Source organism: Diabrotica undecimpunctata, chromosome 6, assembly GCF_040954645.1.
Source record: "Diabrotica undecimpunctata isolate CICGRU chromosome 6, icDiaUnde3, whole genome shotgun sequence".
Taxonomy (NCBI): domain Eukaryota; kingdom Metazoa; phylum Arthropoda; class Insecta; order Coleoptera; family Chrysomelidae; genus Diabrotica; species Diabrotica undecimpunctata.
Window position 1 is genome coordinate 36337516 of NC_092808.1, and position 121896 is coordinate 36459411.

General features: G+C 34.3%; 4 protein-coding genes across 4 annotated transcripts in view; 1 reads left to right on the forward strand and 3 right to left on the reverse strand.

Moving 5' to 3' along the window:
• LOC140442635 (uncharacterized) overlaps nucleotides 1-2271 on the reverse strand; it is a 4646-nt gene extending 2375 nt beyond the window's left edge. Inside the window, exon 1 of the mRNA XM_072533640.1 lies at nucleotides 1366-2271. Coding sequence (XP_072389741.1) covers nucleotides 1366-2163 — 798 coding nt within the window. The 5' untranslated portion in view covers nucleotides 2164-2271. The remainder of the gene's footprint in view (nucleotides 1-1365) is intronic.
• Nucleotides 2272-31816: 29545 nt separating this feature from the next.
• Nucleotides 31817-57097, reverse strand: LOC140443389 (adipocyte plasma membrane-associated protein Hemomucin-like). Its single transcript, XM_072534627.1, has 5 exons — nucleotides 56785-57097; nucleotides 42397-42716; nucleotides 41006-41174; nucleotides 34571-34979; nucleotides 31817-32407 (listed from the first exon to the last, which is right to left on the reverse strand). Exons 1-5 carry the CDS (start codon nucleotides 56907-56909, stop codon nucleotides 32162-32164), a joined length of 1269 nt encoding a protein of 422 aa, XP_072390728.1. The 5' UTR covers nucleotides 56910-57097; the 3' UTR covers nucleotides 31817-32161.
• A 1699-nt stretch (nucleotides 57098-58796) lies between these two features.
• On the forward strand, nucleotides 58797-68550 carry ATPsynB (ATP synthase subunit b, mitochondrial). Its single transcript, XM_072534628.1, has 4 exons — nucleotides 58797-58963; nucleotides 59060-59175; nucleotides 65196-65444; nucleotides 68049-68550. The coding sequence occupies exons 1-4, from the start codon at nucleotides 58936-58938 to the stop codon at nucleotides 68409-68411; spliced, it is 756 nt and encodes a 251-aa protein (XP_072390729.1). The 5' UTR covers nucleotides 58797-58935; the 3' UTR covers nucleotides 68412-68550.
• Nucleotides 68551-77615: 9065 nt separating this feature from the next.
• LOC140442636 (uncharacterized) lies at nucleotides 77616-117997 on the reverse strand. The gene is made up of 9 exons (XM_072533641.1): nucleotides 117805-117997; nucleotides 117557-117751; nucleotides 113304-113420; nucleotides 92083-92130; nucleotides 91415-91474; nucleotides 85881-86004; nucleotides 85021-85362; nucleotides 83797-83908; nucleotides 77616-77854 (listed from the first exon to the last, which is right to left on the reverse strand). Exons 1-9 carry the CDS (start codon nucleotides 117884-117886, stop codon nucleotides 77699-77701), a joined length of 1236 nt encoding a protein of 411 aa, XP_072389742.1. The 5' UTR covers nucleotides 117887-117997; the 3' UTR covers nucleotides 77616-77698.
• Between the last annotated feature and the right edge of the window lie 3899 nt (nucleotides 117998-121896).

A 121896-nucleotide genomic window follows, 5' to 3' on the forward strand; every position in this document is an offset into this window, starting at 1 on the left:
GTAGGGGCTCTTCAGTACTTCTTGGAGGGGGGTAGTTCTCAACCTCGACACGGCGCGTCCCAATAGCTGATAGGAAACGTCCTACAGATATGTGGGACAGGTGTAAAGAAGCCTTTGCCAAATAAACACCCGCGGATCAACTAAGAATATGGCTTAGGGCAGCAGCTATGTCATTTCTTTACCGGAAAAATTTCTTTATCGATCTATTGAATAATCACCGGCGGTAATTATGATTTAACCGGTTGTGATACTGCGACGTTATCGAACGATTACCGGTAAAAGTAATCCCTCATTTGTTGGTCAACAGCTACGAGTGGAAAAACTGACATGTGGAAGGGCACTTCATTGCCTTGGATCTGAGAAATTGACTTCAAAGGCAGAAGAGCTAAATTAGCCAACTACGTTGAGATGTGGAAAGCCACGGGATGACTGCCACATAAGATCCATAAGGATATTCCTAGGACATCACAATTGCTGAAAATCCAAAACAAACGGCCTTCAGTCCCATGCACCCCTTCAGTTGGGAGAGGGTGCTAAGAATCCCCTGGTCAGCCAATAATGTCCCAAAAGTTAAAAGGATTGGTACGTGGAACATTCAAAGCATGTACCAAGGAGGCAAAGCAGCAAATATTCAAGAAATGACTCGCCTGAACAAAGATATTTTAGGAATAAGAATTATAGATGAACACCATATCTATTATTCTGGAGACGACAGAACAGAAATGGCGTAGGGATATATGTAAAAAGGGAAATAGCTAAAGTAGTAATAGGATCTATGCTCATATCAGACAGAGTTGTGCTATTGAAAATTAACTCAAGTACTTCTAATATAAACATCCTTCAGGTCTACGCACCGTTATAAGAATCCACTATAGAAGAAATAGAAAATTTCTATCAGATTCAAGAAGACTCTCTAAAACTGACCAAAAAACATGAACTTACTATTATCATGGGCGATTTCAATGCCAAAATAGTACAAGGTATAGTCGAGAATGTTGTGGGGTCATATGGTATTGGCATAAGAAACGAAAGAGGAGAAAGACTGATCCAATTCTGCCAAGAGACGGATATGGTTATAAGGAATACACTTTTTAAATTATACCCAAGAAGGCTGTATACATGGAAAGCACCAGGTGATACCCCAGGAAAAATCATAAGAAATCAAATTGTTTTATTAACATAAATAAAAGGTTTAAAATTCTATCACCTCAACAAAAACATATCCAGGTGCAGATGTCTACTCTACAGATAAAAAGAGAAGAGAATGCAATGGCAGTACCAAATAGAAAAAGTTCATTGAGAGACAACAGTGAAAACTGTAATATTCTTGATATCAATATATAAAATTCTCTATAGATTACGTACCTCATATTGAACTAAAATATTATGATCCCAGAGATCTCCATGAATTACTACAGTTTCCTCAGGGACTTCGGACAGTACTTTGTTAGCAATAGCGAGAAAACCATCTTTTAAATCCTTATCCAATTTCTCCTTCAGATCAAATCTTTTTTCTTGCACCAACATATCAGCAACAACTGTTAGACCAGCTTTTAAGTTATCTTCTAGGTTTAAGGATACAAGTAAAGATTGAATATCTGGTACCCACTTCGACAGAACTTCCTGAAACTCTTCACTATACTGATCAAATACAGAAAAGGAGAGAGCATGAAATTCAGCTAATTTCTTTAGAATTATATTAACTGGAATGGGTCTTGAAAATGCTCTACTTCGAAGTGGTTTAAACCCCATTGAAAACAAGTTATTATAAACTAACACATCTCTGTCATCTGTACAAAACATTTTATAACACATAGGTAAAGGAAGAGGCGGACATCTCACTTTGTTTTTCCTACACAGTTTTACTAAAACGTGTATAACATTTTTGAAAAGGTATTGCTCCCTTTTAAAAAATTGTCTTAAAACGTTTTCACTTTCACATTTTTCACTTATTTTAAGAGTCAAATCCAAATATAGCTTGTTTTTCTTATAATCAACTCCTTTTATATGTGTCAAAATGATAAGCCAGTCTAGTTCAAACCTGTAGAAAATTGGTACCACTTGAAAATCTATTTTATATTCGAAAAAATTTGCATCTTCCACAGTTCTTTCGATACAAGAAAATACATCATTTTTGGTTTTTTCGTCTAAAACTTTATACATGTTGTAATGATATGAATAAATAATTTAACGAGTTGAATCAGGTGCGATAACATTTACAAATTTTATCTACACGAATTTATTCAAATAAACATTATTTCGTACATACTACTTGTCCCATAATACATACACTCAGAATAGATAACTTACACTAACACAAATATACATTTTGTCATTTTTAGTACAATAGTGTTGCAATTAATTTATTATACAGATTATAACGATAATCAAAATCTTATTTGAATAGTACTACTGTATTTTAAAATGATCTAGAATATTTAAAATATTGCATGGAAATTTTAATAAATGTATTTAAAATCATTCAGTAAATATACGAATCGCTAACTGCAGAACAGAAAGGCAACAAGTCCAGTTTTGCCCATTTTTCAGGAGAGGCAAAAAACTTGGTAAACTCAAACACACTACTGGTACTAATTTTTTGCATTTAAGATTTATGTGATTGGGCATTCTGGACCACTACATACTTATAAAATATTTAAATATTTTAGGAGGAGAGCGTAGAAAATTTTTTGGTGTTAACGACATGTTCCCTTTCTACCGTAAACAAGAAACTTTAAGAAGTTCTAAGGAAAACAATCAATATAAAAACAGAATATTTTATGAGAATTAATTGTAATGAAATAAAACAATGTCCTATACATGAAATAAAGCAATTAAATCATAAATTAACACTTTGAAGTAAATTTCAGTTCAAGTTTTTAGTTTTCTTCTGTAAATGCCGGTGTGATTGGCCATGACAAAATCGGATTCCAAAAATTCATTTTTTCTTCCGGGATGTATACCAATGTTTTCCTCATGTCTTTCATTTTCTTGTTAATTGGAAGTACAGTTGAATATGCTCTTCTAGTAGGAGCCTGAATTGCCTGTACTGCATTCCGTAGAATTCATTCATTATGAAGCCGCCGATGTTCATCTTACATTGAACCGTGTTAGGATTCTTTGATAAAAAAGTTTTTTCTCTGTATTGTGATATGGCAAAAGCCCTTTTTTGGTTTCTTACGACATACGAACCATCACTTAGGCAGATTTTTTTTTTATAAAACTGGGGCCACCATGAACTGAAGTCAATGAAATCATCAGCAGTCATTTTCATAACAGAAAATTTGCCGTCAATTTTTGATGATTTCATTATAAGCTCTTCAACATTATTAATAGTATAATATCGTTCTTCTTGCTTTAATTTTCTTCTGATGATGCCAAAATCTCTGTCATTTGGCATAAAAGAGTGGCCCCTAACAGGAAATGTTAGTTTGACTTCAATAAACTTTTTTATCTCACACAAGTACATCAGCATGCGAATCACAGTATTATTTTTATTTTGCCCTGGGCAGTTGTCCCGAAACAAATAAAGGTTTTTTACATCACTGCCAATTTTGTTTTTTATGTACCAATCTGACATAGTACAAATTGAGCCTTTACTACCTTCACCTTCATGATAGATAAAAATTGTACATTCCCGTGTCGCGAGATTATGCACACCAAAGACATTTACAGTGTGCTACAGTCTAAGGTAATTGGTATCTTGGACAGGAATACAAGGTAAAGATATGTTGGCCATAAAATCTATGCAGATGTCAACATTTCCTTCAGGCTTACTGACACACTGCGTGGTCACTTCTTTCAGTGCTGCATAGAACTTTTTAGATTTACGCTTGTGTATTGTTAGCTCAGCGACAGCTGTTCGCTTTGCATTCTCATTCAAAACAGGACTTTTTATTTTTAAATTTAGTTCCTCACATGTAACACATGCATCTTTAACTTGTTGGGCAAAGCCAATAGACGGGTAGTTTTCCTCGAAATATGTCAAAAAAAACTTGTAGGGGAGCCTTTTCTCAGTTCCTATTGTTGAAATAAGGAAAATATGTTCTTTTTAATGAGCATGTCGTACATGATTTTTAAATTCATATTAGCTGAAAAATACTTTCTTTCTTTTCCTGTAAAGTGATGTACTTTGGTGGGGAATGATTCTACATGATACCTGAATTTAGACAGTACAGTACGGACCCAGGTATTGCATTTCCTGAAAGGTTTTTTTCTCTGTTGTCAGTTGGTGTTTCATTTAGTTGCAATATATGGGACAAACAGTAACACTGCTTTGCAGTGTATCCGTATTAAATATTTTTGTATGTTTTCCATTGTGTGCTACATAATAAATCACACTAAAAGCCTTGGGTTTCTCGGTTGACGAACTAGACCTGGGTCTTTCCCTTGCAATCTGACTAATTTCCATAACAGATTGGATGCAAATGTCCTGTTCCGTTTTGGTTGTCACGTTATTTAGTTTGGCGGATATTTCAATCATATCTTTTTCAGTGAAAACTTCAAGGCAATTAGATTTGCAATCGAAACTACAAAAGACTTTATTGTAACAGTAATTCAGTGAAAAATATATTGGAGATAAGTAAATGTCTTTGAGGTTGGGTTTTAGTAGCCTAATATTACTTCGAAATACATACAAGATTAAATTATCAGTAAAATTGTATTTAAACCAAAATGTACAAGTTAACGACAATGAATAAAACAATATTTACCTGCAAAAATTTGAGCCTGGTTTTTTAGCTGGTACAGTTTTGCCAACATAGTGTACGTCTTCTTGTCCAGCCACTTTAGACTTCTTTATTATGTGCCTTTTATATTTGTCATCATTAGTAAAACCTTTTATTTTCTTGTTTACACGCCATTCCTCATCTGATCCACTCATTCTAATCTAATCTAATTATCCACAGTAAAGACGACAACAATCATCAATAAAAAAAGTACAATATTGTCTGACTAAACTCAGCTGTGAGAATAGTTCTATTTGCCACGCAGTTCTAGCGCCGCAACAGTTTACCACAGAAAGAGAACTTGTGCTGAACTAGTTTCCTTTCTGCAGTAAATAGAATATTGAAAGCGTTGTCATGCCAATACTAATATGCGGACGTGTTTCCTTTTTATAGTAAACGTTGCGTTTTGCTACTGGAAACAATTTTAATAAAATACACAAAATTCGTACATATTGGACATGATGCCTTTCTGCAGTTAGCGATTCATATATTCAGTGATTATATTTTCTACAGTTGCAGTGAAGAGCTTTGGTGATATTGCGTCTCCTTGTTGGATGCCTCTAGTAGTGGGAAATTCTGGAGTGTTTCCATAAATTTTTACCTTAGCTTTTGATTGTCTGCATATATTTGCTAAAGTTTCTATGTACGGTTTGTCGATGCTTTGGTTGGTCAAGGTTCTCAGATTAATAGAAAATATGCTCGCCAACAGAGTATTTCAAGTAATTATGGGATTAGAAATAAGTCCCCCGGAAAACTCAAAAATGGTCTACCTGCAAGGTTTGGTACTCCCACCACTACTTTTTAGCCTTTACATCGCAGACAGACCGATAACAACATCAAAAAAGTTTGGCTATAACGACGACTAAGCTTTATTAGCACAAAAAATCAGTAGAAGAATCTGAAGAGATTATGACAGAATACGTTATGAAAGGTTATGGGAAGTAACTTTCAAAAATGTAGGCTTCGACCGAACGCCTGTAAAACAAAAGTAACCTGCTTCCACTAAAACAACAATTTGGCTTCAAGAACACTTAAGGTTCACTTTGATAATACACAACTTAACCACATTAAACACCTAAAATCAATAGGTGTAACTCTTGACATAACGTTAAGGTTTAAAGAATATTAAAATACAGTTGACGAGAAGCTAAAAATTAAAAATAACATCATTCAAAAGGTCATCATCTACACTCAGGTCAGTAGGCTTAGCTCGTATTTATTCTGTAGCTGAATTTTAATGTCCAGCTAAAAGACACCATGAAAATGATCTCTGGAGTAATTAATTAAATCCACACCAACCCAAGTCAAGTGCTTAGCAACATTGCACCACCACCCCTTTGTGAGATTCAATGTTCTGAACAAAGAATATAAAAATATTGTTAACAACTCTATAAATGAATACAATTTGGAAGTTGTCAAAAAATTCAAATACTTTGGAGCAATGATAACAGACGAACATAAAAACATAAAAGATATGTAGCAGCTAGAATTACGGCAGAAAATATAGCGTATTATTCCTTACCGTCGCTACTTAAATCAAAATTACTCTCAAAGGAAACTAAAACAAGGGTATACAAAACTGTAATTCGTCCCATACTAACGTTTGGAAGTGAAAAATAGACACTAAACCAGCGTGAAACAACAAAATCATTAGTCTCAGAACAGAAGATCCTCCGTACGATCGTTTCGCCTTGTAGAGGCGAGAAAACAGGAGAGTGGAGATAAATACATAACCAGGAACTCAAAGCACTCTATGAAGAAGAAAACATAGTACGATATATTAAGGCAAATCAAATAAGATTTGCAGGACATGTACTGAGATCTAATGATGATAGACTACTAAACACAACTTTCTGAGAATGACCTAATGGCAGAAAGTCAGTTGGTTGCCCAAGAAAAAGATGGAAAGATGCAGTAACGAGTGATCTACGTAAGATGATGGTACAATAATGGCAGATTGCTGCACAAGACCGGCAAGAGTAGAGGAAAATAGTAAACCCAGCCAAGACTCACTTAGAGCTGTAGATGCAAGAAAGAAGAATTTAACAACACCACGGCGTCGATACATAACTGTATAAAAAATGCAACCAAAAGTCGACTGAGCTCTAGAAAATCTTCCACAAAAACCGCAGAAACGGCTGCAACCATCCGATTTAATATCATCACTAAATGGACCCATGAATAGTCGGAAACTTGGCCAAATATAAGTTTATCTTGCATTACATACAGATTTCCTGGATTTTCCCTACCACACAAAACCTGGTGTATCAGAACCGCATCAAAACTCAACATGGTCGATATGTATATCTGTTACACAGGTGTGGTAAGCTACCTTCCCGGTCATGCAGCTACGGCGAAGTCTAATCCATTAAATGCATAACAGAAGAGTGCCGCCAGCGGGCCTACGAGGGCAGTCAAAAATCTTGATTTTTGTAAGTATTGTAAATTAATATCTCTTACATATTCATCATTATCATTCAGCCTCAATAGTCCACTGCTGAACATAAGCCTCTTCCTCATGTTTCCAACCCCGTCTATCTTGCGCCGCTCTCATCCAGTTTTTATTGAGTCTTCTTAAATCGTCAGTCTATCTTGTAGGTGGTCGTCCGACGCTTCTCTTGTCTTCCCTTGGCCTCCATTCCAATAACCTCTTTGTCCATCGCCCATCTGTCATTCTGGCTATGTGTCCTGCCCATCTCCATTTTAGTCTGGCTATCTTCTCGATGATGTCAGTCACTCCGGTTCTTCTCCTGATGTCTTGGTTGGTTATTCTGTCTCGCAGAGTTATTCCTAACATGGACCGCTCCATTCTTCTCTGCGTGATTCTCAGTTTGGTAGCTGCTGCTTTTGTTAAGGTAAGTGTTTCTGCTCCGTACGTCAAGACTCGGAGGACGCACTGATCAAATACCTTTCTCTTTAGGCATGTGGGCAGCTCACTTTTAAAAGTTTCTCTCAGTTTTCCAAATGCTGCCAAGGCCGATTCTTCTCTTCAGTTCATGAGTCTGGTTATCCCTGCCAATCATAATTTCATGTCCCAGGTATTTATATCTATCTACGAGTTCTATTTCTTTCCCACCAATACTGATGTTCTGGTTGGGTACCAAATTGGTACCCGATATTACTAGTATGTAAAGTAGCTGGGAAATTAGGACACACTATATAAATATTCAATCAGGTAAGAATAAATTAAAGTGTATCTGGATATAACAGATATAGCTATCGTTGTTTACCGAGAAGATAACAATATTTATCTTAGAAATTAAAGTAGATATTATTATTTTGAATGAAAAGATTTAAAATGACGACTTTTTCTATTTGTTAAATACATTAGAGTGGCAAAATTTTGTCGACCAACAAAAGTAGGTCGTAGGTAGCAATGAAGGAAGGTATAAAGAAATAAACATAATCATCTACAGAAAAATCAAATATATAAAAGAGTTGTAGATGCAAAATCAATGTATATAAATAGAATCCTGAGAACAGAAATCCTAAAATACTTCACACCCAAGAGAGCGGCGACAACACAAATAAAAATCAACGTCGAAGGACTAAATACGGAATCCACGGAATACTTATACAGAAAAAGAATATTAAAGTAGACCGCTGGGAACTAAATATTAGAAATAGGATAACGTCGAGGAAAGCTGGGAGAAACTCAAGAGAGAGGGAGAGCTTGGAGAGAGGAAAGTAACGAACACTAACATATAAAAAGAAAACCCCATGGTTTAGAGAGGAAGTGAAGTCAAAATTTGAAGAAAAGAAGAAAGCCTTTTTACAATACAGAAACAAACAAACACAACAGGCATATAACCACTATAAACCAATCAGAAATGTAGCGAATACTGTATGTACGACTTCTATGGAACACAAAAATAAATATGTAGAATGATCAGAGGACAAAGAAAAGAGATGAACAAAGTAATAAAAACGAAACACATTAAGAAGGAAACATGGGTAGACTACTTTTGATAACTATTTGCTAAAGGTAACGATAATGAACCACCAACACCAGAGGTGACGACAAACGAAGAAATAAATATTGAGGACGAAGAAGTAAAGGAAGCATTAAGAAAATTAAAAAATATAAAATCACCAGGACAGGACAGAATATTGAACGAACTCTTAAAGTACAGAGGATCAGATCTGACCAAACAGCCATTAAAACTAATCCAAAAAATAATAGAACTAACCAGAATTTCTCAAGAATAGAAATCAAGCATCCTAATACATCTCTTCAAAAAAAGAAAACAAATCGAACCCGGAAAATTACAGAGGAATTAATTTATTAAACACAACACTAAAATTAACAACTAAAGTGATCACAAATAAACTGAATAAAATTATAACACTAGCAGAAGACCAACAAGGTTTTAAGTAGGAAAGATCATGCACCCACACTGTATTTATAATGAGGCAAGTGCAAGAGAAATCATTAGAATACAACAAACCGGCAAATATATGTTTCGTGGATCTTAAAAAGGCATTTGACCGGGTCAAATTAAAGAACGTTATCCACTTACTGTACGCAAGAAAGATACTTCTAGGAATAAACAAAATGATCAAAAATATCTACCAAAACAACACAATAAAAGTAAAAGTAAAAGAACTAAAAGGGGATACCAAATGGGAGAAAAACAACTTAAAATAATCTGCTATGCAAATAAGGCAATACTACTTCCTTAAAATAAAGATGATTTACAGCGTATGCTGCACCAATTTAATATAACCGCCAGTAAATTTAAGACGTGAATTGGAGCTAAAAGGTGAGATAATAGAACAAGTGATGGAGTTTAAATACCTAGGCATCACATTATCTAGCCGCGGAAATCTCAAAACTCAAGTGGAAGATCAAGTGAATAGAGCAAACAGAGCCGCCGGCTGCCTGAATGAAATAATATTGAGAACTAAAAATATCAGCAAAGAAATGAATGGCAGAATTTGCAAAACAGTCATCAGACCAATAATAACATACGCGGCAGAAACACGACCTGACACAGAGAAGACAAAAAGGATGTTCGAAACAGATGAGATAAAAACACTTAGAAAAATTGATGGTAAGACACTATGGGACAGAGCTATAAGTACAGATATACGACGTAGATGCACAGTGAAGAACAATAAAAACTGGGTAAGAAATAGAAGAGTAGAATGGAATGATCATATAAGCCAAAGGACAACAAATAGAGTAGTAAAGACGGAAGAGACGGTTCCCCAATAGGAAAACGATTAGTAGGAAGACCACGAATACGATGGAACGACAACTTACTGGAGACACATTGAAAAACAGAGTCATGTCTACATAAAGAAGAAGAAGAAGAGAACAGAAACATGTCACTTTTAATCTACGTAAGAAGATTAAGGACGATAATTCTAACAGGACGAAATACTTCACGAAGAAATAGTTGAGTACTGAAAAACATAGCAAGCTGCTTTGCGAGAATGGAAGAATACTTGAAATTAGAAACAAGATATTAAAATGTTTGAAAAATTCTCATGAAAGAAGTTTCAGAGTAAAAAAGCTTGGTGGTGGTCAAACAAAGTTCAAGAAAAATAAAGGAAATAAATATATATTAACACACATATATATACATTCGTGCCACTATATAAACAGTGGCAAGAAAATAGGTCGGACACAGATATTTAAAACTATGAAGTCGCCAAAATGGAAACGAAAGTAGTAGTAGAAGCTAAAGCAGAAGCGTATACAAATCTAAAAGATCAATTTAATACCAGGGACAGTAAAGCAAAAAATTAAACTCTAATTTAATAATAATTAATATGTAAAGGAGATTTTAGTGCCGATGTGAAGGAAAGGTTGTGTCGCTAAACCAATTACATCTAAAACCTATTTAATGATGAAACAGAAGAACTATCATACATTAGAAACCACAGATGACACCGTAGCACCAATGTTACGCGAAGAAGTCATATATGCCATCAAAAACGCAAAGGATGGCAAAGCTACTGGACAAGATGCTGTGCCCATCGAATTGTTAAACCCCATTGATGATGTTGGTGATGAAATGATTGAACTCTTTAATCTCACTACCACAATCTCCAGACAATTACAACAATCGACCTTCGTGGAAATACCCAAAAGGTCAAGTGCAACATCCTGCTAAGATCACAGAACAATAGCTTTAATGAGTCACACACTTAAAATATTTTTGAAAATAATACAAGGTAGAATTGTTGTAACTCTTGAGTATGAAATTAGTGACACATAATTTGGCTGTAGAAATGGTATGGGCACAAGAGATGCATGAATATGAATCAGGACATGTACTTATGTTTTGTAGATTTTGAAAAGGCATTTGATAATGTTTAACATAAAAAGCCTGTAGATATATTAAAAACCAAAAATATTGACAGTGGTGATATGAAAATTATATCTCATCTATAATGGAATCAAGATGTCATGGTAAAAGTTGGCAACCAGAACACTCGAGATATCAAAATACAGAGAGGAGTCTGTCAGAGTTGCGTGCTGTCACCACTACTCTTTAATGTCTACAGTGAAGCGGTATTTATAGAAGCGCTCTCAGATTCAATAGAAGGTGTATCTATCAATGGAGGCGTTTTGAATAACTTGCGTTTTGTAGATCATACAGTAATAATGACGGATAACAACAATGATTAAACAGACTAAGGATAAGTATGAAAAAAAACTAAATTCAAGATCATGACTAAATCAGCAGATGCAAACATCCAATTAATTATTAAAGATACCATAATTAAGAGTGTGGTTACCTACAGATACCTAGGAACATAGATAACAGCAAATGTAGACCAAACTAAAGAAAATAAAATAAGACACGTATTGAAATGGCACCTGCATCATTCGTTAAACTTAAAAAAATTTCTTTGTTGTCGGGATATAAGGTTAGGACTACGCCTAAGAATACTTTAATGTTACCTATTCACTCCTCTTCTTTCTGACTTGGAAGCATGGACTTTAAAACAAGTGCATCTAAATAAGTTGAACACCTTTGAATTTTGGTGTTGCAGAAAAATCCTACAAATATCATGGACTTAAAGAATGTCAAACGCAGAAGTTACTAGAAGAATAGGAAATGAAGCTGAAATGATATTGACTATAAAAAGAAGAAAACGTGAGTACTTGGATATGTGATGAAAGGACAAAAATACTTATTATTGCAACTTATTATGCAAGGCAAAATTCGAGAAAATCGAAATGTGGGACGACGAAGAATAACGTGGCTTAAGAACTTGAGGGAATCATTTGAATGCAGTGGTGTAGAACTAGTTAGAGCGGCAGTCAACAGGGTCCTCATAGCCATGATGATTTCCAACCTTAGATAGAAACAGTATGTGACTTTGCGCATTATTTTATCAAGTAAATAATTTTTTTATGTATTCCGAATGCTTTCGCTGGTATCATATTTGTGTTCAGATATCTTTATTAGATCTCGTTGCTGATTCTATAAGTCCACACTGGTTTTATGACTGATTTAAAACTAAGGTATTGTTATAAAAAGTCAGTTGTGATCTTTTCCTAGTAACCACCAGAGTCTTCTGTGATTGAAACCCAATTGTTTCGTTTTGTGAATACTTTAACTTACTTTAATTCTCCACCTTTTTCGCCAAATTTGTATTCTTTCAAGGTTGGCCTGTAGCAGTTGTAAAGCAGTTTGTGAATTATGCTGTAAAGCTAGAATTGCGATATTTTCTGCGTACCTTGGTTAGTGATGTAATTATACATTGACAAGTCAGCTGTATACATCAAGTACAGAGCAGGTCCAATTACGCTACCTTAAGACATTCCGGTTTTATTTGGATATTATGTACTGATCGTTATGTTTAACAAGGAAATTCCAGTCATTACGGTAAGACTTAGGAAGAAGGAAGTAGCTTGTGGGAGAACTTTTCTATCTTTGAGAGTAAACCAATGTGCCAGACTCCACATCAGCAATGTTTCAAATCGAATGCTTTAGCAATATCCAAAAAACCGAGTACTTTTTGCTTGTCCTTTTTTTCTTGTCTTCTAGAGCTTTATTAATAATATTACATACTGGTAAATTTATTCTGTTTAAGACATGCTTCTATCTAAATCTAAACTGATGTTTGGGTATCATTTGACGTTCTAAAAGCATTAGTAGTAATTTATCCAGCAGTATTTTTGAAATACCTTTGACATCATTGGCAGTAGATAAATAGGTCTTAAAGTTTTCTATAGACTTGCCTGATTTAGGAATTACAATAATTCGTGCAATTATTTATAATAAAGAATAGTAACCAAATTGTAGAATTGCATTGAGTACATATCTGTGTTAAGTACTGTATACCTTTTTTGGAGTTTTAAGAATTTTGACAGTAATCAAGTCATATTTAGAAGCCTTCTTCGGTTTCTTCGGTCTGTTTGTATTTTCTAATGAACTTGTTTGGCAGTGCATTTTTCTAAAAGTACCTCAAGTTGATATGGAGATTCTCAAAACATTGGATCTCGTTGACAATATCAAGGTTTTTGTCTGGAGGGTATGGCTGGAATACTTCTACGGGGTGGTCGGCACACCCTTCGACTTTTTCTCTATTACTCTTAGCCCTATTATATACTCTATTATGAATAATAAAATCGCCAATTGTGTCAGTCACTTTGTACCTGTATCAGAAAGGATGCTCTTAGTTCAGCTGAACACAACTCCCATAAAAACAAACATTATTCAAGTATACGCTCCTACAGCGGACGCCCCAGAAGAAATCATAGAAGAATTTTACAATGACCTTACTAATATTGTCAAAAGGATTCGGAAAAACGAAATAATACTAATAATGGGACTTTATTGCCAAAGTTGGCAAAGGACAAAGTGGAAATTTAGTGGGATCCTTTGGTCTAGGGGAACGTAATGAACGCGGAGACCGTTTGATTGAATTTGCAACTGAAGAACAGCTCGTAGTGACAAACACCTTTTATGATCTTCCTCCAAGACGACTATATACGTGGAAATCTCCCCAGGATACTCCAGATCACACAGTACGAAACCAAATAGACTATATTCTTATTAACAAACGATTTAGAAACTCTATAACATCTGTTAAAGCGTACCCGGGATCCGACATAAATTCGGACCACAATCCACTTATCGCCAAAATGAAACTTAGTTTAAAGAAAGTTCAAAGACCAAAAATTATGAAGTACGATATTAACCAACTGAAAAATAAAACAGTAAAGGAAAAGGTACAAAAACGCCTAAAAGAAAAAACGTGGGCTCGTACAGAAAAACCATGGGCCCGTACAGAAACAGATAACACAGATGTAGAACTAGAAAATTGCACAAAGTAAGTCAAGAAATAACAGAAAAATACTTAAAACCTGAAAGAACAAATAAAAAGGAATGGATGACGGAGGAGATTCTATGTATGATGGAAGACAGAAGAAACGCTAAAGATAATAAGAATTACTACAACAACATAAATAACGAAATAAAAAGGGCTATTAAAATAGCAAAAGAAAATTGGTTTAGCTCGAAGTGTACAGAGATAGAGTCATTACAACAAAAACATGATTTATTTAACCTCCATAAAAAGATTAAAGAAGCGGCAGGCTTATATAAACACAAGAACACTGGATTCCTCACAGATAATCAGGGAAACATAGTACTGGAAATAGAGCATAAAAGAGATATTTGGATCAAATACGTGGAAAAAACTTTTGAAGATATACGAAGTAACACTGGTATTACAACAAACACCAATTGCGAATCTGGACCACCATTTACAGTCGAAGAAGTAAAATATGCCATCAAAAGCACCAAAGATGGTAAAGCAGTAGGCCCTGATAATTTTCACTCAGAATTCTTAAAACTTATGGACTATGATGGCATAAAATGGTTGACAAATATATTTAACAGTATATATGATACGGGCGTGGTTCCCCAAGAGTGGTTAGTGTCAACTTTTATAAATCTTCCAAAAAAACCCAATGCGAGAAAGTGCGAAGACTATAGAATTATAAGCCTTATGAGCCATTTACTTAAAACATTTCTAAAGGTCATCCACAAAAGAATATATACAAAATGTGAGGAACAACTAACAAGAACACAATTCGGATTTCGTGATGCTCTGGGAACACGGGAGGCCCTTTTTGCTGTACAGGTGCTATTTCAGAGATGCAGGGATGTGAATTGTGACATATACGTATGCTTTATAGATTACCAGAAGGCATTTGACAGAGTAAAACATGGCAAATTAATGACTCTAATGCAAGAAATTGGAATTGACAACAAAGATCTTAGAATTATCAGAAACATTTACTACAATCAAACGGCCAAAATCAAAATAGAAGACCAGTTAACTGATAAAATTGCAATAGAACGTGGAGTACGACAGGGCTGTATTTTGTCTCCATTGTTGTTCAACATTTATTCTGAATGGGTATTTAAGGAAGCTTTAGACGGTTGTGCGAAAGGAATACTAATAAACGGTGAATGGTTGAATAACATTAGATATGCAGATGACACTATAGTTTTTGCCGATAATCTGAATGACTTACAGATATTAACAAATCGCATAACAGAAGTCAGCAACAGATACGGACTAGCTCTTAACATAAAGAAAACCAAATTTATGACAATTAGTAAAAAACCAATACTAAACGCTCAACTTACAATCAACCAACAGAATATCGAAAGAGTCGAGCAATATACATATCTAGGCACCAATTTAAATAGCCAATGGGACCACTCAACAGAAATTAAACAGCGAATAATAAAAGCAAAAGCAGCATTCGTTAGAATGAGAACTATTTTCAACAGTCGAGACATATCATTAAAAACAAAATGCCGTCTATTGAACTGCTACATATTCACAGTTCTGCTCTATGGAATGGAAGCATGGACACTGACTGTTGCATCTATGAATCGGCTCGAAGCTTTCGAAATGTGGTGTTATAGGCGCATCTTACGTATATCCTGGGTTGACAGAGTTACTAATGTGGAGGTCCTGCGTAGAATGGGGAAAGAATGTGAAATTCTCATGACCGTCAAAACTAAAAAGTTGGAATATCTAGGTCATGTAATGAGAAATCAAGAACGTTACGGCCTTCTCCAGCTGATTCTCCAAGGGAAAGTAAATGGTAAGAGAGGACCGGGAAGAAGACGCATTTCCTGGCTTCAAAATTTGCGAAAGTGGTATAACACGACTACCACTGAACTGTTCCGCACTGCAATAAGCAAAGTGAAGATAGCCGTGATGATCGCCAACGTCCGGAACGGATATGCACTTTAAGAAGAAGAAGACTCTTAGCCCAGCATGTATTGGCTAAGAGAATAGAAGGGTTGTGGTCCATTTTATTGCGGTGTTGCCTTCCAAAGTGTGACTTGTGTTGTTAATTTTTTTTAAGGTAATACTGGATACGTGATATTATCTTTACGTGTGTTTATGAGCTTTTTACCGTGCTGGAGCTTTCTCTCTTCTGTAATTTTTTTCTTTAAATTCATTAGATAATTCATGCTGTTCCTATTTTTAATTCGCTGAAAATTGTAAAAAATATTTTTAACTCATTTTGTCCCTTCGATAACTCAAGAAAATTCTATCAGTTAAGTAAATCGGATATAACACATAAAATATATAAGTTTATCTTAAATAAATAGAAATAAAGATAAGAATATTACTTACCTGATAAGATTGATAAATAATTTGTTTGTCATTCGTGTCCTTAAAAAAATATGATTTTCAGATAGAATAATATTATTGTTGCATGAGTTTATTAGCAAAGTCCAAATTAGCATTTATTAAGATGAACTTAAACAACAAAATGTCGGCTACTAAAATGCTTCATAATTCAGTTTTGCTGTAGGACGTATAACCTTGAACTTTATTGGAGGAATCTATTCATAAACTGGAGGATTTTGAGATGATTTTGTGATGCTACAGACGAACACTGCGGATCTCATGGTTTGATCGGGTGAAGAAATCTGAAATTTTCCTCAGAAGGTCAAAATAACATGAAGTTCTTAGCACGATAAAAACGGAAATTACTGTAATTTAATAAGAAATAATTAATTATGAGGATCTTCAATGGTTTATTGAAGGAAAATGAAAAATTGTGACTTGATTAATGATCACAAGCTCATTAGGTCAAGATCACATAAATTATGATAACCACAAGCTTGTTTTGAGCAGGTTTAAAAAAAGTCAAAATTGTCATTGTGATCGCCAATATCTGGAAAGCATACGTCCGTCCAGGAGAAAAGTTTAAAAAATGAATAATTGAAGTATGCGACGAGGCATAATTCTTACTTTCAAGACAAACTTGAATTATCTTCAATTAATTTATTTAAAAAATCGTTATAGAGTAATAGACGACTTCAGAAAAAACATTCTCATAAATGACAAAAGAACAGATCTCGAAGAACTAAGAAAACTCTGGCAAATATATGTACTAGATCTTGTCTCTGACGATGATAACCTGGATGCTAACAATGAAAACACAAAATGAATTCGGCAACCAATATTAAAATCAGAAGTGCAATTAACTATTTTAAGCATATATATAATGTCGGTTTACAACGTTCTTCGACGTCTTCCGATTTCCAATCTCCATCTCATTCTATCGTTCCATAGATCGTCCTCCAGTTCTCTTTCTCTGATTTCTTTATCAACTCCTTTTCTCTAACTTCTTCTAGGCCTTCCTGGTCTCCGCCTACCTCTTGGTTGCCATTCAAGAATTTGTCTTGGTATTCTATTCTCCGGCATTCTCCTTACGTGTCCGTACCATCTGAGTTGTGTCGTTTTGATGTCACCAACAATATTATGTGTAACCCCCATGATTTCTCGGACTCTCTCGTTTGTTATTCTGTCGCGTCTGGAGATTCCCGCCGAGCGGCGCCAGGAGTCCATTTCTGTTGCTCTAAGCATTTTCTCTGTACTGTCTTTTAGGGAACACACTTCGCATCCATATGTTGTGATACTTTTTATTATGGTGTTGTATATTCTTCTTTTATTTTCCTTAAAGATGTTTTTATCCCACAGTACGCTGTTCAGTAAGGCTATGCCTTTCCTTCCCTGTGTATTTCGTTCCTTAATGGCTGCATCTAATTTTCCGTCCTGAGTGATCTTTACTCTTAGGTATTTGTAGTGGTCACATAGTTTGATCTCTTGATTTTCCTCTACGAGAAGGTTATGTTGATCTTCTCCGATACTCATGTACTCAGTTTTTTCCATATTCACTTCCAAACCTCACTCTGTAAACTCTTCTAATAGTTTTCGCATCATGTAACTAAGGTCTTCAGAGTCATGTGCGATGATGACCTGGTCATCCGCAAACCACAGAGTGTACAAAGTTAAGTCCATTAGTGATATACCCATAATCGTACATTTTCTCTTCCATTTGTTGAGTGCTGCTTCGAGGTATATTTTAAATAATGTTGGGGATATACAGCATCCTTGTCTTAGTCCTTTAGTCACTTTGAATCCCTGTGTTATCAGATTTCCTGTTTTAATTCTTGTTGTTTGTTGGTAGTACAACGTTTTTACCGCTTCAATAAATTCTATATTTATATTTGTTTTCCCCAGTGCCTCCCATAATTTATCAAGCGGGACACTATCATATGCTTTCCTAAGGTCTACGAACGTCAGGTGGACTTCTTTGCCACGAGCAACTTTCTTTTCAATTATCTGAGTAATAGAGAAGACATGGTCTATTGTAGATCGACCTGCACGAAAACCAGCCTGTTCTTCGGCTTCCATATCTTGGTATTCTTCTTCTATTGGATTTTTTATTATTTTCCCATATATTCTGCTAATACTACTAGTAACTGCAATTCCTCTATAGTTTTCAGGTTTCGATTTATCTCCCTTTTTACGGATGGTGCTCATATGCGATTCTTTCCATTCCTCAGGTATTTCATGTTTATTTATGCATTCCTAGAAAAGTTATCGTAGTCGTTGAATTAGTATTTTGGATCCATGTTTGATGAGTTAAGGAGCAACATTTCCTGGGCCAGGTGATTTGCCATTCTTTAGATGTCTGCATACGGTTTCGACTTCTCTCTCATTTATTCTGATTGGTGATCCTATCAGCCTGACGCCTTGTAGACCATAGTTCTCTATCTGTTTGAAGGGTTCTCTTGTCTCTTTTAGTAAATCTTTAAAGTATTCTTCCCAAGTTTGCGGTAATATGGACCGAATAACATCTCTTTTTCTGTTGTTTCTTAAATTTTTTAACAGTTTCCAGCTTTCTGAACTTTGGCTTCCACCAATGTATGTATTTAGCATGGTGCACTTTTTTTTACAGGATTCATTTTTCTTTTGGCATATTTTTCTTCTGACCATCGCTTGCATTCTTTTGTATTCGATTCTGTCTTCCATATTTCTTGTGTTCAGATATTTTTGATACAATTTTCTATTCTGTGATATTTCCTGCGAAATATCTTGAGTAACTATTTTAAGTTAAAAACATAATAAGGTTAGGTTATATTAGGGTTTATGTTTGTATTATATGTATATGTGTTTATGTAAATGCATAGACATATGCATAAATAGTTATTTATGGATATATGTAAATGTGACAATAATTAAACAAAATAAGGCCACCGTCATTTTAAACAACACTTTATAAATGCCTTTATTTTAAATACTATGTTTATATGGGATTATTGAAGGTGTGGCCTATTTGCTGTAAGCAAAGTAATCGAGGCACATTTTAATCTACTTTAATGGTTTATTAATAAGAAACTATATAGAAAACAAATGAGAAAACAATAACAGTTCTTTTTTGAAGTTAAATCGTGTTCTGACAGGGATCAGCTGACTGACTGTTTTCCTGCCAGTCTGTCTTTCGGCGTTGAAGTTCCCTCGCTTTAGCAGCACAGTGTACCCATGTGTGGCAGGCGGTTAAGTGTCAATCTGCTATAGGGCTCCCCTCCAGTGAGGAACCTGCTGGTTTCAAACGGCTCTGTTGACCTGTGTCGATCAGCAGACGGTTGGCATATGCATGTTCTTCCTCCACCTATTGGGCCGCTGAAATGTATGCTCGTTTGGGTCGGTCCATGGAAATTCGTTGAGGAACATTTTGGACATCTACTGTGAGAAACTTGTCTATACGTTCCAAAACTCTAAACGGGCCTGTACAGGGTGGTGTAAGTGCAGGCTTTACTTTTTCAGTCCGAATAAACACATGAGTCGTGGTCTGCAGATCCGGATGGACAAAGGCAATGCGGGCTGAGTGTTTGCTGTTGGTATAGGCCGCAATGCTCCCAAGGTCCTACGCTCTTGTTGGACAAAACTATGTTCATCGAATGCAGCAGCACTAAATACAAGCAGCTGTACAGGGAGGCACACTCGGGTACCATACTCGCATTAACTTTAGCCGGCAATGGGCGAACGCTAGTTGGGAAGACCATGGCACCCAAGAAGCTCACTTCACGTTTTCGAAATTTTAATTTATCCTTGTTGATTTGGAGTCCGTTTGCTTCCAGAATTCGAAGTACGGATGCCAAGTGTTGCTCATGATCTGTGTCACTTTCCGAGGCAACCAAAATATTGTCAATGTATACGTAAACATACGAGCATTCTCGAAAAAGATGGAACATCTGGGCAGCATTTTGCAAACCGAAAGACATTCGGAGGAACTCGTACAGGCCAAAGGGGGTTATTATAGCTATCTTTTGTACATCCTTAGGGTGGACTGGAATTTGGTGAAAAGCACGTATCAAATCATTACATGAGAAAATTTTCTTGCCATGTAGCTGGTTAGCAAAATCCTGGATGTGCGGTATTGAGTAGCGATATGGTTTCGTCATGGCACTCCATCTTTTCAGTCAGCATCTCCACAGGCACACCTCCTCCTCCTGGGTGCCTTCTCTGTTGAGGTTGGCGATCAATATGGCAAATTTCTCTCTGTTCTGGGCTTGATAAATTAATTTATTTCCTTTTGTGTGGGTCCAATCTCTAATGTTTCGTAGCCAAGATTTTTTCTTTCATCAGGCACGCCACAGGCACACCATCGTCCATTAAACTTCTGAACCATGTGAGGTGGGATTGCCCAAGATGACTTTGATGGTCGGATAATGCCTGCCTGCATCAGTTTGTTGAATTCTCGTGTATCTTGAAGACGGTCTGGTGGAAATCTTCGTGGTTTAGGGAAAACTGGTGTACCTCGAGTCTCAATCTAATGCTGGACTCTTCCATTACCCTCTGGTATAGCAGCAGTTACACGATCATAAGGATGAGCAGTGGATAGGCCTATTTCTGGTACCTTAACACGACGAAACATGCAGGTAATACTGCTTGAGAGACTTACTATTCGTTTGTTTCTCATGTCTACACTTATGCCGTGGTGTGACAGAAAATCGGCTCCTAATATGGGTGTGCTGACATCTGCGACTACAAATGTCCATGTTACTGGTTGGTCTAGACCAACAGATCCGGTTGCAGAATATAGATATACAGTGCTGGGGTGAGTGGCAGTACAGATTTTACGTGGAAGCACACTTAGGTCTGCCCCTGTAGCGATAAGAAACTGAAGTTGGAGAGCACCATCGGTAATGAAGGGGCGATGTGATATACGAGGGGCTGCGCTTCACTCACTGCTCGTCAGATGATAACTTGGTACTCTTGACCATTTGAAGCTTTTATCCTTCTTTAGTTACAGTTAATCTTTTGCATTAACTTGGTCACTCAATGCAGCCACTGCTTTATTTAAAGTTGAGCTTTCAGTAACAGCCATGACTAACAAACTGGAATACCAAATATAGTTGCAGACCCGGTCAAAGGTCCCGGTTTAGCGATACGAAAAAGAAGCAGAAATAAACTTAAGTATTTCTGGAGACTTAAACGGCCTCCACACGTCCCAACCGTGCCATCCGACATGACTGAACTCCTACATCATACTTGTTGGTGTGAGCTCTACACACGTCTCGACAATCCTATCCCACACGGCAACTCATTCAACAACATTCCTGTTGCTGCACACGTTGCGATCGTTACTATAGTTACAGTTCTCAGATTCTTTAGTCTCTTTTTCATAATTGTCAACGTTGCTTTTGGATAAACTATTTGAAAGATTTTTATAAGAGAATTGTATGCTTAATTTTTCCGATATTGGTTTGAATACTCATCACGCTGAACATCCCACAAACAGCAGGAAGTTTTGTAGCTTCCCAGTAATTCCTCAATCATGGCTCAATTCTTCAAGTTCTTATCCGTCGGTATTTGAGACATTTTTGTGGACTGCATACTCCGAACGGCTACTAAGAGTTAACTGCTTCGTGTTGGGGTCTCATTCGTGTTAGACTTTAGGCGGTAATAAGCCGATCATAAACAAGAACAATACAAAGGGATCGTTGTTCATTACCGGTAGCGTCATTGATGGCTCCCGGCGGTAAAACTAGAAAGATAACAAAATATTTCTATACTTTATAATCAAACACCAAAAAAAAAAATAGAAAAGACTTACCGCAACACGCGAGTTTTTGCCACAAAAACTATATTTAAAACACTAATTACTTAACGTCTCCAGCCATAGCAACAATAAAACTAATATGCGTCAAATCTAGGTATTATATATACGCTTTAGTCAGACAACTTGAACTGAAAGTTGGTATAAACTACTTCGAGAAAGAAAATGCATCTTTGTTCGGTTACACAGCAGAAGTACTCATACTTTTTAACTTGTCTAACTAATCAAACTAATGATATGGGAACTCGAAATAAGGCGCACTTAGACGTAATAAAACCAGTCTACGAGATAGTGTATGTACAGCACCATCAAAATTTTAAGGGCCGTTATTCCTAGAATAATGAAACGCTACAATGTAAGTTTTACATTGCAAACAAACGCTACAATAGATTTATCGATGAAAGTTCTCAATACCAACTATTGCATTCCGCTATATTCTTATCACTAATGCTTCTGATTATTTCCTTCTCATTATCAACAGGAAATCGTCATTCTTCCTTATTCTTATCGCTGATCCTTGTTATTCGTTCCTGTCCCACTGTTGTGAATGATCTGACCTTTACTTTTTTCAACCATAAGTCTAAAGTTTCATATCAACCAAAAATTCTGATCCGTCCTCAATGGTTTTATTATACATCGTCTCATCCTATATCTTATCAGAAACCCTAATCTTTTCCAAATAAGTTGGTGTAATTAATTACTATTTAAATGGGAATAAGCCACAATTAAAGGTTAAAATACGTTTATTGACGTTTCAATTCCCACTTCGGAAATCGTTCTCAAAATACAAACAAACGTTTGTTTGTATTTTGAGAACGATTTCCGAAGTGGGAATTGAAACGTCAATAAACGTATTTTAACCTTTAATTGTGGCTTATTCCCATTTAAATAGCAATTAATTTAAAATGCCACAAGAAAATAGCTTCAGAACAATATTAAGTTGGTGTAATATATCAATTATTAACATTTAGGCTACCACCACTACTAACGGTTCTTATTTTTTATATTTATTGCTTCCTCCTCATTGTTATTCGAAATATTTAGGAAATAAAACACGTGTTAAGGTGTAACAATATATTTACAAAAAATTATATAAAAAGTAAAAAAGATATAAACAATAAATAAATATTCATAAGATGCAAACTACTAGCTAATATCGACACACTAATAAAAATCTCTTACAATGACGTTCTACAAATGTAATAAAGATATTAGGTGGATTTTGTAAATATGCGCCAGAATATCCCATTTCGTATCACCCTTACAGAAGTAAATGAAAAATGTCTATTTTATTGTGCAACTGATTTCAAAACGAATGATTTATAAACAATAAAAAAATATTCTAAAAAAAGTAAATTAATCATAAACGTGAAATAATTGCATGAGCCAATAGGATTAAAAGCTTGTTCGTTATTAATTGGAATTTGTTACTGTCACAAAGATAGATTATTTTTTGTAATATATTTCTCTCTTTTGGATATGGAAAGTGGATTATAGAACTGATAAAAAATTATGATAAACAAAGTGTTTTATACTGTCTGAATGTTAAAGGGATACTATCGCATTAATATCCCAGGCAAATTGTCATGGCAAGTTAAAATACGAATATGGCAACTTTAATTATGCTTGGGAGGATAACTAAAATCTCTACATGGAATTTGACAAGTTTATATAGTTTCGCAAACTCAGCAAATATTGAGAGGGGATTTGAAGGGGAAGTACTGGATACGAGTGAGGCAAGATGAACAGGAAGGATACCTAACAAGAGACAAGAACGCCCAATATGGAATTGGAATACTTTTGAAATCTTCAGTAGTATATGTAAAAGATTGCACGGCAACTAATGATCCAATAATTGTTCTTAATTTAAGCGGATCCCCAGCAGATTTATACATAATATAGGTTGATGTTTTAACCCCTGACAAATCAACATCATTTTGAGAGATTTGATTAAAATTTGGAGATCACAAGGGCGACATCACAGTGGGATATAACGGACTGGGTCACAAAAATGATAGTGACTTTCGTCTTATTCCGTTTTGTCAAGAAAAATAATTAATAATTACTAATATTTGGTTCAAACTGTCAGAACGAAGGATTTACACCTGGAATAAGACATTGAAGAACATACAGTAGCAGTAAAAGTTTGGATAAAATATAAAAATACGTAATAAAATTCAAAATGATGCAACAAACAAAATTTCAAGACGTAATGATGACAGAAAACAATACCAGACATTATGTTAACACCAAACTTCTCACATATGTGCCAGAGGCAAACCATTTAGAAGAAACAATAGGAGATGCATAAAAAATCTTTCAAAATACCATAATACGGAAAAGTCAACATGAAATACGAAGAGAGAATTGAATTTAACGGAAAACCCTGTATAAAAAATGAAATGATAAACATAACTGAAAATTGTAGTAAATAAAAGAAGAGAAACAAACTAAACGGAAAGCTAGGCGAAAATATTGAAACTAGGAAAAGAAGTACAGTTACAGGAGAAATGCAGTTACGTGGAACAATGCGAAGCAGAGCATAAGGACAGAGAACTTCATAGAAAAATTTAAAAAGCGGTAGGAATTTGAAAAATAAAAAGCAAAAGTTAAACATTAAATGAGAAGTAGATCCTGAAAAACAAAAGAAAATTTAGAAATAGACCAATAGATAGATCATTGATTTTTCAAAGAAGACAGACCAATAAAATATCCTAAAATATTGCTGAAGCTTCTGTGCAATTAAAGATACAATATATAATAAAATATATGTTCTTCATCTATTATTACTCTCAATTTTCGGTGATGTTTTCAGCCATTTTCGTATTTTGTTGATATATAAGGTATTCTATTGAGACGTATCGTCAATCACATAGTTATTTGATTTACCCTCATAATAATATCATACCCGGACAGGTTCCGGCGCCAATTACATCGTTAACCCTGTTTCAAATAGCTAGTGTCGATGTACACTAGCCCAGGAGGACTGAGGGCTTTACGTGTCCTCCGAAACACAATGAACGGCTTACCCTCACATTTTTTTGTGTACCCTCACTTTCCCAGCGGCACTCATCTCTAGAAATAGATACTCTGACATGTGGTTAGTAGATGTGAAACATAGTGACTGAAATTTTAATAAAATGGTCAGAACAATTATTCAAAAGCAATTTTTTGTCTTACATAAGTGCCTCCAACCTCAGGAGATCAAATGACTTTCATGATTCCTCTTCATAATTTATTACGACTTATGTTTGAATTGTCCTCATTCTTATATGGCAAATGCCTTCAAATCAAACACCAAAAACCAATTTGAGTGGAAACAAGTTAAAACGATAAGCATTTGTCACACTTATGAGTTCTGATTTTCACTTTCTGTTAGCATTCACGCACAACACATTTAATCTACAAGATATAGATAAGATATTTTAGTAAAAGACATCCCGGAAACTGCAGTTGTTTCATTGATGGTAGAGCAAGTGTTCAGATCTTCATTACCTATGGTAAAACTGAGATAGCAAGAATCAGATTATTCTGTTAGCAAAAGCTTTTACTTAGTGCCAACTGACTTGTTTTGTAAAGGACTGTTACACATTGTTTTATTTAATCAATTCATTACAGTGCAACTTTGATTAACCGTCACTTTCGGGACCAAGAATGCAACTGTTCAGCGAATGGATGGATAACAGAAATGTCTAGAGAAAACTACCCTTATACTTTAAATAACAACCAGTTATAAAAATCAGTTGATTTTGAACCAAGAGCTTTTTTTGGACAAGAGGCCATAGTCCGTATTGCAATCGGTTTACATTTAAAACCATGCCAAGCAGTTTAAATTTCAAATCATTCATTCATCAGCTCACAGACGCTACCCATTGCTTTAGAATATGCGTAGCTAACAGTGTGTTTTGAATTATTAACTCGATCATCAGCTCCATCTTCTTGTATGGTACTTACATTAGTAACAATTTCATCGTCGGTTTCGAGCCCTATATTGAGCCTATCACATTCTAAATATTTTTCTGACGTCATATTCGCACTGATTGCTAGATAACTATAATTTTGAATCATTTTGTGAACTTTAACAGCTTTAATTCTCTCAAATTTCTCATCTTTACGTTGAGGATAAAGTTGATTCCATCCGTTTTTTAGGTTATACGTGGTAACTCATGCACTGGATATCATCTCTAATACTGAATGATTTCCAAAGTTCATTAACAAATTTTGGATCATCAGATCAGTTCCTCCGTTCTTAAGTTTTTCCAGTTGGTTCTTGACGAATATTGGCTAAGAGTTATTTTTGTTGCTTCCTCAGAATTTTTTTTGTTGAACATTATTATTCTAGCTAACATAAGAAATACAAGCTTACTATGTATTATGTAAAAAAAGGTCTTATTTCCCTTATTTCAGAGGCTAAAAAGTTATTTAGCTTAATTGCTAAATAGCTTTTTATGCTAAATAGCTATGCATTCTGTTTTCTTGAATACAAGGTACAGAATGCATTCGATGAATCTCTAACACTCCATTCTAGGTTCAACAAATGAAGGAATGCAACAAGTTTACTTTTTTTCTCAGATTTCGCATTATTCGCAATGAAAAATATGTTTAGTGATTAGAACAAGTCTAAAACTTTCTCGTTGTCTCTTCATTTCTAGGGTTAATCTCCCCAGCTGTCTCATAGGCTGCCTTATAAGTTTCGACTGCGTGCAGCTATATTTTTCATAAAGGAATTCTCCATAAAGCATGATTGTGTCGTCCTCTTTGCATCTACTTGAAATTGCATCATTTCGAAAATGGTTCACGATGTCTAAGACTCCACGTGTGTGAAATGTCCTAAAATACCATTTAATACTGCTGCACTTTCTACGAAGGGCCCTTTCCCGAAGCTCTGTCAGAGTCAGAGTCTTTCTTCGACTTTGAAGAACATGTAAATCTTAAGTGATGCCAAATATGTCTCTTGAGAAGAAACCCTAAGCTTTCAGGACAGAGACCATAGTCCGAGTATGATATGAATGCTTTTTGCTTGATAGTAGGTCACCTGGTTAAAATAAGTTGCCCTTCTTTCAAAGATAGGACCTCGCAATTATGGTAAGTCTCAATATCTTATTAAGCTGTGCAATATCATGTTCTCTTTTCCTTTAATTATAATTGCACACATTCTGTCAGATTTTCTTACAAATCGTTTTAGCTGCTCCACGTCTTCATGTACCAGAAAACCCACTTCAAAATTCCTATTATCGTGTCCACTTGCACAAAACGTGGATGGACTAATCTTTTCAATGTTGTTTCCACTCAAATGTGTTTCATGTATTGCTATATGTGTATTTTATATTTCTTACGTTCTTCTATCAGGTTAATTAATGCTTCCTCCTCCTACATTCCATGTCGAAATATATTGGTACATATTCTTATTTTTTGTTTCGCTATTTATGTTCATACTCATTATCCTGTTCATTGCTAGGGTCCGTCGGCATAATGGGTCTTCTTTTTCTTTTTCCACTGATACATGCCGTTTTTTGGGACCATATTTCTAGAGTTTTCTCGTTTTGAAGTACCATTTCCGGCCCATTCCCATTTTATGCCATCCACAGTTAGTTTTTTGTACCATATCTTCACGTTTTTACCTTCAGCTCCGCCCTAATTTGCCAATTATTATGAGACATCATTCTAGTTGGATATAAATTTTATTTTGTTTGATATTTTTGTTAACAGTACTGACAGTTAACATAAACAGTTAAAAGAATGACAGTTAATCAAAAACCCATTGTACTTTATTGATTGCTATTAATTTATTTGTATGTTTAGTTAGACATAATAATTTATAACGGTTTCACACTGTAAGTCTGAGGTTACGAGTAAACCACGCAGGATAAACTAGGTGGGAAAGTTTTCATTCCCAATATGGCGCATCCCAATGGCTAAAACGAAACGTACTAAGGATATATAGAACCATAGGTCAGGTATGATTAAGTTATTAAACAAAACACCCCGGATCAACGAATAACACGACATAGAAGCTGCAGCTACGCCACTAACTGTATATTTACTGATTGAACATGACAATCACATATAAACACATGCGCACATACACACAAATACAAAATACATATACACATTTGCACATATACACGCTCAACCAGAAAATCACCAGACAGCCACACCAGTTGCATAAGATCCGCCCTAGTCAGCTAGAGTACTCTATAACCGTGGCACTAACATCTCAGACAGTATTTCGTCTCAGACTCGAGGGAATAAAATGACCACGGAACAAAAAGAGATGACCCAGATGAGGACTCAGAAATAGGTGATTCTTTTGAGTCCATAAATAGAAATGTAGAGGGAATAAACAGAAAAGCGATCCCGATCGCGGACTCTGGCTCTGTCCCAAATAGGTCTCAATTATCCCAATTGGAATCCCTAAGGCGAACCTTCAGCTTCCACACAACTAATGTGCGGGATAGTTATATTTCACCTTGACACAAAAATCCTATTTGTTTTATTTATGTAATGGTGCAAATGGTATTAAACGCTGGGTTCTACACAAAACAAAGAGACACCTAATATGTTTGATTACAATTTTTAAATTTGACTCAGAATGTTTTTATATGAGGCTACTTAGTATAATTTTTCCATCTACATTAACAGTACAGTAACATTTTCAGCACTTACATGCTACAAAACATAAAAACAATAAAACATTTTTATAACAAATCACTTTTTATTCTAATTATTTCGACGAATTATTAATATTTTTACTGTGCAGAATATTATTAGAAATCATCAGATTTATCATAGCAATTTGTATTTTTCGACTTTATTGTACATGAGTTTATGCTTATTTAAATACACTACCGAGCATAAAATTAGGTTCACCCCGTAATTTGAATTTATTTTAGAAATTATCATTCTGTTTTAACTATTTTCGGTTGTAACATAGTTTACTAACGGATTGCTTAAAGAAAACAACGTTTTTGTCGTTTAAAGTTTATTAAAAATAATGGAAATGAAGAATTTTCCTTTGATATACTAAATATTGAAAAGGGACAATTTTAAATTGATGTGCTTTTTGTTGGAAAAAAGAAATTTTAAGAACTTCAGTAGCGAGTATTCCCTCTGGCAGTGATAACAGATTGCAAACGACGAGGCATGCTTTTTATCAGATTTTGGATCACATTATGCTTAAGATTATTCCATTCTTGCACCAATATGTCGCGAAGCTCTCTCGAATTTCTGGGGGCCGGCACATGACTCCGTAAACGTCTCTTCATCTCATCCCAAACATGTTCTATGGGATTGATATCTGGACTGCGAGCAGGCCAAACAAATCGTGTGATTTGAACATCGTCAAGATACTCAGTAACTATCCTAGCAGTGGGGGGCCGTGCATTATCATGCATAAATGTTGCGTCGTCTACGGGTTGGCTACGAAACATCAGAGATTGGACCCACACAAGATGAAATGAATTAATTCATCAAGCCCAGACAGAAATTTGCCATATTGATCACCAACCTCAACAGAGAAGGCACTTAGGAGAAGCAGGAGGAGGAAAAGTTACTAGACGACCCTTTTTCTAATCCCATGTCATTAAATCTCATTTGACAATAGAAATTAAATTTAATCCTTGAATCAGTCATATAAGTTTATTAATTTAAACGGATAAGAGGCTTTTCCCAAAAAACATATTTAACAAGGACTCGTTTTCTTCATCTAAGGCATCTATAAAATAAGAAAATAATTTTTATGACAATTAATTTGTTCTAAAATCCTCATTATTTTTTTAATATTAACCGTATGCCTATGACTCGTCGATTTCCTTTCTCCTCAAACCAGCAAAGGTCTACATTGTAAATATGAGTCACTTGCTACAATGGTGGTACTGTGGTATAGTACTAACAATTATTTTTAGCACTTAATGGATAAAATGTGCCTGTCATGCTGAAAGGTTAAACAATTTTTGACATAAATACAAAAACAATAGTGATGACAATTACACACTGAACATAACTTGCATCAACAATGTACACAATATCTTATGTGTAAGATATTGTGTATCAAAACATTATATTATAACACACAAATATTTATATTAGGACATCAAAATGTTCCAATATAAACGTTTCATTATACATTTGCTACATACAGTATATTGAAGATCAATTTTAATATATTTGCTTTAATTTTAGCTGAACTGCTGAAAATCGTTGAAGAGACTAGAAATTTAAATAATAATATTGGACAATAGTACTAAAGGATCAGCTTCGTTGTTGTAATATATTCACTTCGAAATTTGACAAAAATCAATGCAAATAAGTCATTTTTCAAATGCTAAGGCTAAAATTGTTGTACTTGAACTCGTAGTGAGCTCTACAAGAATGGTGGCGACGCCACTGCATAAACTTTTGCTTCTTGCCTGGCAAAATGAGATCATGCCCTTTGAATGGTCTCAAGCCGTGGCAAATAGGGCATACTATGGAGTCCAAAAACAATTCCACTCAATAAATATCCAAAGAAAAACTAAAATTATTATGTACAAAACACTGCCAAGGCCGGTCCTCACATACGCGGCGGAAACATGGACTCTAACGCAGAAGGATGAAAAACTTCTGGGAATATTCGAGCGTAAGATACTCCGTAAAATATTTGCACCTATAAACGATCAAGGGCAGTGGTGCAAAAGATTTAATTTCGAATTATACCAACTCTTTAATGGACCAAATATCATAACGTTCATTTAGTGTTGTGTCAATGGTTCATTTTACGAGGACCGAATCAATCAGTGACCGACTACAAATACGATCGAATCATTTCAATCCTTCGTTCGTTTTAATACTTTTTGTTGTTTAAAAGAAATAATGAGTAACCGATTGATTGAGCTGAATCTACTGAAAACTGAGAGCATTTTTTACGGTATTTTATATGTGTATTCACCTTCGCCTAAATTATTGAAATATCAGGTTTATTTTTATCGACTAAATATATATATATTTTAACACTTAAGTCCGTACAGATTCTTAAGAAATTATTCGAGGAGCTAGAATTTATTATGTTTTTAAACGTTTGGTCTCGCTCTAGCTTTGTTTAAAATGCGTGCAAATAGACATTTTATGATTTTAACTACCTACTAACTATTAACAACACAAGCGAAACCAATCGCTGGGGCCCATAAAATATTTTCCAATTCCAATATTCCCGATCTGTAGCAAAGTTCTTTGCCTTGCATGCCAGTCTTAATTCAATATTTAGTATTTTAATGTTTCAATCATTCAAACGAACGCATTAAGCTGATCGGTCTCCTCGAAACGACCGAGGACCGAAAGTAATGAGGGTATTGGCTGTGGGATTTTGTTTTAGTTCGATCGGTGCCGTCGGTGATCGATCAATCGATTTTTGTCACTGCACGATCGGATCGTTAGGAGCTAGAGGGATTCGGTCATTCAATACCTTGAGGTGATTGAATCAAAACGGACGAATCAATCGCGATTCATACAACACTAGTTCATTAAAACACAGCGATGAGCCGGACATATAATACGAATGCCTGACAACATGATTGCTAAAAAGCTAATGACAGAAACACCTATAGGAAGAAGAAACATAAGCCGACCGCGAATTAGGTGGCTAGATGGAGTTGAGACCGACTTAGGGATACTAGAGATCAGAAGAAAACCGAACAGAATGGCGACTAATCTTAGAGCAGGCCAAGGTCCACAAAGGATTGTCGAGCCAAAGATGATGATGATGAAGGCTATAATTTTGCATTTATAGAAAATCATCGAAATGGTAGGAAGGTCAAGGTTTAAAAAGAAGAAAAATTTATCATCTTACTTATTTATAATGTAATTCAGTTACGTGGATTAGATTATCCAAATTTTTGTAAATGTTAATTATCGACTATTATCAACACGGAAATATGAAATATCACAAGGTTCATTTGTTACCTGAATTTAAATTGGTCGTACTAATAATAAAAAAATTAAATAAATTTTGCCGTAAGAAGACATTCTAATATTTTTTATTTCATTGATTCTTTTTACTATGGTTCAAATGTTTCCAACCTATTTCAGCCAACGAAATTCTTGCTACGTAATCTTCTTGCGATGATCCGAGGTAAAGATATTTTTTAAAGATGTAAGCTTCGGATATTGCGCGTATTTTTTTATTTGTAGCGTGCAAACTGTCCAGTATTACACCATCTTTGGATATTCGTAGTATGGTCACTCGAGAAGATTCAACCAATTGTGTAAGTGGAGCAATCCTTCCAACCTAAAAATTAATACTAATTAGTAAATAATTAGAACAAGATTCGAACATTTTGACAATAGAAAAAATATACTGAAACCGAAATACATGTCGAAACTTCAACTAAAAAAATAGCGCTGTATGTAAACAACAATGTACAAAAGGGAAAAATAAAATTTAGCACACAAAAAAAGTTAGCGTTTGTATTATAGTCAGTCGTCAGAGATTTGACCCCTAAAAATCATACGAACAAGCTGAATTTTGTTGAGAATATTAATTTTGGGACCCCAGAAGAGATGCAAAAGAGTTTACCACTTTTACCCCCGGGCTTCCTCCTAAAACCCACTCGTAGAAGGGGGAAAACGGAAAAAAATTTATTTACGAAGAATCTGTAATCTGTAATTTTTGCCTCAAATTAAGTCAGTTTCTATAAATCTGTTCAATAAATAAACATTGTCCGATTTTTGCCATTTTTTACGATTCCCGTGAGATCAATAAAATGTATTACTTTCATTGACCGGTCGTAGTGAAATTTCCATTTTTAGAGACCAATCTTTAATACCTATAATACGAAGTTGTGGCAACAAATATGAGACATTGGAAATATGACAAAAAAAAAGCAGAATTTAAACTTGTACAGTACAAACGATGGCACGTCACGGGAAATGCCTCCAAGAAGACGATTTTGGGTGCAATTTGTAGCAGAATTTGGTCACTTTTGAAAAACGTGCTAGTGTAAATGAAAAAGTGAAGTTTTAAACGTTTTAGATCGATTGTAATGTGAAAGTTTAAATTCAGCGTGTTTAAGCATATTTCAAATGCTTCACATTTGTTTCCAAAACTCAAAACTAAAATTTTATGCTATAGGTTTTGAAGATTAGGCTCTAGTAATCGAAACTCCATAGTAACCGGTCAATTAAAGGGATAAATTGTATTGATCTCATGAGAATAATAAAGAATGGCAAACATCGCGCCACGTTTATATATTTAACATCTTTATAAAAACTGAGTTGATTTGCGGAAGAAAGAATTGCGTACAAAATCAGCACTCGTTACCTTTAAAGCGCATCTAAATTTTTGTCGATAGGATATTTGGATCAAAAGATATCGAATTTTTACCGTCGAGCTGATACAAATTTGATTGAACATATGACATTTAAAATCGCCGATCGCTTCAAACGTTGTTTCTGAGAGAACGATTCATTCTGAACAAGTTTAAAAGCTCACTTACAATGTCATTATTGGTCTGCTGACTGTTTTGTAAATTCTACCTTTCGTTTCTTTCCCAATATTTTTATTTCTCCATATTGTTTTATTCTGTTTGCTCTATTCACTCGAGCTTTCCGTAGCTAGATAATGTGATGTCTAGATATTTAAACTCCATCACTTGTTCTATTATCTGACCTTCCAGCTCCAATTTACATCTAAGTAAATTTGCTGTTGTAACCATGCATTTTGTCTTTTTTGGGGAAATTAACATGTTAAATTTTCTGGCGGTTATATTAAATTGGTGCAGCATGCGTTGTAAATCATCTTCACTTTGAGAGTAGTATTGCGTCGTCTGCACAGTAGATTATTTTAAGTTGTTTTTCTCCTATTTGCTATCCTTTTTTAGTTCTTACTTTTTTTATTATTCTTTTTTTATTATTATTTTTATTATTATTTATGAAAAAACTATTAATTGATGGTTGTGTGTTTTTTCAACCATCAATTAATAGAGTACCGGCATGTAAGTAATGTTTATTTATTTGTTTATTTATTAATTCATTACAGTTTAATAGACTATGTTACCAATTTGTGGGTCTTACCTTGTCTGCTTAAACATTTTATTCATTTATAAAACCACAGACATGTAATATTGGCATAATTACTGTAATTTATATATGTAATTTCTATCACCTACCTATGTTTTATCTTTATTAGACAACACCCTAATATGGGATTATTATTTTCAGCATTTTAACTTTGTATCGTGACCTGAAGATGCTTTGCATATTATAGAAAGCGAAACCGGTCGTCCGATTAGTTAAATTAAATTGATTGTGAGTAAGTCTAACTTATTATTTCTTTTACCTTTTGAAATGGACTCACACAAGCAACACATTCATGATTTGAATAAAATATTTAATTAAAAAACTAACATTTCCAAACATGTACAGATTTGTGTTAATTTCGCAAAATACTTACAGTGTATACTCCCATTTTGGCCATATCATTTGGATAAATCTTATTTATTTGTTCAAAAATCCATTGAGTGATCCCCAACATTCTGCCGATGAATTTTCTAGCCAAAGGAAATTGCTGCAGAATCTGCATAATATTTGGATGCTCATCGTCGATAGGTGTAACAAGTGCCACTAAGAATCCGCCAGCATTGTCAGAATTAATGTTGTCTGGAAGACCTGGTAGTCTATCAATGAAAACATCATATGTTCCCTTGAACGAACCTTTCAAATAGTAACGAAGAATTCTACCGGTAACAGATTCTGATACTAAAACGAATTCTTCATCATCAGATAGAGCTACACCGTTGGCTGCATGAATTTTATCGATAAGCACTGTATTCGTTTTTGCTTTAGCATCATAATGAACTAACCTAAAAACAGCATTCAATTATGCAATGTAACAGTGTATGTATGCAATGTAAAATAATAATTATTCCTCCCATGATTCACCCTATGGAAGGCAATAGTAAACGCGGCAAATACGCACGAAGAGTTGTAGCGCCATTGATGATGATGATGATGATGATTCACCCTATACAGTACGTTAAGTTTTCGGCAACATTGACTCGTACGAGGTAATTGTAATTCCCGATCTCCTACGACACCATGACAGAAATCGAAAATCATTGAAAATCATTTAGCAGCACGTAATGACGGGTGGGATGCACATCTCGTCATTCGAATTCGATGTTTATTACGTACGCCCGGTTCGTCTCTTAGAGTACATAAACTCGATAAAAATACACTGACTTATAAGCAGCTTCGTAGAAAGTCGACGGCGCGTAGTGTTGCCATCTATAGTGTGTATTTCTAATTTAAAACTTAACGTACTGTATATAGTTAATACAGTCATCATTAGTATTAGTAGCTGTTTTGAGTCCACTGCTGAACATAGACCTCCCGTAAACATTTCCATTGTTTCCGGTCTTAAGCACCTTGAATTCAGTTGTACAGGATGTGCTTGATGTTGTCCGACCATCTTGTTGGAGGACGTCGTCGATTCAAATAAGAATCGTACCTACGTAGGTGGTCCGATACGCACTTAGCCTCACTGGCCGATGGCACCACTATCTCAAGAGAAATCTACTATCGTGTAATACATTCCCGCAGACGGCTAATCTCAAAATTTCAGCTGAATAGAACTAATAGTTTTGTTTTGACCGCGTATGAAACCGGGTGTGTTCGCGGATTTTAGAAAAATGGAAAATGAGCAATATCGGTCGGTGATTCTATTCTTGTTTTTAGAAGGGAAATCTCGCAGGAAAATCGAAGAGCGCTTGGATGCTGTGTACGGTGACCGTTTTCCTTCGATGTAAACCGTCAAAATTTGTTTAACGAGTTTCAACGTGGTCGCACGTCGGTTTTTGATGAGGCACGCCTCGGTGCCCCGAAAATGGCTACCACAGAGGATAACGTGATAAAAATCCCGTAGTGGCAGACCGCTGACTGAAGGTGCACGAGATAGCTGAGACAGTAGGCACCTCAAAAGACCACGTATGTTATATTATGCATGAAATTTTGGGCATGAGAAATCTGTCGGCGCGATGGGTGTCGCGTTTGCTCACTCCGGATAACAAGAGCAATCGTAAGACCACTTCAGAGCACTGTTTGACGCTATTTAAGCGTAATTCAAAGGAGTTTCTACGTCGTTTCGTAAATTTCGACGAATTAGGGATCCACTGGTATAAACCAAAGACCAATGAACAGTCAACGTGCTTCGAAGTAGGCGAAGACTGTCCTATGGGCCGGAAAGGTGATGGCCATCATTTTCTGGAATTCACAAGAGGTGATCTACATCGAATACCTGGCGAAGGGCAAAACGGTCACAGGGCTTTACTACGCCGAATTATTGGGCCGATGCAACGCCTAATTGCAGAAAAAACGACCCCATTTGGCGAAAAAAAGTGCTCTTCCACCATGACAACGCACCGGTTCATACTTCCGCGGAGGCCATGTCGAAATTGGTCGAATTGGGCTACGAACTGTTGCTCTATCCACCTTATTCTCCAGATTTGGCCCCGTGCAACTTCGTTTTGTTTCTAAACTTGAAAAAGACACCCTCGAGTCGAATGAGGAGGTCATCGCCGCCACGGAAGCCTACTATGCAGACCTTCAGAAAACGTATTTTTCAGACGGGTTAAAGAAGTTGGAGCATCGCTGGGTCAAGTGTATCAGCTAAAAGGAGGCTAAGTTGAGAAATACTTTTCCAAAATTTTCGTTTTTTTTTGTAGGCAAGTACTTATCGGACTGCTCTAGTAGGTATCCATCCTAAAATTTTCTTGGTACATCTCTGACTCTGGCAACATGGCCTGCCTAGTTCCATTTTAATGTTGTAATTCTTTTAACTACGTCCGTAACACCAAGTTTTCTCCTAACTATTTGATTTAAAGCTCTGTCTCTGAGTGATATATTCAACATTCACCTCTCTATTGTTCTTTGTGCCACTTGTATTTTATTTATTACTTTTCTGATAAGCGTCAGTATTTCCGCTCCATACGTTAGGACCGGAAGCACACACTGATCAAAGACCTTCCTTTTCAAGTACAAGGAAATATCTGATATAAAGAATTCCTTCATTTTTCCGTCAGCTGCCCATGTTAGTCATATTATCCTGTTTAACCCTGTTGTTTGGTTGTCTCTTCCTAATTTAATCTTGTGGCCCGTATACCTACACTTTTTTGGCTAGAACAAGGCTGAATCTGTATTGTGTTTTAGAAAAGTTAATTTTAAGGTCAATTCGTGCACAAGAGCTCTGAAGATCTTGAAGAAGTTGGCATGCATGATCTACCCGGTCTGCAATAAGGACTATATCGTCTGCAAACCTCAAGTTGTTCAAAAATTCTCCATTTATGTTGACTAAAATCTTTTCCCAATTACTATTTTCCATAGCATAATGAAACAAGGCGGGAATAGTTTAGTAGAGATGGTGTCTTCTTGCCTAATATCCTCCTCCAAGTGACATGTGTTTATGTTGCCATAGTACATTGTATATAGTACATTCTATATATATATATATATATATATATATATATATATATATATATATATATGTCGAGTATATGTTTGCGAACACAGTTGCTTTAGGTGTCAACACCATCTTCATACAGGTCACAAAATTGATTTTAAAAACTCCAGAACCATAGCCCCCATCTGCTTCTATAAACGCTAAATAATTATCCAAGAAGCGGATAGAAATTGAAAAAACGCCAAATTGTCTCAATAAAAGAGATGGCGCCATACGGTTACCTTCGACATGGAGATCTCCCATAAAGAAAATATCGTCCCCTCCATCCGCGAATCAAAATCCCACTGTCAGAAATGCTCGCACCAACCCCCGCGCCAATCCCCACGCTAACCCACACGCCAAACTTCACCCAAACCACGTCACCATCGACGGTATAGATGAACCGTCCTCTGTTCCCAGTGGCAGTAGTGCATTGCTTGGTGATCAGTATAGTAATGTCTGGGGACTCGGGAGACTGAGACCTCGAAAGCCCTGAAGCTGGTATATATAGATATATATACAGTGTGTCCCATTTAGATTGGAAACACCTCTATAAAATTTGAAGTTGTTAACCGATTTTAACCAAATTTTTTTTTGTCATGTAATAAAAGGTCTATTACGGGACAAAATATGAAATATTTAGTTAAATTTTCAGGGCAGTCTACGATACTTTTTCTTCGTCGAAAATGGAGAATTTGTATTAGCGATTTTTTTATTAAAAAAATTTCTACGCCACTGGATTTAGAGTAGCTTCAAATAGCTATGACAAAAATTTCATTAAGACATATTTATTAATAACAAACTTATGACAACTTAAAATTTTAAAACTCACTAAGAAAAAAACACTCTGTATTAACAGAAACATGGAAACATAATTTTAGTTTAAATCCTAGTTGCCTCTACCAATCCACCATCTAATTGGATACATTTGTCGTAGCGTTTATGAATATTTCTAATTACATTTCTTAGTTGTTGGGGAGTAATTTCTGCACATGCCTATCTGTGTGTGACCCATTTAGATTGGAAACACCTCTATAAAATTTGAAGTTGTTAACCGATTTTAGCCAAATTTTTGTTAATGTCATGTAATAAAAGGTCTATTGCGGGACAAAATATGAAATATTTAGTTAAATTTTCAGGGCATTCTACGATACTTTTTCTTCGGCGAAAATGGAGAATTTGTATTAGCGATTTTTTTATTAAAAAAATTTCTACGCCACTGGATTTAGAGTAGCTTCAAATAGCTATGACAAAAATTTCATTAAAATATATTTATTAATAACGAAGTTATGACAACTTAAAATTTTAAAACTCACTAAGCTACGAGTCAAAAAATAACCCTGTATCAACAGATAACCATAAAACTAATTATTTTTCAAATAATTTTAATAATAAACCACTACTAGACAAAAAAATGTTTAAAAGAGCATAAAAATTTAATGCAATTAACGCACTTACATTATTATTAACTTTGCCTGCTACAACTTAAATCTCAGTTGCCATGACAACGATGTTACTGTTTGACATTATTTGTGTCATACAAATTTCAGTGCTAGCATAAATTTATGCATAATAACTGGAACAATATTTACTTCAAGTTCTTTTAATAATATTTTGTGTCATGGCTGCAAGATTAAGTTTGAGAGAAAAAATTTAAATTATACGTCTTTTGGGAGATAACAATAGAAGTGCCAGGGAAGTTTGTACAATATTTAATGACAGACATGTGGATCGTAAAATTTTCGGAATGTAGATCGGAAAATAAATAGAATATTTAATGAATATGGTGCAGTATCAAAACTAATTTTAAAAAATAACCCGTTACAAAGAAGAAGAAGAAATTATCAAATCATTTTAGATCATTTCAGAAATAACCCTAATGCCAGTTTAAGGAATGCCGGTTTACATTTGAATGTGCCTCGAGAGAGTATTCGGCGATGTCTTAAGGTAAATAATATTAAACATTTCAAACCAAAATTCTTACACACATTACAAGAAGGCGACGAAGCAATACGTTTAGAATATTGTTTATGGGCCCAAGTGGAATATTTAAACAATATAAATTTTCTAAAAAACGTGTTGTTTACCGACGAAGCCACTTTCGTGGCATCATCACAGAATTGTCGCTATTGGACAGCAGATAATCCCCATTGGATAATAAACTGTAAAAGCCAGTATTCTCAAAAAATCAATGTGTGGTGTGGTATACTGAACGAGCGAATTATTGGTCCTTTCTTTTTTGAAGAAAACTTGAACTCACAGAACTTTTTAGAATTTTTAAACACCGACTTGTGGGATGCTATTCATGAGCTCCCAATTAATGAACGATTAAATTTGTATATCCAGTTAGATGGTTGTTCTGTCCATTACGCCAGAACCGTGAAGCAATGGCTAAATGAAAATTTTCCGAACCGTTGGAAAGGCCGGGGTAGTCCGTTGATAGATTAGCCACCCAGATCTTCAGATCTCACAATTTTAGACTTCTTTCTCTGGGGAGTTATCAAACAAAAAGTTTACCAAACCCGTGCAAGAGACGTAAACGAACTTCGTGCAAGAATTCGACAGGCATGTGCAGAAATTACTCCCCAACAACTAAGAAATGTAATTAGAAATATTCATAAATGCTACGACAAATGTATGCAATTAGATGGTGGATTGGTAGTGGCAACTAGGATTTAAACTAAAATTATGTTTCCATGTTTCTTTTAATACAGAGTGTTTTTTTTTAACGTTAATACAGAGTGTTTTTTTCTTAGTGAGTTTTAAAATTTTAAGTCATAAGTTTGTTATTAATAAATATATCTTAATGAAATTTATTTTTGTCATAGTTATTTGAAGCCACTCTAAATCCAGTGGCGTAGAAATTTTTTTAATAAAAAAATCGCTAATACAAATTCTCCATTTTCGACGAAGAAAAAGTATCGTAGAATGCCCTGAAAATTTAACTAAATATTTCATATTTTGTCCCGCAATGGACCTTTTATTACATGACAAAAAAAAATTTGGTTAAAATCGGTTAACAACTTCAAATTTTATAGAGGTGTTTCCAATCTAAATGGGTCACACTGTATATATATATATATATATATATATATATATATATATATATATATAAATATATATATATATATATATATATATATATATATATATATATATATATATATATATGTTTATATATACTATAAAGTGGTACAAAGGTAAAAATATCTGAATATGAATAATAATAATAAAGTAAATTATCAAGTATTCTACTATACTCTTCGATGATTTTCAGGATCTCTTGTTGTTCATATATGACATGTCTTTGTTTATTTTTATAATATATATAATACAGTATAGTAGTAAAATTCGTATTTATGACAAGTAGATAGGCGTCACATTTTTACTTACCTACCAGATGGATCTGACAACAGCTCAAATAATCCATTCTCCAGATGAAAAGTACTTGAGGAGTCTGTCCAAAAGATATCACCATTTTTGGACACAGCTATACCATTAAACCATTTGGACTTTTTGCCGTCGATTATTTGATCTGGTGAAACCAAGACCTTTTTCTTGCCTAAAATAATGATTTTATGTCACTTTATTTTATTATGAGATTTTTATTAAATTAAAGAATATAGAAATTTATATTTAATTAGAGAACTGATTAGAAAAGAAACTACGGCATAGAGTTATGCCTTGTAAATAATTTATTTTGAGAATAACTAGCTTCAAAATTAAAATTTAGTTAGCAAATTATAAGTTATTCGCTGGATGTTATTACAATGTATTAAAAATAAATCTTAATTGTATTTTGATAGTTATGGCGATATTGCATTGTAAAAAAAGTCATTTATAAAGCGATACCTAGGAGATACGGCGGCAATATAACGAAACAATCAACTAGTTATTACAAACATTTTTATTATTATGATTATAAGTGTGTACAAAAATGTTCTTAATTGGGTACTATTAACCAAGTCCATATAAAATTTGTGATAAACAGGTACTATTAAGTTTTTATTGCACATATCCAAAAGGTATTGCTTGGTTTTTGCGGATTTCAAGGGTGGCTTTATGTACCTATGCCTTATAGTTGGCATACAAGTGGCATTATAGTTGCTTTAAGAAGGACCTCTTAAAACTCATCTTTTGTATTCGTTGTAAAGTTTCCTTCAATTTTTTAACTGAGATTTTTTCGTGTATTGACATTTATTGGCAAAAGTCATGTATTGACATTTCCCTTACTAACCATTTTTCCCTTGAATTAAAGATTTCCTACTTTAATAACCAATCTTTTGTACCCTCTTAAAAATTGTAAAGTTAATGCAGCTCAGACGGCATTTATAGTAAAAGCTTGAAACATCATCCCAACATGTAGAAAGGACTGCCTGCAAATCAAAACAAGCTACCAATACTTGGGGATCATCTTTTGCTCTTGCTATATCTTATGATTTTTCTTCTCAGCTTCCACATTTATTATGGATATGTTTATTATAAGTTTGATCAAGAGTAGCTTGCTGTTCAGCAAAAGAATTTTTGTTTGACTCACAAACCGTGCATTGATCTTTTTTGGCTGAAAGAAATAAAGAGGAATTTTCTGACAAATTTGAGCAATTACAAACCAACAAAACCACTCTAGTATTCATAGTAAACCTTCTCAACACAAATACTAATGAAATCCAAATTGAGTCATTTAGAAGTCCATATTTATCAAACATAAATATAAGTTTATATATACATACACTTTTCACTAAAAAAGACAGATTTTCAAATAGAAATCAAAAGATGTTACATACCATTGTTAACGTTAATAGATAAGATACCATAATATGCATCAGCTACATAAAGAAGTCCTTTGTGAAACTTTAAACCTAAAGGTCTTCCGCAAATTCTCTCTTCATATTGTGCTTTACAAGGTTTACCAGTCTTAACAATGGGTGATATGTGATTTCCGGTTAATTTCACAATGTCTCCACTATTTAATCCTGTATATAGTTCACCGTCATATTCTGAAAATGATTCTGGACCTGACAATCTTCCTTGATACTTTATTTCAACATTATTTAACTTTTGGTTTAGAGATAGAGATCCTTGTAAAGGATGAGGAGGAGGTAACCTGAAATATATGCAATTAGCAGTTATGTATTAATGATTTGTTTTTCTTTTATTTGTATAACACAGAATTGACGAAAAATATATATTCTCAAAATCAATCAGCTATTACTTCAATAAAAACTTAAAAGTATGCATATGTTCCTTGTATGTGGAATAACAAATGCATTTTTTTGTTTTCCACAACTGCCCTTAACTGATAATTCTTTAGAGTGCAGTATAGAAGTTTAAATTAAATGTAAAAAGAGAATATACAGTTGAAAATAAAAGTGCATGAATGTTACCTTTCATCAAATTACAAGAATTGTTGTAGTTTAGTTATACTTGGTACAGTTAATGATAGTAAATAATGAAATTATTTCAAGAAACACATATTTGTTATATAAGATTTCAAACTGTATATTATTCTGTGTTATATTTGGGGTTGCCACCTATCTAGTTTTCCTCCGGCCTGACCGGTTTTCCATTAACAAAGCAGTGCATTCCACAGCATTAAAAAAAAACAGATTTTTCGATTAAGTCAACCCTAGGACATGTAATTTAAAAAAGATAAAAGCAATAATGAAATCAAGCAATAACAGCCTGTTGATGGGTACAGGCATTTGTTACTGATTTATTATTTTCTCTATATTATGGTAGCTTTATTACAAAATTTCAGCATATTAAGCTGGGATTCACCAAGATTTATATACATGTGAAGGATGTGGTATTGTTCCCTTAGTTTTTACTTTGGTTATTTATATGAAAAGTGCACATTATGGAGTTGCTACGTGTGTTTCAGTAATTAAGTGTAAGTGGTAATATATTTATATGAGTGACGATGGTAAATATTCTCTATGCCACAAGTTTATACAGTGGACATATTTGGAAAGTACCAGGCCGAATTTACTCCAAAAAAATCAACAATTGACCAGATTCATTCAATAAGACGGATCCTTGATAAAGCATAAGAATTTAACATTGAAACCCATACCTATTCGTTAACTTCAAGGCCACATACAATAGTGTCAAGAGAACAGTAATATACAAATCAAAGCTTGAGTTTGGTATACCAGAAAAACTTATCTGATTAACTAGAATGACAATGTCTAACTTAAAAGTAAGTGTTAGGATACAGGGAGAAAATTCTTGATCCTTTGAGATAAAGGATGGACTCAGACAAGGGGATTGAGTGGAGCCTTGTTACTGGCTCCCTATATTCGAGAGTTGGAAATCTTTTGATTCCAAGCCTTACTTCAAAGGACTTGTGAGTGGATGTATCTCCAAAGGTTTGGTTCTTCAGTGACCGTTGAAGGATAAGGATTGTTAATGGGAGCAAATATAACTCCAGAGAAATAAGATCACCTTTAGTTTATCGACTTATAATTAACTATTTTTAGAGTAGAGAGGTTCAAAACGACCGTAGCTGACTATACAGTATCAAATAATTCTTTCTTTATCACACGTAAAAGAGAAAACCGTATTTATGAGAAAAATGCCCGATTTCGGCGTGGAGAAATATTTTATATATGAATTGAGAGTGTTTTTAAAATGCACTTGCCTCAAGGGCGTGTGACAACGAACTAAAAAATAATACTTGGTGCGTAAAAGTGTAGATTATCCCTCTTGTATTTAGGTGTGAAAACTATTTAAGAGGCTGTGGCGCCAATAAGTCGGCTGTGACTATTTTACTTATTCTACACTAAGAAAAGTGTAAAGAACTATATTTTTATTTTATATTTTAAAATGATATGTTCATTTCTGGAACATAGACTGCCCGCGTTGAAGTATTTACTTCAAAACGAAAGAAAGAGTGATTTGAGAAAGTAAGCAAACTTAACTAAAATGTAATTTAAGAAATAACTATTCCTAAACTAGAGTAATACATATAAATGTAACAAAATTTAAAATTTTAATTTTCTACTTTGTCCACAGGAAGAGGACAGAGTTTTGTAATGGGTCTGTTAAAATATCCATCTCTAGTCTTTATTTTAACACTACGGACCTTATCGTCCTTACCAGTAAACAATTCAACAATTCTTGCCAATGGCCAGTGTAGGGGTGGAACTTTATCTTCCTAAATTTCCATTGGATTTCAGAAGAGGAGAGAAAATTGAATATGGACTCAGAGGTTTCCTTTTGTTTAAGAAATAGTGCAACTTCCCTCAACTGATTTCTAGCTCCTAGAAAATTAGTGGCGTTATCTGAGTAGATAATTTGTGGACAGCCTCTCCTACTGATGAATCTTTTTAAAGCAAGTAAGAAACTTTCGGTAGAGAGACCTGTGACTAATTCGATGTGCACTGCACGAGTAACCATACATACGAACAACGCTATGTAGGATTTTATTTTTGGAGCCTTTCTTAAATTGGAGCTTTTTATAAGAAATGGACCACCAAAGTCTAGACCAACATTGGTAAATGGAGGGGAGAAACATGAACGTTCCCGTGGTAAATCAGCCATTAACTGTGTGGCTGTCTTTGCTTTAAATTTAAAACAATCGTGACATTTATTAATTATCCTTTTAGTTTCTTTGAGACCATTTAGACACCAATATCTTAAACGAAAATTGGAAAGAGTATTTTGAGGGCCTGCATGACATAATCTTATATGTTCTCTATGTAGTATTAATTTTACTATGTGATTATGAGAGGGTAGAAGTAATGGGTACTTCTGTTCATATGGGACGTCTGAGTACCTTAGACGACCACCTACACGAATCATTTGCTGATTATCTATGAATGGGTTGAGTTTTAAAATTGTTCTATTTGAAATTATCTCCTTATTCTCCAGACGAGTAAATTCTCGAAAAAAGTGTGCCTTTTGCAAAAGTTTTATTATTAAATTTTCAGCATTTTTTAATTCTGAAACAGAGAAGGGTCCAACATATTTTTCATTTGGAAACTTGAAATTGCGAATATACCTGAGAATAAGTGTGATACTGCGTTGTAGTTTTGAGAAGTTTGAAAATTTGAGAGATAAATTTTCAATGAAACTTATTGGACTTTCTTGTGCTAGATGAACTATTTTCTTTTCCTCGGGTATTTTACTTACATTTGGTTTTGAATCATAAGAAGTTAAATCTAAGTCATAATTAAGTAGAAATGAGGGACCTTGAAACCAAAATTTTGAGTTTAGAAGTTCAGGAGCAGACATGCCTCTTGACGCAATATCTGCGGGGTTTTGTTTTGACTTTATATATCGCCACTTAAATTGTGGGTTTCCTTGTATTTCAGAAACTCTATTTGCAACAAACTGTGACCATCTCGAGCTATGTGAGCCTAACCAAGCAAGTACGATTTCTGAGTCCGTCCAGCAGTTTATTGAGTCTATTTGAGTTAATTTATTATTTAGAATTTCAACTATTCTTTTAGTGAGTTTGCTGCATAAAACAGCACCCATAAGTTCTAACTTAGGTAAAGTTAATGTTTTTATTGGAGCTACCCTACTTTTAGAGGTGATGAGTGTGGAAGAGACATTTCTTGAGCTATAAGTAACTCTAATATATATGCAGCTGGCGTATGCCTTTTCACTAGCGTCGGAAAATGCGTGTATTTGTATAGTACATATATAATTTTCAATAAAAAAAGGTCTGTGAATTTTTAAATGTTTTAGTGCTGAAATATGTTTGAGAAAATTTAACCATTCATTTAAGAGTGTAGAGTCTAAACTTTCATTCCACTGAATTTTTGAAAGCCAAATTTTTTACATTATTATTTTTGCAGTTACTATTACAGGATTAATTAATCCCTTGGGGTCGAAAAAACTTGCGATTATCGAGAGCACTTGTCTCTTAGTGTAGGAATCTTTTATTTCGATTTCTGGCACTGAAATAGAGAAACTATCTAATTTAGAGTCCCAACAGAGACCTAATATTTTATTAGAATGATTTTCTGGAGATATGACATACGTGGAGTCAGTTGAAAATTGTGAAATATTTTCTAAAAATTGTGGTGAATTTGAACACCATTTGTGAAGAGATATGCCTGCCTTTTGTAGCAGTGCAGTGATTTGCTCATGCGCAAGTGTGAGTGTTTCAATACTATTTGTACCATATAATATGTTATCAATATAGCAAAAATTAATGAGCATATCATGAGCGAGAGGATGGATTTGCTTGATATGCACTTCGCTTGTGCCGCTGGTTAATAATCAAACTCCGTGCGAAACCAAAACTGACTTTATTTTGAATTACACAATACATGAATATATAAACGCTTATTAAGTATTATGTCCGCTCGCTCTGAATGCTGTGTCACCGATCCCGTCTCGTACTTGAGTGCTGTCTGTCGTCTTTGGGGTGCCTTAAGGGACTCGCCTTATCTTCACATATGGCATAATATATCTTCCTACGCTACTATGTTGCCGGGTTGTAAAAATGTATAAAATAAACTTGAATTGGATAGAGGCGTGAACATGGCCCCCGCCTTGGCAAACACTGCCAACAAAATCGTCTGCTAATGCTAAATGTTCAAATGTTTAAACTACACTTAGTCCGAAACGGGTAGCGGACACACTTTGGAAAAAGAACGAGTTATGATACCATTGTCTGTCTTTATTCTAAAAACTCTGGCTACACCATCACTGCCGCGTAAAAGTTCGATCACGCGACCTAACTTCCACCTTAATGGAGGTAAATTGTCCTCTTTTATGAGCACTAACGTGTTTTCCGCAACTTCACCGTTAGTAGTAGTCCATTTCGTGCGTTTTTGTAGTTCGGAGATGTATTCTTTGTTCCATCGTTCCCATATATGCTGAGAAAGCTGCTGAATATGCTGGAATTTGGAGAGCCGATTAACTGGAACATGACGCAAATCTGGATCTGGATTGGTAATAAGTGGTCTTCCGATGAGAAAATGTGCAGGGGTTAATGGGGAGAGATCATTTGGATCACAGGATAAAGGATGAATCGGTCGGGAATTTATTATAGCTTCAATCTGCACAAGCAACGAATAAAATTCCTCGAACGTTAAGTGCGCGTTTCCCAAAACCCTATGCAAATGATGCTTAACTGTTCTCACTCCGCTTTCCCACAGTCCGCCAAAATGTGGAGAATAGGGAGGTATGAAGGACCACGAAATATTATTCTTTAGCAAGGATTCTCTTATCGCGGGAGTGTGCTGCTCTAAAAATTTGCTTAACAATTTTAACTCCGAACTAGCTGCTATAAAATTGGTTCCATTGTCGGAGACCATCTTTTGAGGCTTGCCTCTTCGCGCAATAAATCTTTTAAAGCCCAACAGAAATGATTCCTTAGACAGTTCTGTAACTAATTCTAAATGTATGGCCTTCGTACAAAAACAAATAAAAAGACACATGTAACTCTTTATTAGTTTACAACCTCGACCCTTTCTATCGCGAATTAAGAAAGGGCCTGCATAATCTACACCTGTTACAATAAACGGTGGGCCACCTGCGAGACGCTGGGCAGGTAGGTCACCCATTATTGGCTGAATGGATTTAGATTTTAATCTAAAACATTTTACACATTTGTGTACGGTACGTCGCGCTAAATTTCTTCCTGATAACGGCCAGAAAGTTTCTCTTATAGTTGCAAGTAAAAGCTGAGGACCAGCATGCATAAGATCCTTGTGAAAATGATTAAATATTAACGATGTAACTATATGATCTGCCGCTAAAATGATAGGATGTTTTTTGTCATACGTAAACATGGAATGCTTTAAACGCCCGCCTACTCTCATGATGCCCTGATCATCAAGAAATGGAGATAAATCATTTTGTAAGGTTGGTCCGGCCATTTGAATACTATTTAATAAAATGCCGTTTGTAGTTGGCGCACTACAATCGAACACAAAGCGCACACGTGTCGCCAAAGAACTTTCTTTTAATACTGGATGATGTGGCGTAAAATAAAATGTAGTATTTACCCTAAAGTCTGTTGCCGCTTCCGTAATTCTGCATAAACCTTTCATATGTCCTAACCTTTTATATTTCTGGATGAATTCGCTATAAAGAGTTTTAAGATTGGCATCTTTATTCAACTTACGCTCGAGATTTAAAAATCTATTTTTTGCTTGACGAAATGAATCACCGAGTGAACTTAGCGGTTCTTTGAATGGCAATGATACTATGAATTTGCCTGTCGCGTCGCGTTTCACCGTATCTTCGAAATGTTTTTCGCATGCAATTTCTTCGCCCGAGAGTGCAGGTTTTCCATTGAAAACCTCTTCAAGTTCCCAGAACTTACTTAGCTGTTCTGTAACTTCGATTGTGTTTGTGAAATTACACTTAGTTATTCGCTTTTCTGATGCTTTGTTTTGGCTGATATACAGCCCTGCTATGATCCAGCCAAACATTGTTTCTTGCATGAATGGTTTATTTTTACCTAAACTAATTCTGTTTGTGCCCAGTATTTGCCAAAATAGATCACTTCCGATCAACAATTCGACCTTTTGTGGTTTATGAAAATGATTATCCGCTAATTTTAAATGTTTAGGTATCTGCAAATCGCTAATGTTTATTTCAGATGCCGGCACGCACCCCGTAATTTCTGGTATTACGAAACAATTTAAAGTTTTATGAAAAGTTATATCGCTACGCGACTGTATATTTATTTCGCATTTGAATCGAACGGGAGATGCAGTATTATTTATGCCCATGACTGATATGTTCGCGCTTGTCGTTTTTAATCTAAGTTTATCGCATAAATTTTCGGTTATGAATGAGCTTTGTGAACCGCAATCTAACAAAGCTCGCACTATGTATGCCTTACCTTGGCTGTCAAAAATATTAACTAATACTGTGGACAGTATAGTTTGATCTGCAGTGCTAACTGCCGAAACTGACAAATTGGTAGTGTTTAAACTACCTTGTATATTATCTGCAGATCGTATATCGCTCGCGTTTTCTACCGGTTGATGAACTAAAGCTGCGTTCTGTTCGCTTGACCTATCTGGATGCAATAACGTATGGTGTTTTGACGCACATTTCTTGCATGTTGATTGTCTACACCGCTTATAGAAATGTCCAGGTTTCAGACAATTCGTGCAAAGATTGACCTGTCTTACTTTATCAAACCTGTCCCTAGATGAAAGTTTTGAAAATTCGCCGCATTGATAAATGGTGTGTTCCCTTTTGCAAATAGGGCAACACTGTGTATTATCCGATTTATTTAAAGTTCCCTGTGATGAATATAGACCGCGAATGTTATGTGAATATTTCGTATTCCGTGAATATGCGCCCGCCTGAGAAATATTCCTTGTATTTTGTTTTTCAGCTTGATTTACCTCAAGGGATTCTAAGAGGTCCGCCCTTGATTTTAAAAACGTTTTAAAATCATCAAAACTAGGAATTTCATTATGTGTCTTGCTATTCTCCCATGCGCGTAAAGTCGATGTATCGAACTTACAAGAAATAATATGAATAAGGAGTATGTCCCACGAATCAGTAGGTAGCCCTAGCTGCTTTAACGCGTATAAATGCTTCGAAAAAATGTCAACTAATTGCCGCAATCTATTAGATGACTCTTTATGTATTGGCTCTATATTAAATAAGGCATTAATATGATTGGAAATTAATAATCTCTTATTATCGTACCTTTCCCTAATTAATTTCCACGCAACTGCATAATTTTCGGCGGTAAACTCTAATGTTCGTATGACCTGCGCCGCACCGCCCTGTAATGAACTTCGTAAATAATGAAAACGCCTTATATTGTCTAAGTACTCATTTCTGTTAACTAAAGATTCAAAAAGATCTGCAAAATCTAACCAATTATTATAATTACCATCAAATTTTGGTAACTCGATAGGTTTAAGCTCAATACAATGCCCTGTATATGAATTCTTAGAGCGCTCACTTGCTTTATCGCTTTCTATACAAGCTACTTGTTGATTATCGCGAATGATTTTTCGCGCTACCGCTAATTGTGAGTAATATTTGTTATAGAATTCTTCGCGCTCCGTATATTCATCCTCTAATAATTCAAATTGAACCGTATTTTCTATTTGCCCCTGAACCTCATCGAATTCGCCCTGTAAATGTTCTATATTATTTACCATTTCAATAGCCTGTAATATTTCTAAATCTGAAATCGTTTCACCCTTAGTTATTTTATCATTTAACGCTAATATAAATTTCGAAAATATTGTGAGTTTGCATTTAAAACCGCCCCTTTTTCGCTTTAAATTCTCCATAATTTTATAATGAATTAAACAGTAAACAGAAACAGATTATAAATCGCTTGATATTCGACCCTAACGTTCTCAGAATTATCACATGTGCAGAATAAAGGTACAAAGACTCATAAATAAAAGGAAATGTGAAATGGATATGCTCACCAAAATATTTGTATGTTTATTGTAACAGCTCTAGCCTCCTGGCGCCAAGGATCGGCCTCAAGTCGTATAATAGGTCTTCACAGATTTTAAACCCACAGTTGTCCAATTACGTAACTGTCTTAAGAACAACGTTCGATAGTCTATAACGCGCTCGGGCCACTATGAATGCACTATTTCGCCCGCTAATTTGATGACACAAATATGAGTTCGGAATTCGGTGAATTTACACTGTTTCAACACAAAAATTTGATGATTCGGCTCGAATAGACCATGGATTTGCTTGATATGCACTTCGCTTGTGCCGCTGGTTAATAATCAAACTCCGTGCGAAACCAAAACTGACTTTATTTTGAATTACACAATACATGAATATATAAACGCTTATTAAGTATTATGTCCGCTCGCTCTGAATGCTGTGTCACCGATCCCGTCTCGTACTTGAGTGCTGTCTGTCGTCTTTGGGGTGTCTTAAGGGACTCGCCTTATCTTCACATATGGCATAATATATCTTACTACGCTACTATGTTGCCGGGTTGTAAAAATGTATAAAATAAACTTGAATTGGATAGAGGCGTGAACAGAGGATATTCTTCCTTATGCATGTTTGCGAGTTCAATTAAACATCGTGTGCTAAGGAAGGTAGCTGGTTTCGTTCCATAGGTAACCGTTTCCAATTGTATACATTTTAACGGCTCCGAGGGAGAGTTGCGCCACAAAATATTTAATAAGAAAGTTTGGTTGGGGTTTATTCTGATTTGTCTAAACATCTTTTTTATATCAGATGTGAATACATACTTGAAGAGTCTAAAGTTGACTAAAGTGTCAAATAGTTCTGGTTGTGTGGTATAACCCTTTAACATAATATCATTAAGGCTAAAACCAGAAGTGGTTTTCATGGATGCGTCAAAAACTACGCGCAAACGAGTTGTGAGAGAAGTGTCTTTTTCTACACTGTGGTGAGGCAAGAAATATTTGTTTTCTGAGTGTACATTCTGCAGAGACAACGGAACATATTTTGCATGTCCTAATTCAACATACTCATCTATAAAAGATTTATATTGTTTGTAAAGAGAATCATTTTTTGAGAATTTGTTCTCCAAATTTAGAAATCGCCTTCGCGCCATTTGGAAAGAGTCGCCCAATTTATTATTTTCATTAGGCGTGCATAGGGGTAAATCTACTTGGAACTGTCCATTCGGTAGGATTTGTGTTGTGGCTTTAAATATTTTCTCAGCCTTTTCATCATCAGGACTTAAATGCTTTATTTCGGGAACTTCTTCAATGTCCCAAAACCTTTGGAGAAGATTATTTATATTTTCTTCTTCAGTGTGAGATTGAACAAATAAAGAAATATGATTCGAGTGTGAATAGTTACAGTTTGAGTGAGAGTGCATCTTTTTCTTAGATGAAACTTGTGGAGATAAGTTACCGAACATGACATATCCTAAATGAGTGTTTTGAAGCACTGGAAGACCTGCTCCAATATGAATTAAACCATCCTTTAATAGATCACAGTAAATTTCTGCACCTAATAAGAGATCGATTCTCCCTGGGGAGGAGTAAGAGGGATCACTGGCTTTATGCCATCTGGTATTTTTATTTTGCTACGATCTAGAGGTACCTGAGGTATTTTACACGTAATATTATCCAAAACTGCACATGATACTTCAAATTTCATATCATTGTTTTTATATGGGAAAAATTCAATGTTTACCATTTCATTTGAGATGGAACAATTTTGAGAGATTGTGGAAATTTGTAATCTTTTATTAGTGGTAGAGTAATTTAGTTTATTTACTAAATCCTTTGTTGCAAAGCTCGATTGAGATCCATTATCGGGAAGACATCTTGCGTGTACAGGTTGTCCACTTTTAGAGTAAATTGTTACCAGCGCTGTGGCTAGCAAAACTTCGTTTTTTGGATTGAAAGTGGAGAGAGAAGAGATGCAAGATGAATTTTGACTTTGCATGTCTGAGAGTAGACAATTTTCATTTGTCTGAGTGCTTAAGTGAGTAGAAGTGTTTGGTGATTCATTATATGAATGTGGAGAATTAATTGTTTGAGTAACTTAGACATTATTACTCCTTTGAGGAGCATGAAAATGACTTTGAGAGATATGTGGTGCACTATGGCGAGTTTGTGAATCACCTTGTATACTTGCGGACGATTGAGAGCTTTGTGGTGCATTAAAGCGTGATTGTTGCCTATTGGCGTGACTTTGATTACCATCATGTGAATTTGAAGCACTTTGATTGCTTCGAGTGGGAGAGAATACATTATTTTCATGAGTGTGAGAAAAATTATTTTCTTCATGCAGAAGTGTATTGTGCTTTTTATTGCAAATTTTACATGTGTATTTAGAGATGCATTTATCAGTAAAATGCTTAGTGCCAAAACAGTTTCTGCAAAGCTGTGCTTGCTTTACAAAATTAAACCTTTCTCGAGAATTTGTGTCTTTAAATAAGTTACACTGATATATTTTATGACCAGTTTGTTTACAAAATATGCAATTTTCATAGCTAGATTTATTATTATTTATAGTGGAAATATGAGCAGTTTTTTGAGTGACTTTATTATTAAACTTTGACTGAGTTTCAGTGTAATTAAGTTTCTCTAAAACATCACATCTTTTTTCTAGAAATTCAAAAAATTGTTTGAGTGTTGGAACATTCTTAGAACCTACTTCATATTCAAAAGCCTTGTGAGAAGCAAAATCTATTTTTTCTAAAAATATTTCTATTAAAAGGAGGTCCCAATGTTCAATTGGAACTTCGAGATTACTAAGAGCTTGAAGCGTTTGCTTCGTGTGTACAAGAAAATCTCTTAGTACTTGAGGAGTGCATTTAACTAGAGATTGAGACTTTAACAGCTTTTTTATAAGAGTACTAATCACTCGTGATTTGTCATCATATCTTTCTTTTAGGGTTTTTATAGCGATAGCAAAATTTGCATCTACTACTTCGATGCTGCTAATTAAGTTTAAAGGTTCTCCTTTGAGGAAGGATTTTAAATATATAAACTTTTGTACATTATTTAAACTTGAATTGTTTGTGATCAGAGTTTCAAATAGTTGAAAGAATTCATTGAATTCTGAGAAATTTCCGGTAAAGGTTTTCATGCTAATTTCAGGCAGCCTCGCACTGGAAACAGCATTATTATTTGAGCTAGGTGCTTTATTTTCTGTTAAATTTAATTCTATTATTTTTCTTTGCAAACCTTTGAGTGTATTGAAGTATTTTTCTTCAACATTTGCTCGATCAGCTGATTGTTGGTCGCTATCATCAGTCTGTTCGATTTCTAATTGAGTTTGTTCATATTGTGTGAAAAAATTAAAAAGTTTTTCTTTCCTATTTTCAAAATCAAGTATTTCGTTTTCTGTATCTTTATTGGCTATAAACCATTCTGAGATACGTGTAATTGATGCTTTAAGTGATTTGCGCTTTTTCTTTAAAGCTTCCATTTTTTATTTAAAGTGAATTTATTTGCAAATATATGCTGAGCGATAAATAAGAGTGAATGATTTTGTTTAGTGTAAATGTCTTTTTCAACTAAGACGCGATTTTAATTTTAATAGAGTATTTTTACTAGAGTGATAAATAAATATTTTTCGTGAGAGCGGGCTGTGAGACAATCTGTATAATAAATAATTGTCAGCTATCTTTAGCGATATTGAGAAGAAAGATCTGTTGTCAAATCAAAGCCATTAGTTAATATAAATATTAATAAACAAATAAAAGTCGAGACAAATATCTACCAATATAAATCATGTGCATGCAGTGACTATAGAAAATATAGAAAGAGTTTTAACCTCACCAAATGTTTTTCAAGTATACAATTTAATTACCGCTGTCGCTTACCAGCACATAACGCACTTTTCACAAAACACACGTGTCTAATCTTGAACGAAGGTCAACTTGTGCAATCTTTCTTCTAGGGACGAGAAACTATTATTCTTTCTTCCTGTTGCTCTCCGGCGTGTGTAATCCTTTTCTTTCTTCAGTCCTGTTTCATCAAATAATCTGTGCTCGATAGGACCACGAATTGTGGGAGCCTTGTTACTGGCTCCCTATATGAGAGGGTTGGAAATTTTTTGATTCCAAGCCTTACTTCAAAGGACTTGTGAGTGGATGTATCTCCATAGGTTTGGTTCTTCAGTGACCGTTGAAGGATAAGGATTGTTAATGGGAGCAAATATAACTCCAGAGAAATAAGATCACCTTTAGTTTATCGACTTATAATTAACTATTTTTAGAGTAGAGAGGTTCAAAACGACCGTAGCTGACTATACAGTATCAAATAATTCTTTCTTTATCACACGTAAAAGAGAAAACCGTATTTATGAGAAAAATGCCCGATTTCGGCGTGGAGAAATATTTTATATATGAATTGAGAGTGTTTTTAAAATGCACTTGCCTCAAGGGCGTGTGACAACGAACTAAAAAATAATACTTGGTGCGTAAAAGTGTAGATTATCCCTCTTGTATTTAGGTGTGAAAACTATTTAAGAGGCTGTGGCGCCAATAAGTCGGCTGTGACTATTTTACTTATTCTACACTAAGAAAAGTGTAAAGAACTATATTTTTATTTTATATTTTAAAATGATATGTTCATTTCTGGAACAGGGATGTCCTGGCTTGGCTCCTATGTAACCGTCCAGTGCATTGGAAAAGGCAATCTGAGACACACATCTTAGAATTGGAAATAGCAGTGAAACAGGTCGGTCTAGTCATCAACAAAACAAACCCAAGTACATGTTGGTTACTAAGGATTCTATAGTAAATGAGGAACAGGAAAGTCTTTGGAGGTCACATCTTTGAATGTGTTGACAGCTTCACATACCTTGTCTCACTATTGACTACTACCAACAAAACATGCTAAGAAATTAAAAGATGAATTAACCTTACAAATAGGGAATACTATGGAATCCAAAAACAATTCCACTCAAGAGATATCCAAAGAAAAACTAAAATTACTATATATATATATATATATATATATATATATATATATATATATATATATATATATATATATATATATATATATAACACTGCTGAGGCTCGTCCTCACATATGGGGCGGGAAACATGGACTCTAACACAGAAGGATGAAAGAGTTTTGGGAATACTCGAGCATAAGATACTCTGCAAAATATTTGGAACTATAAACGATTAAGGGCAGAGGCTACCAACTATTTAATGAACAAGATATCATGACATTCATTAAAACACAGCAACTTAGATGAGCTGGACACATAATATGAATGCCTGACAATATGATTGCTAAAGACAAGAACACCTATAGGAAGAAGGAGCAGAGGCCAACCACGCATAAGGTGATTAGATGGAGTTGAGACTGACTTAGGGATACTAGAGATCAGTCAGATCACTTATATAAAAGATGCAACAAAGTCTTATGAAGTGCAACTACTGGGAGAGAATTACTCAACTTGATCAAGGTATGAAAAATTGGATATATGGGCCATATCCTGAGAGGAACAAATATGCAATCCCTCAACTAATTATCCAAGGAAAGATTAAGCACAAGAGCAGAGTAGGTCACAAACAAATGTCATGGCTATGAAATATAAAGAACTAGACAGGCATAAATAACAATGGCAAGGTCAAGGGTTTGCATGCCGCAAAAGATAGATGTCTGATATACCTGTAAGAGCTATAATAATAAACAGTTATAACTTTTTCATTTAGAATTGCTCTAATGAAGAATTTTATCAGCATTTGCATAAATTAGAACATTCATGCATGTATTGAATATGTAGCTGTAATATACTTACTTAATTGATTTTGTAAACTGACTGTATGGTGGTAAATTCGGGATGAACAAAATTATAACCACCACAATAGACAATTCCAAAAGTCTATTAACTAAAAATTTCAAAATTCCTTGAATGTAACCCATTTTCAAGGATAAAAATATCAAATTGTTATTATTCTTTAAGCATTACATTCAAATAACTAGAATAAAAAACTAATAAATCACTTTCTATTTGGAAAACACCATATTTACAGTTATATTTTGCTTTTTAATTTGATTGATTTGTTGATTATTTATATGCATTGACATATACTTGACACTGACACGGCACCTCTTTGTTTCCCGTGTGCCCTTTAAACAAAGAGCCGAAACGCCGAACAACCCCTCACTGTACTCTAGGGGTGAGCTGTGAGTCAAATTCAAGCAGTATTTAATTTCATATCCTAAAAAGTTATTTAGTTATTTGCTTTTAAATGTATAATTCATTATGTCGATAATTATTTTTCATTTATCCCAACAAGTAAACCTGTTTTGCTTTTGGATAGAGCGTTTATTTACAAAGATTTATAATAATTGTAATATATCATTTATTTACCTATTCTTGAAAGTATAAGCAAAGAATATAGACGCTTCGTCTATATTCTTTGGTATAAGTATATAATTTTTTTAAAAATTTAGGAACATCTAGCAGAAACAAATGTAAGAGCAGTTTAAAAAAAATAAACTTAAAGCTTTTTTGTTTCGTTTTTTTTATTTATATTATTCTTTGTTTTAACTAAATGAATTTTATCTGAAATTATATTATGCTATTTATTAATAATATGTGGAGTCTCATTTAAATTTTAAAATGCCGGCGCTTCTTCCATCACATTTTTTATTAGTTTTAGTCTTCTTAGTATTAGTCTTCTTTTTGGCTTTTTTTTCTACTGAATAATCAGCCAGTTTTTTATTAGTATTTTTTTTATTATGGGTTAAACCACGGAACACAAAATAAATCACAGAATGATAGCTTTTTCGATTTAATAATTTTTTCTAGAAACTCCACTGAAAAGCGCTAAAGTAGTACTCACACCATGGTACAATGAATACACATGTGTGTATTCATTGTACCATGTACTCACACTAACATTAGATTAATTGATTAGATGTATTTGATCAGACGCAATATTTTACTTGGCAATATAAAACAGAGATACTATTACCTATTACATTTTTATTACTTTTAGTGGAGAAATCGTAATGAGACCTATAAAATCTATTCTCCTTTTGTATTTACCTTCTCTGATGGTTTGTCAATTATTAAAGCAGCTCACGTGATCCGCTGTTCTTCCCAGGAAGTTATGGGAAATCATCTCATTATATTTCATATACTCCCAAACAACATGCTCTGAAGTTCCTTATGGTGCAGCAGATTGGGGGTATATGTATAGGTTTAATTATCTACCTCACAAAAAATGTATTCTACCACATTTACTATTTCATTCAAATATGCTTTCTTAGTCAATAATGCACTGTAAGTGTTCCTTTTAAAACACACATTTCTTGGTTGTTTCAACTATTGCAATATTTACCTTTTCTATAGTTATATTTAGCTAGATAAGTATTTTTGACTGTATTACTGTGTGTGTCTTTCCAACGTTTGGATATATTGTGATCTACTCTACTTCTCCTTATGAGTCACAAAAGGTAGAGTAAGGAGAAGAAAATGTAAAATACTTCCTGGATATTTATATTATGATACCATAAGTTCAGAAAGAAATATTTATTTCGTTTAATAATTTAACATTCGTGTTTGCCAGAAATTTTTATATTATCCATACTAATGCATATTTTTAATATTTGCTTTTTTTAAGTAAGAGAATAAAAGTAATATTTCTTTTTACTTAAAAACTAATTAAATATCAATAACTAATAACAATAATCAAATAAAAAAAAAATATTTTGTCACAGAATTACTAATAAGTTACTTATGTGCTTGTTTTGAATATCACCGAGTCGTCCATCTCTATTTTTATTCGATTTAATATAATAAATGACAATCGGACATTTTCGTGGAAGACACGAGAGTGCCAGGTTCAGTGGGTGCTGTAATTTTCACATTTTTCCATCTTTTTAAAATACTAGTTTCACGTTAATCTCAATACATAAGCAAATCAAAAAATAAATTAAGATGCTTTCCAGGGCAGCAATTCTTTCAGGTAAACCTTACGTACATTTAAACAAAAAAGTGATCAGCCTACTGTCAAAAGGTTTATGTAATAGGTTCTTATATTTAATATGTGATTTAATTATAGGACAGGCCTCAAAATCTCTAGTAGCAAATTGCTTGAGAGCTACAAGCACTTCGACTGCCAATACTCAAGTAGCCAAAACTGATGAAAAATCCGGTGAAGTGGCTTTTTCCAGACCTGTAAGTACATAACCTTCAAAGTGACCTAAGAATTAAAAATCAACTTTTTGAATTGTGAATATAGTGTTACTTTTGAACAAATAATTATTAATTTGTTATTCTTTGCTCTCCTTTATCGGCTTCAGCTTATACTTCTAACAACTTCTGGATTAAACCTGGTGCTTGTAGATTGTTGATTTCAAAGGACTCATTAATTTGGCCTTGTGAACTAATGTACACTCTATCTACAAACCTTGTGTGTACCCTTTTAAGAAATCCCATTTTCTGTTTTGGAGCTACATAATTTGTTACCTGATCAGGTGATAAAAAGACATATTTCAGGCAGAGATGCCAAAAATGCCCATATACATAACAAAGCAGGTTTGAGGGAAATTTTGGAAACAGTAGTCAAACGATTGTGGGGAAATTTTCAGAAAAATTTTGGAGAATAACCATGTGAGCAAAATATTGGGTAAGGAAAATTGGACATTTCTCACATTTGGTTTAGGTGAAGTTAGCATATAGAAAGTAGGCTGGAGAAAAGGATTTTAGGAAAACATTCTCAGTGCCTAGAAATTGCAAAGAAGAAAAATAATTGTCAGTTTTATCAAAATTAAAAGATCTTCAAAAACATTATCCAGACCATACAGGAACATAGTGTGGGATTTATACCCCATAAAAAACCTGCAACGATTGATAAGGATGTGATTTCTCTTGTTTGTATTGTTTATTTGTACACTTTGATTTTCAAATATGGCTTTGGGTTCTAGGGAAATGTTGAATGGTTGAGTTTAGGAACAAGTATGCAGGGTAGTTGTTGCAAACAATATTTTTTACCACTTCCCTTGTATTTTCTTGTATGATTTGCAAGTAGGTTTTACTATTTCTAAAATTTGTAGTCTCGCACATTGTACACTTAAAAGTTTAGTTTTTGTAGTGTTTCTTTGTATTATATGGGATTTTTATAATGTGCACTGACATTCTACAGTCAGTTTCCTCATCTTAGGAATATTTTGATAGAATCATTGTAGGTAACATTCAACACAAAAATTCTTTCCACACTTTATCATTAGCTGCAGTTTAATTTACTTATTTCAGACTTCTTTAATTGAAAAAAGAATAATTGTGAGTCTTATCACTGTTATCTCTTTGCAGGGTTATCTTCCCCCCAATTACATTTATCTATATGTTTCTGTCATACTAAGTGGTCATACTAAGGGCAATCCCCTTTACCAACATGTCCTGCTTAAACATTCCCCCAAATCTTCTTTGATCTTCCTCTCATCCTCCTTCAAGGACCTTGCATATCAGCAATTCTTCATATTGGGTGATTAATGTCTCGATTTGGTACATCACACATCAAATATTTGAAGGGCTCGGGTGTAAAAAATGGTATGTGACATTTTTTAAATGTTAAAGGAGACACTCATGTTTTACACATACCATTATTTACACAAATTCGATGTCACTTAGCTGCCATTTGCAACTTATTTACAGCGCCATCTTTTAAACTAGTAACGAAATATCAACAGATTCCTGTTTAGAACTGCATATACCATTGTTTTCATCCAAAAACTTAATTTTGACAATTTTGTCAGATACCATTATTTACACGGAGCCCTTCATTTACAAAACCTCGATTAAAATTAAAATTATGTTTTAAATATTCTGGAATTTAAATAAAATGAATTTTTTATCAAAATTTTTTTACTTTTATTTTCAAATTCCTGTTCAGGCAATTTCCTTAGATTTTCAGGCAGTACATTAAAACATTTTATTGCCCAATACCCTGGTCCATCTTGACATCTTTTCAAATGTCAATATGCTGGTATCATATTCTGTTTTGTGCCTAGTATTGTAATCATGCTGATCTTCATGCCTTCTATAGATTGGTGTTCCTCTTCATGAATTGAATTTTTTCCAGAATGAACTTTGCTGGTACAGTAAGAATTCCCAATCTTTCATAAGCCTGATGGCAGGCTTCTCTAAATCCCAAACCAGCAAGGACCCTCACTGCCTTTCTCTGTAGACCAAATACTCTGTGAGTGTCAGCTGCATGACCCAAGACAAGGATAGAATATGAAAGATGTAAGTGGAATGTGGAGTGGTACATAGCACATATATAGTCTCCAGTGGGACGCATTTTGAAAGATTTCTCAAAATAAAGAGACTTTTATATAGTTTTTTGCTCAGTTTCAAAAACCATTCAAAAAAACCAAATCAAACCATTGCTCAGTCATTTGCGGTACCACTATAGAATCCTCCAGCACAGAAATACAAAAAACAATAAAATTTCGAAAGTTATAATATTTCTGCCATGCAATGAAACATTCAGAGAAGTATAACCTTCTATATTTTGTAATACAGGGCAAGATCGCTGGAAGAAGAGGCCCAGACTGAAGCAGAACATCCTGGCTCCGAAATTACCAAGAGTACTGTCAACAGAAATCTGTTAATCTGTTTTGATCTGCTGTAAACAGTTTATATTGTCAATATGATCGCCAAGCAGAAGAAGAAGGCCTCATCATTTGATATCTCACCATTTTGATGGGTAACATTATTGCTAAGAAGAGGCAAACAAAGTAGCATTATTGGAGATTTTGGACTGGGCGATAGAAATGAAAGGGTAGACCATCTCGCAGATTTTTCCAAAGAATATAATGTATGTATAATGAATACCTTTTTCAAACTACCTAAATGGATAATATATACATGAAAATCTCTAGCAGATACCCATATGTAATATCGTAAGAAATCAAATTGACTACATAACCATCAGTGAGCTCTACAAAAATGTAGTAAAATCTGTAAAAACTTTTCCTGGCGCTGATGTTCCATCTACAGTCTGTTGTTGGCCAAATTAAAATTAAACCTTAAACAGATAAAGCAACAGCGAACTTCTAACAAACTGGATATGGATTTTATTTGAGACAAAATTCAGGTGATTGTAAACAATTTAGAGAGCAATTTTGAGAATAACAAACAACAAGAATCCATCGAGGGTCACTGTTCAGGTAAACGATCGGCTGTTTAATAAAATTTATGAAATTAGCTATATACCAACGAATTGGCTGCTATCAACTTTTGTGACAATACCTAAAAAAGCTAATGCAAAAAGATGTAGTGACACCGAAACATCAGCGTGATGAGCCATGTTTTAAAAATATTTCTTTGAAATATAATGTAATATGAATATAAAAAATAGAAGTGAAAAAATAGAACAACTTAGTGACACACAATTTGAGTTCCGCACATAACCTTAGAACCAGAGCACTATTTAGTATTCAGGTGATGGTACAAAAATGCAGAGATGAGCAATCCAGTTTCTATGTGTTTTATTGGAATTGAGAAGGCCTTTGATCAAGTAAAACGTACTGAAATAAGTCATTCTTCAGCAGGTAGGTATTGATGATAAAGACCTACATATCATTAAAAGTCCTTACTGAAATCAACATACAAACATCAGGATTGTTCAGGATAATCCTGAAGAGCTTCAAATACAAAGAGGAGTAAGACAGGGATTCGGAATTCGTTTTCAATAAAGCATTGGATGGTGTTCAATGTGGTATCAAAATTAGTGGCATCAATATTGATAATTTGAGGTATGCTTATGACACAGTGTTACTTGCAAATAGTCGAAGAACTTCAACATTTAAATATTTAATATGATTACCACAACTTGTGATGAATATGGTCTGAAGCTTAAACCATAAAGACAAAGGTAATGGTTGTCAGTAGAACGCCAATATAACCAGAAATGGTAACAGCTTATGGAGAACAACTGGAGAAAACTTTAATAATACAAGGCAAGATAGATGGAAGAAGAGGGCAAGGTCGAAGATGAACCTCATGGCTTAAAATCCTGAGAGAATGGTTTAACAGATCATCAGCATCGTTTTTCCGAGCTGCCGTCAATAAAATTAGTATACTCAATGCACATTAATCGAGCAGGGCACAAGAAGAAGAAGACATTGCAAGACATTTCCTATTTGCTCTGTTGTTTATGAATATTACTGTTTTTTGAGCAACTGCTGAAAGGATTTAACATAATCACTAAAGTCATGTGTATACAATAACTAGAAAATAATATTCTTGATTTCTGTGTCTATCCTAAAATGATTTTGAGGGAATGAACCTATAATCAACATATTGTGTCCAAGAATATATATACACAACCAAACTTATATGAAATCATCTGATATTTCTTATTTTTTCAAGTGAATTTAAAAAAAAACCACTATACGAAGTCAAAGAATCTTTATTTTAAAACAATATAATCACCAATACATAAGAATTAAAAAAATTGTAAACTCTTGAAACAATAAATTAAAACCACTTGTTTTAAAGCGAAGAACATAAAAATTTTCAATGTAAAACGACTAATGTTTAAAATGTTTTTATTTATTTATATTTTTTAGTTGTAGTCAGTGTTACACCCCTAGCATTTGCAAGCTTCAGTTCGCGTGGACATGCTCCTAACCAAATTGTTAATATTTTGTTGTGGTAGGTTGTTACATTCTTCAAGAACAGCTTGTACTAGCTGTGTAGTGTTTTGTGGATTCTCCCGGTGAGCTCTAATTCTTATTTTAAGCATATCCCACAATTGCTCTACAGGGTTAAGGTCGGGTGAGCAAGCAGGCCACTCAACAGTGATATCGTCTGCTTCAAGGAAGTCTATAGTCACTCTGCCGGTATGAGGAGGCGCATTATCATGAATGAAAATTAAATTTTCTCCCATTCCACCTCTAAAGAGCCTTACTAAAGATTCTAGAACCAAATCAACCTACCTATGAGCTGTTAAATTTGGTTGGATGAAATTAGGAGTTTTTTTTACTGAACATAATACCTCCTTAGAACATGACACTTCTTCTTTTCCTTTTTTATATCTGAGAATAGATCTGGCAATTTCTGTTGTTGCTCGTCTTCCTCGCTCTTTAAGTACATGAATTCGTCGGTCATCCTGATTTTTTACAAATCATGGTTTCATCTAAAAATAGCGCATTTTGGCAATTTCCAATGTTCCAGTTTTGGTGTTGAAAACACCAATTTAGGAGATCAATCTTGAGTTGTCTGGATAACTCAGGAACCCGTAACTGTCTACTGTGAAGTCTTTTTCTTATCGTTTCCACTGAAATACTTACACCTATAGCTTCCAAAAGTTACCGTTAAAGCTGTAGGTGAGAAATTGTTGGGTCTCTTCTAGCTACTGGGGCAATAAAACGATCTTGGCGAGCCATTGATACTTTTTGGCGAATTTGTCTTAGTCTATTCTTAAGCGTTGCTAATTCCTGATACCTAGCATATCCTTCTGACACAACGCCCCATATTACGCCTAACACTGCCGCTATGTCCGTCTGAGACGTTCTTTGCACTACAAGACAAATAATCTTTCCCCTTTGCACATGTGTTGACCCCACATGAGGCATATTTTCGTTTCTTAACGCAAAATTAAGTTTACTTACTCTGGTTGAATTTACAACTAAAGCAAATAATCCATAACGTACCGAGCTGTGTTACCTGATTGTTTTAACGGTTTGTTAATTTTCAATAAAAACCTTTATTCTTCACAACAATAACAAGTATTTTCTAAAGAAATAAATATTGATTTTGATTACATGGTGATTCCACACAAGTTTGGTTGTGTGTATTGATAAAGTAACATATTAGAATCCAAATCATGTTGAAATATGAATATGTCCTAGTTTTGCCATTGTTTTATTTCCTAATTTAGATATTATACTATGAAACTATTGTCTCTGATTACCATAAAATATTAATGTATTGCCTGCTGTTACAGTTATTAAATAATATCAATATAACATGTGTATATCTTACATAGTTCAACTTTTCCTCTCTACAATCTATTTTAAGATTGTACTGTTGCCTCTGTATGTATTGATATCTTATATGTTATTACCTTCTACTTTTATACACGTAGGAGTGTTTCTAGTAGGTACACAAATTGTACTTTTGTAACTTAAAAGGTTAATTTAGATTTTTGTTAAATGTATGAGATATTAAATTTTAAAATTTGTAATTAGGTAAGACAGGAACCAGGAAAAGTACGCATGGGATTCATTCCTGACGAATGGTTTCAATTTTTCTACAAAAAAACTGGTGTCACAGGACCTTACACTTTCGCAGTCACATTGTCTACATACCTGGTTAGCAAAGAAATTTATGTTTTGGAACATGAATATTACAGTGGACTTTCCCTATTGATTATGTGGGTATATGGTATCAAGACTCTTGGTCCAAAATTATCTGCATATCTTGATAAGGAAATTGAGGTAAGAATAAAATTTTTCAAACTTTATATGAATGGAGAGATTCTTAAGCTAAATAATTGAATTGCTTGTTTTTTTACTTTGTTCCTTTATTGTGTCCTTTAATTTCATTGGTTCGTTGGTACAAATTACTAAGTTGTGGTGTATCATTAATTAAGTTAAGTCTTAAATTTAAGAGAAGAATATATCTTTGTAGACATGTTCAAATGATTGTTCTATTACATAATTGTAAAATTCAACCAACTCTAAAAATGATTTGTTACTGAACGGCTTACCAACCACCACCTTCTCCATGGAAATTCTAAAATGTTTAAAAACAGGCAGTCAATAGATTTTGTTTTGAAATTATATATCTCTTTTGCGAATAAACAACAATTAAGAGTCAAATAATTATGCTTTAATTACTCATAACTAAATTTAATTACAATATATCTCGATGCCTTGCCAGATTGTCTGGTATTTACATACTTATTCATGAGATAGAACATATCAAAAGCGCCATCTTCTCTACGTTAAAAGTGCTTTTAGTTACATTCACTCTACACCAGCGGTTTTCTAACTTTTTTGGTGGCGGAAAACTAATTTTTTAACGGGACCCTAAAGCTCTAAACTAAAAGCAAAACCAGTTATATGTGTATTGTTCATTAATAATCATACAAGAAAGGTAGATATCAGCTGAGAGAAAAATGCATGGACCTTCCGAAAATGAAATTATAAGTATAATAAGTTCCTTAAAACATGAATATTACGGTCACCTGGTACTGATCCAATAATAGCTGAATTATGAAAAAATGTAGGACCAGCACTATAGAAACAATTACATGGTTTAATCTCACAAATATGGGATGTGAATACAATGTTTTTTCTTCTTTCCTATTTAACACACAGACTGCCTTCTCCTGTGGAAGAGATTGGTGACTACCAGTGGGGATTTCTGATCTATTAATGATCACACGGTTCTTGCAAAGATTCTCTGCAACTTGTCTTTAAGTATCAATATATGCATAAGAATTCTTAGATGTTACATCTTGGGTATCTTCCTCTACAGAGTAGAAAGCTGGAGTCTTACAGAAGATGCCATAAAATGGTTACATTTGAAATGTGCTGCGTATGTTATGGGTCTCTTATGTACACCACACAACTAACATAACTATTATCCAGAGGCTAAAAAAAGACAAAGAAATTATTAAGACAGAAATTATAAAGACAATAAAGAACAGAAAATTGGCTTACTTCGGCCACATGCGTAATAATAAATACCGACTTCTACAGTTGATTCTACAAGACAAGATTGAGGGCAAGAGAGGTCCTGAACACAGGTGTATATCCTGACTGGCCAATCTTAGAAAATAGACTGGTCTAACGTCAACTGATCTATTTCGAGCTGCTGCGAATTGAATAAGATGGGTCAATGCGGTTGCCAATACCACTAAAGATAGGCCTTTAGAAGAAGAAGTGATCACATACACATGCTGAGGCAAGGATTGGAAAAAAGTTACGAATACAATATCGACATAAACAGTCTCTTTATTGATTTCAAACAATCCTTTGATACTATAAACAGGAAAAAAAACTATGTGAAAGCCTGTAGCTTATGGGTATACTCAAAAACTAGTCATATTAGTGCAGTTTACTCTCATTGACACCAAAGTAGCTGTAGCTATGGATACAAAATATGAAGATTTGCAACTTTTAGATCAATAATGGTGTAAGACGAAGAGATGCCCTCAGTCTCTCAGACGCCCACGAGAACGTTATGATACTTAGTTGTAATGAAACAGTATTAGAGAAGACTTTCAAAGATCTCGAGAAAGCGGCGCGAGATGTAGGTTTGAAGATAAATCAGTATAAAACCAAATATACATTTACGTCTAGGGCAAGAGAAACTTCTTCGAAATAGGTCTCCACAGCTTTGAAAAGAGAGCAGATTTCAGTACTTAGGATCGCTAGTAACCGAAAGTAATGATGTAAGTACAGAAATAAAAAAACTTAAAGAAAATAAAGAAAGCAAAACATGAACCCTGCTGAAGAAAATGAAGATGCCTTGAAAAGTTGAAAGGAAAATGCTCAGGGAGATTTTTAGCCTGTCCGGAAGCAGTGTGGGGCTACAGAATCCGTTTGAACTTCGAGCTTGATGAGTTTATTAAACACGCCAATACGGTAAAGTTTATTAAATCTCATAGAATTCGTTAGCTTGACCACTTGCTCCGAATGAACAATTAAAGAAATACAAAAAATATTACCAAATTAGGGGAATTCGAGTACTTGGAGAAAAGTCGCCAGTGGCAGAAGGGAATGGAATGCAATTTTTGAACAGGCTAAAATCCAGAGAGGCTTGTAACGCTAGAGGAAAAAGAAGAAACGATGATTTTAAGCACACATAAGCTGAATTACTATGTAGAACCCTTTTTCGGAATTGTTAGATATTCCTTGCATTTTTTAGTCCTATAGACTAATATTACCTTGTTTTGAACAGCAATTTTTTCAAACTTTTTCAGGATATCCTTTAGATATTTCTTGCATTTGTCGGAAGTTATTCAGACTAATATTATCTTATTTTAAAAAGCAGTTACTACAAGTTAATGTTTTTTTTATTATATATTTTAGGCATATGAAAACGCATGGAATGAAAGTCGTGTAAACCAAAAACAAACTTTGACTGACCAAATATCAGACGAAGAAAAATCCCAGAAGAGCATGGAAGGACAAACTTTATTGGTTGAAGCTAAACGTGAAAATGTAGCTCTTCAATTAGAGGCCAATTACAGAGAACGTCTCATCAGTGCATACTCTGAAGTCAAAAAACGTTTGGACTACCAAGTAGAGAAGCAAAACATTGAACGCAGAATTACCCAGAAGAATCTTGTTGATTATGTTGTAGCTAAAGTAAGATCCTCAATTACTGCTGATCAAGAAAAACAAAATATTAACAAGTGTATCAGCGATTTAGCAGGATTAGCTAAAGCATAAGATTACATTTAATATATGTTTAAGTATGTATGTACAGTCTATAAGTAAGCCCAAAGTGTAGACGAACATTTTTAATTTCTTTTCTTTTTATTCTTACACAGTACATTATACGTTGAAATATAATAAATTATTATAAGACGATGTTGTTTTAATTATTATTACTAACAATTTTTAAGTTTTACTAGTCTACAAAATGTATTTTACATAAGACAAATGTTTATTTTTAACTGTGCTGACTAAACATAACTTTGAAGCAGTAGAGATTATAGTAAACTTGGTACGAACAATCAGTATTTGGACCATATCGATGGCTTGGTTCCAAATGTGGCTAACTACAATGTTTCCATTTTTGAGCTATTTACACCGTAAATCTCGAAATTATTTTAAGTTTTGTTCCAAATGTGGCGAATTGCATTAATTTAAAAATTGGCGCCAAAATATGTGTATCTACGTACAGAATGAACGTAGTTCGCAATTCAATATGTAGTTAGTAACACATAGCCATCTTTGGAATGGACATCTTTCGATGTAGGTGAAGTTAGAGCCATTTGTTTTAATATAACCCATGGTACAATGAACACTTCCCTCACACTAAAATCGTCAGAATAATTGCCCTCTAGAATTATATCTTTAAGCATTTCGTTCGAGTCTTCGCAAACTCAAAACAAAAGTTCGCGGAAGCACTGAAGTACCGTATTAAGCTGAACGGGGAGATTATCTATTGTGAGATCTCTGGATCGAATAACGTCATCCCCCTGCGCTTAAAATACTGTCTAGATGCTGCAAAAGCGAACAACAAAACAAAGAATACCAACAAAAATCCACTACCTGTCCAAACTGCAGACAAAATCACAAATCGTATGAATGACAAATGCACCATCCTGTCCAAACTGCCGCGGCAAACACCCGGCATATTTACACAAATTTCAAGCCAGAAAACACGCTCCCATGACAGAGACAATCACTACCCAGACAAATTCCCCAAACGAACTCACCTCGGACATAAAGTCTAGAATTAACTTAATGTCTATGATCTTTTTCAACGTCTTATCTGAAAAAACTCTTACCAACATATCTGTAACGAGATCTTTCAAAATATCCTAAAATTGGAAAGTCAGTCCCCTCAAATAACTCCTTCAGAGTCGATTCAATTTACGCAAGGACAGGGGGAGATTGGTTTTCTATGGTTTCCCAATCTAACTGCATACCGATACCTGTAACTAGGTGAGAAACTAGCCAACCTCCACGCATTTCTTACTAAAGAAAGTCCAAACAATTCTCAAAGTAATCGCTCCGTTTTTGGATGCATGTGGTATTTTTATCAACGGGCCACCTTAAATTGTCCACGACGAAGTTACCCACCGAACATCGATACGATAAGCGCCGATCACACTACTGCCTCGACACCTACGGCGGTCTTAAGTCATTAACAAAAAATCGTCCCAAACATATACAAAAACTCCATACCTTGAGAGGCACGTAGCCTGAAGCAAGGCTTTACAACTCCTATCCTTCTTCTTCCCCAGCTTTTCTCTTTTCAGAGGTTTCAAGTCCTCTGCCACACAGTCCTTCCATCTTCTCCTCGATTTTCCTCTACATCTCCTTCCATCAACTTGTAACAGCTCTATCCTTTGTCCCACATAGTTTTCATCCACATCCAAAGCATACCCTCTTTATCACTATACTCCACTCTAAAATCCCCATACCTACACACCCCTACAAACACATTCTCACCCACACACAGTCAACCATCATTCATACACTCGCTCACCACACTACAACACACAACAATCACCCAAAATTAGAGAATCAAGGACATCCCCCCAGACATCTGTCAGCAAAGACCATTGTATCAACTTATCAAAGACAACAATCTAATCCCAAATTTCGACTCGATAAAAGTCTTCCCAACATAAAAGACAGCTTCCATACGAACTACCAATCTTCTAGATCTCACGGCAAAACTTCGACAAATCACCGGAGAGAGCGATATTTCCATAAATGCAGGTTTTAAATCTAAAAGCCTAGCTAATTCGGAACTCGTTCTAAATCATCAACAAAACTTTCATTTAGTCATCGCCGACGTCGAAAAAAAACTATCTCAAAAAATCATCGAGGATAATCTATCCTAAAACAAATTCCCATTCTCCAAAATAGTTCGTAAAATTGCCCGCTCTACAAATCAACCCACCTCTTTAATTAGAGTTTTCACAAACTCTGAAACTAAATTCGCTGATGTACTCTCGAATGGTATTAAGATCGAAGGAGAACGATTGAAATGCGAGATTCCAAGATCAAGCAATTCCGTTCTGGTTCGACTAAAATACTGTTCGAAATGCTGCAAAAGCGGACACCTCAGCAACGAATGCCTCGAAAAATCAATTATCTGTTCATACTGTGGACAACAACACAGGTCTACTGCATGCCCCACGATAGATGGTCCCAAATGTCCGAACTGTAATGGGAGGTCACCCGGCATTTTCAGAAAAATACCCACACCGAAGAATGAAACCAAAAGACAAAACAAACACAACCCGTACACACTTCCAAGCAAATCCCCTCATACGACCTATCCTCGGACATGAAATCCCTAATCCACTTTACATCCATGATCCTCTTCAATGTCTTCCCTGAAAAAAGGAGTGACACAATCCGCTATTTAGCCGCCAGTCCACTGTATGGGTATGCAATATCAACCTCCTGCTACAATTCCATAAACCAAACCTTCACTCAACTCCGCAGATAGACACACAATACAACACACACATTCATTATTCATATATACAGTTATCATTTACCCACACATACACTTTACCTCCACCCAAGCTCACAAATCATAAACATATAAACACCAAAAAAGAAACAAGCCAACAACACACAACCAATAACTACACAAGCCCGCACACTCCACACATACCAAACACTAGACAGTGAGCACCCCGTACACTCCTTAAGAGTCGCATTTAAAATCACAACGACAGGGGGAGATTGGTTTCCCAATTTCATTGCACAACGACACCTGATCCTAGGTATAGGACACAGACACAGCTATCCTCCACGCGTTTAAACCGAACAAAACAAAAAGGCCAACAATCTGAAAAGGACCGTTTTCCCAACAGAACCTGTACTTAGTTGCGGGCTTTGTCCAACTGGCACCCAAAGTCAGGAAATCCTTCTGACATTACTGCTTTACAGCCACCACTTAGTTCCAGAGAGCGGCAATATGCAGATTGACGTTTACCCAATAAAAAACCCCAACCTTGAAGAGGCGACAAAGCCTAAACAAGGTAAAACACTTATTCATTCATAGTTCTCATCCCTATGTCTAATAGACCAAACCATTGCAGTATTTTTTCTTGATTTTTTTTTGAGCCTTTAGTCACCTCGGCTCTTTCCCTAATAAGTCGTTCCTGATCCTGTCCCTTCTAGTCTTACCTAACATCCGCCGTAACATTTTTATTTCAGCTACCTCCATCTTCTTTTCTTGAATCTTACTTACAGGCCACACTTCATCGCCGCACACCAACGCAGGTCTCACCACACTCTTCTATATATTTTCTTTCAGTCCTCTTTCAATCACAAAGTACCCCGCTCATTCGCGTTCAGTTAAACCAACCAGCCTGTATCCTGTGGACAATTTCTCGATTTAGTGCCACATTTTCCATTATGTAGGAGCCAAGGTATTTAAATGCTTCTAGTCGTTCTACTCCCTTTCTCCAAGCGATTCTATACACCCAACCATTCCTCTTCCTTCCAACCACATAAAGTCAGTTTTCAACCTGCTAAACCTAAGTCCACCCTCTTAAATAGCCCTTCTCTAACACCCCAACTTCTCCTCCAACATTTCTTTGCTCTACACTAGCAACACGATATCATTCGCAAATAGTATTGACCTAGGAGCCCCCTTCCTTACTTTTTCTGTCAGTACATCCACAACAAGATTAAACAGGTAGGGATTTAGTGAAGAGCCTTAATGCAAACCAACCATCAGTGAAAAACTTACGTACTTCTTTCAGCACACTTTGCTTCCCTCTTTTCTACCTTGTACATATCCTTATCTTCCTCTCTTTTAGACCTGTCATACCTCTTTCTTTCCTCTAACCTTCTGTTGCACTTCATCGTTCCACCATCAAGTTTCTTTGTCTATAGGAGGTCCTTTACCAGATGTTTTCTAGCACTTCCTCTTCCACTCGCACCACAACTTTACTGTTGTCTTTATCACTTTACAGTTGGTAACCTCTTTTAGCTGACTTCTTCTACACAACACAAAATCTACCTGACTTTCCCTTCCCCGCTACTATAGGTAACATACTGATCTTTAGTCTTCCTAAAGAACGCATTAATGACAGTCAAATCCCATGCCACTGTAAAGTGAATCACACTATTTTCTTCTTAATGCCTTGTTAGCATCACCATACCTCCATGAACCCTTTTCTATTCTCGCTCCTTCTCTACTCATATGTCCATTCAAATCACCACCAAGATTCCTATCCTTATCCCATAATAAATAAGATTAAAAAATATAATACCCCAAAAATCTAAATTTTGCTCGGACGCACACAAAATTCCAATACCGAAATAAAATCAACCGGTACAAATCCAGCATGCAAATCAGGAATATAAAGAGTGCACCTTCAAGAGGCCCCTCGGTTAGTGGCCAGTCTCCAGCAGGAAAGTATTACACTCCAGTGGATGACGCATAGGATGACGCACTCCGATAATATGTACCGCAGCTACACATGAAACGCATACAGAATTGTAAAATTAAATTCTTTTCTGGTGAGTTTTTCATGTTTTTATATTTTTTTGGATGATAGGTCAGTTTGTATATTAAACTGAAGACTAAAAAACAGTAAGTTGGATTATTGTAATGTACTATAAATAATATAATATAAATAAACTGTTTTCTTCTTCTTTTCGTATTTTTTTGTGTTTTGTTGTATTTTTTGTCAATTTTGGTTTAACAGGTTTTCTTTTTTTTTCTTAATTTTATTGGGCCTATTAACTATGTTGAAAGCAAACTTCTAGAGTTCTCAAACTTGTCACATAAGTTTTCCATGGTATAAGAATAATCTTTTGATTTTGATATCGACATATCTTCTCCTTCATTCTCTCTCGTGTTCTTAAATCTTTTCTTTACCTTAAAATTCCTAAAGTCTTAAAACTTGGCATATACATATTTGGTGTATGAAAGAACCCTATTGATTTTGGGATTGTCATGTCTTCTTCTTCGTTCTTAGTAGTATTTTTACACATAGTACAATTAAGGTCAATAAGTTTTCTTTTTTTATAAACTATACCTTTTCTTCTTCTCTTACTTGAAGAAAAATAAAGTTAATAGGGTCTAAAGTTAATACATATGTTCCTTTTGGGTTAAGAAAGAACTAAGGAATAAAGAGAAGAGTATTGGACTTCTTTTTAACGTTTATGCTATTTTTTCTCTTAAACCCAATGTCCTGGAGTTTTAAAAGTTGTCCTCTTAGTGAAAGCAATTCTCTTAGATTTCTTCTTCTTCGTTTCAAATTATTATGCCTTTTCTTGTTCTTGAAACACAAGTCTTCTTGTAACTTATATATGTAACATGCACTAACATGTATTTATAAAATAACCGTAAGTAAGGAAGGGAAGAACTCTATTAAATATGGGGTCAGTAGGTCTTTTTCTTCTTTTTATACGATTATTCCTTTTTGAAGCAAAAGTTCCATAGTCCTAAAATTTGGTAGTCAAGTTCGTCTTGGTGTAAGCAAGAACATACTTTTAATTCGGGTTCACGAGTCTTCTTCGTATTCCCACTTTATTTTTATTATTCTTGAATTAATTTTCCTAGAGTCTTGAACTTTAGTATATCGAATTCTCTTGGAGTAAGCGAACTGTATACAATGTGTCGCTAATAGGTATCCTTTTTCTTCTTTTTATCTTATTATAGCTTATATTTTTCTTAAACCAAAAGTCCCAGATCCTTGAAAGTTAACACTTAGGTTCCTTCTGGTGGAAATAAGCACCGCATAGAATTTGGTGTTAACTGGTTGTCTCTTCTTTTTTAATTAACAAGTAAACCCACATCAATTACTATAAAAAAAATAGTAATTAGCAGGGAGATATACACACTCCAAATAATTTTCTTGTCTGATACAGAAGTAATACAAGATAAGATGTAAGATAAAAAAAATAGTTTTTTTATAGCTGTTTTCTTCTAGAACACTTTTTGGAATGTTGTTTTTATCGGGTTTTGACTGATTGGGGCACTGTAGTAACATATTTTTTACCGTTAGTTCACTATTACACATCAGTACATAGGTTTATTTTTATGTTAAAGTAAATAGTGATGGGTAGATCGCGTATGACCGATGCGGAGAAAAGGGAGTCACTTATTATTCTTTTCTGTTTTTTATTTACAGCTTCTAAGTATGTTGATATTTCTTGGATAAGTACCTCCAAGTTTATTGATATAATATGTCAGTAAGTTTTTGTTTGAAATATGATTTTAGGTCAGTATGTACAGATGTGTTGTTGTTCTCTATCTATTATGATACAATTATGCATTTTTTATGTAAGAGTCCTTGATAATAGCAGGAATCTGATTGAAGTTAGGGCTAACAAGTTCTCATTTAGAAGTGATTCTATATAAAACATATTTTAATAACTTTTCTGTTTTGAAAGTGCTTGAGAAACTTAGACAGGGTATTTTGGAAAAACCATAATTTGATCTATTGTAGGATTTTCCGCAGATAAATTACTTTGATCGCTTAAAGTTGATGTTTCGTAATGTGGGCTTTTATGAGAAAGTAGTGGTGTTAAATATGGATTTTATGATAGTCCTCACCATCTCATTTCAGCAATTTGTAGGTAGCGGTCATGGCTTAGTTTGTGGGGAAGAAGGCAAGCTATATTGCGACAATGGTTCGATTGTGTAAATCACGTCTTGAGTGGTAGGAAGACATCTTCATCAAGATAATGAAGAATTTTCTTCGTTAATGATAACTTTATTGTTTGTTTTTTAAAGATTTATAGCAGGAATAGTAAATAGATGGTACCCATTCTAGCAATTCCATTAGGTGGTTATATTTTGAACTATCAATTGGAATTGATTTTTCATTATTTATTTGATCCAATATCATTGACAGGAGACCATCGAGAAAATTTCTCATTTTCCTTTTAAAATGTTGTTTTATAAAACAATGCCAGGGTAGCCTCTTTCGACTTTCAAGTGCACAATTTTAGAGGATAGAAAGGGTTCATTGTCTGTCTTCCGTTTCCTATTAATAAACGTACTTGTCGATTCTTTGCCCATTTTTTCAAAGTTAAAAAAGTCACTTGTTTTCAGCTCATAAGCAATAAGCGGTTTTAAAGAACTGCAGGTCCTTATAAACTGGGTCCATTTATGGGGTACAGAAATACTCATAGTAGGCAGTCTTTTCTTCTCCTCTCAATCAGTGCATGCATGCAGTTGTCTGCTTCGTTATGTGTATGTTACTTGAGTACCTAAATATTATGATGAATTCTAACTACTGAGGTGTTATTGACAGTCAACATATATATACAAAATAAAAAAAAATTCGGTTTTGGCCAGAACAGTTGTCTGACCAAAATGTTACCTCTTCTGTCGTAGAAGGTAAATGTTTTAACCGCAATATTGCAGCGGAAGCTATCTTGCTGCCACCCCTTTTTGCAATAGACTCGTCCTACATTAAGCATAAACCTTCGACAGTACTATCATTATATATATATAATGTCGGTTTACAACGTTCTTCGGCGTCTTCCGATTTCCAATCTCCATCTCATTCTATCGTTCCATAGATCGTCCTCCAGTTCTCTTTCTCTGATTTCTTTATCAACTCCTTCTCTCCAACTTCTTCTAGGCCTTCCTGGTCTTCGCCTACCTCTTGGTTGCCATTCAAGAATTTGTCTTGGTATTCTATTCTCCGGCATTCTCCTTACGTGTCCGTACCATCTGAGTTGTGTCGTTTTGATGTCATCAACAATATTATGTGTAACCCCCATGATTTCTCGGTGGACTATCATTATAGACGGTAAAATTAAACGTCCATAACTGCTTCAAATAAAACGATTTTCCATTAGTTATAGGTGTGAGGAGGTATTTTTGAAAATGCAGCATTGTTACGATTTATTTTCAATTCTGCTTGCATCTCATCTTATTCTGCCTTTTTAACTTCTATCTGTTTTCTGCGTCATTCAAACGATCTGCCATTTTCTTCAAAATATTTTCAACTCCATTAGGATCTGCCTCTTTTCGCTTATTTTCAAAACTATCGCAGGTATCACATGTATCAATGTTAGGGGGCTTAAAATGAAGGTTGAACTCGATAGAAAAATTTCCCGGTACATACTTTTCTTTACAGCAAGTTTTTTTGCATACTCATTAATCCACTCTAAATATAATTTGTACATTATTGTTACGTTTAGTTTTGGATTTAAATATTCTCTTCCAGACCTATTGCGACAATAACGACTTTCAAATTTTTGGGAAACAATTTATGTGTTCCATAACCAATTGTTTTGCCTCTTCTAGAATGTGGTAGTTAGGTACATGGTGACTGCCCAACCCAGCCGCGTCATTAATTTTCTTCTTTATTGAATTTCTGACTATTTTCTCAGAGATGGCAAGTGTAGTTAAAAAAAATGACTTGCACACCATTGTTTTAGATCCGTTTGAGAGAAGAGTTGAAGTGTAAGAATGCTGTCTTCGGTCCTTTTGATTGTCATTTCTTGGACGTCTTCTGCTAACAGTACCCACATCAACTGCTTGTGCAATAAATTGTCTTCTTTGGTTGTCTGGCATTTCCAGAAACTATTAAATATTTGCGTTCTTAGATTATCCTGTACATTAGTAGTATATTTAAACCTACATAATCTATTGTACGAGAGACCTACTCCTTTAGTTTTTGCCAATTTATTTTTAAAACCCACATATTCTACTCCTAATCGTCTCTTCTCCTTTGTTACGTTTCCAAGTTGTTGTTACGTTCAACATATTCTTACACAGTGTGTCAAATACGAGCAAGAACAAAAAAAAATACTCTATACATAGTCTTACAAATGTTATCCTCAGTCAATTAGAACTTGTTCAGAATGTACTAGATTTCCTTCGAGAAACGAACTTGTATTGCAAAATTTAGTGTTTTCTTTTTTATTACATGTCCTAAGAAGGAACGGGTGAACGATATTTAAAAATGAAACACCTAATTTGATTTTAATTTTATTAAGGCAATATTTTATACATAAAAATAGTCAAATAATCGTTTATTAAGAAACACAAAGTAAAAAGGTTAAAAGTTCATGGAATTATTAAAAGAATGATTTCTCCTGTTTGAGTCTTGCATTTTTCCAATTTGTTCTAGATGAGAGCTAATCTGCGCTGTACTCCTATCGATCCATTGCAAGGAATTCATATGCGCATTTAATATGCGACTGATTTGGCTTAGCTGAAACACAAAAAATTATACTGTAATACGAAGATCATTTGTAAAGCTGAAAATTAGAGGAAGGTTTATTAAAACTTATATAGTATTTTTCATATAAAAATGCGTGCACGTCACAATTTATATACAGTGACGTCACTTATATTTAAAATTTCCAGAACGTCAAAGTTAGAGTTCAAATTTTCCTAACACAGCTAATAATACGAAATCCATACGGAACTGCTCGATCTTTCATAGGCGACAACATGGTATAATAATCAGAAAAATGTAATCACCATTATCTTGGGAATTTTAGAATTATATTGATTAAATAACCAAAAACATTTGTTAATATTAATAATATAAATTTTATGAAATAACTCTTTAAGTCTAATATTCCACAAAATAATAATTTTAATTAAACATATTAGACAATTATATGCAACTGGGGTATGGGAATACTTCAAATTTTTTGACAGTTCAGCGTGTGGTAAAATTGTTAAAAGTATTGCCGCTTTTTTAGAGTAAGAATTTTGTTTATGTTTTGACTTCTTACACAATTTGATCATAATATATTATATATTGTACGAGAGGTATAAAAAAATAGTAAATGCTAGAGATGTAATATCCTTCATAAAAATAGGTAGGCTTAGATGGGCTGGACATGTGTCAAGAGCAAATGAAAATTACCCACCCAGACGAACTCTATTATCGGTCCCAGTGGGAAATAGGAGTAGAGGCAGACCACGACTGAGATCGAGATGGAGGGACGGTGTGGACGAGGACGCAAGGAAAATCGGCGCGGCAAATTGGCAACGGTTGGCGATGAACAGAATCGACTGGCGAAATAGACTGGGGAAGGTCAAGGCTCAACTAGAGCTGTAGCACCACTGATGATGATGATATTATATATTAATAAATTGTATTTATAAATACATATTAAATTTAGATTAATAGCGTTAAAAACTAATTATTATTGTGTATTGTGATTGTGCTATGCCAAAACAACTAAATAGTCTGTAGAAAGCTGATAGGCTTTCATATAAGATAGATTATTTTAAACAAGAAATAATGGCGGGACGTTTTTATTATTAATGCTCTAAAAGTGGTAAGTTTGAAATTTAGAATATCTAATTTTGTATTAAAATGTTTTCTTATGTATTTAAGTGTGTTGCAGTAATCTTAAAACTAAGTGTATTTACTGTTAATATAATAGTGTGACAAATAATTGACATTTTAAAAATTCCTCACTTACTGACTATTCTGATGTTTTGGCAACGCTGTGGGGTTTTGACGTACTAAATCTTGAATGACGTGCACGCATTTTTATATGAAAAATACTATAACTATACTATCCCAGACGCATATGAATTGGAATAAAACAATATGAAACACAATTTTATTTTTCTGAATTAGAATTTAATTAACTATTATAAATTGGGATTAAGCCTATTTGATAATATGTGGTTTTACCAATTAATCAACAATATATATTTTTCTGAAAATTATATTATTAAGTGTGTGTTGAAGAAATAATTTAAAATGTTAAAATATAAGTATTCCTCAACGAACTGCGAGAAATCAAATATCACAATTTTATTTTGAGCCCTGGTTATTGAGTCATATGCCTGTGTAAAACCGACGAAAATATTATAGACATCTATGTCATGTTCCCAGGATTTGCTTAAGACCTGCTTAACCGTAAACAGTTGGTCGGTGGTTGACCTTCCCTGCCTGATATTCTCCGATGGTTTTACCTGCGAGAGGTTGTAGGTTCAATCAGAGGAAATGGAAACTAGGGGTAAATGAAAACAACTCAAAATCTCTATTCAAATATCCCCTCTTATTAATATGCAGTATGCCTTTTATTTGTAGCAGCAACATTGCTCCTAACATTCTATAATATTTCATGGCGGTTAACGTTTATTGCGGAGGTAAGCTAATTTAAATTATTTACTACAATATAATTTGACGAGCAAACCAAGCAAACGAATCAAAGAACCTCTTTTTCATTATTACATAGTTTATATTGTTAGTCTTAATATGTACCATGGTAAACACATGATCTGTTTACTGTTCAAGTGGGAACTAGGAAGTGTTTTCATTTACCCACATAACCCACGAAACACATGGTTGGGGTAAAAGAAAACATGTTTCCTTTTACCCCAAAGAATTTGTTAAGCAACCTATGTTAAGAAGAGACCGGCGTGGCTATATTCAGCAGAAGACAACTTACAAAAAGCACTGACTGACGTTTCAACCAATAATTTAACATATCGGCAAGCTTCTGCTCTTTACGGAATACTGATTTCTAACATCTCAATCGAATAAAAGGTCGTAAAATTGCCGAAGGAAAACTAGGTGGTAAAGAAATCCTATTCTGACACCTGAAGTGGAACATGATATTGCCTAATGTCTCATGGAACGATCGAAATTGGCTATCCTTGTTCAAAAGATGAATTGCTTCAATTAGTGCAGAGCTACGTGTTACAAAATCAAATAAAAACAAGCTTTAACGATGGAAAACCTGGACACGATTGGTATATTGGGTTTATATCCCGCCGTCCTAGGCTAACCTTAAGAAAGCTGAATATCTCCAAAAGTCAAGAATGTTAGCAAGAAACCCAGAAGTAGTTTATGACTTCTTTGATAAACTAGAAGAAGTAGTTTCAACTAACAATATCCTACCACCATTTACATTTAATGCTGATGAATCTGGATTTAGTTCGGATCCCTCAAAAGTCCGTGGCATAGGATTCAGAGGAAATACCTTGAGTCGCGTTAGCGGGGGTTCAGGTCGAGAAAACACCACAGCGTTGGCATGTATGGCAGCAGTTGGCACAACACTTCCACCTATGATTATATTCAAAGAAGCTGCGGTCCAGGTTCGTTGGATCATCACCTGCTGTTTACCCTAGTACAGTGTACGCAACAGCGCCAAATGGATAGATGGAAGAACCACAGTTCTTTTATTGGCTGTAAACTTGTTTTATACCCCATGTCTACGCATAATAGAACTTGCTATGGAGGCTAATATTCAAATTATCAAATTTCCTAGCCATCTCAGACAAAATTCAACCCCGTAAATGTGTATTTGGTCCAGTGAAAAAAGCATGGGACCGAAAGTTGGTGGAGTTTGGTAAGGCCAATATTGGAGTTGGAACGGGGTGTTTGCAAAAGCGTGATTTTGTAGAACTCTTGGGCTTAGTTTGGGTAGAAGCTATGACAAAACCAAATATTGACGTAGGTTTCATCACCACATGAATTTGTCCAGTAAATCGAAGGCGTTTACCAGAAAGTTTGTTTGATCCAATAGCGCTTCTAGCTTATCAGAAAAGAAAACGGAAAAGTGATGTCAGCTCTGTTATCGAACCTGCTCCAGAAATGCAAGAAACTGGAAATTCAAATTCATTTGTTGGTTTTGTTCCGGAACCAGAAGGACCTGGCCCTTCAGATTCATCAGCATCACAATTGGAAAAGACTGGACCTTCTGAGTTACCATCATTACCAGCCACTGTTATTGAATCTTCTATTCCATGTTCAACCTCTGCAATTATCCAAATCTTTGCTGAAGCAATTCGTGAAAAAAGATCCTTGACAAGTGAAATCCAAGTCGTAAAAAAAACCAATACCTCGTTTAAAGCAGCTGCGGTACGGAGAGGTAGTAACGATAGAAGATGTGGCTGCTAGCTTCAGAGAAGCTGAGAATAGGAAAATAAAACAACCCAAAACAGTTGAGAAATTAAAAACTGGCGAAACTAATACTGCAGAAAATAAGTTAAAGAAAAAATCTAGAATTCTTCCGATGATAATTCCAGTAACACACTGTCTCTTCATGATGAATCCGACGATTCTAAGTTTGTCAGTTCAAACACCCAACAAAGTTCAGATGATTATTCAAGAAAGTTGCATTTTTCACAAGAGAATACGAAAGCCGAAGCCGAAAGCCTTGCGAGCTCGGACGAAACAGAGATGAACACGCAACTTGCAAAACTGCGTGAAAAAATACAAGTCAAAGTTGAAGACTTTATAATTGTGAACTTTATTTACAATATCGGCACTAAAAAAATCCAAAAAATCCAGTAAAATTACTAAGAGTTACATATTTCCGTAGGTAGAAGATAAGCAAATGATTCATTTTGACCAAATATTAGCTATAATAGAACCGTCAAATGTCACGTTGTTAATGTTAATACAAAAACCAGGGAGCATGAAATCAACGTTAACACCAATAATGAAGAAGAAGAATACAGTAATAAGGAAATACATCTTAACAAGACAAATCATATAGGAATAGCGACATGGAATGTGACATCTCTGACCGGCAAGGAAATAGAAGCTACGGAAGAAATGGAAAAAATGAACGTACAAATAATGGGAATAAGCGAGACAAAAAAGATAGGGAAAGGACACATCAATATCAATGAGAAATATAGTCTATTATTCCGGAGTACCACAGGGTCACAGAGCAAAAGAAGGAGTCGGTATAATAGTTAATATGTATTCCAGCACATCCAGACGCCTTGCTATTTTTCTGCAGTTTGATTGGCCTTTCAACCACTTCTATCATTGGCGGTTTTGTAATTTCATTCTCTTCATTTTCTGCCCCTTCCACTAGATCATGTTCTGTGTATTCTACATCATCATTGTGAGAGTTTTCGGTCAGTAGTGTTTCAAAATACGTTTTCAAAGTTTCTTTAATTTCTTTGTTGCTGGTTATTTCGCATTTTATTTTCATTGTTCTATTTGTTTGATAAATTTATATGCATTCCATGTTTTGTCTTCTCGTTAGTTTATTTCCACGTCTATTAATTGTTTGTTTGTGTTATCTCTTTTTTGTCTACACAGTTTATCAGCTATTCATCTTTTATTTTCAAATAACATTTTTCTTTCTCTAATTCCTCTAGTAAAATATATTCTATGTGCTTCATTTCGTTCTTCAATTGCCGCCTTACACTCATCATCAAACCATTGGTCATTTTTCCTTTTTTTGTTCATACCATCGATTTTGCTGCAGTTAATGTGGTTCTACTTATTAGGTGTCACTGGTCTTCTAATGATTTCTTTTAATTTTTTTCATATTCAGTCAGCTTCCTCTGTATTTCTTCTTCAATTTTCTTTTCAGGCCTTCTCAGTTTTCCCAGATCTAGTACTGTGGGGCAACTCATGTGCTTCAAATATCTAGGCGCTAATATTACTAGCAATAGAAATATGAAACAATAAATAAATCTACAAGCGATAACAACGGCTAGGGAATCAGGATTTCTCTGGGATGTAATATCGAGAAACCAATATATGAGCATTGAAAGCAAAACACGAATTACAAAACTTTGTAAGACCCATTACGACCTACGCCACAGAAACAACCACTACTAAGTAACTACTAAGAACGATAGAACTGATCAAATTAAGATCAATTACTAGCAATACACTTAGAAATAGAGTGACGAGTAGCGATATCAGGACCCTGCGTAACATTCAAGACATTGTAAAATGGTCTAGAGTAAAAAAAAGAGCATGGAGAGACGACGTTGATAGAATGGTGACAATAGACCACCCGTCGAGATTCCAATAACTTTCATACCAGCATTTAGGGAAATAACCCTAAATGCTGGTATGAAAGTTATTGGAATCTCGACTTATCACGAATGGTGATAGCGCCACTGATTGTATTTTTGAAGAGATAATTGATGTAAAATTATCACTTTTATAAGCGTTTTTGATAGTAAATTTTTATAGTAAATTTTCAATTTTTATATTTCTATATCTTAGCAACTAAGCTCTTTAAAGAGTTATGCATCTATTTCAAACTTCATCAAATAGCGAGAGCTCACCTTGTATATGTAATAAAACTCATATTGAACCTGTGAAGTTATTTATGGGAAATTATATTTTTATTAAACTATTTTTATTAAACTATTCAAGAATGATACCATAGCATACTCAAAAATGTACTTTTTACTTACTGGATTTGTTGCTTCTTCCTCTTTGTTGGCTTCGTTTATGTGTTCAATAACCTCTTTCAAATCATCAGACATCTGTTTTAATTGTGAATCGACTATTTCCGAAAATTGGTACCTGAAAAGTATTTAAAAATGTTAAAATTTACAAAACTTTACAAAACCTTTACAAAGATTATTACAAACAGGTTAACATTTGACAGATATCAACCAGTAGAACAAGCCGGATTTAGAAAAGGGTACAGCACCTGTGACCATCTATATACTTTAAAAATCCTAATAGAAAAGACTAACGAATACAATCTCCCATTATGTCCGAGGAGTAAGACAAGGAGACACAATATCTCCCAAAATTATTTACAGCTGCACTAGAAGATATCTTTAAGTCAATAGACTGGGAAAATAAGGGAATCCCTATTAACGGACGATACTTGAACCAACTTAGATACGCAGATGATGTAGTACTAATAGCTGACACGTGGAATGCACTGAATATGATGATTGAGGAGCTATACATAGAATCCCTAAAAAAGGACTGAAAATGAATTTCAGCAAAACTAAACTAATGTTAAACAAAGATGAAAAACCTATGATAAACATCGAAGGGACAGAGATAGAACACGTAGATGAATATACATATCTGGGTCAAAAGTCAAGGTAAGCAAAGAAAATCAGACTACCGAAATAAGCAGACGTGTAAAAATGGGATGGGCAGCATTCGGAAGACTTTCATACGTACTTAAAAATAAAAATATACCTCAAAGACTGCGAACCAAAGTATTTAATTCCTGTATCCTACCTGTACTTACATATGGAGCTCAAAGCTGGACATTCACTAAAATAAACATGGAGAAGATAAGAAAAACTCAGAGAGCTATGGAACGACAGATGCTGGGTATCTCACTCAAAGACCATAAAACCAATGAAAACATTCGTTATAGAACAAAAGTAAAAGATGCTGTCGAACTGGCAGCTAAACTGAAATGGAAATGGGCTGGACATAACGAACGTCTTACGGATGGCCGATGGAATAAAGAAATCGGGAACTGGCGGCCATATGAAGCCAAAAGACGAGGAAGACCGCAAATACGATGGAGCAACGATATTAAAAGAACTGCAGGGCCAATGTGGAAACGTCTTACAAACAACAGAGATGAGTATATATATATATATATACATATATTTCATATCATAAATATAATAAATAAGTATAAAGACAAAAAAACTTACATTTGATTTCTGTCGATATCCGTAACAGGTATCCCCAGCAATTCTTTTTCTATCGGTACAATCAGCTCTTCCAATTCCTTTTGCTGTGCCAGCACGAAGTCTAATTCTTGGTCTAACTGTTGCTGCTGTTGTTTGACTTTTTCGATGCTGCTGTTAAGCGTTAAAATTTTCTCTCCGTTAGATATAAGTAAAGTATCCCATGCATTTAATTGCTTAGCCTGGTTGATGAAGAATTTTCCTTGTTCTTCTAGATCCATGGTCCATTTGTTGATCGAATCTTCGAGTTGAGAGAAAGTTAAGGTGCCTGTTGACGACAACGATGAGGTGGCAAAAGTCGGTGCTCTACAATGAACATTATTTTATTGTGTATTGATGATTAAAAAACTATTAAATATTAATTAATAGTATGTATTAACATAAACTTATGTGGAATATGTGGATATATGGAAAATATGTGACACTATATCAAATTTGCCAAAAAAAGACAAGGAAAAATGCAACGAAAAGAAAAAAGCGTGTACCGTTATAAAAGTTAGATTAGTATTAAAAATTACACAAGATAAAAAAATCATTTTAGTAGTAGAGTAGGGTTCAATTTGGTGCTATTGAAATGACTGTTTTGGTTAAAATATTTTATTTTTTATCGTAGATCCTTCACTTAGGACAATTCTTCAACATTGTGTTAAAAATATTCATTATTTTTGTTTGATAAATACTTTCCCGTTTTTAGAATAAGTTTGTATATTTAAATTTTTATTTAAACATAATCTATACCTACGCGCATCATTTTATAACCAAATAAATATTAAATAATTAGCAACTCTAAAAAATATTAAACTAGTATTAGTGATATTACTTACGATGTTGTACTACTCAAAGCACCAGATGCAGACACTGATGATGTTGTCGAAGTTGTCGTTGAAGACAAAAGTGTAGGTGCGGCAGAACTTGTAGAAGAAGCGGTTGTAAGACCGAAAGATAAACCTATACAAATAAAGCATGTGTTAAATTTATCTAAAATAATTGTATAATTAATAATAGCTGTACATTTTTTTGAACAATAATCATATAAAAAATAAATAATGAAACAGCCCCATTTATGTTGTAACGTTATAAACGTCACATGATTGTTATTTTTCTTCAAGTGATTATTTTATTTCAATTTCTTTTGATTTTATTCATGTGTTTTATTATTTTTCTTCTAAAAATAGTTGATGCTCAAATTGTCTATTAACTAAGTATTCTCTTTAATCATTATTCTTCAATTTAAATTTTCTATTTCAGTTCTATTCTCATTTACTCTTTCTATACCCCTTGTATTTACACCCCGTATACACTATTTCTCCTACTTACAACTAGTAATAAACTTGTTTGTGTGTTGACAATTTTGCTCATGTCAGTTATCCATAGTACCTACATAAAAAAAATAGTAGTGCAAGAGAGATGGACATCGGGGAAGTCTGTTTTGACGATTCCACTCGTACGTAGTGGCGGCGGCGCTACAGTCACTCTAGGGGGGGGGGGGGGTATGACATAGCGGGAGACGCATGTGCCGTGGAAAAATTGAAGTGGAGATGATGAATGAATAATGGTGTTGGTACGCCATTACAAATTTAATTTTGTTTTGTCTTTGTTGTAATCATCTTGAATTGTAAAAAAAGTTTTAAACATTTTTCCACGATTGTTAAAATGAAACAAAATAAAAGGGTATCATGATAGTGTAGTAAGACGGAAATATGTAAATTTATAGGACTTTGTATATTATGTGGTGTAAAAGTGTAAATGCAATATTGTAAATGGCAGAGACCAGAAATTTATTAACTTCCTTAAAAGTAAACCAGAATGCACTAGGATAGATCCTATGAAATTAATTGCTCATAGAAAATATGAAAGTAGGAGAAAACAATTTTGTAAGTACAGGTGATAAATGTAATTAAATTATTTCCAGTATAAAACTACAATTTGGATGTTATAGTTCTCTTCTATCTATTTTGAAAAGCTTCTTCATTAATAATATAATATCCTATGCTTTTTATATTATATACATGTTTTACAAAATATGTGTCTGCTTTTTTTGTAAATAATTTCTGTTTACAGTCTCATATTTCCATTTTGTTGTAAACAAATAAAATTGTGTTTTCTATTTACTGGACTCATATGGAATCTTTAAAATTCTTTTGATTGTTTTACGTATATCTTCATCATCAAACATTTTCCATCTGCTCCTCTCTCACAATTGCTTCCATCTGTAACTACCTTGTGCTGTTAAGTTTATAGAAATGATGTTTAGGTATACCCTTGTCGTTCCATTGTTTTACTTTTATTTCAATAGTTTTATACATAGTCACATATTTTCCTTTTATTGTACATAGTTACATATTTTACTTTTATTTTACACATAAAAATAGTTTATTTTTTATTTATATATGTTTGTGTAAAAAGCTCTAAAATATACACTGGGGAGCATTGGGGCTCGAAGGAGTGGTCCCTAATTTACTAGGACCAATCCTTCTCACCTCAATGAATTGTATGCCTGAATATCCATATGGGTATGCAAGTCTCCGCAGGTAGGGCTTACTTATTTTGGTTGCTTGCATGTAATTCCATATATCATTTTGTAGGTTGCAGTGGATAGATGGTTAAGTTCAGAATGGAACCTAGTTTCGTGGACACAGATTCCTATACAGGTGAAGACCACCACAATGGCAGTGATGACTTAGATCTATATAATATATATTATACCCCTGTGATTTCGCAAATTTTATAAATTACAGAAATAAATAAATTTTTAAGAATATCTGTTTTTTATGTTGATGTTTTAATGTAATGGAAAACAGATATAGTCATAAAATAATAAATAAAAACTTATCCTGTACCAAAACATATGTCTCTATCTGATATATTATACATTTATGGTATATAAAATTGCATAAGTGTATACTAAATTTATTTTGGCATAGAATAAGTTTTTATTTATTATTTTATGACTATTTATTTTCTAAAATTCGGAACATTTTGAATTTCCCGCCTTAATTTCAGATCCTATATTTTGAATTTGCCGCTATATACACTTGCGTGCATAGAAATCGGCCCACTGTAAACTTTTGACTTTAACTATATTTTTTTCAAGAAATATTCATCAGATCACAAAAACAAATATACTGTTTGAAAGACAATTTAATATGCTTTAATGTGAGTATAAATTTATCAAGAAGGCTTATCGTTTACATGCGTAGTAACCGGTAAACAAATGAAACGTGTTTATGTGGTGATTGTCACAAAAATAACAAATTTGTCTAATTGTAAAAGTATTGCCTTTGCAAGTGAAATTTGCATATTATTCGTTTTTCATAATCCCAGCAGTGTTCAAGTGTGTTATTTTAATGCATACTACACCACAAAAAACCGCCCAAGTTATTGCTCTAATCGAAAATGGACTTAGTCAGCGAGCTGTTGCTAGACAATTGGATATGACACGCGCAGCGGTTCGAAGAGTGTGCCAACGTTATGAGGAGACTGGATCCTTTCATAGGCGACCTGGAACAGGCAGACGGCGATTTACAACCGCTCGTGATGACCGCTTTATTGTGTCAACAACATTAAGAAATCGTCACCTTAATGCCGTTCAGGTGCAACGACAGCTCCGTGAGGTGCGAAGAGTGGCTGTTAGTCAGTGGACAGTGAGACGAAGACTGCGGGAAAATGATCTGGGGTGCAATTTCTATAGGAGCACGAACCTATCTTGAGTTCATTCGTAGGGACGACAGTGTGCACGGAAGAAGAGGTTTAACGGCTGCCAGATCTATCGAGGAGATTTTAGCAATTCATGTGGTACCTTACGTCGACTACATTGGAGACGAATTTATCTTTATGCATGACAATGCAAGGGCACACACCGCAAGAATCGTGCAAGATTACATTGCAGAAGTCGGTTTTCAGGTTATAGACTGGCCAGCAAACAGTCCTGACCTAAATCCGATCGAACATTTATGGGATGAGCTAAAACGAAGAATTCGAGCTAGACTTCATACCCCAGACTCGATCCCAGAGCTTATTCTTGCAGCAGAAGAAGAGTGGCTTAACATCCCACAAGCAACAATAGCAAACTTGATTAGATCTATGCCTAATCGTATGAGAGATGTTATTAGGGCAAGAGGAGGTCATACCCATTATTAAAAAATTAAGTGTTAAGTTTTAAATTGTCAATAACCCTATTTATGTTAATAATAAAAAAGCTTAATTTGCTTAATGAATTCATTTCACTATGTTAAACATAGGAAGCCGAAATAAGTTTTCATAAATTTATACTCACATTAAAGCATATTAAATTGTCTTTCAAACAGTATATTTGTTTTTGTGATCTGATGAATATTTCTTGAAAAAAATATAGTTAAAGTCAAAAGTTTACAGTGGGCCGATTTATATGCACGCAAGTTTATTTTAGTTCCAGATTCCGAACTTATTTGGCGCTAGAAACTCTCTCCTCACTTTTTCTCCGGCACTTGCCTTACTAGGGGGATATATACTCTGCAGTTATCACTTCAAAATAATAGAAGGAAAATTGTTTCTGTACCTCTTTTATTTATTTAAGGTATAATTCTCGTTCAGAAACCCATTTTATTAGTTGAATCTTCTTCTGTAGTAAGTTAATAACTGAGTCTTAATATTTTACGAATAATCAGTATTATTTTTTATATTCTTTTAACATTTTTTATCATAACATACTTAACCTCTAAGCGATGATTTCATTCAAACTTTAGTAAAAGTATACATATATGTAGGTAGAATATTTTGGTTAATTCAATTTTAACTTTAAATTTGTTTTAATAATTAAATTCACATATAAATATTTGTATAAATTATATTAATTTGACCGTCCTTGCCATTGTTAATTTTTTGGAAGCATAGCTTTCTTATCGCGGGCTATGGTGAATTGCACAAAAGGGTGAAAAAAATAAAACCGACTGTAACGACATATCGCACGACCATACACTACGTGGAGTAGTAAATGCAGTCCCATACGTGTTTATTAATAAAATAAAATAAATAAAAATAAAATAAATAAATACAATAAAATAAATAAATAAAATCAAATCGATTGTAATCGAATCGGATCGATTGGCATCGAATGGATTGGAATCAAATTGAATCGATTGAACAAATCAAACAAATTAAATTAAAAACCATCGCTCCGTGCGTAGACGATAAGAAACCTACTCTTCCCCTTCTCAGTCACTCCTGGAGTGCAACATCCCGTTTTTTTTTATATTATTTGTTAATTTTCTGGAATCTCATGGCAAGGCCAGATATTTCTTTATGCTGTCCGCTAACACAAGATTTCTTGTTGTAGTTTTTTTTTTTTATATAATTGACATTGTCGTGTCCCCCTGTTTTAAGGGACACTTCAACTACCACATGGTGTGCACCACAACTGCAAATGATGTAGCAAGTGTATAATCTTAGCTGCTACCAGAATGGGTCAATATCTCCATTGAAGCCTACGTACATAGCGTTGCTTCGTGCCCTCCAAATAAATTGGCAGGACCCTGGTCTTCCTGGCCTTTCAGCATACGACCGTTCACGAAACCTCTGCCCCTACGAGTCCGACACCAAAGTGAAGGTGCCGTGCCACGTATGTAAAATAAACGTTTCGCGGGGCTCCACCTTCCCCGTAGTACCTGTGTTGCGATTACCTCAGCCATCCGTTATCCCCCCCGGGCGAAATAGGCTCGGCATGCGGAGGAATTTCCACCTCGCACGTAGACAGGTCGCCGCTAAGGATCTCTCCTCTACCACTCTTGAATCTCCCGGTGGATACGTGCCGGGGCACCCACACCACGTCTGACACAAGGCCAGGAGAGGTATGTACGGGCCCAGCTCGTTCAACCTCACCAGGCTCTTTTGGAATGAGAGTAGAGTGGTCCCACGAGAGTCTCGTCTCGGATACTAGGAATGTAGACCGGTGACCGTGACGCCGAAGCGTCCGTGTGCGTTTCTACAAACCCGACACCTCAAGCGACGGCTCTCCACCTCCCGATTCCTACCCATTAGTCACCTCTTACGACAGGCAGGGCTGTCTGACCCCGGCCGTATTCTTATCTCCGCGAGCCGGACGGAGAAGCCTACGTACAGCTGAAATCTACATACATCCACATTTACATACCGCATTTTTATTTGTACAGCTTAGATGTCCCTTACACGATCAATTATATTGCGCAATATAATTAATTGTCTATAGTAGAAGCCACAGTTAACACAGGCACAGCGAGTAAGGCACAGCGATGCCGCTCATGTCGGCACAGTGGTAGGTGTGTGGTAGTTTGGCGATAGACTGAGAAATCAGGACCGTAAAAATGTTACATTCATTATCACATGCAAATATGAAATAAAATACCTGAAGCTGAAGTTGTTGCTGCAGTTGTAGCAGTCCCAATTGGAGTTCCAAATGATAAACCTAAAATATATTGCAATTTATTGATATTTAATTTACAACAGTATATCTTTTATAGTAAAAGATATAAAAAAAGTCATTTAAAAAATAGCAGGCAGTTTCAATCCCCTATTTTAAAAATATTTACAATCTTACAGGGTTGATTACAAATTTAACTAACAGAAAAAGAAAAAAAAAAACGCGAAACAATAAAAATCAACACTAAATTTAACTAGCTTATTTGTATATAGTGTTCAAAATGACCTCTCAAAACATTTATGCATGCTTAAAAGCGGTTATTGAAAGAGTTACGTATGCTACGAAGCATTTGTAAAGAAATATTTTGAAATGTAATTTGAATTCTATCTTTAAGCACCAGGCGATACCAAAATTTGGCATAACGTTTAAAAATGCCTATGATAACTAAGAAAAAAAATTATTGTTCGTTTCTCTAAAATTTGTAATGTCTCATTAAACATTTTGTACATAGTGCTGATAATTTTTTATAACTGATAATGTTTTGTTACTATACTGTATACTATACTGTATACTATTGAAATTGAGGTCAATATTCATCCGTAAATGACAAAATATCCTAAAATAACTAGAAAATTACAAAATAAAATACTTACCTGTAACTGAAGTTGTTGCTGCAGTAGTGGCAGTACCAAATGATATACCTAAAATATATTACCAACTATCAATCTATTTATACAAAATAAATCTATATGTATATATATACACAAGCAACAGTTTATTAGGGTTGCAGTCAGAAAATTGGCTGGGATGTTAATGAAACACTCTTTTGATTTTTTGTCTAGCTTTCGGAATGGTTTTATTCCTTTTTTAAAACACTGCAATAAGAAAAATATGTAAATATTTATAAAATATCACAATTCTTCAGTGCAACTTACTAGACGTTGAGATTATTTGTAAAAGCATTGACACTCAACATTAATAACACACATATAAAATATAAAATAATGGACAAAATACATTCTAAAATTTTTTAAAATTTAGGTACAGATAGCAAAACTTAGTTTATGGCATCTTTTACTGGTGTGTTTTAACTCTGACACATAGAGAACAGAAAGTAAAAATCCTATGATTAAAAATTTTCCGGCCAATTTTCTGATTGCAACCCTAATAAACTGTTGTTTGTTTATATCGACAGTCACTAATATCCAGTATTTCTTATATATATATATATATATATATATATATATGCATCCACAAAATTTAGGACATTTTATATTTTTTTTATATATTTCTTCAGTTTCTTTTAATTTGTTTTATATTAATTAAATTAAATGGATTATTACAGGTCTTTTTACAGGACTGCGCCTGTAAAAAGAATAAACGAATCTGCAAATCCTATTAAACCATAAAATTCTCATAATTCATTATTTACGAATAAATCAAGCTTCACAGAAATGATTTTTGAGAACTGTATGTACTTTTGTAGTATTCTAAAGAGTTTTACGAGATATCTTAGTGTTACACTGGTAAAGTTTGGTGTATATCAACCCTTCGTTTCCTAGTGGTTTCACTGTGAAACCACATACAAATAAATTTTTAGCTACGTTATCAGTGGTATTTTACTGAAACCACTCACGGAATATGACGTATAAGGCTCCTCCTACTTTAAAATGAATCGCGCACCGCCATATATATTCTCGTTATTCAGTTATTAGTTGGTAATAACACGTGTTCTGAACCGGGCTAGTGGTATAAGCAATTTTGGTGGTTTTTGGATTATTTCGCTATGGCAGGTAACTTTATCTTTTATTTACAATCAACCTGAATTGAAGATAATCCTGAAACCACTAGGAAACTAGATAAAAGATGTACTTATTTTTTTTATTTCAGGAAAAAAAGTATATCCAGTCAGAGAGCTAAATAATATTTCGTCGGTTGGTTTATTCACATTATTAGATAACATTCCTTCAGATGGCGAGTCAGATGAATCGAGTACTGATAAAGAGGATTTGCTTGACATTGCGAATATGCCAATAATACTTGAAAATGACCAGCCAGACCAACATACAAGAGACGACAATTCAGAATATTCCTGATGATGAAGACTTCCCGGACGACGAGGACAATATTCCCCCTCTATTTTGAGGGATATGGAATTAGCTGAAAGAACAACCTGGACTAACTCAGCGGCATCTTGCTTTACTAACATCAAGCAGTTCACTGAGGAAACCGGTCCTAAAATTCCAGATGACATGGAGAAGCCAGTAGATTTTTTTTACACTTGTTCCCCGGAACTCTAATTGTCATAATTCAAATTCAAATCCATAGACGAACCTATAATTCGTTTCAAGGGTCACAGTTGTCTAAAGCAATTTATGCCTCTAAAACCCATCAAGAGGGGTTATTAAGTTTGGGTTCGATTTGACGAGAATGGATATGTTTGCAAATTTCAAATATATGTTGGAAAAACTAACGATCAACCTAAAAAAGTTTAGGGCCAAAGAGTTATCTTAGATTTGGTGGCAAAAGGATATCCCGTTTTCTTTGATAACTTTTTCAACTCTGTGCAATTACAAAAAAAAAAACTTCAATCAGAATGTATTTATGCGTGCGGCACTGTCAGGACTAACCGAAAAGATATCCCAAAAGACTAAGCATCTCACAAAGAATTACACATCTGAGGACAATCGGACTGGAGGGTCAGCAAAGATGGACTGGTGTTTGTAAAGTGGAGAGACCAGAAAGTAGTGCATTTTTGGGAAATCATCCTTCAGAAGAAGCAACTGTTTCCCGCAAGCAAAAAGACGGAAATTCACAAGTCGTGTTCTGTCCAACGATGGTCAAAGAATATAACCAGCATATGGGCTATGTTGGTGGCACCGAATTTTGTAGCATTTCATAGATACATGTGTTTTGAATTCTTTTATTATTTTCCAACAAAAAGCGAAATGCGCGGTTCCAAAATTTTTTAGGTTATCTGTAGCTTCAGGGTTAATCGGCGACAGTGGTAGTAAACTGTCACGAAGTAGAGTTGCTTCTCCTACAGTCACAGGGAAACATTTCAAAAAAATTGTGCCTTATGAGAAACGCTTTGACCAATGTTTGCATATGCCACAACACGGGACATCTAGACGATGTGCTTTTTGTAGCACTAGTAAGGATCCTCACAGAACCAGGTGTGAGTGTGCGGCGTGTAAGGTTGGATTGTGCTTTAGCGAAAAAAAAAACTGTTTTTCGTTGTATCATAAACAGTAACCTACGTTTTATACTATTATATTATTTAGTTATAAGATTTTTATTTGCTTCAGAAAAATCTTTAGTTTCCTAGTGGTATCATGTCGAAACCATAGCCTATTAACACCTTGGCTGCCATGCGTACCCAACCTTGGGTCTCAGACAATTTATTGGAGTGGCCGCGTGTACCCACATATTAGTCTCGGTCCAGTATACATTTATCAGCCGCGTGTGCCCGAAACAAGTCACATCTGTGTAGTTTTCATATGGAAACAATAAATAGTGGCTGTTAGGAGCTGAAAATCTATTTGGCCTGCACTTCTGAGATTTTATTGTGGCTACACGCGGCTGGTACATGCGGACTCTGAAAATTTGTACATATGAATATGATAGGAGATAAGAGTCATTTGTGTTTTGATATGGAAGTTATACATAGACGTAAATAAAACTTTATTCTGACAAATTCACAAAAGTAATAATTTTCTATAAAAAAAGTTGAAATATTTCGAAAGAAAACAATCATTTTTTACATTGATGTAAGTCAAAAAAACATGACATGCAATAGTTTTTGCTACACTGAATACATCTCATTTTGGTTTTGGGTGTTTTAACTTGAGCATAAATACGCCCAAATTCTCTTTGGAGTTTTTCATAACACGCAGAACATCTTCCTCGATGGTTTCGACCAGCATCTGTAAGCACATGTTGCACAGGTTCAATTTGAGTTTCTGACATTGCGGTTTCTAAATTTAGAAGCTTTGATATAACTATTTCTCTAAACCGGGTGATACTTATTTTGCTGTTACAGTAGACTCCCTCTATAACGAGAACTGAAATGACAGACTAATTACCTCGTTATAAGATGATCTCGTTATATCAGACAATAATAATACTGTGCATACATATGAATCTGTAGTTTTCTAAACCATTAACTTCCTATAGTGAAGCCATTCGGAGCAATATAAGATGCTAATAAATATTGTTTGAATGGCGTTTTTGAAAAAAAGTTATTTACTTTTATTGTCAATGAAATATATTAAAACATAAAAGAGTTGTTTACTTTTATTATCAATGATATACGTTAAAACAAAAAATCTGTACTTATATTTTTTTCCAACTACATAATGTATAAAGCGTATTTTCAAGAATAACATAATAAACTATTGCTTCTGCAATTTTAAGAACTCTGTAATTTTTAACTGCTCTAAATGGTCCAGTATCATTCTATCATATATTTTCTAAATATGTGAAACAGTTGTATTTATTCATTGTAAAGAAGTTTATTGCGGGCTGCAGTTAAGTTTATTGAGGGGCTGTTTGAAAAGGTATTTATTTATAGCCACGACCGGACCAAACACGTAAAAAACACGTTTTTGGATCTTATTTTCTCTCGTTATAACCAAATTTGCCTCGCTATAGACGGTTATAGTTCAATAGAAATTTCACGGGACATCTAATGTATCTCGTTATAAGCGAAACCTCGTAATAACCGTGTTCGTTATAGAGGGAGTATACTGTAGTTACTTCAAGGTACACAATATGGGCATTTACCAGAGCAGTTCCAGTCAAAAGTTCTATGGCAAGCTTTCGATACCACTTTACCCCTCGTCTAAGACAAGTATTGTAGGCCTTCATTTGATCTGAGAGATCAATGTAGGCTTTGTGTTTATTATAATCAATAACTGCTAACGGTTTTTCAGTTTCTTTGTTACCGTACTTGATTTTCTCGAGTTCACTAGTATGTTTTGTACTGAGAATAAGGACGTCTCGTTTATCCTTCCACTTCTGTACCACAATACCAGATGTGTGTTCTGCGGCTAAAGTTTCTCCTCGTTTCAACTTTTTTTTAATGACTTCTTGGGGATTATGCTTACGGTTAGATCGAAGTGTACCTACCAGGTGTGTTTTCTTTTCTAATAATTGTTGAGCTAAGTCTACACTTGTGTAATAGTTGTCCGTATATATAGTCCGTCCTGCATTCAATAACTTATCTGCAAGACTGAAGACAACATTTGCAGACGACGACTTGCCCTCGACTTTGTCCTGACCGCAGTATACTAAAAAGTGATAAGTGTATCCCTTTTCTAGACATAGCTTATAAAGTTTCATTCCAAATTTGTGACGTTTGTTTTTAATAAATTGTCTTAATCGCCCCCTAAATGGTACAATAGTTTCATCTATACATAGTGACTCTTTCGGTATGACCATTTCTTGAAATGTTTTATTGAGTTTCAGTAGAAGTGGTGATATCTTCTGCAACCTCTCGTTGCTTATTTCTTCATTGTTATGAAAATGCCACATCTTTAGAATCAATTGAAAACGATTTCGCGACATAACGCTCTTGACTCTATTGAAGTACAGCGGATTTAGTGACCAATAACACTCTATCGACGGATATTGACATATTCCCATCCACAACAAAATGCCGATGAATTTTTTTATTTCATTAGCATCGGTATCATACCACTGATGAATTCTAGCTCTAGGAGCGCTTTCTTTTTCTTTGCATTGATTTGCATATCGATTGGTTTCTAAAACCATCATACTAATAATTTCCTCGTCTAAAAATAGTTCATAAAAATCTATTGGATCTTTGTCTTTATGAGTCTCATATAAACGAGAACATAAACCAGCATCAACGACTGTTAAAGGGAAGTTTTTCAAATATTTACCGGTTACATTTTTCCAAGTTGGATTTTGACTGTCACGCTCATCCACGTCACTTTCATCACTTAAAACATATTCGACTGTTTCTTCCTCTGGATCTTTGGATTTTTCAAAAAAACTTTTATCTGCGGATATACTTGCAGCTACGTCGTTGAATTTGTCATGAACCTTGGCACTCTGAGAACTAGTGGCAATATCAGAACCAATAATACATTTGTTTTGCTTTCTCAATAATCTACCGCTGATTTTACGTCGTTTCATAGCATATTTTGGATAGTCTAAATCGTCATCGGAACTTTCAGATGAATCATCGCTATTTGGAGCATATTCAGCATATGACTCGTCAAATAAACTTTGCTGATCATCATCTGATAAAACTTCCTAGAATAAAAGATTCTTATTTACATAAAACCCACAATAACCATAAAAAACACTAACCTACCAAATACGAAGTAGCCTGTTTTGTTCTGATTCGTAAGACATCGCTTTGACCTAATTTTGAATCCCGATACTAAACAATAAAAGCAACTCTCTGTCTGCAACCAATATTATATAGAAACACACTAAACACCTACCTAGACCTAGACACTGAGTGAACAGTCAATAGCCAGCAAAATCCTCTCTCTTACCATTAGCGGAGGTAAACTATTTTTATCGGGGCGTGACTCCACTGTTGTGTCTCGTGGCTATTAGGACAAAAGTTTTACATTGAGGCCGCGTGTACCCATTGCTGTGTCACGCCGTTATATATATATATATATATATATATATATATATATATATATATATATATATATATATATATATATGTTTCAATGTGAATTCAAATTGATAAAAGCGAGAATCAATTATTTTATTCATATGAAGAATAACTAACACAAAAAAGTTTGTGGCCACAAAGATAGATTTTTTTTATACCGTATGGCAGCCAAGGTGTTAAAAAAAATATATAAAAAGATATTATTTTTCACTTTTTTGTCTTTTAGGAAGATTATTTAATTTTTACCCCAAGTTTTCAGGAAACAAAGGGTTAATAATAATGGAAAATATCAAAAGTCTGTTCAAATTGTTGCAAATCAAAGGGATGTGGCAAGGTAATTGAATGTTAGTCATTCAATTGTGCAGAGAACTAACCAATGATTTCTTGAGACCAAATCTCATCAATGACCAGGTACAGGTGCCTAAAGGAAGACCATGAGAAGAGAAAGTCGCATTCTCACTATTATTGCTGCATTGCGAGACCAGACGATCATTCAGAACCGTGGTAGCAATACATTATTGAAAACTGATACTTGCATGTTCTTGAGTCTATAATTCAATTCTTGTTATAAATGTAATGTAACAATATGTAGAAATTTTCAATACATTTACAAACTTTCTCAAATTTTTCTTTGTTTTCCATTATTTGTTACTCATGATAATGTTGGCTGATGTGCTACAAGACTAACTGACAATGCAGAATAAATTTTATGTGATAAAAAGAAGAAAAAAATATATTTTTTTAATTATATATATATATATATATATATATATATATATATATATATATATATATATATATATACCGGGTGGTGAATCGCCAAACGGGCCATAGGAAACTCAATGGGAAATTCTAAATTGTTGAATTCCTGCTTTCCTAATTATTTTACATCAAAAGTTATAAGAAACTTTTTATAGAGGAGTGAAATCTGCATTAAAAACAAGTGTTAAAATTGTTCTACGAATTAAGCGTACTCCAAAATTTTGCAAAAATATAATATATTTTTCAGGCCACCCCTTCAAGTCAGGCCACAGGCGGTACAAGAATGTGTATGACATGTTGCGTTTGATCATATTGATGTTTCTGATATTTGACAATATTTGAATTTTGAATTGTCAATATTTTTATTTTATGATTACATTATAAACAACAAATTTTCGCAAATAGTTCTACTACTAGTAAACAATAAATAGTATTGTGTAAGAAATAAATTATATTGTTTACAAAGCAATAAAGTTGATGAAATGTACTCAGTTCACGAAAAATCGCGATAATATATTCAGGCAATAGTGCGAGCACTGCCAGATATTTATTTAATGTAACATATTATAATACACTCCAATTCAATTTCAGGTTATACAATTCAAAGAATTTCAATATAGTTTTGCTGTGATCCTTCCTAAAAATAATTTATGTTAATTTCTAAACATAAAACTATAACAAATGTTCAAACAATAAGCCATTTTGTACTAAGCAGTATCCCAATCGATTGTAAAATTCTCGTCTAATATTAGCCAGAACACGTGGCGTTATTTTTGCACACTCTTCAATAATTCGCATTTTTTATTTTAATGCTTCTATATCTGTAAATTTTTGGTCAGGCTTTGGTATGGCTTTTAATAATATCCTCAGGCTTTCCTGTCGACCAAATCCTTTAATTTTGAACATTTGGTTTATTATTGAATGTAAATGTACATTCATCACTAAACAAAATGTTTTTTTAAAATTGTCTGTCTGCATTAGCCCTCTCTAAAATTTCATAACAAAAATTCCGCTCGTCACTCAACAGCTCCTTCTCTTAGTTCTTGAGAAGGAAAGTTCTTCTATTAATAATATTAAATAAAAGAGAATCTTCCTAGATTAAAAATCTGACCCTATAGATGCTCACAGACAGCTGGTAAATGGTATTCTAGAAAAAACTTTCAGCGATTAGCCAGTCGCCGGCGCTCGGTCCACAGCGACATTCGACGCCTAAATGTTTCAGTAGAAACCTAAGACTGGTGAAAACACTGAATCTTTCTTTTGGAATATCAGTTATCTCGACTCTTTGTGTAGTGTCTTTTCCATTTTCGAGAAAAATAAAATCTTCTATCTCAACATAGAGTTGAAAATAATACATGGAAATTAAAAGGTTTTGTGTTTTGTTCGTCTTCTCTTCTCTTCTTCTTTTTATATACCTTTTCTTCTTCTTTTTATAATTAATTAATTCCTCTGTAATTTTCCGGGTTGTCCGATTTGTATCGCTTTATGAAGAGAGGTATTAGGATGCTTGATCTCCATTCTTGAGGAAGTCTGTTTTGTTCTATTATTTTTTGGATTAGTTTTAGTAGTTGTTTGGTCAGATCTGGTCCTCCGTACTTTAGGAGTTCGTTCGGTATTCTGTCCTCTCCTGGTGATTTTCTATTTTTGGGTTTTGTTATGTCTGAATATTAGAAATTATTATGAAGTATTAGGTGGTTTAATTGAAGTGGTGTTAGAACTACTGCTTAACAATATTGTTGCTTGTTTCTAAAACATACCACTCTGATTTTGTAAACCTTATTTTAGTCATTTTCTTATTATTTCGTCATTAATAATATTAAATAAAAGAGAATCTTCCTAGATTAAAAATCTGACCCTAAAGATGCTCACAGACAGCTGGTAAATGGTATTCTAGAAAAAACTTTCAGCGATTAGCCAGTCGCCGGCGCTCGGTCCACAGCGACATTCGACGCCTAAATGTTTCAGTAGAAACCTAAGACTGGTGAAAACACTGAATCTTTCTTTTGGAATATCAGTTATCTCGGCTCTTTGTGTAGTGTCTTTTCCATTTTCGAGAAAAATAAAATCTTCTATCTCAACATAGAGTTGAAAATAATACATGGAAATTAAAAGGTTTTGTGTTTTGTTCGTCTTCTCTTCTCTTCTTCTTTTTATATACCTTTTCTTCTTCTTTTTATAATTAATTAATTCCTCTGTAATTTTCCGGGTTGTCCGATTTGTATCGCTTTATGTAGAGAGGTATTAGGATGCTTGATCTCCATTCTTGAGGAAGTCTGTTTTGTTCTATTATTTTTTGGATTAGTTTTAGTAGTTGTTTGGTCAGATCTGGTCCTCCGTACTTTAGGAGTTCGTTCGGTATTCTGTCCTCTCCTGGTGATTTTCTATTTTTGGGTTTTGTTATGTCTGAATATTAGAAATTATTATGAAGTATTAGGTGGTTTAATTGAAGTGGTGTTAGAACTACTGCTTAACAATATTGTTGCTTGTTTCTAAAACATACCACTCTGATTTTGTAAACCTTATTTTAGTCATTTTCTTATTATTTCGTCATTAATAATATTAAATAAAAGAGAATCTTCCTAGATTAAAAATCTGACCCTAAAGATGCTCACAGACAGCTGGTAAATGGTATTCTAGAAAAAACTTTCAGCGATTAGCCAGTCGCCGGCGCTCGGTCCACAGCGACATTCGACGCCTAAATGTTTCAGTAGAAACCTAAGACTGGTGAAAACACTGAATCTTTCTTTTGGAATATCAGTTATCTCGGCTCTTTGTGTAGTGTCTTTTCCATTTTCGAGAAAAATAAAATCTTCTATCTCAACATAGAGTTGAAAATAATACATGGAAATTAAAAGGTTTTGTGTTTTGTTCGTCTTCTCTTCTCTTCTTCTTTTTATATACCTTTTCTTCTTCTTTTTATAATTAATTAATTCCTCTGTAATTTTCCGGGTTGTCCGATTTGTATCGCTTTATGTAGAGAGGTATTAGGATGCTTGATCTCCATTCTTGAGGAAGTCTGTTTTGTTCTATTATTTTTTGGATTAGTTTTAGTAGTTGTTTGGTCAGATCTGGTCCTCCGTACTTTAGGAGTTCGTTCGGTATTCTGTCCTCTCCTGGTGATTTTCTATTTTTGGGTTTTGTTATGTCTGAATATTAGAAATTATTATGAAGTATTAGGTGGTTTAATTGAAGTGGTGTTAGAACTACTGCTTAACAATATTGTTGCTTGTTTCTAAAACATACCACTCTGATTTTGTAAACCTTATTTTAGTCATTTTCTTATTATTTCGTCATTAATAATATTAAATAAAAGAGAATCTTCCTAGATTAAAAATCTGACCCTAAAGATGCTCACAGACAGCTGGTAAATGGTATTCTAGAAAAAACTTTCAGCGATTAGCCAGTCGCCGGCGCTCGGTCCACAGCGACATTCGACGCCTAAATGTTTCAGTAGAAACCTAAGACTGGTGAAAACACTGAATCTTTCTTTTGGAATATCAGTTATCTCGGCTCTTTGTGTAGTGTCTTTTCCATTTTCGAGAAAAATAAAATCTTCTATCTCAACATAGAGTTGAAAATAATACATGGAAATTAAAAGGTTTTGTGTTTTGTTCGTCTTCTCTTCTCTTCTTCTTTTTATATACCTTTTCTTCTTCTTTTTATAATTAATTAATTCCTCTGTAATTTTCCGGGTTGTCCGATTTGTATCGCTTTATGTAGAGAGGTATTAGGATGCTTGATCTCCATTCTTGAGGAAGTCTGTTTTGTTCTATTATTTTTTGGATTAGTTTTAGTAGTTGTTTGGTCAGATCTGGTCCTCCGTACTTTAGGAGTTCGTTCGGTATTCTGTCCTCTCCTGGTGATTTTCTATTTTTGGGTTTTGTTATGTCTGAATATTAGAAATTATTATGAAGTATTAGGTGGTTTAATTGAAGTGGTGTTAGAACTACTGCTTAACAATATTGTTGCTTGTTTCTAAAACATACCACTCTGATTTTGTAAACCTTATTTTAGTCATTTTCTTATTATTTCGTCATTAATAATATTAAATAAAAGAGAATCTTCCTAGATTAAAAATCTGACCCTAAAGATGCTCACAGACAGCTGGTAAATGGTATTCTAGAAAAAACTTTCAGCGATTAGCCAGTCGCCGGCGCTCGGTCCACAGCGACATTCGACGCCTAAATGTTTCAGTAGAAACCTAAGACTGGTGAAAACACTGAATCTTTCTTTTGGAATATCAGTTATCTCGGCTCTTTGTGTAGTGTCTTTTCCATTTTCGAGAAAAATAAAATCTTCTATCTCAACATAGAGTTGAAAATAATACATGGAAATTAAAAGGTTTTGTGTTTTGTTCGTCTTCTCTTCTCTTCTTCTTTTTATATACCTTTTCTTCTTCTTTTTATAATTAATTAATTCCTCTGTAATTTTCCGGGTTGTCCGATTTGTATCGCTTTATGTAGAGAGGTATTAGGATGCTTGATCTCCATTCTTGAGGAAGTCTGTTTTGTTCTATTATTTTTTGGATTAGTTTTAGTAGTTGTTTGGTCAGATCTGGTCCTCCGTACTTTAGGAGTTCGTTCGGTATTCTGTCCTCTCCTGGTGATTTTCTATTTTTGGGTTTTGTTATGTCTGAATATTAGAAATTATTATGAAGTATTAGGTGGTTTAATTGAAGTGGTGTTAGAACTACTGCTTAACAATATTGTTGCTTGTTTCTAAAACATACCACTCTGATTTTGTAAACCTTATTTTAGTCATTTTCTTATTATTTCGTCATTAATAATATTAAATAAAAGAGAATCTTCCTAGATTAAAAATCTGACCCTAAAGATGCTCACAGACAGCTGGTAAATGGTATTCTAGAAAAAACTTTCAGCGATTAGCCAGTCGCCGGCGCTCGGTCCACAGCGACATTCGACGCCTAAATGTTTCAGTAGAAACCTAAGACTGGTGAAAACACTGAATCTTTCTTTTGGAATATCAGTTATCTCGGCTCTTTGTGTAGTGTCTTTTCCATTTTCGAGAAAAATAAAATCTTCTATCTCAACATAGAGTTGAAAATAATACATGGAAATTAAAAGGTTTTGTGTTTTGTTCGTCTTCTCTTCTCTTCTTCTTTTTATATACCTTTTCTTCTTCTTTTTATAATTAATTAATTCCTCTGTAATTTTCCGGGTTGTCCGATTTGTATCGCTTTATGTAGAGAGGTATTAGGATGCTTGATCTCCATTCTTGAGGAAGTCTGTTTTGTTCTATTATTTTTTGGATTAGTTTTAGTAGTTGTTTGGTCAGATCTGGTCCTCCGTACTTTAGGAGTTCGTTCGGTATTCTGTCCTCTCCTGGTGATTTTCTATTTTTGGGTTTTGTTATGTCTGAATATTAGAAATTATTATGAAGTATTAGGTGGTTTAATTGAAGTGGTGTTAGAACTACTGCTTAACAATATTGTTGCTTGTTTCTAAAACATACCACTCTGATTTTGTAAACCTTATTTTAGTCATTTTCTTATTATTTCGTCATTAATAATATTAAATAAAAGAGAATCTTCCTAGATTAAAAATCTGACCCTAAAGATGCTCACAGACAGCTGGTAAATGGTATTCTAGAAAAAACTTTCAGCGATTAGCCAGTCGCCGGCGCTCGGTCCACAGCGACATTCGACGCCTAAATGTTTCAGTAGAAACCTAAGACTGGTGAAAACACTGAATCTTTCTTTTGGAATATTAGTTATCTCGGCTCTTTGTGTAGTGTCTTTTCCATTTTCGAGAAAAATAAAATCTTCTATCTCAACATAGAGTTGAAAATAATACATGGAAATTAAAAGGTTTTGTGTTTTGTTCGTCTTCTCTTCTCTTCTTCTTTTTATATACCTTTTCTTCTTCTTTTTATAATTAATTAATTCCTCTGTAATTTTCCGGGTTGTCCGATTTGTATCGCTTTATGTAGAGAGGTATTAGGATGCTTGATCTCCATTCTTGAGGAAGTCTGTTTTGTTCTATTATTTTTTGGATTAGTTTTAGTAGTTGTTTGGTCAGATCTGGTCCTCCGTACTTTAGGGAGTTCGTTCGGTATTCTGTCCTCTCCTGGTGATTTTCTATTTTTGTGTTTTGTTATGTTTGAATATTAGAAATTATTATGATGAAGCATTTGGTGGTTTAATTGAAGTGGTGATAAAACAGACAAATTATATCTTTTAAGTGATACCAATTAAATAGTTCTATTAAATAAATTAAACATATAAACAGGTTTATAAAACTCTGTTAATTTTTCAGTAAATTTAGGGATTTAAAGGGATTATTTTATTTTTTGTTGAAAATTTTTTTAGCGAAGTAGTTTGGTATCTCGGTAAGTCCAGGTTTTTTAACTCCGCCTACAGGATCATTGACATACTACCTCAATGATCTTGTTGCCGGTCCTAAGCCCGGAAAAAGGAGGAAGGTTCTTGGGTCAGATTAGCACTTTAGCCAAGTTAAAAAAACCTTGTCTTTTTTGAAAAAATATTTTTTTTTGGTTTTCGGAACAGACTATTTATGACTTATTTTAAAAATTTGCGACTCTCAGATTAAAGATGTTGCTAAAACATTTTATAGTGAAGAAGTTGCGTGACCAGCGGAAGGTTCTAGTAGTTTTAAAAAGATCAAGAACGATCTAATCGAGAATGGAGACAACATAACGACAGTCGAATTCCAGTCAGCAGATGAGTACTTATGAAAATAATCAGGGAAATGTCCCGTAAAATTAATGTAACTTCTAGTCAAACCAATGAGAAATTAGAAATTTCTAGAAATTGTAATTAGAAATTCAAAAATGTTTACAGTAAAGTCGAGGATGAATTAAAAAAAGTAAAAACGTTTTTTGGATCAAAATCGAAAGATCAAAACATAAATATGTAAAATTGATTTCACATTACAATCAATTGTGGTTAAGTCCCATATAATAATGCCAAACCAAAACAATTACAGATTCTTCTGTAGTATTTATATAAGTAGTATTCATACTTTTAATTCAATTAAGTCGTGATAAAATCCACAATTAGTACCACGTTTTAGTATACAGCTGTGTGGTGATTTGAAACCATCAGTTTTGATTTTTGTATTCTGAAAATATAGTCGGCAATTGATTTTTGGCATAAGTTAGCGTTTTTTGCAAATCCACTATAATTTTGAAATTACCTGCTCTTATAGTATCTTGGTAGACTTTTAGTTTATTAAGCTTCTGTAGAAGGAGCTACTAGACTGCAATAACATTAAGACATTAAGTTACGTATTTTCTGTAAATACTGTATACTACTGAATAAATATAGTATATCGAGGTTCTGAACCATTGACCGGCAAAAAAGTGGCCAACCTATAAATTTCCAAAAATAAAAATTCATTAGAAGTTTTATGCACTGATTTATATTGTATACTCAACATCTTTTTATTTTTAATACAAAAAATTTTCATTACTGCTTGATTCTTTAGCATAATTTATTTAATTAGAGGGCTACAACAAAAAATAGTGTAATATCGAAACGAATTACAAACAACAAAAATTAAGAGTGAACTTGAACAACATTGTCTTATATCGGATATTATGCCCTAAAACAACAATAACCGTTTGCATACGATTTAGGAGGGAAAGGAACAAATTTTAAATAAAAACATGCTTTTTCACGAAGCTTCTTCTTCTTTCTGGCTGGCCTGTTTGACTTCTGACCCTACGATGAAGTTTATCCCAAAGATGTTCGATGATATTCAGATAAGGCTCCAGGTTGGCCATTCTAGAGTATTAATTCCTATTTCCCCTTAAGTAATTTGTTACGATTTTTAATTCATATTCATTTAATTAATATTTGTTATCATGCATAAAGTCAAAATTGTCTCAATAAATGAACCAAATGGAACTACTGTGTGTACTGCTCGAATTTTTATTTTTGGCAATTTATAGGTTGGCCACTTATTTTGTCGTTCAGTGTACCTTCATGTAGCATGGTTAAGCTAAATATTAGGTTTTTATGGAATTAAACCACAATTATTGGTTGTGACTGTAATGAAAATCACATTTTTAATTAACTATTTGAAACCAAATTTCTTCTTTATTTGGAGCTATTTCTGCAAGTCTGGGTAAAATCTATTCTTGTAGCAAATCTAAAAACATTTTTGAATTTAAATTTTACTCATAGAAAAATGGTCCAATAATATTGTGTTTAAATATTCCTAACCAGACATTTATTTTTCGACGATATTGGGTATGGCTTTCAATAATATCCTCAGGTTTCCTGTCGACCAAATCCTTTAATTTTGAACATTTGGTTTATTTTTTAATGTAAATGTACCGTTCGCGTCATAAAAAACTGGTACAACTCTTATAACCGAAAATCGTGTTTTTCAAGTTGTGTAAGTTGTTCTTGTCACATGTGCCATTCTAATTTCTAGGGCACTGTTGCCAGTTGAACGAAAATATTATATGAAACCAGCTAAAAGCAGGGCTGTGTGACAGACCGCCAGTTTTGAGTATTCTAAAAACTAAAACATCGAACATTCTAGATCAGTCAGTCACATTAAATTTGTTTAAACATGCATCCTAAAAAATTCTCATATTAATTTTGTAATTTTTCATCATCTCAATTAAGTACCCATACATTGATTTGTGTTTTATTATAATTTATGAAAATATTTCAATTCAAATATAGTGATAGATAAAATCAATCTAGACATAACTTTAAGTTATTATAATAAAACATTACAGTGAGGTATTGGATTTTAACTGTCACGTTTTGAAAAGCGTTTTTTCGCCCCGGATAATTTATAGTTTATAATCTACGTAGGATAAAGTATCATGTTAGTTTTTGTTAATGTTATCGTTCATGTAATAAATAATAAATAAATCTTGGTAGTAGGCCTGTTACTAAACTTATTGACACAAAATACAGTTCGTGTTCGGTAGGTAATTAAAGTAAAAAATTACATTGATGCATTCCAATGTTCCCTGTTTTGTTGTTAATGTTTTTTGTTGTTAATGATAAAAATAATACCTATCTAAAAATTTTATACATTTTTAAACATTATTTTTTTTATTTAGATTTGGTGCAATTCCGTTATCTATGATGGCAACAACCAATTAATTCACGAACCATTGTATCCAGTCTGATCCCAGGTTTACATTGGGAAAAAAAAGTGTACCAGTTTTATATGACGGGAAGTGTACATTAATCACTAAACAAAATGGTTTTTTAAAATTGTCTGTCTGCATTAGCCCTCTCTAAAATTTCATAACAAAAATTCCGCTCGTCACTCAACAGCTCCTTCACTTAAAATCCACAAGGAATATAAGTTCCTGTAGTTTGCTGTATACAATATATAACAAAAAATTTTATTAAAAATCCTTTATAAAAGGTATATAATTTAAAAATTCCAATCGGGCTATATCACAAAATGTTTTCCGAATCCATATTCCATTATCAGTGCACTAGGTGGGTATACATGTATTGAGCCACTAAATATGTGGGTAAAATCCCCTTAAAAATTGTTATTTAAATTTAGTTTACATTATATGGTGATACATTCTATGTTAAAGTTACCATTGGATTTGGTAACTTTAATTATTAATTAACTTTAAGCAACTCAAGAGATGCTTTCATCAGGTCCTCGTAGACACATCGTCTCAGGACCAGCAACTTCACGTGGAGTCATACGTCGCCATGTTACCAAATCCAATGGTATCTTTAACATCATAGAATGTATCACCATATAATGTAAACTAAATTTAAATAACAATTTTTAATGGGTTTTTACCCACATATTTAGTGGCTAAAATAAGACATGTATACCCACCTAGTGCACTGATGATGGAATATGGATTCCGAAAACGTTTTGTGATATAGCTCGATTGGGTTTTTTAAATTATACACCTTTTATAAAGGATTTTTAATAATTTTTTTTCTCCTTCTCTTAAGTAGTTCTTGATGACATTGAAATTTATATGAACGGAAATTATTCATTTTCAAAATTTTTAAGACCGTGGAATTATGAATATTAAAATGGTCTGCAATGGTCCGAAATCTTATTTTAGGATTTTCTACAACTGCTGTTAATACATTTATTTAATTTTGATTTTCTAAATTTCTTGGTACCTCAGCAATATTGTTTGTACAGGTACAATTAGAAATCAGGGTCCCAGCATTTTCAAAATTTTGTAAAATCCTTTGAATTGTTGAATGACCTGGAACTGGTTTATTGCGATATCTTACGCTAAATAAAGAACTGACAATTTGCGCACTATTGCCTGAATAAAACATTTTTATTATTACTACTTTCTCCTCACCTGAATACATTTTTAATCAACTTTATTGTTTTTTAAACCATAAATCACAAAATAAAAATTTTGGCAATTCAAATATTGTCAAATATCAGAAACACCAATATGACCAAACGCAACATGTCATACACATTCTTGCACAGCGTGTGGCCTGACTTTAAGGGGTGGCCTGAAAAATGTATTATATTCTTGCAAAATCTTGAAATACGTTTAATTCGTAGAACAATTTTAACATTTGTTTTCGATACATGTTTCAGTCCTTTACAAATAGTCCTTTACAATTTCGAATTTTCCACTGGGTTTCCTATGGCCCGTTTGACGATATATATATATATATATATATATATATATATATATATATATATATATATATATATATATATATATATATATATATATATATATATATGGTAGGGCAATCTTTTGTCCTGGGGCTGAGAAACCGGCCCCAAAGGCGGAAGAATCAATGGTTTGGTCAACGGCATAAGAATATAGAAGACAACGAGAAACCACTATATTAAAGATCCCTATGGATATCTCTAGTACAATTATAATGGCTGTACAACTCAATAAAAAGTCGCATACTGATCATGGACATCGGAGACCAAGATCCGGCAAGAGAGGTCATTCCCATGACCCCAGGGCCTCTCAGGTCGTTAATATGCAAAATTCCTGTGAAATACCCAATAAAACACCTTTAAGAAAAGTCCACACGAATTGTCTGAAGAGGATATCCACTTGGAACGTTAGGACGATGGCTCAATCAGGAAAAATCCAATGCGCAATTAAAGAAATGGAACGCATGAAAATAGAAATAATGGGCATAAGTGAAATGAGGTGGCCTGACTCAAGTTATTGTGATATAGAAGACTACAGAGTATACTATTCAGGATCAGAAAATGGTAAATATGAGAATGGGGTTGGAATTATCACGCATAAAAGTATAGCCAAACAAGTCAACAACTTCATACCAGTGAACGATAGAATCCTCCTGTTACAAATAAATACGTCACCGGTGAACACAAACATCATACAAGTCTATGCACCCACAGCAGACCATAGTGAAGAAGAAATATCAGAATTATACAAACAAATAAGCAACCTTATAAGAGATATACCGAGACACGAACTCCTTATAATCATGGGAGATTTCAATGCAAAAATAGGTAACGGAAAAGAAGGGCAACATATTGGTCCACATGGATTAGGAGAGAGAAATCAACGCGGAGAAACAATGAGTATCTTTGCAGCTGAGCATGACTTAATCGTGCTAAACACATTTTACAAACTACCGCCTAGACGCCTGTATACGTGGAAATCACCTAGAGACAACGGAGAAGACGTTATTATTAGAAATCAAATAGACTATATGCTTGTTAACAGAAGATATCGAAATAGTTTCAACAGTATTAAAACCTACCCAGGCGCTGATATTCAATCTGACCACAATCCTTTAGTGGGCGTGTATAGAACTAAGTTAAAGAAAATACGCGGAAAAACTGTAAAAAAACATGACATGAGAAAACTGAAATGTAGCGAAGTAAAAGAAATAGTCAGCAAAACATTAAATAGAAAATTTAAAGAAATCGATAATACAACGGAAAGCACAGAAGATAAGATAGAATCCCTTAAGAAAACAATAGACGACATTAAAGACAATTTTATGAAGAACGAAGAAGGTAAGAATAAGACATGGATGACGACAGAGATTCTGCAACTAATAGAAGAAAGAAGGAAAAACAAGAACGATAACTCCATGTATAAAACATTACAGCGAGAGATACAGAGAAAGATCAGAGAAGCCAAACAGAAAGAACTGGAGAAAAAATGCCAAGAAATCGAAATTCTCCAAAGTAAATACGACGACTTCAACGTGCATAAGAAGGTAAGAGAAATTACAGGTAAATGTAAAAACAGAAGAATAAGTAAACTTGTTAATGACAATGGAGAGATAATCGTGGACAAAGAGAGTATCAATGATACCTGGAAAAATTACATAAGAAATTTATTTTTTGATGAGAGAGAGAACCAGCCCCCAATACCTACGGAAACAGGACCACCTATACTAGTGGCAGAAATAAGAGCAGCCATAATATCACTAAAAGAAGGTAGAGCTCCAGGACCAGACGGAGTACAATCTGAATTTCTTAAACTTCTTGATGATGAATCTTTAAGAGTACTATGTAAAATCTTCAATAATATCTATGACACAGGCAATATCCCAAAAGATTGGCTACTTTCAGAATTTATTACCTTACCAAAGAAACAGGGAGCAAAAAAGTGCGGAGAATATAGGCTAATAAGTCTAATGAGCCATACATTAAAACTTTTTCTTAAAATTATACATCGTAGAATATACAAGCTATGCGAAGAGAGAATACAAGACACACAGTTTGGATTCATGAAGGGCGTAGGTACAAGAGATGCACTGTTTAGTCTACAAGTATTATTTCAAAGATGCAGAGATATGACTTGCGATATTTACACCTGCTTTGTGGACTACCAAAAAGCATTTGATACAGTTCAACACCAAAAAATGATGGATATTCTAACAAAAGCCCAAATGGATGATAAAGATCGGCGTATAATACAAAATTTATACTGGAACCAATCAGCCACAATAAGAACGAATTTTGGAGGTGAACCAACGGAAATGATCCAGATTCTACGAGGCGTTAGACAAGGTTGTATACTTTCACCTATATTATTTAATCTATATTCAGAGGAAATATTTAGTGAAGCCTTGGAAAAATGCGAACATGGAATACTTCTAAATGGAGAACGCCTAAACAACATCCGTTAAGCAGACGACACCGTTATTTTTGCAGACAGTTTGAACAGTTTACAGCAACTGATAAACAAAGTAAATGAAGTAAGTGAAATATTTGGACTTCAAGTAAATATAACAAAAACTAAATTTATGATCATCAGCAAAAATAAAGTTAGAGACGCTCAACTACTTATCAATAATACACCAGTGGACCGAGTAAAACAGTATAACTATCTTGGAACAACAGTAAATGAACAATGGGATCACTCACAGGAAATAAAATGTAGAATAGAGAAGGCTAGGAGTGCATTCAATAACATGGCCAAACTCTTTAAAAGCCACAATCTTAATCTGGAGATAAAAGTAAGGCTCCTACGATGTTATATCTTCTCAATATTGTATTACGGAGTTGAATCCTGGACACTAACTGAAGCAATGGAGAAAAAACTTGAAGCCTTCGAGATGTGGCTATACAGGCGAATTCTAAGGATATTATGGACAGACAAGATAACCAACGAGACCGTATTACGAAGAGTGGGCAAAGAAAGAGAGGTGATGTATACCATTAAAAGGAGAAAGTTGGAATATCTCGGACATATAATGAGAAACAGCACTAAATACAGATTACTGAAGGTAATCCTACAGGGTAAAGTATTCGGAAAGCGAGGAATTGGGAGAAGGAGAATATCATGGTTGAAGAACCTGAGGAAATGGTTCTCCACAACAACAAGGAATCTATTTAAAGCATCAGTCAATAAAATGATTATAGCCAGAATGATTGCCAATATTCGGAACGAATAGGCACTGAAAGAAGAAGAAGAAGATATATATATATATATATATATATATATATATATATATATATATCTAATATATATATATATATATATATATATATATTTAACGTGATATATATATATATATATATTTAACGTGATATATATATATATATATATATATATATATATATATATATATATATATATATATATATATATTGATATCTGATATATCAGGTCACTGATCACGGTTATCAAAGTTAGCAAAGAACAGTAGTATAGTGATGGTTCATATCATTTTTAGAAATGGGAATGTTTTTGATGCTAAGAATCGAACTCATGTGCTCTGGCTAGAAAGCCAGAATCTTAGCTGCTGAGCTATAGCCGCCAAACATATAACCATTATGTAAATAACATATAACCATTATTTACATGCACCACAATCTATTAAGTACTTATTACTTAATATTATGCAAATAGATATAAAGGCACTGCCATAATCACTTACAACAATCTTATTAATACAATATACCAATATATTATTGAAGTATATATTTTAATTCTTGATTACCAATAATAAAATATACTTTAAATTTCTACCTGTAGGTGCTGCTGCAGTAGTGGCTGGAGCAGATCCTAGAAGTGAAAAACTAGTAGTGGCTGGAGCACTAGCTTTTGGAAGCGATAATCCAAATTGAGGAGTTGTTGCAGGTGTAACTAAAAATAATTAAATTATTTTACATAATATTATGTATATAGCCAAAAATTTTAGCTGAACAAATGTTCAGTACATAGATATCAAATTACATAGAGTTAAATATTATATATATATATATATATATATATATATATATATATATATATATATATATATATATATATATATATATATATATATATATATATTAGGCGAGTCTTCTACAGCTTGCACTGTGCCTTGCATCCTAATTTCCAGCATTTTCTGTCAAAGCAATCTTCAGTTTTTAAATCTCTGTCTTGGTCTACCTGATTTTCTTCTAGCGGATAGACGTTCCTCACCATATTAAGTCTAGTGTGCCGGCAACATCGTCTCCAATAGTCCATTTCCATTGCCATAATTTTTTATTTGTTTTTTTTTAATGATTTCCCAAAATTCGGCCGTAAAACCCAATACTTTCTATTATTGTTTTATAAATTTTTCTTTTATTTTCTTTTGTTATTTTATTATTCAACAATAGTCTGTGTAGCTGTCTAATGGCTGATCTTGCTTGACCAATCCTAGAATGTATTTCTTTGTTACTCCCTGCTTTTGATGTTATTTGGACTACCAAGTATTTATAGGTTTAAGTTGATTTTGTTTTGTTTGATCCTGGACCGAACATGCCACCAACATAGAGGTACTCCAAAGAATCGGAAAGGAGAAAGAAATCGTGAGCACAATCAAACAAAGAGAGCTTGAATATCTAGGCTACATATTGAGAGACGATAAGTACCGTCTACTGCAATTGATTGTCCAGGGGAAAGTAGACAGTAAGCGAGGGCCAGGCAGGAGAAGACACTCGTGGCTCCAAAATCTGCGGAAGTGGTTCGGGCTCACGTCGGTCGAACTATTCAGAAGCGCCGCAAACAAGCTCAGAATAACCATGTTGATAGCCAACGTTCGCAACGGACAGGGCACTTGAAGAAGAAGAAGTTGATTTTGTAGTTTCCATTTTAACTCCGCGAGTTAATTGAGGGTCCGAGTAATGCACTGGAGTTGGCTTGTTTAAGATCAAATGGGAGGTATGAAAGAAATCAACCATACTGGTGGAACGAGCAGCTTGAAAATCTGAGGACAAATTGCATGAGAGTAAGAAGGGAGTGTAAGAGTTTAAGAAGAGTACAAGCAGGATATTTGGAAGAGAGAATAAATGAATTAAAGCGAATGCAGAATGAATACACGAATGGGATAAGAAGATCTAAGAAAGAAAGGTGGAGTAACCTGCTTCAGGATCTCGAAAGGGATATCTGGGGCAGGGCTTCAAAATTGTCTGTACCGAATTGAAGAGGAAAAAGACACCCTGAGAAAACTCCGTTTGTTACGGGAACTGTTTCTGCAGGTGGAGGATAGACATGACAGGGTTATTGGTTTCGTAGATGCGGAATCTTTTACTGAGTTGGATCTCGGCGAGGCTGTTGGGCGGATGAAGATCCGAAAGGCACCTGGCATAGATGGAGTCTAGAGACAGTAAGACTCGCCGCACTAAGATACCCGCAGGTTTTCCTGAGATTGCTAAACAAACTACTTGAACAACAGCAGTTTCCAACAATGTTGAAAGAAGCTAAGGTTGTCCTTATCCCGAAAGGTAGAGGTGAAGAAGAAGAGGTACGGCCAATTTGCCTTCTTACTTCGATAGCTAAATTGTACGAACAGCTTGTAAAAGGCCGCCTTGAGCGAGAGCTAGAAGAAAAGCATGCGCTGAGCGACCGCCAATATGGTTTTAGGGCCAAAAGATCTACCATAGATGCAGTCACAGAAGTAACCTCTTTAGTTACGCAGGTTACAAGGCTCTTATCCTGCTTGACGTCAAGAATGCCTTTAATACAGCATCATGGGAACAAATCATGTCCAGGCTGAGAGAATTGGGCGTTAGTGAGTACCTGGTCAATGTAATTGACAGATACTTTACTGACAGGTCCATAAGAGAAAAAGATACCAGCATTGGTTTGTCGCAGGGTGTTCCGCAGGATTCAGTACTAGGTTCGTCCCATCCTCTGGAATGTCCTGTAAGACGAGGTGTTGAGGCTATAGATGCCAAGGGGATGCATTCTTGTAGCTTATGCCGATGATCTCGCACTCGTTGCGAAGGCGAGTCAGAAAAAGGACATGTCTAATGCGGCTAACATAGCCCTGCATCGCATTAGTAGGTGGATCAGAGAGAACGTTCTACAGCTAGCGCCTCAGAAAACTGAGGTGTTAGTTGTTAAAGGCAGCCGGGAAAAATCCTCTCTTTGCTTTATAGTGGAAGGTGTGGAGGTTGCACCAGTTAAATCGATTAAGTATCTGGGAGTCTGGTTGTCGGAAGGATTAAGGTTCGGAGTACACATCCAAAAGAGGGTAGAGAAGGCGAACCGAAATCTGGAGGCAATGATACGGCTGACGCCAAACATTTAGAGTGCCAGGTAGCACCAAAAGAAAGGTGTTAAATGGAGTTTTTCAGTTGGTGGTAACCTACGCTGCCCCCGTATGGTGTAGCGTACTAAACACTGCGAAATACACTAAGCTGATGGAGACTTCACAAAGGGCTGAATGCACCTTAGGGTATCTAGCGCATATAGGACAGTTTCAAATGAGGTTTTATGTCATTGGAGTGGTGATACTGATCGTTTTGTTGTGCAAAGAGCGAGCAAGGGTGTATGTGAGGAGTATGGATGTAAATATAGATGAAAATGAGAGAGAAAGAACGATAGTAGAATGGGCGAATGATAGCAGAAAGGGCAAGGTGGACGAAGGAGCTTATTAGTTCCTTAGTAAGTTCAGGAAACTAGACTACTTCCTGACGCAGTTTCTGACCAGACATGATAGTTTTGGCACCTTCACAAATAGAATAGGCAAATTAAGCCCAGGCAGACTGTACTGTTTGTGGGGTACCGGACACTCCCGCCCACATTTTTAACTGTCAGAGATGGGCAAATGAGAGGGGATATTTCAAGAGGCGAATGGGTTATGGGCTGGATGAAAGAAACGTAATGTTGAGAGGAGAGAAAGAATGGAGAGAAGTACACTGTCTGATTTCTGGGGTGATGAAGAAAAAAGAGCAGGAGGACAAAGGAGGAAATTGAGCAAGGATCTGAAATTTATGATTAATATTATTTATTAGTTTATGGCCTAACATCTGAAACATTTTTTGATTTATAGTAATAGGTTTTCAGACATCTGGTAATATGGCAATTAAAAAAAAGGCTGATTTTATAGTTCCCATTTTAATTTTTATTGTTTACCTCATATTTTTGTAAAGCTGTTGTACTGCTTTTATAAATCTTTTATTTATTCCTTTTTTTTTCCATTGCTACCTAGAGCATTGAACATGGTACACTATCATATGCCTTTTCCAGATTTATAAAGACTACATGAGTTGAAATGTTATGGGCTAATCTTTTTTAAATAACCTGCTTTAGAGAAAATATGTTGTCTATACAGGATCTGCCTGCACGAAAGCCATTTTGTTCTCCATCTGTCGTTTCTTTTTCAATTTTATTCTTTATTATTTTTCCATAGAGTCTTGAGACTGAATTTACATTTAGTCCCTTGTAGTTTGAACAGTTCTTTCTATTTCCATTTGCGTAGATGTTTATGTACTTTTGTCCACTGAGGTGGACAAATAAATATTAGAATACTTAATATATAAATATATTAGAAAATATCTTTCATTCTATAGAGGGCAGTATATTATATACTGTAAAACATGAATGACTGACTTTTCTCTCTAAAAGTCTCTCTTTGCTTACAGTACAAGACATGCTTTGCTTGATTGGAAACTCATCAGAAAGTGCCATAACTGAAGAAGACTCAGAAATAGCACATTTTACAGTTATATGCCTTTAAGTTTATTCTGTGTGCTATCTAGTTCTGATATATTTTTATTTACTATCTCATAACAGTAAAATTGTACTGTTAATTTTAAGAAAGCACTTAAATTCTCCCAAATACGTTCATTATATTATAGCTGTAATTGGTGTAATAATTATTACATATTCTCTTTTTATTCATTTTGTCTTATGGACCTCACTTTTATTGCACTTGTTTTCTATTTAATCAATTTGAATATGTTATGTTTAAAAGTTGCTATGTAATGTAAATATGGTACAAATATTTTATAATTGCATGTACTTACTTGTAGTTGATGATCCAAACGGTAAAGTCGTAGGAGTAGCAAAACCAAAGGAGAGGGTTGTTGGGGCTGTATTGGCTTTTGTAGTTAACCCAAATGAAACAGGCTGACTTGAGGGAGTTGCAAACAATGAAGGTTTACTTTGGTCTTTATTATCTCCTGAACCAAATGTGCTTTGAATTCCAGTAGTTGAAGATACTAAAAAAAACAATGTTTGGTTTTGGATTGTTTTAAAATTTTAAAGATCTTACCTATTGGATTCGATGGCAAAGTAAAACCAGAGGCAACGGTTTTTTGAGTTGGAACTGGGGTGGCTCCAAACGAGAACGACATGATTAACACTTATTTTTTAACTTATATTTCCGAAATCAACCAGCAATATAAAATAAAACTCCAACGTTTTGAAGCAAGGTTATGAAATTTAGCGTAAACTTATTCGGATGTGATCGGAGCCGATCGGAGCTATTCGTTTGTAACAAGAACACAAACGAAAAGGTAGGCAACACACAATCCAAGACTCAAAAAATAAGATAAGCACTTTTACAATAAGTGGATTAATTGTTTTTGTCTTCTGAAGATAAAAGATGATAATAACTTTTCATTTTTTTGAACTTACAAAATCATTTTTACAAACTTATAAAATTATTTTTAGTTTTGAATTTGTGTTTTTGTTACAAATTGTGTTACATGTATCGAAAATTATCTTTTTTATTAAATTAAATGAGTCTGTGTAACTTTTATTATTTTTTAACAATTCAATTGATCATGCCCAGTATTTTTTGTATAACATTTTTATTATTGGGTTCTTTCTGATTTATTTTTATCTATCAGATCTCATACCATTTTTATCGAATGTTTTTTCCAAATATTTTAGTTTAGACATTCTTTATTGTATCTTATTAGGATTAAATTTTACTCCAATATTTCTAGCACGTTCTAATACTATTAAGGATTCTATTATGTTCTTTAAGACTATTTGCAAATATTAAAAAATCATCAAATTAGATGAAACGTCCATCAATATGATCAAAGTTCTCAAAGTTAATACTTTGAAAAAATTCAGGAGAAATTAAATATTAAAAAAGCACTTAAACACTTATCATGGCCACTGGTTGGGAGTCAATTATAAGTGACCATCCAATAAGTTAAAAAAAATGTTATTTTTTTTAGATTTTAAAGAGGGATTCTATCAAGTTCAGCTAGTTGAGAGGTCCAGTAGAGTGTATACCTACATTTGGAACTCCCTTTGTAATTTGATGTCCATTCCGATTAAATTTTAGTCCTATTAGTTGAAATTGATAGAACTGGTAAAACACTTACAATAAAATTGACTCCCAAACAGTGGCTACGATATTTATAGACATTATTTTTAGGTATTTCGTAATTGATACAGTGCTTTTTAATAACTAAACTTAGCTGTACGTATAATTTTCAGTCATAATCCTAGACTTCATGCCTTAATTCGCGCGGTTTACCGATATATCGATATTGCATTGACACCCGTTCTAAGGAATCGATTTCTTATTCCGATCAATACATCTCTCTCTCGTTATTCGACGCAGTGTTGCCTATGTCAAACATAATTTCGTAGTTCTTTAAACTTTTTCAGATGCCAAATACAAAATTTTACCCAAATTGTTCGGATTTTAGATTAAAGTATAATAATAATTATTTTATTTTTATTTATAACTTTTATTTCATATAGCTGTTATATATTTCGTAATATTTGATTGTGTTATATTTTGAACAATGCCAAAAGCTAATTCACAAAATCCTGTAGCGGCTCCCTCTATGATAACAATATCCTAAAATCATTTTGATTCTTTACTTTCGCAACTTACTAATTCTAATAAACAAGTATCTGAAGAATTTTTGGTACAAGTCAGAGATCTTATTAGAACTCCTGCACATATACCAGGAGATAATTTCGTTAAATGTTCTGCTCGCTTTGATGGTACAGTTAACGCTGATGTTGAAGCTTTTTTCGACAATGTAATCACTTTTAATGACTGTTCCCAAATAAGTGATGAGAATTTCTCTTCGTAGTCTATCCATGCTGCTTAATGGATTTGCTGTTACATGGTGGCAAGGTATTAAAAATATAAGTATCACACGGGAAGATGCTGTACGAGCCCTAAAATATCCCCATTCAAAAAACAAAAAGTATTCTCGTGTGAACAAAATTTTAGTGAACCTACTGAATTATTTGCTTCTCATATTCCAGCTTTGCTTGTACAATTACATTTTGCCCTAACTGAAGAGGTTCAGCTCGATATGGTTTATGGCTTAATGGTACGTAAATGTGCCGCGTCGCGATGGCCAATACCTTATTCTTAATCAACTTTCTCCTACTTTCAAACAAATTTATATATAATTTTTTGGCCTTCATCAAGATCCCACATTTTTTGTTCTTCTTCTATTACATGTCTTACTGCAACTTTCCAGTTTTGTTCTGTAATATGTTGTAAAGACTCCTATAACAATTCACGTACAGCTTGTATATAACGTATTTTTTCTAGCCACATAACTTTTCATTTGTGCCCAAATGAGTTCAATTGGATTTATTTCGCAGTGGTATTGTGGAAGTCTAAGGACTGTGATGTTTCGCCTTTCCGCCATTTTGTCAGCTACGTATTTCTTGAACTTAGATTTATGTTGCCGGGCAATTTTTAAAAGTTCTGCTTTTACCATTCTATCTTCGTAAGGCAGATACTTATTCCGCAGCCAGTCAAGAATATCCTGTTTCTTCCACGCAGTCGTTGGAAGTCTTTCTACTAGTCGTGAATGATAAGGTTCATTATCTAATACTATAATTGAATTTGGTGGTATGAGTTCAATCATCTGCTCAAAATACTCTTCGAAAACATCAGCTGTCATCTCCTCGTGATAGTTTTTTGTGCTTTTGGACTGATATTCCAACAAACCATGCTTAACAAATCCTTTTTCACTGCCAATGTGAGAAATTATTAATCTACTGCCTTTACCAGAAGGTGGGGAGATACCAGTAGACCAACCTTCCATAAAGGCTTGCCTGGAGCTTAATATATTTTTATCTGAATTTTTTTTAGAGTATGACCCGAGTTTACCCACGTTTCATCCTGGTAGAAGATGGGCCTTTCTTCAGTCCGGAATTTTCGTATGGATCTTAGATAATTTCTTCTCCAACATATTATCTCCTCCCGGTCAATCAAAAGTGATTTTCGGTCTGATTTCTCCCACCAGAAATTTAATTCTTTTAAAACTTGCCACAATTTAGTTCGTCCGATATAAGGCGATACGGGTCGTCTCTAACTTCTTGTAAAATTTTGTTTAGGTTTGGTATTTCTTTTTTGAAAAAAAATCATGAATTTTCCTTCGAATGCAATTTTTGGCAAATTCATCAATTTCAATAGGCTTTTTCTCTCTCTTTAAGTGTTCGTTTTTGTTTGGGTTAGCTATACCGCGTTTTTTTCTTTGTGATAGGAACCTATATATAGTTGACTCTCCTACGCCAGTTATGTTGGCACAACTTTCGACTATGTTGCGAACAGTGTTTGTGGGATTTTGAGAAACCAGAGCATCGTGAACATTCAGGACAATAGTCTTCTCTCTTAGTGAATAGACAGACTTACTGACTGTACGCAACAGTACCGGTGTAAAACTTGATGATGTTGATGATGAAGCCATCACAAACAATCCAACAAAACGAGCACGAGCGAAAAGTACATATATGTTCGTAGGTATATGGAATAAAAAATGACTCACGCACTGCATATAATTCGCAAAAGAAATATTCGAGACGCTAATTACTGCCGTAGACGCGGAAACACCGACGAGCCGTAAATTACATGCGATCAAAAACGTACTAAACAAAAACAATCTTTTCGTTCGTAATAACTTCACCCTTTTAAGTTAAGTTTCGAATGCAAACTGAACACACGAGGCACGTGGCCAAAGCCGGCATCTTTATACCCATTATATTATTCAAAATCTGGGGAATTCCATCCTAATTATATTGCAACGAATAGTACCTTCGGATATGAATTCCAGGTTTTCTAGTAAAGTGATTAAACGCGAAGATTAGTATTGAAATATCCATATATAGATAGAGATAAGGTATTCTTATTTACAAAATTGTTAATGGTTAAATTCTTATTTTTATGAATATAATATAATAACCAACATTAGCCGTGAAAGTTTTAATTGTTTTTTTTTTGCTAAATATATTAGTATTAAAATATTATCAATATTATATGTAACAGTATTGAAACATTTTATTATTATTTAATGAATAAACACCTCAGGAGCGCCTATGATTTACGACCGTTTTATGAGTTTGAGGCACATTTCGTGCTCTCAACAAT

Excerpts from the sequence above, each read along its gene's own strand:
- ATPsynB (XM_072534628.1), top strand. The coding sequence starts at position 58,936 with ATGCTTTCCAGGGCAGCAATTCTTTCAG. Across the intron at positions 58,964-59,059 it reads CAGGGCAGCAATTCTTTCAG|GACAGGCCTCAAAATCTCTA; the intron begins GTAAACCTTACG and ends ATTTAATTATAG. Across the intron at positions 65,445-68,048 it reads ATCTTGATAAGGAAATTGAG|GCATATGAAAACGCATGGAA; the intron begins GTAAGAATAAAA and ends TATATATTTTAG.
- LOC140442636 (XM_072533641.1), bottom strand. The coding sequence starts at position 117,886 with ATGTCGTTCTCGTTTGGAGCCACCCCAGTTCCAACTCAAAAAACCGTT. Across the intron at positions 83,909-85,020 it reads GATATCGACAGAAATCAAAT|GTACCAATTTTCGGAAATAG; the intron begins GTAAGTTTTTTT and ends AATACTTTTCAG. Across the intron at positions 77,855-83,796 it reads AGGAAGAAGCAACAAATCCA|CTAAGCCAAATCAGTCGCAT; the intron begins GTAAGTAAAAAG and ends TTTGTGTTTCAG.
- LOC140443389 (XM_072534627.1), bottom strand. The coding sequence starts at position 56,909 with ATGGGTTACATTCAAGGAATTTTGAAATTTTTAGTTAATAGACTTTTG. Across the intron at positions 42,717-56,784 it reads CAGTTTACAAAATCAATTAA|GTTACCTCCTCCTCATCCTT; the intron begins GTAAGTATATTA and ends CATATATTTCAG. Across the intron at positions 34,980-41,005 it reads TTGTCAGATCCATCTGGTAG|GTTAGTTCATTATGATGCTA; the intron begins GTAAGTAAAAAT and ends TGCTGTTTTTAG.